This window comes from Athalia rosae, chromosome 2, assembly GCF_917208135.1.
Source record: "Athalia rosae chromosome 2, iyAthRosa1.1, whole genome shotgun sequence".
Classification (NCBI taxonomy): Eukaryota; Metazoa; Arthropoda; class Insecta; order Hymenoptera; family Athaliidae; genus Athalia; species Athalia rosae.
In genome coordinates, this window is record NC_064027.1 from 3,365,151 (window position 1) to 3,502,778 (window position 137,628).

Consider the following 137,628-nt stretch of genomic DNA (forward strand, 5'->3'; position numbering starts at 1 on the left):
GGGAAAGGAATGAGAAGAAGAGAAAGAAAAGGAATAAAAAAAAAAATTGAATTACAAACGCCGACTGTGACACGAAACCCAAATCAAAGGCTCGAGGGCGGATGGCAGCCGTATATACTACTTCGGAATCGAGGCGTCTCGCTCCTTTGACAAAAAAATAAATAAGTTGAAGAAAAAAAAGAGGGAAGAAAACGAAAACTCCTACCCGCCACCTGGCCCGTTGGCGTGTCCCAGAGTGGAGCCAAGTGGCCACGTAGTCGCCCTTCGGTTCACCGCTTCCCCGGAGTATCGATGCCCCGGCTTTCCCCGGCAGCTCTTCGACTCGAATTGAAAGTACGAATCCGCAGGCGCCCGGGGCGCTTGGAGTCACACCTAGGAGTCGCGGCGGCGAGCTTCGGAAAACTTTTGCTCCCCGAACTTTGACCACCCTCTGAGAAAACAAAACGCGAGCGGGAGCCCCCCCCCACCCCCAACCCCACCCCACCCCCCTGGTCCCGTGGGGGTTGAATTAATCAATAGTAAATTCGAGGCTAATAAAAGGCGTCGATGTTTTTCCAGTCGGAGATTTTTGCCACCGGTGCAAGTAATGCACGGGGCACACAACCGGAGAGGTTTAGTACGAATAATATTTACTCTGGACGCCACGCCGCCAACAGATATATTTCTATACGTAGATCATAAAGCTCGAATCCAACGATGAGAGGTTCCTAATTTGGTTAGCTTATTTGGCGAACGCCCAAAAGGAGCTGCGAAAATCTTATTTTTCCCACCTCGGGTGAACGTAAATAAATTAATAAGAGGGGAGTGTGGAAGGAGGGCTGCCGACGAAGGAGGGTGGAGGGGGTGGAGGGGGGTGGAGGGTGGAAGGGGGGGGAGATATAAGAGGAAGGAGAGACATCGATACCGCGTCGCGTCTCGACGCCCCCGCCGGAATCAAATCGTGCGTACTTCTTAGAAATTTAAATTCCTCCGCATCGCGTTACCGCATAGAACGGACTTTTTCGCCCGGACGACGATGACACAACGTTAACCCGCGCACGTGATACAAAACGAACACGTTATATTAGCGACATCGACGAATCCGAAAACGAACTTCGCACGGCACTGTTTACCCCACAAATTAAATTCGGTACGGTGCATTAGCCCCACCCGGTTTGCGCGGGGGTTGGTTCGACTTGTGCCGCAAACGAAACCCCCTGTAATTGAATACAGAAATGGCAGCGACGACGTAAGGATGAGAATATGCGCGCGGGGTACCGTACCTAGTGTGTACGCACACACGTGCCTCCGTCTGACCTCCGTGTATGCGACTCCGACACACAGCTGAGAGAGGAATCGACGAGCGTACGAGTGTGTCGTAATGGCTAGTCATTCGATACTACGGTAGCTTATATCGCCTCACCTCATCTCTATTTCTCTCCTCCGCTCAATCGGGGATCCGACTCCTCTCTCGCTCTTTTAACTCGGCCGCAATTCCTCTCCGCCACCCTTATACCCGGTCAGAAGCACAACGGCTATTGGAATAGAGCTAGTCGATGTCGGGGATACGGCCGAGAGCTACGGAGTCGAGGACTACCCTTCGATCTCCCCCCCCCCCCCCCCCCCCCCCCTCCCCCCTTCACCCCTCCCTCGGAGCGCCCCAGGCACCCGCAGCTGTCGCGTACCCAACAAACCCTACCCGAGGGATACGGTCGCATCCCGTACCTACGCACATGTCTGGATATATACATATATATATGTATATGTATGTATATGGTATGCCCACCCTGCATGCATACAAAACTTTCAACATACACATGATCGATATCCGAATACGTACGCCTACGAGGAAAAAATACACCTACGCCTTGTATTTGTGTTTGTATAGGTACGGGGGGGGGGGGTGGGAGGGTGTGTGTGCGTGTGCGTGTGTACGAATCGGAGGCATTTCTTCGTCGGTACGGACAGGGCAAACGTCACCCGATACCGGGTTCGGGACGTTGTCGATAGCCCCCGCCGTTCGTCCCCGAGGGAGAAGAAGCGGGCGGTATTCGAACGCTTGTCCTATACCAGCCCCGGCAGGAAATCGACGGGTCATACCGTTATTAATATGCCCGCGGGTCGACCGCGCGCTAACCAACCCCCCGTAGACGTTTCACCCCCGGATTGGAAAAATGGAAATTTGCCGCGTTACGAGCGCGGCGTAGCCGCTCCTTGAAAATAATATTCGGTCAGGTTGTCTGGGGGAAGCTTCGCAACTGCATTCGGTAATTCGTTTAATATCGAGTGGTTTACGCGCTCTGTTTTTAGTTCCGACTCGACGAAACTTTGGTTATTTCCAACTCCGTCGAACGCCGATATCGCCGCGCGTCCTCGAGGGCAAACATTCCCAAACGATCCGTCGGACGATTCTTTCGCTTAGGGTCTGACGCCTGAGTTAGCCCCGACCTTTCATCCTCCTCTAAACACCATAAATCCACGTACTCGAGAAATATGTATACCCCATTTTTCTCACAACTACTTTTTTTTTCCTACTCGTATCGACGATAATTCAGCGCCGCCAATCGGATAAATCGTTCAATTCGTTTGGTAAATCGTTCAATATTATGCGGTTTATACGCTCTATTTTATTGTCAGTTCCGACTGTATAATACCAAAGTTTTTGAACTTCGTTGAAAGCCGATCACATCGCGCGTCGTAAGGCAAACATTTCTAAACGAACGCATTGGCCGCTGTTTAGTTAAGGTCTATCGTTCGTTTACCTACACCTTTCATCTTCCTCTAAACATCATAAATCCACGCACTCGAGAAATATATATACGTATATGTACGCTATTTTTCTCACACCAACCTTTTTTTTTTTTCGTTTTTTTTTTTCACCTATCGGCGATATCAAACCCGCTAATTAGCCTGTTTAAAGTATTGCGTACACAAAAGTGCGACCGCCGACTTCGTATGAAATTGTGTGTGTGTGAGTGTACGTGTGTACCTGTGTTATTTTTTTATTTTTATTTTTTTTTCTTCATCCCGCGGAGTCGGACTCCCACCGCTATTTCAGCCTGACTTTTACCGCCGTCGGTACTTTCGTAATAGCGCAGTCGCAACCGCACGGCGGCGTAATTAGACCCGGCAATCGACGCCCCTCGCCTCACGTAATTAGCCACCCTGAGAGTCGACTGATCTTCCTTCGCCGTATAGGTATACATACATACACGAGTCTGCGAATCTGACGCATCCGTTCTTACTTTTACGCCGCGTACAGTCGACGACTCGTCGAATATACTATACACCTCTCGCGTCTTGCGGAAGATCGTGCGGAAATAAAAAAAAAAAAAGAAAAAAAAAAAAAAAGAAGAATTTTCGCGTCGCGTCGCGCGGCGTCGGATTCGTATTCCCCGTAACCGGTGCTGTTCCGTCGGACCTCGAGTGCGAAAATTCCGGTTGAACGGTATCAGCCCACTAGGAGGCCAGAACGTCCCGAATTACGCCGTTCGTTCAAGTTCCGAGCTGTTTCGCCCCGGTGGAGAAGAGATACCTATATATCGTTATAGCTCAGACAGCCGCCCCCATCAATCCACTTCTAGAGAAGACAGGGCAGAGGGGTGGTTTTCATGCTAGGCAGTGCGCGCTGCGTCGAGTGGAGCGAGGGCGAAGGGCGAGGTTGTAATAGGGACCGCTACGGTGCTATGTAGGTTTATCGAATGCGGGCGGGCGGACGGGCGGGCGGGCGGACGGGCAAACGGGCAGGCGACCGGGTTGGTTCAGGCGAGTTCAGTGGAGTTCAGGAGGGTTCAGGCACTCTGAAAAGTCCCAGGACCGTGCCGGCGCCCGCGCCCCCTGTTCGCCACCGCAAGGTTTATGATCCCGTCGAGAGCGAGGGAGAGAGGGAAACGCGCAACACCCGTCGACGAGCGGGAGCGAGCTACCGAGGGAGGAGGAGCGATACGGCGGCAGGCGGGAGCGACGGAGAGCGAAACGGGAGACGGAACGAGCTGAAGCGATGAGACGAAACGGAAAAGTTAGAGGGAGAGGGAAAAGGGGAGCGCGAAAAATGAGATGAACCAAAACCGCGAGGCGAGAGGAAAAGGGACGAGACTAGACGGCCGAGATAGGAAAGACAGAGAGGAACAAAGTGGAAAAGAGAAAGAGGAAAAGGTCGGTCGGTCGGTCGGCCGTCGACACGCAACCGTTCAAACTTCTATATCGTTGTCATCCCGTTCTTAGACGGGTACCAATTTAGAGGGTGGACGGTTTCAACGCCGCGGTCTCGCGTCTTAACGCGACCGGCCAAATTTCTAGCCTGCCGTTACTCTAATTTCAGCTGGTTTTCCTCCTAAAATAAAACGAGCAAACTACAGCGCGGTTTTTGTGTACAATACCTTACGCTAGGTATAACCGCGTATACCGAGGGCGACGAGCCGGGTTAGTCGAGAACGACGACAGAAACAGAGAGAGAGAGAGCGAGAGAGAGAGAGAGGGACGGCGAGAGAGGCGTTTGACTGCAGCGACGGAAGGACTATAAACGAGGCCTCCCGCGTACAATCTCGAGAGCTCGGCTAATTAGACCCTCGCTCGGCGCACCTCCGGGAAGACGAGGGTAGAGCCCCGTGGATTTCCGCGCGCCGCTACGTCGGTATCCGTTGACAATTTTTGATTCCGTCACCGGTTTTTATTTAGGACGATGGGTTCGCTCGCTTGGCGTTCAGCGTTTCGCGAACACGCGTAGCACCGGCGCTGCGGAGCGTCGCTACGGAGGACGCGAATACATCTGGGGTGGGAATACCTGATACGGGGTGAAAAGGTACCCGACGTCAACTCCCCCGTACTTTGGGACGCGAAGCAAATAATGCCGACGCGATTCAGCCCCAGGTACCCTGCGATCCCTGCGCCATGAATCTAAATTAAAGTCGCTTTAGTGTAAATTTTCTTCGCACCTGCACCCGACCCGACAACGGTTTTCCCCCCTGCCCACCACCCCCCCCCCCGCGCGCGACTCCGAGCGGAGCAATTAGTCATTTTTGGCGCTGGCCCGAAACGCTGAAAATTTTTCATCCTCTCCTTGCCCCCTTCCCGCCGCTCCCACCTTCTCCCTGCAGCTGACGATACTCGCCTCAAATACTCAAAAAAATCTCTTCGATTTCCGAACGAAATTTTTACACTCGATCCCGCGCGAACGTCCCGCGGTACGCGACCGCCCGTTCGAATTATTTCGCCCACGGTGCAGTGCAGCGCAGGGCCATCCGTGCATTCCGACCCTCCGTACAGCGGCGGGAGATATATCGAACCGATAACAATCGGAGACACGCGTCGCGACGCCCGCGGTACTTCAACGAAGGGTAATTAGTGAGAGGGAGAAAACCGCAGACAACTCAGACGTGGAATCGGTCGGAAAATTCACCCGACTGAAGAAGTTAGTCTTCTAGTTAATTAGCGCACCGTGACTTACGCGGAGCGATCATGGCGCGCGACGGTATACGGGCTACGCGGCGAACGAGTTCGAAGAAAAATAGAAATAGAAAAACAAAAAAGAAACGAAACAAATTCACGGTTCATCCGCATAATTATCGAGCCCTTTTAAAATCGACTCGTAAACACCGACTGCCCGGCATTCGTCCGATTTTATTGCAAACCCCAACATCCGTGACGACGGACCACTTTTACTGATTTCGAAAGCGTGGGGGGTGGTGTACCATCGCGAGGGCCGACCGAGCTTTAACGCTACCTACGTGCGGGTAGGTGGGTGCTTCACGTGTCGAAGTAAAACGGAATGGGGGGCGAAACGAGGTTCGGGGTATACGCGCTGGGGTAACTCGTACGGGTTGGCTATATACGGTTGGAAGCTAGAAGCTCATCCGATACCGAAACTCGTGCAGGAAGCCGTCGAGTCCTAATCCGTAGCGCATTTTCCTCTACTCCCCGCGCTCTCTCTACCTCGGTGTTCTCTATATCTCTCGTGAGCCGGGCGTTAAATACCTCCCCCAGGAATCCGCGCCCGAGAGCTGTTCTGGCACTCGGCATCGCCGTTCGCGAGTCATTGCGCCCGGCGCGGGGCGAGGGGCGCGGGGCGAGGGGCGAGGAGGGAGGCGGGAGGCGGGAGGGGGTGGAAGGGGGGCGAAACGAGTAGGTTGGGATTTGCGAGACGCCACGGCGAAAGTGCGCGCAATTGAACTTTTCAACCCACAGCTACCGATGTCTCCGTCGCCTCGCTCTGGATCTCTTCTTCGCCCCCCGCCTCCTCACCCCCCCCGTCCCGTCGTTCCGATCCTCTCCCTCTCCCCCGTTCCTCCCGCTCACGCCGGTGTTCGGGGTTGCGCCCCTTTGTCAAGCGCGCACCCTTGTTCGCGCTGTCCCACTCTATTTACCTCCCTCGTCCCCTGACTCTCCGGCTTCCACCGCCGCCCCCCCCCCCCCTCCCCCGTCGTTCCATCATCTCCGTTCAAAGCAGTTGTGTGTCGGAGGGGAGGGGGCGGCGGGGGGTTGGTAGGGAGGGTGGCTGCGGGAAGGCGTGGGACAGGTCTTAGCATATTGGAGGACTTACCACCCGCCACCGGGTTCTCAAACTGTCCGGAATTCCAGCTACCACCCCACGCGCGTTTATAACAAAGGAGAACGCCGGCTCTCTCTACCTATACCGTGGAGTGGTATACCTATAGACACCCTTACACCCGCAACGATTTCATCCCTCCGTACGAGTGCGAGGCACATCCGGGATATGGGTTCGCCCGACGCGGCTCCTGCAGCTTGTTATCAAAGCGCCTGGACAAAGGATAGACGCGATACTAACGAGAGGTAGATCAACCTCGAGCCGTAACGGTGGGCGGTATACGCGGTATTTTCACCTATCCGCGAGGTATCCGAGAGGTAACGCGGCGAACTCGCTTATAGCGATGTACGCGCGTTGCTGCACGCGCTCGATATACCTACGTATACACCTTCTGCGAGGTATAGCCGTTTTCAAAGCGTTACAATCCGTACCCGCTACTATCGCTGCTTTTACCACAGCGGGTGGCCCCAGGGCGTCGTACACGTCAACCGCGTTTCCCTGGGACGACCCACTCGTGTGCACCGAGATCGCTGTCGATATTCGTTCCATCTCTCGCGGCCCCGCCCCGCCCCTGTTTATTCGATTTATTTATCAGTTTTATCCCGTGACCTTTTCCGCCTGAAACTTCACCGTACGTCGCACGTGGTTTCGCCGGGATAAGACCTGCGGGATTCCCTCCGTTCTCCCGTCGCGATTCGGGCCGTTCGAATTATCAACCGGCCGGAGTAAATTGTTTCTATAATGTTAAGGCCGTTCCCCAATTTTCTTCATTCCGGGGTTAATTTTTATCAGCGAGCCGGAGTCGCGAGCGTACGGAGGGTGATTCATCGCGTAGCTGGGGATATCATCTCCTCAACCGGGTGTATATCCCGTAGCCTCTCGGCCAATTAGCTGCGCCCTCGACCCTCGCGTCACGACCTAGTCACGCAAACGTGGAACTCGGAAAGTGGATATAGCGCGGACGGTGGACCGTGAGATAGGTTGCAGGGGGTGAAAATCTCGTCAAGCTTTCGCCACCGGCTCGTTTGAGTAGGTGAGGATGACCTCGGCGGAAGTCCGTGGCCCGGACTCGTACGGTGGCGGGGGAGGGAGGGGGGAGGGAGGGAGGGAGGGGGGGAGGGACGCGCGGTAAAGGGAGTCGCGGGTCTACCGCAAGTGTCAGTCGTGACTAGCGTCGCTGACGGCATTCCGGGCTCGTCGATCGATGTCTGGCGAACGGCGAAACGCGTACGCGAAGCCCGCAAAGTGGTTTGCCAGGAGGTGGATGTGGAGGCGGAGGACGGAGGACGGAGGCGGAGGTGGAGGAGACGCGGTATGGGCGAGCTTGCGGGCTGCGGGCTGCTTACGAGCTTGTAAAGAGGCGATAACCATAACCCCGCGTCGAGGGCGAAGAGGGCAGAGGCGGACCCGACCGAGAGAGACGCGACGCGCGACCGCCGAGGCCAGACAAAGACGCGGCGTTATCGATTATAATCATCGTGGACGGGCGCCGCGGCGGATCCGCAGTCATTAGGGACGCCTAGAGTCGCTCGCTCTCCGCCGCCTTTTGCCCTCCTCTCATTCTCTCGTTCCATATTTTTCGCTTCCTCCGTCCATCCCGCCGCACCCTTCTTTCCGCTCATTTTTCTCCCTCTTTCGCCGGTTCGATCGGCCCTCAGATTTCCGAGAGACTCTCGTGCCTGCGACGCGGTCAGATTTCAAAAAATTATTTTCCAACCACCGATCGAGTAGATATATCGATCCCCACCCCCCCCTCCGCCCCCATTTACTCGGGGAATTCAATTTTATTTTTCACTCGTTTGCCGACGCTGCCCTGCGACTGGAGATCCCGAGGGAATTTGTCACCGTGCACCGCCGCCGGAAGAGATCCGGTATGGGGCGCCTTGGGAAAAATCGCCGCGGGAGGTGGTGTACAAGGTCGTAAAAAACACGCGAGCCGACTGCAGCATCGCCTTATCAGACGGACGAGTATATTCGTCGCCTCTCGCTTTACACGCGTGACGCCTCGCCAACAATAAGGCGATGCCTATAACGCCACGGGCACCCCCCCTGCACCGGGAGTCACGCACCGATGAACAAAGGCCGTCGCCGGGCACGCGATTTCTCACTCCCCCCGCTCCCCCCGCTCCCCCCGCCTTTCCCCTCTCGCTTTCACCGTCCGACGAAATTGGATATTTTCAAAATACCTTCGTCAAGCTGCGCGCAACGAACGCGTTACACCGGCTCGTGTATCCACCTCCATTTCTTTTTTTTTGTTTTTGTTTGCTTTTTTTATTCACGCGTCATTTTGTTTTTCCGCTTTCATCGCACAACGGACCGCAACGTTTGACTGATTTCCGGTTACCGCAGAGGCCGATCTCGCTGAGGATCCGCTGTCGAGCAGGTGCACTCTCTCTATACACAACGAGGTTGATCGGAGGTAGGTAAGTTGTGTACAGTGGCTGGTATACATATATACACGTATGTATGTACGTATCACGCTTCGCAGCTTCGGGGCTTCCGAGGGACCTGCACGTGACCTTTCGCGAACCGTTGCCACCTACAGTTTGTGCAGCTCGAACGAAAACCGCGTGGATACGACGCGATGTATGCATACATTTACGAAACGGAATACCGGTCTAATTTAATAAAAAAAATTTTTTGACACGGTTCGTTATGCGTGTCGCTTTTCCGTCCCTTTCGAACGCATCTCGCCGTCTCCCTCGACGGTTGAGCCGGGGAGTGACTATGGGGGGGAGGGGGGGAGGATGAGGCTTCGGTTTCTCCCCTTTCCATCGGCTAGATGCGAGCGTCGGCGATGAGGGCGAAGTGAACCGCCCGCGGCACTTCCGAACAATGGAATTTTAAATTAATCACTTGCTAATGAGCCCCGGTTCTCCCGGTGACATTCAACCGCGATCAAGATCATCGTAAGCCCGACAAGGACGAACGGACTAATCTGCGGTAGGAATCGTTGCGAGAAAGCGGAGCAAGCCTTTTTAACTGCTTTACGACCGAATCCTTGGTCGTTCGAGAGGTACGGTACCTACCTACCGCGTGGAACTCGTTCAAAGTTCAAATCAATATCTTGTATATATATGTATAATACCCCGCGTGAAACTCACCACCGCGCCTCCTCCGCACGGTGCAGCTTTCCCGAGAGAATCGATCGAATTTATTCCCTCCGGTAAGCATTTCCCGGTACATCCTTGGATGGCGAAAACAAAAGAAAAAAAAAAAAAAAACCACGACAACAACGACGACGACGACGAAATAAAAAAGAAATTCTCCTTTCCGCACGGTCTCTGCATTTATTAAGCGCGATTTCTTACTGCAGGTCTGGGCGATAAGGCGAAGGGTTATAACAACAGGTTGACCGTTGTAATTGGCATCGATTCCCTCGCGCTCATTTTACCCGACCAAATAAAGGCTGAAACATGCGCGGGGGTATCGGAAACCGGGCACCGCTCGCAGCGGGTTGTGCAGGAGTCCGTTAGAGTACCGCCAAATTGCACGGAACGGTTAAAGGCGTCAAGTCGGTGAGCTAGCGGGCGCGCAAGTATAGAGTACCAGTAATACTCCACGGATAATTCCATGTTATTACGACAGTTTGATGACCGGGGGGGGGTGGGGGAGGGGTAGTGCAATTCACCACAAGATAGTCTCGAAATCGTTAGGTACGTACCTACTCGTTCGGAGGACAAGAAACTACCTTATACATATACCGGGACCTCTCGGCGGTGGCGGTACCTACGGTACAACACCACCTAGACGGTATACGCGAGCGGGTAGGAGGTATGTATGTAGGTATACCGCGTTGCGGCGAGGATCTTGTCCGGATTTCTATCTTCGGATATCTCGCTACGGGACCCCCGGTGGTTCGCCCTACGTCCGACGAATGGGTCAGGAAGTCGGAGAAAAGTTACGCCCGGTCTCTACGCCGTTATAATTACAACGTGTTCCGAACTGAAATGTCTACCGATTCCTTAAAGGGGTCCTGCGGACGGTGTTTCTTTTCTATTTTTCTTCTTTTTTTTGCTTCTTCTTCTTTTTTTTTTTTTTTGTCGTACAGCTGCACACCGACAACGTTCGGATGTAGCTGACGTGGAAGGAAGAAAAAGAATATAAGTGGGAGGGAATTCCCCTGCCAAGAATCCTCGTACGCCGTTAATCCTACGGAAAAAAAAGAAAAAAAAATAAAAAAATAAAGAAGAAGAAAGAAAAAGAATAGAAGCGACGAAGGAAAGAGAGAGAAAAAGAAGAGAACAGCGACCACTTATATTGGGAAAAAGAGAAGAACCCTAGAACGCACCCGTGATTACCCGACAGCCCGATGCGGCGCGGTTATTAATAAAGTAATGGGGTTTCCATGCCCCCCCGATATACCGTACCGAACAGGGAAAAACCCCAACGGATTTAGATTTTCGCACTCCTGGCGACGCGAAGCAATGGAGTCGCTCCTGCGGAGAGTCTCTCGGATAAGAGGCTACCGGCCAATCCAATTTCCTCGCGCACCAAAGTTTCGCGCCCGATATATCTGTTCCTTTGTGCGGGGAACACCGCGGGACTCGGGAACTCTCTCGCGGGAACTTAACCGGCTAATCGTTAGGGACTCCCTCCGCGCGTCGTGGGTTATAGCTATTTAAGTTCGTGTGAATATCGGCGTCCGGTTCTCCCCGTATACAGCGCGGTAGAAATCTTGTTAACTCCGACGGAAAAGATAGCGTACCTACCTACATTCGGTGGCGTATAATGAAAACCGCAAAATGCCACCGACGAAGACTACCGCCACCACCGCGGCGGTGGTTGGCCCTCGGCGACGACGGGAGGTTACTACCCACCATTCCGGCCGATTTTTCAAATCCCCCTCGACTTTAGTTCGCACGTTCGACGCGCAGTTTGTTCCGTACGTACCATCGTTATCGATATCGATTATCAGATAACTGCCCCTGATCCCCGGGTCTCCCCGTTTTTCTCCTTCCGATTCCCCGCCGCCCCTCCCTCCCTCCCTCCCTCCCTCTCTCTCTCGCGCTCTCGAAAAGTCGTATCTCCGCGGCGGGAGAGGGAACGGGGAAAATATGGAGGGCAATCGCGGCTACGCGGAAGTCGATTGTAAATTTGTTCGATACCGTGGCCTCGGGCCGGTAGGGGTCTAATTGACGGAACGAGCGCGACACCGACGCCAAAGCTGGCGTCCATCTCGTATAAAACCGAGTCCGCTATAGATCACGGTGGCATATTACGCGTAACGCGATACCGCAGGCGAACCGAGTCGGAACCACTTGTGCGAGCGAGAGAAGGAGATCGAAACGGAGCGTAACCGGGTGCGAGGGACGGCGAGACCGGGACCGGGCTCTGTATAGACTCTCGCGTGTGCGCGTGTGAGTTACAGCTTGGCGGGCGAGGAGGGTGCCCGCCGGCGAAACGGGAGAAAACGAAATGCATCGGGTATGTAGAGGCGGAAGAGCGAGAGCGAGAGAGAGAGAGAGAGAGAGAGAGAGAGAGAGAGCGAGGGACGACGAGAAGGGGATCAACGGGCGCCGGGGGATGAAGGAGGACCGAAAGCCGGGGGAAGAGCCGACGCGAACTACACCGTGTGTAAAACTTCCCGTTGGGCGAGATAAAGACCGAACGAGGGGGATACGGTCCCGTGGCGGCTCGGTACGACGCAGAGGGAGATATAGGTCCTGTAATCAATGGCCAACAGCGATCTCTGCCCTCGCTGAATTCCTACCGACGTTGGGCCCGTTTATATCGGTCTACAGTGTATACCATATATATATATATACCTCTTGTACACACGTATATATGTATAAATATCCGTACGGTATAAGCGCATCCGTCGATAATACCAGCGTACACGAAGCGAACTTTTGCGTACGCTTAAGCAAGCGGTGTGCGACCGATAGTAGTTACAAACCACGTTTCCGTTCGCACAAGCGAGTGCGGTACGGTGGTAGCTGCCGGTGTAACGTACGTACACAGCACATTCGTGCACAGGTCTATCGAACCGTAACGGATAGTATATGGGTATGGCGCCATCTTGAAAGCCGCGAGGCTCGGTCTGTGCAAACGTCGATTCGTCGAACTCGTTACGAAGGAAGAAAAGCCCAGCAAAGTTCCGCACGTTCGCTCCCGACAGGGTTCGCGCACCACCGCGTTACCGCGTACACCCGATCTCTACCGTACTTTGCGGCTGTACGTTCGTACGACGCTGTCCCGATAACTTGGCCCGCGGATCACGGCTCTCCGGAATCACGTGCCGTGGCTCGAAAAACTTTTTACCTCATTTTATAAATATATATCCGGCAATTTCGCGCGATCGGATCCGTTCCTCTTAATCATGGAGAGAATCGGCCTTCTCCGAAATCGAAGTCGACGCAATTTGGGGTCGAGTGCAGGGAATCGGCGACACAATGTGAAGTTTTTCTTTTTATTTCGACGTTCGCTTTTCCTCGAATGGGGTTCAGTCCAGATCCAGCGCGGAGGATGTACGTATACGGCGGCGTAGTATCCCTCGACCCACACTTCGACACCCACGCGTGGAAAACTTTCGCGACAATCCCCCGGAAGGTCCGGCCTTCGGTCGGCCTTAAAGCGTAATGGTTCCGCGCTACGTGAAAACCCCGGGAGTCCCCGCGGGTCGGGCGGCGTAGTCTGCAGGGTGTGGGCGTCGGTATAGCGATGTTCCAGGGTGACTTCCGGGTGGTAGGGAAAAGCGCTCTGTCGGGACCATTACACCCTTGATTTCATTACGCCAGCCTTGCTACTCTCCCGCAATCTCTCTCCACGGCTCCTCCCGCGCCGCTCCCGCTGCACCCTACGTCACTCCCTTCCACTTCGTTACTATTAGATTACGAGCGGCGCGGACGCAAAACGTCGAAAATCAAAGACAGCCACTCACCGACACCGACGAGTGGCTGCGCCCGGCTCTCCGTTTTCAGGTTTTTTTTATTTCTCGCACCCCGTACACAAGGCGGAGCGCACATCGCGGCGGTTCGCCCTTAAGAATAGTAAAACGAAATTCGGTCGTCTCGTGTGGACACACCTACCCCCAGCGGTTGCATATCCGCACGAGTCTGCACGGAGGGTGACGCATTAATGCAAATTATGCAATTAAAGGATTTGGACTTTTTTATTTCCCAGCTGTGTGTGGGTAATACCTGTACACGTGTACAAAAACGTTGCAAATCCCTTCGGCTCATTGTCAGTGTAATTCGGTGGTAAAAATTTACCGCTAAAATAAAGCTAGACGGTTTACGGTAAAACGAAGTACCGAACACGAGACAACCGGCCAATTTTTCTCTCCCGAGGGATACACGGAGATATGTATACATATATCTGTGATTGCCGTTCTTCCGATTGGAATGCATCGCTTCAATTTATACTCTCCGTCGAGCGTTCCCCTTTTTCCAGGGACGGGGCGGGGGGGGGGGTGTCCGCCTTGTCGGACCGAACGGTCAAAGGTCGCCCCAGGTAATATACCGAAAGAAACAATTTGATCAAGGTTTTCTAGCTATCTTCCGACTGCCGCCGCTGTATCCACGCCGAGCTAAACTAAATATATAAGCCTATTCCCTCGGAATGCCCTCCGGGGTGATTGTCGTCGGTGGTTTCCCGCAGGACGGGCGGGAGGGAGGGTAGGGTAGGGTACCCCCGTCAATTGCCACCGATTGATAATCCTTGGATTGAGATTGCGAGGCGGAAGGTGATACGCGCGGCGGGCGATGGGGCGGGTTAGGGACGAGTCGGATTCGGGGGTGCCCGCGGGTCGAGAATATCGAAACAGGGTTACGCGGAGGCTTTTCCTCCGTAATTCGATTGCACGCAACTCGGGTGGTAGTGGCCGTTCGTTGGCTCGGCTGCAGCTTCGCACCGGGGTCTTCCCTCTCGATCGTCGAAGAAATTAGGGCCGAGGGGGGGTCTTTCCGTCCGGCGGAAAGGCGAGGTTTTCGGGGGTCCCTGTACCCGGGTCAGAGCAGATATCATTTTCGTACCTCGGATCGAAGCGAAAAAATTCATCCCGCATCGCGATGTGGGAGAGAGAATCGAACAGCGAGAAATCATTGTCATGTTATACCGGACGAAAGTTTATCGTCCCTTTTCGAAGGGGTCTCCGAGGTCGAAGGGAGGACAAAGAAACCGAGTTGTGAGACGGTGCGTACTTCCGGAAATACGGAGAATCCGTTCTGCCGCAAGTCCATTTTTAATGAGCGAACGAACCCTGGGTCCTCGAATCCGAAATCTTCCGCCCTCCGTCGGCGCTCCTCGGTCAATCCGGGATCTCCGATATTTACCCGGTTGTAACTCCGTGTACAGCGCTTATACTCGGCGATCCGTCCGCGGGATGCTCGAACGAAGAAGCAAAGACAAGCGAGTGAAGTGGCGCGGAGTGGCGCGCGGAATCGGAGGAGGGGAGGGAACGCCGAGGAGATCGACGCCGTACGGGAGGAGACGGAGCGTAAGAATAAAAGGGATGTACTGAAAATATCTAAGAGGCTTGGGGAACAAGTCACCCGCCCCCTATAGGTATAAGATACGTAGATTTTCCGCTTATACGTGCCGTATACCTATGCAGCCGTAGGTATAGGTATACACCCGGGGTATTATGCGGTGTCAGTCGGAACGTGAACGTGGAAAAAGGTGAGTACAGCGAACGGCGAAGAGAAGCGGGCGGAACGAGGAACGAGGAAGGAGGAAAGAGGGAAGAGGGAAGCGGAAAGAGGAAAGAGGGCTGAGAAGGCCCGTGGCGCGACGCATCGATCCCTCGCCTCGTCTCTCTCGCGCTCGCCGAGAGCTCCGACCTACACGTTTTAGAAACGGGGCGCTGGCGTGGATGAGCACGTAGAAGTATGGCGAACCGTACGTACGTACGTACGTACGTACGTATAGGTACACGAGATACACGTATCCGCGCGCAGAGATTCACACATGCAAAATACCGTAGCGTACGCGTACGCGTGTGCGTGTGTGTGTGCGCGCGCGAAACGTGGTACCGCGCCGTGCGGTATATCGCAGTCCCGCGCTCCAACACGGAGGATACCCTTCGTGTACGGGTGTGTGTGTGTGTACGCGGCGGGCGTAGCCAACGCTGTTTTAATGAAGATGTAATTACGCGGCGTTTTGGTCCTCGAGCCAGCGATACGGCGCCGGAATAGGTGACGCCTGTAACGCCAACGCCTGGAAGGAAAAGCGGAACAAGGACGCGGACGAGGACGGGGACGAAGCGACCGGACGAGGACGAGGAGGAGAACGATGGAATTGTAAAGTGCGACCCGCCACCTTCCCCCCGCGATTCTCGGCTAAACGGAGACGGCGGCAAAAACGTCGAAGGCGAAGTTCGACCGAAGGGATAAGGAATCGCTACGATTGCCGACCGAAATTGCGAGATCGGGAGTCGCCAATTAAGCGGATCCCAGGCGAACGGCTATATATGTATATACCGGACGATTCTCGACGTTCGGTAACCAAGGCACGCTCCACCGTAAGGCGTCGAGGCACCGAAGATCCCGGCGTCTCTGAAACGCGATGAACTATTATACACAACCACACTCAATCGCAAAACCACCCACACGTCCGCTTCGAAACGGATATATTTGTACCTTCGTACGTACGTACAACGTGCCGTATACCTTACCTACCTGGTATAATACTTATACGTGTATCAGGTTATACCGCGGAGAACGAGCGAGATGGTTCGAGAGAGAGAGAGAGAGAGAGAGAGTAAGAACAAAGGAATAAGAGGTGTGACATCGGTCCCTGAGAACTCCGCTGAGGAAATCGAACGGAAATCAACGTCTCCGGTGCGGGCCCCCCGCTCGGTGGGACTCGGGACTGAGGTTCGTGTCTCGGTTTCGCTGGAAATAGCGTGTCGATACCGTGCCTACGTTACATGCAGTCCTGTAACTAACAAGAGCCCGGTAGTCAGGGATTAAATTCCTCGATCGCTGGTAAAATCCAAAGCGTCGTACAAGCGTCCTCGTCGATAACCCGTACGCGGAAGCGGAGAACGGCGCGGGGGGGAAAACAGCAGGCGAAAGGGAGCGGCAGGGAACGAGGGGTACCTCGCCATCCGGCACCCCGTATACAAAATACGCGAAACCTCGTCCCACGCTATATAGCGAGATCGCTTTGCATTCGACCTTGCACGTCCGGGAGTCGGGGGGACCAGCCGCGCAGTTTTGCGTACCTTTCTCGCTACGGCGCCGCGGCGTAGCGTCGAACAACAACGCGTTACGTTACGTTCCACAACTCGTTGCGTAGGTATGCACAAGCTGGAAATCCGACGGCCGATGCGTAACACCGCGACGACGAGTCAGACGTCGCGAAAACAGTGGACGAAATATTTCGCGTGATTTTTGAACCTGTTATATTCGTCCGTAACGCGTCTCGCTATCCCTGATTTCAGTCTCCGCGGCATCTACTTTCTTTCTCTCGATTCACGCACAGGGAACGCCCTGAGCTCCGGAGTCCCGGCGCTCCGCAGGGCGGCGAAAAAATCCCGGTTAAAAACGAAGAGCGGCAACGACGACGCCACTACACGTTATACGTACGTATACGTCGCGTTCCCGTTCGCGCGTGGAACGCGCCAAGACCGGGTGAGAGACCTTTGATGAAACTTTTAATAGAAACGAAAGCCCCTGGACTTCCGAAGGTCTCGCACCCTTATCCGGATCTGCGTTTCTCTCTCGGCCGGCTCTCCCCTTCGTCCGGTAAACTACCGCACCGTTCAACTGCATGGGTACGTCTACGTCGGGATGTCCACGGTGGTCCAGCAGGAGCTGCACCTCGCTCGTCCTGTTTCTCGGATGCTGCGTATCGTTTGATATGCAACAGATCCCGAGGCCCCCCTTCTTCTGCGTTCAGGGGGGCACGGGGTCACCAACGAATCTACGCAGCCGTTTTCAATTTTTTTTTGTTCCATCCCGTACACCCCCCGTCTATCGGAGCCTGCCTCGCATTCGTCGCCCTTCGCTCGATTCGCACTTCTTCCAAGGGGGTGAAAATAGTCGGAGGGGACGACGATTCAATACCGTAGCTAACCGACGGAGATATCCGCTTATCTCGAGGCTACGATCCGTCGTTACGACCGCGTAACGCGTCCGAAACCACCACACCCCCTCCCCCCCGTATACGACCGCCACTTAACTGTAAATCGCACGCGTTCGCGTTCCGCGACACATCCAGGTACAACTGGATTCGGCCGGTGGACGCGAATACGGGGATCTCTCTGACCGTCTCGCCCGATTATACTCCTGTGCGGCGGACTGTCAAAAATCGTACAACTCTCGAGTGTAACTTAAAGTGAAGCGGAGATTCCTTGGTACGTGGAATTCACGTCCGGTGTATAGGACGTACGTACGTATACTCGCACAAGTGAACTATCCACCTACTTATCTACAGATAGATACATCCGTGTATCTACCTAGGTCGTACCTACTATACCTGGAGATAGCTCTATACTCGATCTACAACTTTGCGCCAGAAGCCTGACGGCAGCAGCGCGCTGCTCCGGGCGGATTAGAGTTGGGGAGAGAAACTCCCGTTCACACATCCACCCCATGCGTCCCCCCAGCTCGCGCTATCGGCGCCGTCAAGAATATCCCGAGGGAAAACTCCGACGGGGCTCTTTTCGACGGGAACTTTTATTTATTCAACTAATTGCGACGGGCCGCGAATGTACGCGCGGGAAATATCCACCCATTCCTTTTATTCCGAAGCGGGTTCGGGTTTGCGCCCGTGCTAGTTAGATGTATATACCTACAGCTACGTGTACGTGTATAGGTATACGTACGAAAGGCGAATGTGAAAGAGGCGTTAATATAAAACTAGAAATCCGTGTATAGTCGAGGGGGCTCCCGGTTGATCCCGGAATATCATCCTGCAGGAATTCTTACGTTAATTCTTCTCGCTACGCCGCAAAAGTTTCGACGGGATATTCCCCCCCCCCCCCTTTCCCTCCACCTGTATAGTTATACGCGTACGTTATATACCTCATTATATAGCTGCGGCGTCAAAATCAATCTGCTCTGAAACTCACCTCGCGCGAAATAATTGGCGAGGAAATGCGCTCGTCGGGGCATGAACCCGCGGCGGTGGAGGACCGCGGGACCGAGAGGGTGACTCGAAAACGTTAGGAAAAATCGATATAATCGTCCATCTGCTAATAATAGAGGCTTAGCTCCGTCGCGTCGGGCGTTTCGACGTATACCTATACCGGTATCGTCCGTCGTTTTCGTCCACGCGTATATTTCGCCCGGCTCGCCGTTACAGCCGACCGTGTTTGCGTTAAACTCGTACGAAGCGAGCAACGCGGCGTGTATCCCTGTGCCATATTCATCCATCATATTACCCTCTCCCACATCCGCGGGGATATCGCCGGAACGGGAGCCGCTCACGCACACGCACACGGTCAAAGGGAAAGCTAGCCTTCGCTCTCAGCGTGGAATGACCAGTCTTGAACGGGGGAATTATTATTTCCACACACTTCGTTAAATAGGGTGGTGGTACTCGAATAATGTGAGCTCATCTCTCGCCGGGAGCGCGCAAGAAAAGCGCACCGCTCTAAACGCGCGCGGGCTCCGTGCAACTTCGATCCGGTTTTCCTGCTCCTCCGCTACACCGTTGCCCGTACACGTATGGGTATTAATGTACACCGCTGCCGCACGCAGTTCTTCCGCCGGACTTTCATTAAACCCCCGAAAGGTTACGGTGGACGCGATATACCGCTGCGGAGATCCGACGGTGTTCAAACATAATTACTGGATGTCACACGTGTGCCGTCTGGACGGTGGAATCCCGGTGGAAAAAGTTTTGCGCGTATATCGGTGATGAATTCGAACCCTTCTTCTGGTTTTCCGTGCCAACGTATCGCGTCAAAATCGGAGTACGGTAACCCGATCGGAAAAGAGAAAAGTAGGTTGTCGCCTGCGTTGCATGGCTAATTGCCCGCCGGCGATACCGGTCTCATTCGCAATAAATGCTCGCGGTCATTCAATGGGTTACTTTTCAAATTTAATACATCGCCGTCTCGATCGGCTTTTTTCCTTTCTTTGTCCACGCGATACTCGTCCCGAGGGGAATAAGTTTTTGGTGTTTCGGTAAAAAGGGCCCCCGTTCGATCCTCGAATATACATATACTATACACAGACGAAACGACGGAGGGTTACAACGGAGCGCGAATTAATTCAGCGCACAGGCATGAGCCTCGCGAGAACTTTCGGGGGTCGAAGCTAAACCGGAGGGACAGAGGGACGAACCTTTGCCCTCCCGGAAGAGGGAGGGCGAAACCAGAAGCGATGGGGTGGCGCGACGGTGGGTATCGTGCATCGGTGTATGTTTCGCATAGTTATATATATATACATACGAATATCCGTATAAAGAATGAACGAGCGAATACCCGTAGGAAGGAGAGAACCTGGCCGGGCGTGGCAGAAGGGAACGCGCGAGCTTGGCGGGACTGCGGACGAAGAGAATAACGAGGAAGCGAGAGGGTCCTACGTTAACGGTCCCCTTGCGTGCAGGTGCACGAGAAAGAGGAGTGCTCCTCCTGGATGCTCCGCCACTCTCGAGTTATTACCGGGGCCGTTTGTTGCTGCTCGAGTGACCGGAGCGAGCGAGTGCATCGACGTCGCGAGTAGGACTCCCGTATATACCTGTGTGTCCCTCGCTACTTCGCTTCTTTTCCTCCTCTATCCTCCTCCGCGCTCGAACGTACTGCGGGAACGAGACGATCCTCTCCCTCTCGATTCCTTCGCCCGTTTTCACGCCGAGCCAACAGCGGGCCACCGTTGACATCGGTGTACCGGGCTCCGTGAGCGGAGTATCGGGGGGGGGGCGCCCCAAAGTGCTAGTCCGTTTCTTCGATTCGCGTCGCCCACTTAACGCGCATCGCGTTCTCCCGCGCCTCATCCCCTTCCCTGTAACCTCTTACTCTCACCCTCGCGCCGGCTCTTTGCCCGGAGCTGCTTAGTCCGTGACCAACACACGCGAGCTTCATCCGCTTACACTTGAGGAAGCATTTCCACCCTTGTGGACTACAGAGACGGTGGAATGGGGGGGGGGGGGGGGGGGGGGCGGCGGCTCTGGCTTTGGCTCTGGCTACGCGATGCCGGCGCTGGGGTTGGCAGAAACGGGAGCGAAGGCGGAGGCGTAGGCTCCCTTAACAAGCAACAAGGGTGGAGAATTAATGAGAGAGGGCGCCCGGGCGGACACTTGTGGCTACCTTCCCTGCCACCCCGTCGGCCTCGACCTCGCACAACCCTCATGCCGAGTTACGCACCGCCGAGCCTTCCTCTCCCCGCGTACACCTCCGTCCGCCGTTTCCACCTTCCACCTTCCACTTTCCACCACCGTCCATGCCATCCACGCCGCACGGACGTCCCGGTCCCACACCCCGACGCTTAACTTCGGCTCGGACCTCGCTCGGCCGTCGCCTGATATCCGTAAACCACAGGTGAACTATTCGTTGGACTTCCGTTTTCTACGACCACATGCGCGATTGACCTGCGGCTATACCGGATTATCGACACTCCCAGCGATTCGATGCGATTGCAATCGTACGGATGAATATTCAGCTTCGCATAGAACGTTGTAATATTCGGTTGGAAAGATGAAAAACAAGTCGACATAGCGGCTGATCATTATTTTTTCTTCTACCGGTTCTAACAGTAAGATCCCGTCGACGTTTTCTACCCAGGCCCGACATGTTCGAAGTTTTACACGCGTTGCGCAATTTTCTGGTCACAGTTATTCGGTGAGGCTCATTTTATGAAATTTCGTAAAATTCAAGCGAGCGAGTGACGTCGTTGGTTAATTTGTTGAAATTTTTATTCCTCTACGCAAGTTTTGGAATAAATAATAACAACGAGAAACAAGTACGTTGAGGTCAAAAAGGTGCATCTACCACTTTTCGTTGATTCACCCATAATAAATACGTTTTATAGTCGCGGATGCGAACCAACCATTTTCAACGTGCTATTATTTTTCGCTGTTGTCGCAGTAACTCTATCGACGTACTTGCGTCGGGGACGTTTAGTCTGATCTATGGTATTTTTATAGTCAATTTTAACAGACAACAAGGCACATAAGCCGCTATCTGCAATCGCCAAGCACTGCAGCGGCTAAGTTGCCAAAACAATACGCATTGTTACCATTCCGTCCGTAGAGCTATCTAAATAGTAAATAATAAATACAGTCGGCATTCCAAAGGAGAGGTCATGTCTGCCCGCAGCGTTTTTCTTTATTCTCTTTCGACCGCATGAAATAAAAATACGGTTATTAACCCTGTGCGCAGGTAGCACCACGACCCCCCGCCCCCCGTACATATTACGGTTGTATCTATACGCAGGGAGCTGCGGTACACGCAAATAAACGGACAATAAAAGGTCGCTGTTTGCATTTGACGCGTTGCGACGCCGATGCAGCAGGCAACGACCGTACGCATATACAGTGGACGCGGATTCTGTCACCTAGCGTGAATTTTAATTAAAGCAATTAAGAACGCGTCCGTCGCGTGCGTTAATTTGTAATGTATTCATGGCCGTAGGACAGTTCGAGAGCGAAGCTACAGGATGTGTCACGCAGACTGTGGAAGGTGTGGGGTTTCGGCCCGCGCGGGGGTGTTGCGCCCGCAGCGGTAAGCGGAATGGGGAGAAACATTTGTGCATCTGTCCCTTTGACTATATCGGTCGTCCGGTCGTTCAGACGCCGCACACCGCCCGCTAGGGCATTATGGTTCATCATCCCCCGTGGCATCGCTCCGTTGGCGTTACTTTTTTAATTAACAGCTTCTGGATTAGTCACCCTCGGATGTCACAAGGGGTTGCTGGCCCGGCTACAAACACTTTTTGATGGTAACCACTGAGCTGAGCGGAGGGCCGTTGCCTCGTGGGGTGCTTTACTGTGGGATTCTGGGTAGCTAGGGGTGGTGTTTCAAAAGTGCGAAACGGTCTTACGTCTACTCAACGCTGAAATTCGGAACGTGTTGAACGGTGAACGCAACGAACGAACGTCGGAATCACACGGATTTACCGTACGTCGTATAACGTGGGGCTTACAACGCTACTAGGCTTTCTCCTGGCGGACAGACTTCTCGCCTGACGACTCAAGCAACGAAGACTCGGGTGGTTTTAGAGAACGATCTTTATACCTCGACGGATCCCGGAGTGGTGCGCCAATCGAACGCCAGCTGAAACGAGGTTTTCCAATACATACGTGCAAATACGCCGAGACGGGCCCGCCTCGGTCTTCGGATTTCACCTATACCATCTAGATACATATATATGTATGCCATTTTATTGTAAGATGTATCGCGGCGTATTCGCATGCGAGGTTTTTTACATACTCCGCAACCCCGTCTACTATGGCTCCGACGGAGACTCCATTTCGCAATTAGGTAAATCAAGAGGCCCGAGTTTCATCTGCCAATGATGAGAAATAATATATGAGTTCAAAGACTCGAAGAATCTGTGATCGAAACTTCGGTCTCCAGAGAATCATCTACATTGAGTTAATTCAAATGGGTGCCCTAGTAATCTCCTGCGAAACTTTTCGGATTCCGTTATGAATCGAATGCTATGTTATATAGGAGCGAAACGATATGCGCGGGTGAAAAAAAAACATCTATAATATTTGTCGGGAGATACGTGGACGGTACCATACGGCGTAGGGCAGATAAAAAATCGTTCGCGGGTATATTTCAACTTAGGCGATGTCTGCGGTCGCAATTTTGACGAGGGTCGATAAAAACCGCAAGCACATTTCTCCGGATAGCTCTACCCTGCAACCGCGCGTCGAAGTGTTAACTAGCCAGAGCAACGCTATTTCCACTTGCGGAGAAGTAGAGGTGGTTTCTGTTGCTCGTGGATTCGTGTAAAAAGAACCGAGGGATGGGCAAAAGGAATCGGAGATCGGCGTATGCAAATAACAACTCTGAGAGGGCTGCTCCGGTTGCCAGGGTTGCCAGGATCGTCGGTTATAACAAGGTTGCCGAGTTCCAGTGGTCAACAAACCCGAGATCATTAACACGTATCTTGTTGATTCACTTATGAACTTTGAGTTAGCGTTCTGCATTTGCATTAATGTAACACGCTCGTAAAGACTCACGTATTTACAAAGGCCCAAAACATCCGCAGCTAACTCCGTTACGAAGGAGATCGAGATTCGAAACTTCTATACCACGAGGATTACAATGACGGTGACACCGGAGTTCTCGAAAAATTCGAACCTTGGCTTCCCGTTTCGACTCGTATCCTCGAAGCCCTGGATCTAACCCCATCAAGTTCTGCGAAAACGAACGTAAAAGTGCCGCTTTAAACTTTCGACGATATTCCCGTCAGCCAGGAAACGGTGACGGTTCACGCACGGAGTGGGCGAATTTACAGTGAAAAACGTGAGCGAAATTTATTCTACCGCAAAGCAGGAAACCCCCGACACCCAAAGTAGGTAAAACCACGGGGCGTTCCACCTGTTTCCAGGCACACCCTGATAATTGCAACAAGACTTCGAAATCCACTTCAAAATGCGCAAAAGGAACTAACAATATCCGGTAACGTCGCGGTGCGGGCTATATTATCAGATTTTACGTATACTTTTCATAAATACTCCGTTGTTTAAGAGAAATGCCTGGAATATTATGGGGTAAAACACGCTTCTCTCTCATAGTTGTAAAATAGCAGAAGGGGTGGATTATGTTCAATTTACACGCGGAACATGCCCCCGTCAATTACTTTAGTTTTGCCTCTGGGAAACACCCGTGACCTTTTTGGGAGCGGAGGATTATAAAACCATACCACAAATTTCGATCAAAGTTACAAAGCGGTCATGGGGGTCATGAATTTATCGAGGGCAGTTATCAATATGTTCCGTTCGTCGAACCACTCCTGATTGGGTTTCACGAATTCGCGAGGCTATTGCGACCGGTATATACGCAATTAGGGTCCCAATCGCAGAACTATTGAAATTTTCAACAAAAGAGTGCAGAATATATTCGAGACATTCGTCGTCCCAAAATGCGATGGAACGTCCGTTAACCACGACATTCCCAACGTTTTTACGATATACAAGGATGGCCTTCTACTATTGTACACTATTCATATAAGTATACCCGTTCGTGGTTTGGTACTTTGCTAAAGTTCGCTACTAAGCGTAATAATATCAGGGAAAGAGGAACGCAACGTTCCAGAAGAGTTGGGAATAAGCCAGAGCCCATCCGAAAGTATAACGTGTCTGGATGGTTACCAACTTGCTAATGTCCTACAGCTTCTGCCCATCGACCTACGCGCGATTCTCCTAATTTCAGAACCAGGCAAATTAGAAACATGATCGGCAGTTTTACTTCGTACATCCCTTCACAAGTATTATTTAACAATCTAAATTTATCGCTAGCAGAGGTGCTAGCAAATCTCACCATTCTTCTGTTGCTTCGAATTGTATAAAATTTTCTATACTATACAATGGCCAAACATAAACCGAAAATCGAAACTTAAAAATAGATATCAAATGGAATAAAGTGAACTATATGTTCTTCTTATGCATGCGGCGTACTTATGTAAATACAGTATGTACAAGAGACGTGAACCGTTAAGTCAGAAAATGCAGGTATATGGTACATCGATGAACCGCAAAAATGCATCCCTTAACTACTGATAAAATGGATTATCCTTCTACCTTTTTTCGCATCATAGTGACACCTATACTGCATTGTAGTAACAATAATGAATTGTTGACTGACCGTCGGTGATACAGATTTTAAGTAGGGGGTGCAACAATCGACGCACGTGACTCAACCGTTACTCAACAATCGTTACGTCACAGCTTAAAACCAAAACAAGACATTTAACTTAACCTGATTAGGGTTCAAATCAAGTTCGAACTAACCTAACGAATTTCAAATACTAAAATGGACATGATTATTAAGATTTTTCATACAATAATCAGTGTTTCACGTAATTAGAGAAGAAAATGACGGTTAAGATCGTAAATTTGATCTAATAGCTCCGAAATACTCTCATTGCTTCTATTTTTGAGGTGAATGCAATGTGTTAATCAGTTATTTATATCACTAGTCTGCCGTATTTCTCGCTGGTTGTTTGCTGGGACTGAACGCTCATATTTAACGTGTATCTTTATTTCGACAATGTTGAATTAAAATTATTAATTTTATTTGATATTGACAATGGACGAAATTCGGTTTCGGCTATCCAATCAGCTTGAGACGTTACAGGTACTTTTGTGTTTTAAACATTTACATTCAAAATTAATTGTATTGAAATGCAAATTTTTTCAATAGTTTATATAACAATGTAGGTATGTATTCTTTTATCAATTTAGATTATTGAAATAACTATGAAAGCTCTTATCAAACAGATGACTTTTATCTATAATGTGAATTCAAGTAGTTTATTGATAATAACATCGAATGCCTACTCTATCCAAGACAATTTATAAACCAAATTTAACTAATCAACTAATATTTGCTGTTCTAAAAATGTTTTGTTCATGAATTAAACTTAATACTGTTATGACCCACATAGGTACAAGCATCGGTAATATCACAACAAGGTCAACAATTGCTTTCAAGATGGTTAGCGCAGGGTCAACAACTATTCGCCCAATTTTGCGAGGGGGAATATGGCCAACATCTAGAAAACTTTGCTCAACAACTGATTGCTTGGTTTCATGCAGGATGGCACCAACTTCAAAACCAATATCAATCGCTACAATTCAACCCACGAGAGTTTGGTCAACAGCTTGCCAGCTTATTAACTGGGGGAGGTATTCTTCCAGGTGTGGATTACTTGGGGTCAAAGATTAGGCTTGGATTATTTGTGACATGTTTATGCATGCTATCTGTCTCAAGGCAGGTTAAAGCGACTTAAATGTCTCTGCTATGTGTGGTTTGCAATTATATTCTTCTGCTGTCCTATATGCTTAAAAAATGAATGATAAATTGTTGAACTCTTAAGTGAACCCATATTTTCTAATTCACAGTAACAAAACGAGAACTAGCTTATTGCATCGTAGGATTAACCGCTGGAACTCTTATCGGATTTAGTATTGGTTTAAATTGTTACCACCCATCGCAGCATATACATCATATGAAAGCCATCATTTGTCATCATTACATTGGTATCGAGGTACGTACTATAAGTATTTCTTGGCAAGTACCCAACATACTGGATATATAAGATGCAACAAAAGACCGTTTTCAAATACCGAGAAATACTTGGCTTTAAATTTAGCGGTGAATCATTTTACATGTTTCGTGCTTCAAATGAAGATACCAGAACTTATCATGAATTTCTACTGGTATGTACGTGTAAGCTTCATTTTGTTGACAGGGGGTCACTACGATAGATGATGCCGAAATGCCAACGATCCAAAAACCTGATGAGCTACTAATTCAAGTAAAATCTGCATCTGTGGACATAGTTGATGCAAAAATCTGTTCTGGATACGCCAGAGCATACAGGCAACTCCTAAATTCTGGTGTAAATATATTTTGCCTACTATTCTAGTCACACGCATAACACAGCATGCACCATTAAATTTATATCACAAATGAATCTTATTCTTCGTGGTTTTCTTATTAACAGAAACATAAAGAATTGCCAATCGTAATAGGAAGAGATTGTGCTGGAGTTGTAGTCGACATTGGTCAAAGAGTTGTAGACTTTGACATAGGTGATGAGGTATTTCTTGCAGTTCCATCCTGGTATCCAGGCACAATGGCAGAATATTTAGTTATCTCCGAAAGCCAAGTTGCCAGAAGACCAAAACTTATTAATTTTGACGCAGCTGCCAGCTTGCCTTACAGCGGATGCCTGGCATGGGATGCAATAATTAATAAATCTGTCATTGAAGAGGGCAATGCCAGAGGAAAAAGGTGACTGTTCAATTATACATTGTGTTTTCATACCATATAAAATATAAATAGTCACAGCATCGGATCCCGGTTTGACCACAATCTAATAATCAAATCGTTCCCTCGAGATTTTATTTCAGTGTATATGAAATTAATACAAGTTTTTCCCTAGGATCCTTGTTTACGGTGGGACTACCCCAGTTGGCTGTATCCTCATACAGCTAATGAAACTCTGGGGAGGCCATGTTGTCGCAGCTTGCAAGGAGCACGCTATACCTATCGCTAGAGCTCTTGGTGCTGATGAAATAATAGCATTTAACGAAACGAATATGGAAAAGGAACTCGCATTACATGATAAGTAAGGCAATGCTAGGTTATAATGTTATTGTGTATGAATTATTCAAAAACTCAGTATACGTGTAATCCACAATTTCAGGTTTAATGCTATTTTTTACACGGGCGGTCAACTAATTGAAGACCGAATATTGAGAAATCATTTACTGCCTCATGGTTCGTATGTATCCACGATTCCAGAACCTTTGGCTTCCGATACATTAGGATTTGTTTTTGGAAGCATATTCTCTGGCTATGTGAGATCGAAGCTATTAATAAGAGTACGTTATTTTTTATGTGACTTTAATATCTTCATATCGGAAAATTACTAATAGTTGGAATAAATTTTGTTTTATTCAATTTACAGTACTTATTTGGTTTGAAAACGAACCAGTGGAACGACGGCACAAAAATAAATGTTGCCAATCTGGAGGTTTTAAGAGAACTTGTTGACGCGGATCAGATACAAACTGTTGTTCATAAAGCATATGCGCCTCACAATATAGAGCAAGCACTCCATGAAGCTCTGAATCCAAACGCTGTGGGAAGTATTATAATTAGATTCCATTGACACTGTTATCTGTATAGGATACTTAATTATCTCGTCATAATATCCTGACTATCTTTCAGTTGTTATATATCTGTGAACAAAAATCTCGAATTTCCACCTAAAAGAATTCATGTCACACTCTATAATTGATGGAATTTTCACTACAGGAGAAGAAATAATTTACGGTAGCGACATCACCATAAGCATCATAGATCGAATCACATGTTTTTTTTAGCTAGTCTGGCTTTTCGATAAGCCACAGTACTTGAAAAGTTGTCATACATCGCAATATTGAATCTCTAACTTTTTAGTGATTCATATGTATTTCCATGTTTTTTTTTTCATATTTCACTCTGATGCTAACGATTTTTACAATTATTCATCCGTTATGATTCGATGCAATAGACTGCAAGTGATAGCTATCCGTCTAATAAAATCAAAATAAACGTCTTAAAGTCGGTAATATTTCTCAGGAACAATAACTAATATTATAAAAGTAATATTCGATCTCGAAATATCTGCTCAAGAGCAGAGTACGAAAATGACGAGAAGGAATAGTGTTAAGTTTATAAATGTTTAATGGAGGTTTATTATAAATGTATTTGTAAGTATACTGCGTAAATACATAGGTAGAAAGGAAAGTTTACAAACTAATCATCAATTGCCGTCACGATTAAAATGTGTCAGTTACCTTCAATTTGGTGCTATCAAATCATGAAGCGCGTATTCAATAAATATACATGTTTGCTAACAATTTCAATGAATTCTTTGTTTGAATAATAAAACTAAAATAATGAATTTGGTCCCATACGAGACTTCACATTTGAAATTCAGAGAATGTACATGAAATGAAACAACGATCATTGATTATGTGCAAAGAACAGTAATTCACATGTGACGAAACAACAACTAAGATTCACGTGATACACGTTAATATACAGTTAATATTTTGTTCGATCAAATGTCAAACTTCACAATAGCTCATTGTACAAGTTTTTAGCTTTCACTGAAACAACACCATGATTGAACAATCTACACTTGCCTGAATTGAGATCGCATTAGATCTGATCTGTGGTGATAATCCAGCTCACTTGGCCTTTCCTCGGAAGTTACCTCCTCCTCTGGCAGCTTTACCTTTTTTTGCCGGTGGTTTCTTCTCTTCTGCCTGATTTAATAGATAAGAGTGTTGTTACTGATTTAGTTGCCGCTATTTCTAAACATTTATGAGAGAAAGAAATAGTTACGATAACAAGTTCCGATTCTAGTCTTACCTTACGCTTAACGGGAGTTGTGCTCGGCAAAACTTTGAAGAATGAGTCAAGACGTCCTTGTGTTGAAGTACCTCGAGCTTTTTTCAACTTTTGTGCGCCACTTCGGACCCTATCTTCATTAAATTGTTTATCACCGCACAGATACTTCACCAAGCCTTCTTCATCTGGATCTGACCACTTCAACTATAAGCAGCATAGGAATTTTGATTGTGATGGTGATTACCATGGAGTGTGTGGTGAAAAGTATTAGTTTTTGCGCATTACAATTTACAGGTGTATATTACTTTGTAGCATAAAATTAATCCTAAATATGGAATGTGATGCGTACCTCAATTTCATTGGGATTTATAACGTCAGGACTTTGAAATAAGGCTCGGGCTTGTTTATAATTCCAGTCCTCTGGTATGGGATATTTTTTTGTATCCAAGTTTTCCAAAATTTTTTCAAGCGATCTATGTTTCTTTATTAGTTCTATAGCACGCTTTGGACCCACTCCTCGAATACTATGAGTATAATCACAGCCCAACATGATACAAAGATCAATAAACTGCGGATTACAAAATTACGATACTAATCAAGCTGCTGAAATGTAGGCAAACTGGCATTGCACGCTTACGCTTCGCTACATTGGCTTCAGTCGCAATTCAATTTAGTATTGGAAAAGTATTACCATAGATACATTGTATCACACAATCTATTACGAAGAGGTACCCCTTAGAGTCTTTCAATTTTAGGGGCAAGAATCAATTTTTTTTTTAAATGTTATTCTTACGTATTTTGATCTCAGAAAGCCAAAATCACAACCCAAATTGATCGATCTATAAAATTGATCGAGTTATCGCCAATTTTTCACTTTTTGGAGCAGAAAAATGGAGATATCTCGATGGGAAAAATTCGTAGCTCAATTCAGTCAACGGATTCGTGTTTCTGAGGTCAAGATACGTTTGAAAACCGTCATACGATAGATTTTAAAAATACTTCATTTTTGGCCCAAAAATCGAAAAAATCCAAAGGGGTACCCCTTGGAGTTTTCTCGATTTTGGCGTCAAAAATCAACTTTTTTTTTAATTGGGTTTTATATGCTATTCTCATGCGTTTCGACCCCAGGAATACGAATTTACAAGTCGAATTGATCCATCTATAAAATTGATCGAGTTATCGCCAATTTTTCAGTTTTTGGAGCAGAAAAATTCAGATAACTTGATTAGAAAAATTCGTAGCTCAATTTACTCAACAGATTCGTGTTTCTGAGGTCAAAATACGTTAGAAACACATCATACAAACGATTTTAAAAATACTTCATTTTTGGCCTAAAAATCGAAATATTCAAAGGGTGGTATGTTCGATTCTTCTCGATTTTCGGGTCAAAAATCAATTTTTTTTGTAATCGGGTTTATATGGTATTCGTATGTATTTTGATCTCAGGAATCTGAACCCGCTAAGTAAATTGATCCATTATCTCATGTATTTATCAGTCATTCAAATCTGACATCCAATGCAATTATCTCAAAATTTGAGATACTCAGTCGTTGACAAATCAACGCACAAGTGAAAGTCTGACATGCGAACTCAAATGAACATCTCCCTAATGAAGGATTGGGTCAATAATTTGAAATCTCATACCCACCTCGTCTTTATTCAGCTCCAGTCCTTCAAGTACTTTATCAAAATGAAACTCTTGAATTGGCATTTTTCTTGCCTCGCTGAATGTCATGTGACGAAGCAGAACGCTGCAACCAAATGTCAGAGCATCCATATCCTCTGTTGCAGTACCAAACACTTTTCCGGCTTTTACCATAGCAGCACATTGAGCTTCTGCTTCACAAGGAGCCTGCATGAGTAAAGTCAAAATACATGAATTCTAAGATCAAATAAATCCATCTGACACCATGGAACTTCACTGCTATGTGTGAATTTCAAAGGGCTGACACACAATGTTGACAAATGTTTCAACTCAAAGCAGGTACATGAACTAAATTCACTCTGAGAAAATATAGGCATATTAATCATATAGAAATCTTACATCTATATATGGAATACCCATTAGAGTCAGCAGTTGTTTAGCTTCTGTTGCATGTTGTGTTGTAACTTTAACTAGTCGTCTGTTGAATTTTTCAACATCCTCAGCGTTTCCTTAATAGAAAGGTATATATCAAAGTTCCTATCAATTACTAATCAACTGACTTCATTAAATGACTTCATTAAATTTTGAACACAATATTACATAAGATAAGATTAAATAATTTCACATTACCAGCTTCCTCTGCAACTTGTAAAGCTTTCTGCGCTTCATCCCTTTTTTCAGCACGTTTTGCTAACTCCCCACCTTTCAAGTCTGGTGGCTTACCATCAAACACATAGACAGGCTTTATTCCCTGTTCTACAAACCGTAATGTCCTATAGAACGTACCCATCAAATGACTGCAATTCACAATATCGTGATTACTCAATGCCACTATTTGTTGTTTAATATCTGACTTTTAAATACGAATGTCTAAATCGCAAAGCTTTATGCCCAGGTATACCTTGTGGTTTCACCATCAGTAGAGGTAAGCTGAGCCCCATCGCTACGTACCGCAATAAGGAACTGATAAAGACACATAGATGCATCAATGGCTATCTTACGACCTGTGCAACACCCAATAAATTCGTTAAAATGCAACAGCATTATACTAGGTAAATCACAGATCGTTGCATACAATAATGTACTCACCAAAATAATGTTTCATCTCTCGTTCCTTAACAGCAAATGGTGCGATATCTGCGATCAATTTAGATAAACCTAAAATACCCATGTTGTTGCAGAAACGAGAACCAAATGGGGCTTCCTATAATAAATGCAATTTGAACTATTTTTAGTCGCGTTAACAAACGTTACAATTACCAAGAAACCTATACAAGTACATTACCTTTGACACGAGTCTATAACCGTTGACAGAAGATTTGCATCAGTCAACGATCTAACCACTTCTGCAACGGAATCGAGAATTACTTTCTCGTGCGCTTTCCCGCCAATATCATGAAACGCCATTGCCATTGCCACACAGCTAGCCATTATTGGTCTCTGTTGGTCCAATCCTTGTGTTGGTCCGGTTAGTTTAGCTACTACCGTTGAGTGTAGATAATCGGTATATCGGTGCCAGTCAACACGTGTTTTTAAAACCTCTAACCATTAAATGCCAATCTGCCGAATTTCCTGTCAACAATTGGTACATGCAAAATAAGCTGTATATAAAAATGCCCAAAGATTATGATTTAATAAAAACCATTGATGATGATCAAGAAGTGCCAGACTTTTCTGAAAACTCTGATGATGAGGAAGACGTAAGCTGAAAATATTCTATATGTATATAGTATCCTTAAGAAGCGATTTCGCAGACCATAGTAATTGATTAAACCTCATTTCTAAACTATAGTATAGGCCATTACTTACCAAGGATTTAATATTATGAATAACATTGTTATCCTATTTTTTTATTTTTCAGTATCAACCCCGGAAACAAAAAAAGCAAGAGACAAAAGATTTTGATTGTGAATTTCAATTCATCAGCAATGCTTCAGACTACAATCAAGACACGTGGGATGATTTGAGCAAGTATATAAAGCGAAAAGCTAAAACTAAACTTGATGACAAGATACGTAAAGTACGGACAGAACATGGAGAACAGGTATGCTCCTCCTAATTATTACAGAGTAAAATTAAGCCATAACGCTGATAATAATTAAATTTCAACTCAAAAGTAATGTAAAACAACTTTTCCACTACTCCCTCTAGAATGGTTCTGCTGATGATCCCATCAAAATTGAATCAGAAACTATGCAAGAAGAAGGGATATACCTTTCAGATGATGAGCTCAAGAAAGGTAAACTGATTAGGTATATGAAGGACTTTGGTTTCATGGATATCGGGCATCACTAGTAGTCAGTAATTACTAATCTTGATACTCACAGATAACTTCAAAGTCAAAGAGAAAAAAGGAAAAGTCAGAAAACCAGCTATAGATGAGGATCTGGAGCTAATGAATTTTGAAGAAGCTCCTGGCTTTGACGAGCATTCATCCTTTTATCAAATGAATTTGTCTAGGCCGTTATTGAAAGTATGAAACACTAAAAAACAGTTCTTATAACAAGAACAATCGAACTTTATCTAGGACTTCGATGATATCTAATGTTGATATGTTCTAGGCCATATCAGCTATGAAATTCGTCCATCCTACACCTATTCAAGCAGCTACAATTCCTGTAGCTTTGATGGGTCGAGATATTTGTGGGTGCGCCGCTACTGGTACCGGTAAAACGGCAGCGTACATGCTTCCAACTTTGGAAAGGCTATTGTACAGACCTGTCGAAGGAACAGCTATATCCAGAGTTTTAGTACTTGTACCAACTAGAGAGTTGGGTGTACAAGTATATCAAGTTACAAAGCAGCTTGCTCAATTCACCACTGTAGAAGTTGGTTTATCAGTTGGTGGTTTAGATGTCAAAGTACAAGTAAGTCATACAGTTTTGACAGTATTCTCTTTATGAGCATTAGTGCCATGTATGTACATTCCAAAAAAATTCGACTCAGCATTAATATGTCATTTCCATTTTATTTACGGAGTGGATTATATATTGCTAACCAGATAAACTTTGTAGGAGTCTGTTCTGAGAAAGAATCCGGACATTGTTATAGCAACCCCTGGACGTTTGATTGATCATTTAGCAAATACACCAACATTCTCGCTAGACAGTATTGAAGTACTAATCCTCGATGAAGCAGACCGGTAAGATCAGTAGCGGCAAAAAACAAACAATACTTATCCAACATGAACACATTCTGTATCATATTTTTACAGAATGCTTGATGAATATTTTGCTGAACAAATGAAGCACATAGTAAAACAATGTTCCCGAACCAGACAGACAATTCTATTTTCTGCTACTATGACTGAAGCGGTCAAAGATTTAGCTGCAGTGTCATTGGATAAACCAGTTAAAGTATTCGTTGACAGCAATCAAGATGTCGCCTTTAATTTGAGACAAGAATTTGTTCGGTGAGTCGATTGACATCATATGAAAAGTTGGATATATTTGTTCGATTGTTGTTAATAATGTAGTTTCATGAAATGAGTAATCTTATTATTCTAATTAAGCATTCGCAAGGAGAGAGAAGGCGATCGTGAAGCTATCTTGGCAGCGTTGATCTGTAGAACCTTTCACGATCACGTTATGGTTTTTGTCCAGACTAAGAAACAGGCTCACAGACTTCACATTCAGCTAGGGTTATTAGGTGTCAAGGTTTGTAAACGATCAAGGTGAAACATGGAAACTGTATGTGCTGTATGAATTTATTTTCCATGACGGAAATTTGATAGGACAATTCCAAGACAAGATTAATTAAGATAGTCATTTGATTCCTTTTGATCTAAAAAATACTAAACAACTTTACACGGTTAATAATTATTTAGGTGGGTGAGCTTCATGGTAACTTAACGCAACCCCAACGTCTAGAGAATTTGAGGAAATTCAAAGATGAAGAAATTGATGTACTGTTAGCAACTGATGTTGCAGCTCGTGGTTTGGACATTAGTGGTGTCAAGACTGTCATAAACTTTGTCATGCCAGCTACTCTTCAACACTATATCCACAGGTTAGACAAACTGCAGTCGAATTAAAATGTGTGCCACAAGAAAAATGAGGTAATAATTACATGATTTACAGAGTTGGACGAACTGCTCGTGCAGGTCGTGTCGGTGTATCAGTATCATTAGCTGGTGAGCAGGAACGTTCGTTAGTAAAAGAAGTAATTAAACAGGCCAGAAATCCTGTCAAGAACCGAATAATAGCTCCGGATATTATTGGGAAATACAATAGAAGATTAGAGGTTCTCGAAAAAGATATAGACCGAATTTTACAAGAAGAACAGGAAGAGAAAGAACTCGCTAAGGTAGAAAACCAAGCTAAAAGAGCGGAGAACTTGTTGAAAGGCGATGACGACAAAAGTCAGAGGTCGTGGTTTCAAAATGATCGAGAAAGAAAATTGGAAAAGGGTGAGTTTCATTTACTTTATAAAAGGTTGTCATACTTTGTGTGCAAGTTATTTGTTCTTTAAAAAATATACATTAGGTATTCATAAATTTGATCAATGTTATTTTGGTTGCTTGTTGATAGATAAACTATCATTAACCGAGAAACGCGAGAAAGCAAAAAATAAGAAGAAACAAGAAAGAGAACCCCCGAATACAGTCACTGAAGAAGCTAGGCGCGCAAAAAAGAAGAATCCTCACAAAGAAACCGCTGAAGATAGAGCCAATAAAGAAATGGAAAAAGTAGCAGCATTTCAGGCGAGACTAGCTAAACGAAAGAATAGGCAATCCAAGATCAGATCTGTTGTTGAAGACAATTTGCAGAGACCCTCGAAAAAACAAGGTTATTGTTGAAGCTATTCTGTTATGAACATACTCTACATTCCGCTGATTTCTAATTTTATTTTTTGCAGGATCATTGAAAAGATCGAGATCATCATTTGCTGATGATCTAACAGACACAAGTAAGAAGGGTGTCAAAAAAATGCGTTACGAGTAAGTAAATTATGTAGTTTATTATATGCATAATACGTATTATACCTCAGAAATTTTGGGTCATATTGGGAAGTATAATTGAATTGATTGGTAGGATTTAAATTATGTGCATGATTGTTGCAGAGCAAATGATAAAAAGAAACAGAGACCGGGAAAAGGTAGCTTCGATAAGAAACAAAAATCCAGCAAGGCTTTTGGCAAACCAGCACAAGCCAAAGTGAGAGGTCAAAAGAAATTCCGAAAGCGACGATAACTGTCACATTCAATCATGGAACTAGGTATTATTATAAACATAATGCACACCTATTCAGTTGCACGTAATCTATCGACAGTGACATTCGACAGTTGTAGATTCATAATTTGTTTTATTATAGAACCAATACAATACTTTACTTATGTCACAGACCGGCAAATAGCATTAACTATTTTGAATCTGCTCCTCATTCGAAGTATGTAAAACCAATGTTTATCCCCTACTGTTCGCGGACATTACAGTAGCATCTCATGAGTACAACGAACATCATTTAATTGTTTGCGGTAATTTTGAGAAAATTATTAGAATACTTTAATTCAGTTGCAGATTGTGAACAGTGTATGAATAAATAAAGAGCAATTTCATACTCGTAATATGTTGTCACCACACCGGGTAAGCGGTTTTTAAATCCGTGCCTGACCCACATTATTTCCATATTTTTTCAGCATCCACCTGTCTTTTTTGAACACTGGTCGTTATTTAAAATGCTACGCTCAGGCATGGTACGTTAAACTCCTCGAAAGTGCTCATAAACATAACAATTACCATGTGCTAATTGACCGTTGCAATTACAAACTGCTATACATTTTTACTTTATTTGTGAAGAACAAAACGAACGGCCGTTGCATCATAGCGAGAGCAGATACTGTAAAATTTGTGAGCAGACAGTTTAGCTTGTTTGTTTTCTTTTCAATTTTTTTTGTTTTTATGTTGCTTAAATACAATAAACATCCATCCATCATTGTTCACAATTATTATGTTTCACTCTTACTTACATTCAAGTTATAAATTTAATATTATTCAATACAATAATAGTTATACCATATCGCGGTACCACAGAAAAACTTTATCAGAACAAGGCCTGTGCGAAACTTTTGTATCCTGACCAAATTTGTATAAAAATGCTTTTGGGATGCCGAAACTTGAGTCACTAATCACAGAATTATATCATCGAACATATTGTATATATTTGCACTATTTGAACAAATTTACACAACAATGCTGCGATTCAGTGTCTCCTTATATAAGTTTATATCTACAATTTCTATTGATAGAGTTGTAAAGTTATGAAAATTAAAATAAAACGATAGAATGCTATACGTTAAGATCTAATATTCACGTGAAAAAAAAATTATTCATTTGTTAATTTTGTTATAACGAGACATAAATCTAATCCAATTTGCACATTCTGATTCATTTTCAGATATGGCATTATCAAAATCTCCACAATCGTTAGCAATATTCCAAAATTATAGAGACGTGTTGTTTAATAAATTGCGAAACTGATTACAGGTAAATCACGATCTATAATATAAATAAAATTCCAAAGCAGAAGAAAAAGAAGCTACTGTCTATCCCATAGATTATAATTTTCCTGCAATTAGCCCAAGTATATGAGCTAAAATGCAATGCATAGTTGGTTTTGTTGAAAAATATTGCCCTAAAATTAAAACAAAAAAGTTAATATGTATGCATGATCCGTTTTCGACAATGAGACAAAATGTATGATAACATTACGGTTGATCGCATTACAGATGAACTGATTTAATGATGAGTTAACGTAAATAGTCTCTAAGTTATTGATACAGGTATTTGAATGATTTTAATATCATTTTCGCCTAGTTTCTTCTGTTTCCATGGTATACTGACTACACATTCAAATACTTCTTCAATTGTTACATTTTTAAAGAAGCGCGTTGTGCTTCTGGAATTTTCCCTTCTTTTTGTCAATCCTCCAATTAGTGAATATGAATATATACAGCCCTTCTCACAATCGAAGTAAAGTGAATAAAAAGTGACGTAAGATCAAGTGCTTTTTCTAAACGAAACCTGATGCACATGTCTCATCCGCTATACATATTTATCAGATGAGGAACAGTCAAGATTGAAGAATGTACGAAGAGAAACAAAATTGTAACAAATGAATATTTGAAATTGATGAGCTGTCCGTGTTACAATGATCGAATCGCTAATTGCACATGCTGGTCGTGATCTTTGAAGTAATTATCAGTGAATCAGGCTTTTGGATATGAAATCGTAGCAAATTTTATTGCATGATTTTACTGGTCAAATAATAATATAAGTAGTAATATTAATAATAGTAATAATGGTAATAATAGTAATAATAGTAATAATAGTAATAATAATAATAATAATAATAATAATAGAAACAAACAACTTTGGATCATTCAGCTGATTCGCACACACCTGTTAGCTGAGAATAGAAATGTAAGTAAGCCAGATTAACTTTATCAATTTGGTTAAAGCTCGCACTTGCGTTCGAAAAGAATGATCATTACACCAGTTCAGTTCTGAAATTAGGGAACGTTATCAAGATATATCTAATCCTAACACTAGAAATTAAAAATAATGCATAAGATTAGACCTCTGCCATGATTCAACTGAAAGAAAAATCATTGTCACATTTTTATGCAAGAAATTCATTCGTTCAAATCATATCATAATAGAAAAATAATGTAATTTGATCATTACAGACAAATGTGTAACATACAAAACAAAAAACATTCAAGTAAACAAATGCAAGCCTTAACACGAGGCAGTTTGGCTATTACGAAACTAACTTAATGCGGGAAAACATCAACTTATTAGAAAAAAATAGTTAAAAAAAAGCATTTATTTGCAGAAAATTCTTCATCATGAGACCTAGCCTAGTATGTAAGGGAAATGATACACCATTGGAAGTCGATCGATATCAGTACATAATTCAAAAAATATGACAAACCGAATAGCCAAGTCTACATGGATCATGAAATATAGAGCTCATCATCATACAGTAGGTAGCATATCATCAAAATATTGTAATAGATGATTTATCGTAAATGACAATTGTTCTAAATGCCAATGAACGTGCGTGATATTTGAACAAAAAAAAAAAGTTGCGTATACTTCACAACAGTGTCCAATCAACCAGTAATGCAGCTGAAACTGGCGAGTCAAATAATCGTTTATTGCCATGTAGTTTCGTGGCTATTGAATTTGATGAATTATAGACAATTATAAATATCAGCTATCAAAGCTGAGTGCGTCATAACTATAATGGGTAAAATTTTCGAAATACGCAAACGACTTAGGTGTAATAATTGCTGTGTATAACCAAAATATTCTGTTTTCTAATTTGTAAACTGTTCTTCTTTTCTTCGGTTTTTTTTCATATATTTATCGTCTTCGGTCGATCCCCGTAAGTTGCCCCCCACCCCCCATCCCCATGCCGCTAACACAGCTCCTCACGCACGCTAATTTCACTTGAGATTAATTTTATCAGAATCTCTCAGCGTTCTTTTGGCTGGTGGTTCTTCCATCTGAAATAAATTTCAAAGTTGGATTCATACCAAAAATTTCTCGGTAGTGAATTATTCATTTCATAATTCAACTATACCTCATCTTCCATACCAGGAAGCTGGATTCTAGTCTCTGATGCTTCTGCGGGCTGAAAATAATTTTAATGACTTTTGTTTTCTTCAATAACAAGAGAACAAAGTTACGAAACATGTTCAAATGTTCGTGAAATACGACGAACGAAATATTGTGTAAGAACTAGCGCTGTGTAGCACATTCTACTTGAACAGTTGTAAATTTGGGATAACTATCAGAGACGTAATTACGATTACATGCAACCATCTGAAGCAAAATTAAGATCTAGATAAGTTAATAAATATGAAACGAATTCTAGGTAACGTCAATTGTAATGGACCTCATGTATTACCTGTGCGTCAATACATTCCATTTCCCCACTTTGCAGCTTGAAAGATATATGAACATGGTATAGAGTGTAGATATTATACATGGTTGTGTTAGAAAAGAAACAATAATTTCAAGTCAGATAATGTCCATAACATCATATTATGGACACCGGGAAAATTTCAAGTATTCGACATATGAGATTTGCAAAAAGTTTCAAAAAATGACTTACCCTGGCGTCTGTTTCATTAGGTCCAATGCCTACTTCCTTTTGCTGTTTAGCTTTAGTCTTCCTTTGGGGCCTTTCACTACCAAGGTGTGAATTATGAAGAAGACCCTTTCCTTTAGGGCTGGACATGTTTATTTGCATTTCGCCAGGAAGATAACTCTTAGTATTTGATAACAGCTCGTCTGCCCTTTTGAAATACATTGTAGGAATGCGCGTTTCGCTTGGGAACTCTTTCAAGTCAAAGTTAGTTGTCTTAGTAAATATAAGATTCATAGCCAAGTCACACACTGCCCATAATTTCTGCAAAACAGAACATAATTATTGAGTAAATTATTTTAGAAGACAACATTCGATTTTACCAAATTATGTACGCAAAAGAAAGGGAATCAGACAAAAAACAATTTCTTACGTAGTTAGCAGAGTCATCATCAGGTTTCAATGCATCCTTGTGACTCTTCATCCGTTCAATAAGGTTTTTGTAGAATCCATAACAATAGAATTCATTTTTAGTTATCAGCGGTTCTAGTATATACCAGAGACACTGTTGAATGATTTTAAGTTGACTCGTATCAGTGTTGTTTGTGAATTCAGGATCGTGGGCGAGAATGGGGACCGCAAATACCAGCATGTAGTCAGGTAGAATATGGGGTAGTTGACCTATAGTAAAATATTTTCGGAGGATTATGATTGAAGTTTTCGTATAAGCCGACTAAAGATAGATGGCTGGTTCACATATCGACCCGCAATTACGAAATATATTTGATTTTTCTTTATTATACTTTGTTAGATGAAATAGATTAATATCATCCTGATTGTTATCAAGTAATGCTCACCCATTGCTTTTGCGACAGTCCCCAATGACAATGTTTTGACATAATCTCTTCTTTTGTTGATGTCAGTCTGCATGTATGTTTTTAATAAATACCTCAACCTTTTGTCTTGTTCTTTTCCAGCAAGTGCATAATACCCCATAAAATCTAGTGGTAGACATTTGTTTGGTATTCCTCTGCCTAAGCCTTTGTGCAGTTTACCTCCAAAGGCTTCTCTAACTTGAGGAACTTCATCCTGAAAATAAGACATTCAATTTGCATTTGCAAACAGATATACATCAATATTTAATTACTTTCAAAAAAAAGCTCTACTCAATTTCCCTCAGTCCTACAAACTTACCACCATAAGCTGAGATAAATTGTAGAATTGTTCTGCAGTAAATTGATCTCCAACTCCTTTCTGTTCACATATCTTCAGCATTGAGCATCCCGCTTGCAATCTCAGCCAGCTCATCTCAGCTCTACTTAATCGGCCCTGTTGCAGAAGGTCACCTTTGTTTACTACGAATGCATTCAACATTCTGAATGTCTTTTGGGCGGAAAGAACATCAGTCTTAAGTCCCAACAGCCACCTAGCCATGCATTTTAATGCTTCTACCCGACAACGCGTCTCCTCTGGCAATAGTTCTTCCCGACACCAGTCTCCTTCGATTACATCCGTTGTTTGCTCACTGTTTTCTTTGACTAGTAGCTCTTTTACGATCTACAAAATTAAAATAATCCTGGTGGTCACTTTGGCACAAATAAAGACAAAGGTAATAGTAATACCATGAAGTTACTTGCAACAAATTTTCTTACTCATTTCTCCGTTTATTACAAATGGATATTTTCGGGGTGTTCAAAATAAAAAGAGTTAGAAATTAAATTTAATGATATAAAGTGATAACCTCACCTTTCTGGATACCATGTTTTTTATTTGTATTTGATACTTGTCAGGCAGATTATAAGCGATATGTCCCAGTGTAACAATGGATGTCCGGTAATGTTCTGAGCTTGGAGTAAGTGTATTTTTGATCCTTTCAATGATTTCAGGGAATATGGAATCATGAATATTAGCCATGTTAACAAACAAGCACCTAATGGCCTGTTTTGCTTGTTTTGGAGTACCAGTTTCGGCAAAAGTTTTACACATAGGTACCATTAGATTCATTATATCAGGGGCCACGTCAGACAAAGATTTGTATTTTCCCAAAAACGTGAAAATAGATAAAACCAAAGGTGCCACCATTTCATCGTCAAGTTCTAATAAATTCACCAAACGCATCAATATGTCCGCATGCAAAAAATGAGGGCCAAAGACAAATGATAACATCTGGAAGAAAACAGAGTGTACAAAATTAGAGGTGAATAAAATAGTTCAAACAATTGATTGCTTCAACATTTAATTTTGTAATGGATAATCTATTTACCACAAGCAACCTCAACCCCTTTTCGCCTGCATTATTTGGATTTAAGCCGACTTCTTCAATAACATTGCCACCTTTCAGACAGTCCAATACATAGCCAATCAAAACCTGAGGAAGAAGTAATATGAAATAACGAAACTGAGTTTTGCACATCAGAGTCTCGGTTACAAATTAGCTACATTATTATGACTACCAGCATAACAATGTTGATAATTGGAAACGTATTTACCCTAATAGCTTCTTCATCAATCATGACACTGCTGACTCTTTCCAATAGCATTTTGATAGTGTTGTAATAAAGATTGGTCATAACCGGTTGTCCGAGTTTTTTCAAAACTAGGCTAGTAGTCTCTGCACATTCTTTGCAGGTTACATTTGGTTGTACAATGGTCTCCATGCCCTGCAGAAGCGTTGGTTCTTTCTTCATATGTGCACTGAATTTCTGCAAAAACTCTTGAACCTTCATTGGATCTGGCAGGAACCGTGATATTTGCAAAATTTTGTTCATTAAGTCACGGTCACGTGCTGGAGAATCAGGCTTCTTTATGATTTCAACCCATTCCACGACGGATCTTCGCACCCTGTTGAATGCATTGGACAATAAAGGAAACTCAACTAAACTAGCACCAAAAATAAGGAGTATAATTTGGTGAACTTTCACTTACGCTAGTTGATGCTTTTGCAGTTCAACGAATGCTTTGGACGCGTGATCATCGATAGTACCCAACAGGTGATATAATTTTTTCATTCTCTCTTCCGGGCTGAGTTGATATGGAACTAGACATGTATTGAGCAACCTTTCGACAAGTAATCTATCTTCCATTCCAGCCATGTAATAGCCATGTAAGATTTTGTCTTTAATCCAAGTGACCGCTTTTTTGGTAGCTTGAGGAACATCAGCGTCATTGAGATGCTTTTTGTAAATCATTGCCAATCCCGACATGGCTTCTTTTCGAATTTTAAACTGCAAATGAATAGATATTAAAAGGAAAAATCTGACTATAATTCTTTAAATGAAATATGTGTTACATACTCTTAGTGGATATTCTCACCTTCTTATCTAGAGTTCTCTCTTTCACAAATTCCAACAGATCTTCGCTATCTGATACAACTTCGAAATCTCTTCGTGCAGTAGTGACGATAGCCATAACAACTTCGTATCTGACGCTCTCATCCGCGTCGTGTTGCCTTAATTTAAGTGTGTCAGTAATGTCTTTTCTGAGCTCCGGATGATTCAGTAAGAAGTGCATGGAATACTGAACACATTTAATGCGAATTGAAACACTTATGTCGTTAAATCTACCTAAGAATGCACGCCACAACTGTGTATGCTGCATCGCTAATTGCGATCCTTTTTCTGAAAACATTCTGGCGAGTAAGGCAACAGCCCCCAATCTCTCATTTTCCAAAGATGATTTGAGTTTACATTCCAACTGAGGAAGGACTGATAGCAAAACACTTGGACAAATGTGGTTCAGTTCGTAGATCAAATCGTATACTTTTTTACAGATTTGAAGACCCTTTTCTTCTTTTCCAAGAATGAGGACGTGATTAAAAAACTGAAAGACCATGAAAGATTCAAATAATGATGGTATTGTATTTCATGAAGTTTGCACAAGAGTTGTGCAGAGTCTGGCTATTATCTACTCACCGCTTGAATATAGGGTTCCAATGTATCGCTGCACTTAATCACAAGTTCTTTTGCCAACAAGTAAGCGTTTTTTTTCTGTGTCTTGTTGGGTTCTACTATATTCATCAGAATTATATCCAACAGCTCGTTTCCGACAATATCTGATTCAGTTATAAGAGGGCAAAGGACATCCAGCATAAAACTTTTCACTTTTCCTGAATGCTCATCACTAAAATCATGGTTTTGTATAAATTTTATCAACACTTAATACACCTTTCGAAAATTGCAAAGTGTAATCAAGCTCGATCATGGACTTAAACCTAAGCTTATAGAAGATTGAATTGTTGATTGAATCACTTACTTGACTATTTTAAACATGAGTGAAAATAGAGCACAGAATATTTCCTGACAATCTTCCAGTTCAAAGCACATGTTGAAAGATTTGACATATGCCAAATTCTCAAGCAAGTAAAAATATCGCTTAAATGCTGGATCTTTTGGATCTTTCAGACCAGCGAGTTGTTTGATGAGAAATAAAAATATGGTTTTCACCTGTTGAAATAGATCATGATTGTATTGGAGGTCTATCAATTTTAGAGAAAATATTCAATCTTTGAACTAAGAATGATCTCATTATTTCTGATTGCTTTCTGTACCGCCATCATATTTACCTGTTCAGCATCTTTGTACGGAGCTTCAGGTGCATATACTCTAAGAACGTCAGCAATGCAACATGCAATTAATAGCTGTACGTCTTTACTTTGGTGCATGAGAAAATGATCTTCGGCTAAGTGTAAAGCCAATGGAATGTACTGCTGATACATTCCTTCATCTTGACCCATTGCTTGTAGGGTATGTGCCAATGTCTGTCCACCATAGTAAGTAAATCAATTTTAGATGTGACAAGTGTTATTCCAATATAAAATTTTTGGTTGAATGGTAGATTGGTTAGTAGAACTATCATATAAACTTTATTTAAGTAAAAATCACCTTAAGTCTTCTAATGAGCTCATCTGGACCAAGATCCTCCGTAACGGACCTACACCCCTGAGGGTACACGATTTCTGACATTTTATCAGGTATGTATCTTGAGTCTATTTAAAAATGTTTGCTTGGTGAAAGATAGTCTAAAACACTGTCCAAACTCTGTGAAACATAAGGTATGAATAATGAATACAGGCTTTAAGGTACAAAGAATTGCTGTTAGCAGATGTAAAGCAACTGTGGTTGTACGTTTTGCAAGAGATAAAGGGTCACTGAAGATAAATAGGTTAATCCGTGACATAATAATATCAAAGTATTGTCTGGCGAATTCAAATACAATTATATTATGGTTACTTAATACGCTAGACATGGACAATGAATAGTATAACAAGGACTGTATGTATTTTACATCATTCAATCTCAGTATATATTTTAATTTAATCTGCTTGGAATCGAACATGTATCCAGCCTTGTTCCCGTGTTTCATACACAAGACACTCAACCCATGTATCTGAAATGGATGGCTCCAGTTGCGGGCAAGAAATAATTATCGATAGTGCGCCTTAACTCAATTGAGTCGCTTTAGATCAAACTGCTTCTATTGCATCATAAAGAAATGCAGCTAAACTACATATCAGAGTAAATAATTGTATGAAGGGGCGCACTGCATTTGTTTAGTTTAAGGTTATGTGGGTTGCTAATGAGTGATTGCAGCCTGTACGTAAACAACACTAAAATGTATTCATTTTTTCCTTTCCAGAATAAAATCAACTTATCCGGTTTGCCCAAACATGCAAATAATGGATAATAACATCAAAATATTACCTCAAGATATGCATAGACACCAAAACGTCTGACACTCAAAATATCAATAAAGCAAATATATCTATCGAAGCACACACGACTATGTCTTGGTTTTTGACGTGCTGGACCCAATCCGTATCACATCAACTACTGGAGGCAAACACTAAGAATTTGCCGAAATTTCACCGATTTTTCACATACACTAGGCATGATATAATAGTTTAAACATCACCAGAAATGTCTGAAAATCGGTTTTGTAAACGGTTAACCGTGTCAAAGGACGCGACAGCGCATTCAATGCCATGAAGTTACGTATGTTCAGCCACGTAAGGAAGGCTTGCCTGTGTTGAAAATAATGAAAACCCAAAATTGTCCAGTTATTCCACAAGTATTCGAACCGCTGCACGTTTACGTTTCCGTTCTCAAATTTAGACGACCAACCAATCACATTTCTCACGATAATGGGAACGGAAACATTCACGAGCTGTCATATTAGACCGGGTGTAAAAATTATTGCCATCAACTATCGTCTTTTTTAAATATAAGAAGTCAAATCAGTGGAAAGGCTGCTATAAATTACCATTTACCGGCACCCACCGAGATTGAACAGTCGCCAATGTTAACGACTACAATTTTAGTTTGGGGACGTTTTAAAAAACTCATGTCTTAGATTGTAAAACAGGCGCGTTATGGTGCAGTAATAAATATTCCAGATTCCAACTAACCATCATTGACGGAAATATTTCGGAATGTTGTCGAAATTTTCAAAATGTACGAAATAAATCTTCTCACCAAACTCGATGGCACGGGTAGCCCCCGTATTCGATTCGAGATATCGGTCACTCTCGAAAGGTTTCCGGTGATCACGGTAGACGTCGACGCTCCGATTCTTTCCTTCTGGACACGTGCGAGGTGTACGCATCCTGGTTCAGCGCTGATCAATTTTTGTCAATTTTAAATTGATCATCTCGACCAAGAAACAAGCTCAGTAATGGTAAATAAGTAGCCTCACCAATTAACGATGTAATAATGTCGGTTACCACAATAGTTGAATCATTGACGTGAAATTGAGTAGCGTCCGATCACCAACGCTAAACACAACCTAAAACAATGAATCAAACATCCGTGAATGAGTGTATTAGATTATCGAAGCTAAATTATTAGGTGGTATAGAATATTTTCAACTCTACCATACTGAATATCAAATTATCTTCCAGGCTAGTCTAAAGGCTGATCACCCCGAGAAACCCAGTCAGGAAACTGCACCGATCCATCGCATTCGTATTACTCTGACCTCCCGCAACGTCCGTTCTCTCGAAAAAGGTAAATATTTTAATGCTGTGTGACATGTCCTTTGCTGTTTTGACGACTGCATTAATTATTGTGATCTATCATAATCAATTGTTCAACAATAACTCGAGACTGAAGTGCATACTTGTTAGCATGGAATTGCCTGAATTTTGTTGTGAATTTTGCTGAATTTCTGAATTTTGCTGTGAGTAATATCTAATTTTTGAATGGTATTTTATCAAACCAAAGGCATAACAGGATCACTATTTTTATCTATGTTACCATACTCAATCGGATCGTAGTTGTGGCCCAAGTGCGCAAAAATCCGCAACATGCTAATTCAGATTCTTCAGTAATCTACTCTTTAATTGACAGTATGCACCGAGCTCATCAATGGAGCAAAAATACAAAACCTGAAGGTGAAAGGACCTGTCCGTATGCCGACCAAGATTCTTAGGATCACAACACGCAAGACGCCTTGTGGTGAAGGTTCCAAGACATGGGATCGTTTCCAGATGCGAATCCACAAGCGGGTTATCGACCTTTATTCTCCCTCTGAAATCGTCAAGCAAATTACGAGCATCTCCATCGAACCCGGTGTAGAAGTTGAGGTTACTATCGCAGACGAATAAACCATTGACATTTAATTCACAAAATGTTTTAATAAAAATGGAAAAACAGAAAATAAAGTTTTGATTCCAGTTAAGCTCTAAACCATGAGTCCAATCCTAATCCTGTACTTAACAACAGTGAACAAGTTAGTTTGAACAAGAAAAGCAGTGAACGAGGAGTTCTCTGTAACAATGGAATTTCTTATGGGAAACCAGTTCAATGGATCAAAGAAATTGGAAGACAAGGTTTGTAGTATTTCTGACTGTATTTGTAAAATTATGTCAATTGAAGATGTTCTGTACTTCCTGAGTCTGTACAATTCATTGCAGGTTCCAGGAGAAAATACGAGCAACAATCTCTTAAATGCGTAGATTGAAAACCCATCCATCATTTTATTTATTAGTCATCCTCCTGAGACTCGCCTTCCTTTTCTCCATCTTCGCCTTCTCCACCACTGAAGTCACCCATTCCTTCAACTTCTTCCTCATCATCGTCACCTGCTACCTCTGCATTCTCCAGTTCAGCACGTTCCATCTGTCTTGCCAGTTCAGCTTCATCTGTTGCCGTCACAACTTTGGGCTGTAAACAGGAGAAACCTTTATTTTCAAGTACCTTATCAAGGCCTTTCTTCTCTGATATGGATGATTTCAATTGGGAAAGGATATAGAATGCGTTCCAATAGCCAAAAACTTTTAGGAGTCATTCAGGTGTTATGTTCAGTAACTCACAGCCATTTGAATGTCAAATACACCTCCAAGCGATGTAATTTTTTCCTTAATAACTTCGATTGCGTCATTCAGTGCTTTCAAACCATCTTGTTTTTCAGGCGTAGAAGTTGTCATGACTAAAAAAAAAAGATAATGAAAGTCAAGGAGAAGACGAAGTTTATCAATTCTTTTATGCCATGACTACGTCCATCTGAGGGACCTGTCGCTAATAGTATTGAAATACTTACCATACAGTGGAGGGGCAATCAGATTAATTTTAATTGGCAGCTCTTCTGTTGATAAAGCTAGACCCGCTTTTAGAGCAGTTTTGACAGCATCAATACCCTCATAGCCGTAGCAAGCAACCTCAACATCAGCACGTATTTTAACAGCTTGGGATGTGAGTTTGCGTTTAATATTGTTCAACAATACTTCTTTAGTATGGTCATCCAAGCCACACTCAGCCAAAATAGAAGGATCTCTAGAACAGCAATTTACCATGAAGTTCAGCAGCCTAAACTGAATAATTGAAAATCGCATCGACCAGGTACGCACAATACCGATTGTTTGAAGAAATCATAAGCTGAGGCCTTTTGCTTTTTATATTTTTCTTCAAAGTACCAAGCTGTTTTTTGATATAATTCTTCCAACTGTTCGTCACTATCATAATGTAGCAGTTCGGCAACATGTCGTAGAATAGAATTTACTGCTTTAGCTTTTGCAAATCGCTCTGTACATTTTTCTACGTCTTCTGCTGATACTCGTCTTTTACTCAGATCAATATATCCTGAAAACAAATCATCCACGATTATGGTGATAGTTCTTAAAAAAATGATTGAGGCATTGTACTGAAACAACAATACCTTTATCTTTGTCAACTCGAATGACAACGACAGGTTCCGTTTTACCAACTCTGATAAGTTTGTTAATGGAACGAATACGTCGCCTGGACAATTCTGAGAGAAGAATCATGCCCTCGATATTGTTATACTCCAGTAGGTGTACATAAGCACCCATTTCAGCTATGCTACGCACATTGACCATGACAACATCTTCGACTTCTGGATATTTCTCCTTGTAAAATCGACAAGACAGCACCATTGTGGCTATGAACAGTACCAAAGATTTAATGATGTAAAAAATTTATAAAATCAGAGTATATGTAAATAAATTGGTTCATGTTAGTGAATTTATCAAATTGATAAAATCATATTAGAATTAGTTCAGAAGTAGAAGAATCATGGCAACATGACAGTAATCGGTTCAACCAGCTACTTTTCAAAGAAATAGGTGAAGAGTTTATAAAATTTTCAAAAAAGCGATCGTTATGATTATATTTCTATTAAATTTTCATTAAAAGCATTTCGAATGATAGCACATTAGTTAGCCGAATGTAAAGGTTATGTTCTAGGTTAAATGAACTAAGTCTCTGAGATTCATGTTAAAATCGATTTGAGATGTACCTTAATTTTGGTGCACGTATAAAAATACAAACACGGACTACCGTAACCGTAGAAATTCACTTAAAACGACAGAATCTACTCAAAAGTCCTAATAATCCATGTGGAATCTTGGGTCCAGACGGACTATAGTGGATGAGACAAGTCGTACAAATCAGTGGCTAACAGTAACTCTCAACCTGCAGAGTCAAAAACATGCTACAATCATTTCGGCCGTCTTCAGACTCATATAAAAATTGCTATTTAACCAATAGCGCATTTTCCAACATTTTTCAGTTATACTTCTTTGTATATAGATGAAGTTGTTTTTCATCAATAATAAACTGACTGTTCGCTCAATAGCGTCAATGATCGTCAACATTGCATGTGCAAGGGGAGCGGAGGTTCATTTAACGCATCACGTCCATGTTTTAACGCCACCGCCGATACCGGAAGTCCAATCCACTGTTCAAGCCCTCAGAAGACATTAGAAGATAGTAAATAATGAGCAGTCGTTTACAAAAATCGACTAGATTAGTTTGGTTTTCGATTTCAGGGCTTCAGCAACTTTAAATTCAATTGCTAGTTCGTTCCCACATGGTTAACACCCTTGGTTAAAACGCTCAGTCAGAGGGCGTAAGCTCATAAGACTGTAGTAGGGGACAAGACTCGTTTCACTCGTTTGACTGACCGTCTTTGCGAATCTTCACTCAACGATGTTGCTGAAGAATATCATTGATATCTAGAAGCCAATTCTATCCTTGATAATCTAATTTTCAATGATAATCATATTCGTGTATCGAGTCTGAATGTTGCGAAGATTATTTATCGTCGGAATTTCCACTACATCAGTATAAAAGAGACGTCCTAATTTTTTCTTTGCTTGATAAGAATATCTCGAGATGTTTGATTAACCTGGATTATTGAAGTGATCATTATTGAACGATACGAGCGACGCAGCTGATTTGAGAAATATATGAATTTGAAAGTACAAATTGGCGCTGAACACGTCGCAGGAAATTCTGTGGCTCCCAAAGAACTACTTATCTTGAATGACAATTGTTTTCATGGTTCATCGGAAAGTTCACGATGGATTGTGCAGGTTAGAAAACGTCGAAAAATGTCAACACTTTAACGCTGTGGTGTAAATTTAAATCGAATGTGATTATAACGATATCGCGTTCCCTGTTATTTCAGCCTAGCGGATAAATAAATATAGCTTAAATGCCTCTAGTCGCAAAGAACTGTCCACACATAGCCAAACACGGGGACCTGTCAGTCCTCGAGTCATTGGTCACGCAAAAAGATAAATTCGTCAAGTGCAACGACTGTGAAAATGATGGCCCAAACTTATGGTTCTGTTTGTTTCCTGATTGCAAGTGGGTCGGCTGTTCAACAAGCCGTTTGGACCACGTTAAAATTCACAATAGAAATTTTCCTAGTCATTGCACCCACATGAATTTAACTAATGAGAGAATATGGTGCTACTCTTGCGATCATGAGGTAATCATTATTCATGTACCGTCACCACCACTTTCCCCAAGTTCGAAGGAAGCAAGGTCTAACAGCAACAAATTTTCTGGCGATGCATCTGTGAACTTGATATCTAAAATGGAAAATGCTGACATGCAACAATCGTTGATCAATAAATTTGGCAGAAGTGGAGTGAATAGAATTGACTGGGAGAAAGGAGTCTTGACCTATGAAAAATCAGGTGACTCCCCAGATAGCACAGACTCTGATGATGGTAAGGATCTCACTGGAAAACCAAAGGGATTGGTTGGCTTACAGAATATTGGTAATACCTGTTATATGAACGCTGCACTTCAAGCCTTGTCCAACGTTCCTCCTCTGACGCAGTTCTTTCTGGAATGTGGTCTGATTGTTAATTGTATATTAAAAGATCGAAAACCTGGATTAAGTTCAAGTTATATGAATTTAATTAGTGAAATGTGGAACAAAAAAACTAGGGGATATGTTGTTCCTCACAGTATTCTGTATTGGATAAGAACTGTTCATCCAATGTTCAGAGGCTATCATCAACATGACACGCAAGAATTTTTAAGGTGTTTCATGGACCAGCTGCATGAGGAATTAAAAGAGTACATAGAGGATGACAAAGATAATTTACTGAGATTGAAAGGGTTTGGAGAACACTCTTCAGACGAAGAGGATCCTGAGATTGACGGGACTGGATCCAGCCAATCAGATGCGGAATATGAAACATGTGACTCTGGGGTGAGTGAGCAAAGTTCATTGAGTGATGAAGGAGAACGAGGTACAAAAAGAAGGTACTATAGACCATCCCAGACTGACAAATTAAGAAACAAGTTTACCAATCGGAGCATGAAGAAATCATCTGTCGATGAAACCTTCTCCCAAAATCAAAGATCAACGCCAAGTTCTCCAACCAAACATCGTGCTAAAAAACCAATGAAAACTCGAAGTATTATCAGCGATATTTTTGATGGCAAACTTTTGAGCAATGTTCAGTGCCTAACTTGTGACAGGGTTTCTACTAGGGTTGAGACCTTCCAGGACCTGTCTTTGCCTATTCCTAGCAGAGATCATATTGACATGTTGCATCAAGGATCGCTTACCCCTCAAAAAGCTGGGCCTTGCTCTGACGTAGTTTACGTTACAAATCAAGCAGGCTGGGTATCTTGGTTCTGGCAATGGATGCGGTCTTGGTTCTGGGGGCCTGTTGTGAGCCTTCACGATTGTCTCTCGGCATTTTTTAGTGCAGACGAATTAAAGGGAGATAACATGTACAGCTGTGAAAAATGTAACAAATTACGTAATGGAGTTAAATTTTCTAAGGTATTAGAATTGCCAGAAATCCTTTGCGTTCATTTGAAAAGGTTTCGACACGAATTAATGTTCAGTTCAAAGATTGCTAACTATGTGTCATTTCCATTGGAAGGCTTGGATATGCGACCTTATATGCATAAAGATTGTGTTTCAAAAGTCACAACTTATGATTTAATATCAGTGATTTGCCATCATGGAACAGCAGGAGGCGGTCATTACACGTGTTATGCCTTAAACTCTGTAGTGAACCAATGGTTTGAGTTTGACGATCAATGTGTTACGCAAGTATCCCCAGAGACAGTGACTAATTGTGAAGCATATGTTTTGTTCTACAAGAAGTCTTCACCTGAGATGAGTCAGTTACGAGAAAAGACTGTTGAATTAATGGAGATTTCAGCTTTGGAGCTCTCGCATTTCAACTTCTTTGTTTCTCGGCAATGGATAAACAGGTTCAATACTTTTTCGGAACCAGGACCCATTGACAACTCTGATTTTCTCTGTGTACATGGTGGAGTAAATCCATCCAGAGCACAGTTTGTTGACAAGATCAGTATGCCAATACCGCAACATGTGTGGGAGTATCTTTATGACAAGTAGGTGTATCCCCATATCATATTTTTTTTTCTTTGTTTTTATAGTTTTTCACAAATGGATTTGATTGATAATTGGAAGTTGCTGACACATTCAAAGTGAATGATTAAGGATATGTTTGCCTATAGATTCGGAGGTGGACCAGCTTGCACTCATCTTTTTGAATGCCCAATTTGTGAAGAAAAACATGAATCGTTACAAAACCGGATGCGATATGAAATGGAAGTATTTCAACGACTGACTCATGGCGTAGATAATCGTCCAGCGATATACGCGCTAGCTATGGCCTGGTTACGCCAATGGCAGAGTTTTGTCAGAGGCAAAGAAACACAACCTCCAGGACCCATGGACAACACGTCAATTATCATCAATAAAAATGGCCAAAGTGTTTTGAAAGCTGGTAAGTTTTGTCGGAATTTTGTGTCAACAATAGTTTCAAGGTAAAATCCCTATTCTTGCAGGGATCTAATATATGCGATATTTTCAAATTTAATCAAAAAATGAATAAGATGAATTTATCATGAATTCTGTTTCTGAATTCAACATCACTTTCTAATTTTGTAACAGGTTCCGATTACGCGCAAATATCCGAAGAACTCTGGCAATTTTTCCTAAGTAGTTATGGCGGTGGCCCTGAATTGATGTTGCATCCGTGTCAACGGCCAGCATTGACGCAGCCAAACATTACTCAACATTCCACCTCTAATCCAAACTTGACTGATCAAAATTCCAAATCCAGTCGTCAAGAAAATTTAAAGACAAATAAGATTAGTACGATTAGAAGCTCAGAGGCTGTTCCACATCAAGCCAATGCGGCAGACTGTTTGATACCAGAAACCGATTCCCACCTAACATCAGGTGACGCGAGTTTAAGTTTCGAATTTTAATCGGGTTGTACGTATCTTTAGAATACATTAAGTAATCTGTTATGTTTTCAGATATATTTTTGAATTCTCATTCAGAATTGATGTACTTTCAATATTTTCAACTCTGAAACTATTACAAGCATTACCAATGATACCAAGTACACAACGTAAATAAAGAAAAAAAAAATATTTATTTATGCTATAATTTAATTTTAGGAATATTTCAATAGTTTAACGGTGTTAACTTCTGCTGCACAATGACTTGGACGTATAAATGGAAGAATATCTTGTTGTTACGCTTGGCAGTGAGCTAATTACCAAAATTTTTAATCGGTCCATGTATATCATATTACTGTTATCATTACTTTTATCATTATTGTTATATAGAGTGGTATTTCATGTTACCCCCATCAAATATTACTTCGTAGCACACGTGTCGATGGTAGTTGACAGTGTAATCATGAATTTCGTTAGATTGAAGTTTGAACTTGCAGTTTTTCCAGTTCGTGTCATTGATTTGCAACGAACTACACATTTACAAATTCATTCCTGCGGTTTGACTGACAATGAGGTTTTTCAAATGCCAAGTATGTTTAATGCACCAGATTCTTGAAGATGCGAAAGATAATCAGTGATGTATCGAGAGAAAATGTCATAACATTCAGAAACAAACTTGTGATTCACATTTGAGATCAGGTAAAACTTAAGTTCTTTACTGTCATTGTAAGAAAATGAATAACAATCGAATACAATCAATTATGATAATAATAGACAAATTGGAACATTTATGTGAAATTCACGTGATTCTAACGCAACTGCGATATACTGTTATTGTAAATTTTTTCTTTCGCGGATGTCAGCAGCGCAGTAAGATTCGACTATGTACACTTGTGACCGTTCGGTATTTTTATTTTGAAACAATTCAAAATGGTTGTTATTATTAGCAATAGTATTATAAATGAATATTGTAAGAAACAAACAAATAAATAGTGATATGGTATTTTATAAGTACATATACATAGGTACAATTGTAAATTAGGATATATATATGTATATATATATATACATGGGTATATGTATAATTATAAGTTAAATATTTCTGTCAAGTAGTGGGGTGGTATAGGGATCTCACTCTTACGAAAGAAAATCTGTAAATTTATTATTGATCATAAATAAACATTATACATCTAATGTACCATACATCAAAGAAATAAATAACTTGGTTTCAATGTCGCGAAAACCTATTCTGGGTCCGACCAATTTTCACAAATCTTGCAGGGATGGTTCGTATTTTATCGTGAAACGGCGGATAGGAATTATAAATTGCAGAAATATCGTTGAAATTTCACTACCGATCATATCCTTGACGACTCGAAGTGATTCAAATGATTTACCTCAATCTACAAGCCATATATCGTTCTACCGCGCAAGACGCCCAGCTTTCGTCTCGTATGGACCACATTGATCGAGTCGGACGCCATCAAGGGATGCTACCACTCCGATCCCAATCCCCAAACACCGACACACTACCCCCAGTCAATGCCGCGATTCAAACTTCGAGTTTAAAGACTTCTAACTCGTTATAGAAAACACCTCACCATGCGGTGTCGTTCCAGCACTTAGCTAGACATTATTTTATTTAAATAAAGTTTTTAAAAGAAGTGCCTAAGTCTTTTAGTTTACTGATAGAAATCACGTATTCCAGGCTGGAAAGTTAACGTATACCGATTAGTGCTTCAAGCTGCAATTCTTGAACGAAAATACTAATAAGTAAGTACATGATATAATTTATATTGTATGGATATACTTAAAAATCAATATCGGAATATCTTCGTACCTGAATGCACTCATGCACTTGTTCAATGTTGTTCATATCATACCCATATTATCCTTACTAAATCTGTATGTTCTCATTCTAACGTAGTGGCAGACATCGTTCGAATCTTTTATCTACATATTCAAATCTTATGGAATTCGATAACTTAGAATATTAACATAGATACAGATTCCTGTGGATACATACATATAATTATTATTTAGAAAAATCAACTACTTTTTGTAATACGCCAGATCTAAATTGCATTAAAAATTTGCGTTCTATTTTTCGCGGAGTATTGGAGTAAATGCGTCGCTGTTTCATCTAAATTTAGGCTTCAAATCAATTGGGGACCGTAAGGTAATATGTTAAATTACTGCAGTTTATATTGTTAACTGATAACTAGCGTTGCTACAGTTCTCGTTACGAAAATTTAGACGGAACCTGGATTATCTGTTGCGATATGTAACCATTGATCTTTTGAATCCCAGAATACTCGACCTACATAAATATATGAGTTTAGAAATAATGATAATTGACATTTACTTCAGTAGTTCATTATGCATATAATTATCTAGAGAACACAAATGTTACATTGCTATATTTTTTTTCTTAAATTGTACATTTTCATTAGAGTGAAAAACTGAATGTGTTACAATTAGCGACATTGAAATTTAGTGACACCCTAGAAAGTCTAGAGCTGTGATAACGCTATTTTTCCTGGAATTTCTAGGAAAAATAATACGAGCTAAAGAAAATGGCAAATTTTCGGGGATTTTACATACCTCCCATCGGTGCGGCTTTCAACGTCGCCTGGGAAACCCTGAAGGCAAAGTGGCCGGAAAATAGCCCGTGCATGGAATTGATTCGTGGCACTGGCCATGGGGGTCAACAACAAGGTCAACAAAAACAATTCGAACAATTTAACGAGGGTAATGACAACACGGAAATGACAGCAATGAACGGGGAACACCCTTATGCCGAACAAAGCAACGGGGCTGTGGCTGAAGACTCTTTCAGCTATCAGCGAAGCGGGTAAGTAATTATCTATGGAAATTAGAGAACCAAGGTCAAGTCTAGGCTTCCATGTAGCTCTCATCATTAACGCGTGTAATGCTAATTTATAGCGACAAGCCGAGAGGTGCCAGTATGAGTAGCGGTGGATTCAGCGAATACGACGATGGTGGAGAGTTTGGGGCTCCAGGAGTCAAAATCAACGAATGGCAGGCAGCTTGGAATATCACCAATGCAATCCAGGTAACAATACCATTCATATAGCCGAAGTCAAAGATAAATCTATGATTAGATGTACTATTATACATTATGCATATTTTGTACTTAAATCAATGCTTAAATTATTTCTTTACTCGTAAAACAGCGACGAATTCTTGTTCAAAAATTCACAGGGGATGTTCATCGTGAATCTACCATTTGCCGTACTTCGGGGTGGTTATTGGGCGATAGCTGCGATGATTGGAATCGCACACATTTGCTGTTATACTGGAAAAATATTGGTCGAATGTTTGTACGAGTTAGATCCCGCTACGGGACAGCGTGTCAGAGTGAGAGATTCCTATGTGGCTATTGCAAAGGAATGTTTTGGACCGATGTGGGGAGCGCGAGCTGTTAATATAGCGCAGATAATCGAACTGTTGATGACCTGCATTCTCTATGTCGTCGTATGCGGGGATTTGATGATGGGGACATTTCCCGAAGGAGCGATTGACACCAGGAGTTGGATGATGTTGATAGGGATATTTTTAATTCCCTTGGGATTCCTCAAATCCCTGCATCACGTGTCGGTCCTCAGCTTTTGGTGCACCATGGCCCACTTGTTGATAAATGCTATCATCGTGGGCTACTGCATTCTAGAGATTGGCGATTGGGGGTGGTCAAAAGTCAAATGGAGTATAGACATGAAAAACTTTCCAATTTCTCTTGGAGTGATCGTATTCAGTTACACCTCTCAAATATTTTTACCAACTTTGGAGGGGAATATGATTGACCGTTCGAAGTTTGACTGGATGATCAATTGGAGCCACATCGCGGCAGCAGCTTTCAAGTCCTTGTTCGGATGGATCTGTTTCATGACTTTCCAGACGGATACTCAACAAGTAATCACTAATAATCTTCATTCTCCGAGTTTTAAAGGACTGGTCAACTTTTGCCTCGTCATAAAAGCCGTCCTCTCTTATCCCTTGCCGTATTACGCTGCATGCGAACTTCTGGAGCGCGCTTTTTTCCGAGGAAGACCAAAGACGATATTTCCTACTATTTGGACCGTCGACCGTGAACTCAAAGTTTGGGGATTAGCATGGCGAGTCGGCGTTATAGTTGTGACGATTTTAATGGCGATTTTTATCCCTCACTTTGGGATATTAATGGGATTTATTGGATCCTTTACCGGCACCATGTTGTCTTTCATCTGGCCTTGCTACTTCCATTTGAAACTGAAGAGAAACTCTATGGAATGGGGAACGGTGGCCTACGACTGTTTCGTTATTTTTCTGGGTGTTTTATTTGGAGTTATTGGAGTGTACGATTCAGGTTCGGCTCTCATTGAAGCCTTCGAAATCGGTCTACCATTTTAATTTATTTTATGGGGTCTGTTTATCTGGACGTAGATATGCGATGTTCACGCACATAATATATAGTTACGATGTTAGATATAAAAATACAGACAGACAAAACGCGCACATATCGATAATATTCTGTATATCCAGAAGCAATGTTCTACCGGACGCATATCAGAGTCGGTTTTTCGACTCGAAATTTCATCAACGAGTAGTATACTATACTTTGCGTTTATTATTGTGTATATAATTTTGGAAATTCTGCATAATTATCTTGTTTACAGCTTCTAAGTAGATCTCACAAGATATCGTTCTCACTTATCTAGCTTCTGAACACCTAAACAGACAGTGATCGTAACAATATTATACCACACATAATCTAATGTCTTCCAATGTTAAAATTATACAAGTATTACCCATTGTTACGTAGGTTTCTGTATTTTATAACAACCATTAATACGAATCATAAGTTTTATGTAGATGTTATAACTATGAGGTTCGAGTGATCGAATGAGGCGAATAATGGGTCAGTTTAAGTGAAAAGACTGTTGGGAATCTACACGTAATGAGATGGTATTCAATGAGAATAGATTAATTATTGATTATGATAGCATATTTTAACAAAACCCACGGAGGTTTGTTTACCCACTGATTTGAATGAATACGTATATTTATAAATTATGAACAATTCAATGTCTTCCAAACGTCTAACAGACCAAAGATGGTTTTTATCTACACACTGTTTTTGACGTATTTTCCAATAATGAGACAATGAGACATGGGGCGTATAGATAAAACTGTGTTTTTATGCAACATCTACTACCTACCGTTATTGTTCCACTTGTTATTATTACGGTTTGAAAGAAAAAAATGGTATTGTCCCTTTTCTCAATGCCAATAAGTTATTATACATACATAAAGTAGGATAATATAATTGACCTAACGGTCGAACACTGACAAAAACCAAAAGAGCGTTTGTGTCTTTAAATAATATATTAATCAGTTAATAGTAAATCAAGTCTTCCAATGATGTCTTCCAGAACGACAAATAATGTTTAACAAAGAATTCTTTATTAACTATAATAATAAATTTAAAAAAAACAGAAACTTATGAACATAAGAATTAGTTAAATATCAAAATACAACCGTTCTAATTCATTAAGCTTTTTCAGTGGCAGTCTAGAATTGATGCATCTGAATAAACGGAGGACAGCGATGTAATCAGTACGTTGTATGAAAGTTCCATATGAAAATGCGATGTGACACAATACAAAATATTATAGAATATAACATTACTCAAAAGAAAAAGAATGTTTCTGGAGCATTGGTCCTCGCAGATTATTCGCCACAATTTCACGTTTCGTCACCCTGATTGCTCAATGAATTACCGATCGCTTGTATACACCGTATCATGTACGTATATGAATGTAATATAATAAGGTAATTGAAAATAATAACGATAAATAACTTGCAAAGAGTTATATTTCAAAACGCAAAAATATTATTACAAACATATGCATGTGTTAAAAATTTTCCGATTACCATGGTATTTTTGTGATTATACATTCATTATTGTTAGTATATTCTTCTTTCTCCAACGGCGATGAGTAAAAATCATGTCGTAATTTATAAATAACCGCAGGATGACGATTTATATTGGGTTTTCTATTGAATCGATTTTTTTCCATTACTCATATGTTTCGTGCTGCGTTTTGGAATTGATCTGGTCAATGTTACAGCTGAATACATATAGATAATATATATGAATATAACAAACACATGATGTAAAGGGCTTCCATATTACAAGAAAAAAAAAAAATATATATATATATATATATATGAAAATTTTATCCTGGGGAATTGAACAATTTTACCAAGTGTATGATAAAATCTACATGTAATGTATACACTGTTAGTGCATCGAACCTAATTATAAATTAAATGTATGTGCACGTTTATTTTTAAAACACTTGACAATAATGAGCGTTAATGAAAGATGCTGCTAAAAACCAATGATGTCTTTTCACAAATAGTCAATATACCTGTGCATAGGATGAGCATATCTCCGATCTGCTATCGATAGTATCATACTAATTATATTTAGAAATAATCGCGTACCTTTATGTGAAAAAATTATACAATATATCTATATGCGTATTCAGATGATTTTTTTTAGTTTGCTCCCGAAAATTAATTCTGCACTATTTTTCCGTTTATCCGGAATTATTGTGCAGGCTGAATTTGACGAGCGATCAAATCGGGAAAATTAATTGAAATTGTATACGTACGACGTATAGACACGAATTGAAATCGCTAATCAATTATTCTTAACAAGTCACTGCAAATCTGATCAACTTAACAATACGTTTGATATTTGTTGCGTCATCACCACTATTGTAAATTCGAATGTCTGTCAAGATTCGACAATTATTTCGAAGAAAGGAATACTTTCTCTCGTGAAATTACGCCTCACTCTTCAACGCGTACGTCGTTTAGAAATCAGTCATGCTCTACTAATGATCAATAAATCTTTAAAACGACGTGCAGGTCACCGTTTATTCAGTCCTGGAACATAGTTGAGATGAAGTCAATGGTAAGTCAAATAGTCTATACCTCACAGTTCAATCTAATAGTGATTATAAAATTAATAAATCACGATCTCTAACTTTGCCCGAACATTTGTAGGGCCGAGTGTATATTCTACTGCTCTGCTGTGGTCTCATTTCTGCACGGATTTTGACGGAAGAAGTAAATATTGACGAAACTACCGAAAAGAAATTCGGTAAGAGTACGAAATTACAGGAAAAATTAACAATCAGGTCGCGAGATTGTGAAAATTAGAATAACTACAGTTTAAAAATTGGTACTATGATGTTCAAAGGGATTATTTTGAATGCGTTTTTTTCTTGCATTATAGATATTCCTCGTGTAAGAATCAAGGTATTCCGAGGTCCAAATCAAGAAGAACATGGTCAGCAATATGCTTCTTGGGGATTTTGGGTTAAACAGCCCACTGCTAGATGAGATCGTTAATTCATGATTATTTGTTACTACAGTGAAATACACTGGAAAAATGTGTGGCAATTTTTTCTTCTCTAGGTTACCATATCCAATCATTTCAAATCAATATGACTATGGTAGCATAGATGGTGACAAATAGAATTTCAATAATTAGGTTTAATTTGAATTAGTTTAATTACAATAATTACAGTTAAATTGAATTTCTTAATATATAAAACCAGTATAGCATTCTGGTGGTTAAGCGATGCCCATAATTTCCATCACAGCTGCATCAAAGCCTCTGAAAGATTGTCAAGATTGTGGTAATTATTGACTTCAAAAGCAGTTACAATCAATCTTTAACTGCTAGAGCCTCAAACTCACTTAGATTCAATTCGATTAGCTGGTACATAAAAAGGATTGCACACTGCATTTGCATATGCAGAGTGTAACTTCCTGAACATCTGTCAAGAAAAATAAAAATCATTTTCAGGTAACATGAAAGTTATACGCAGCTGTTGTTTTGTTATGATTTGAAAAAGTAGGATCAATCATACAACTCAATCTTGAATGAGATTCTATACCGTTCGCACTTCGTTGTCTCGTAAGGATGCATTAGTAGATTGTAGTACGACAATGAATTTGATTTTTGTGTTTGTGGCATAACCAAATCTAAAAAATAACATTGATTATTGCAAGCGATAATAACAGGTGCGTTTGGCAGCAAAAACATAATATTCTTGAGGAAATTATTTGTGGATGGTATGGTCACTGATCTCTTGGATCAAAAAATTATTTTATAAAAATTACATTTTGTATTCTTCCGTTGAGAATAACAATCCTAAAAATAATTCTCTCACATCCGCTGCCATCTTATTTCTCGTATTCAATTTTTCTTCTATTATATCAAGTGAAGTGTGGACTTTATATTGTAATTGTATCTCTGAATTTTCGTCGGTGCAGCGAATGTACTTTGGAGAGTTCTGTTGAAATAAGAAATTAGTACAGGCAGTTTTTCATAAGTTATCATCAATACTATTGGAATACTTTACTGAACATTTTTTCCAGTACATGGTATTTGTTAATCCTTAATGGATTATAACAATGGATTTTGACAGTTCTAACCTACGACAATCTACTCACATCTTTCCCGATGACAGCAACGCATATAGCCATTTTAATTGTATGCGTTGACTATATTAGTGTACGATTTTGATCAATAAATGTTTCAAAATCATAGAATTTTCAATAAAAAAATTCCCGCATTTCATCTCAGACCCATATTATCTCGAGCAATGAATTCCACTAAAAACTCTACCACCCTATACTCTTTGCTCACACGAATAGCAACCGCACAAGTTCAGTTAGTATAGAGATCTGTGGTAGAGACCCTTTACTGATCTTGCTATTAAGTATGTATTTGTATGCACCTGTTTTAGAGTAATTTTTTAAATCATACTCATTAGTTAATTCTGAAATATCATCGGTAGGTATTATGTATGTGCGTCTATATCAACTAGAGAAAGAACAGCTGTCGCGCTAGTCCCCAAAAACTATTGACACTGAGTTCTCAACATTTTCTCAAGGACCATACGTGAAATGGTGTCAGAATAGTGGAGTGGATGGTGATAATCTCTGATGGTGAGAACTGTCAGAACTTATTTGCAAAAGCAAAGCACAAAGTTCTTTCGTTGACTATTGGTTTTTCAAACATGACAGACATTGATAGCCTGACAGTGGCGATTGAACAATACGAGAATCAGGTGTGGATAATAATTTTGGCAAGAGAATCCAAGACCATAACCTTAGTCTGTTTTCTATAATTTCAGTTATTATATTTATAGTTAGCCCAGGTTCAAATAGCTCTGTCAATCGCAACGAGCGGTCCAGATAAGGAAAATCTTTTAAGTCTTCGCTCTGACATACAAGAGCTTATTAATTTGACTAGGGAGAATTTGAATAGCCTGAAAGAAACAAGCACTACTGATAACAAGTCCCAAGATACAGATGAGGCCGATGACCCATTGGCCGAGGAATATGCCTTATTCAAAGTAAGTTTATTACATTGTTAATGTAGAATATAAAAATAACAAACAAGTGCAATGATTTCAGACAGTATTGGGAGAAACCTTGGACAAATCGGATTACGCACAACAGAATGAAAGCACCACTGGTATCTCAGCTGATATTGATGTCAGTAAGATCTTATTTAATAAAAGTATAGCAATGATACAATTATACGGTTGAAGTCACTATTATAGGAAGATCTGAAAGCTCTCAAGGGTATGAAATGCCGAGCACCTCATGGAAGTGGCTGGGGTGGTATTAGCCACCATAATGCCATGGTGTGTTCAACTCATGCCATTGATGAGGCACAAATTACAAGTATGAATGACATCAAGGTGAGACTTCCATATTACCACTGATTATTTCAACTCATTGTCCTTTACTTACTTTGTAGTATTGATGGACATAAGGGTTAATATGTTTTGGTGGCTAATTTCTATGTATCAATAATTAGGTGAGAGTAATGTTCACTAATCCAACACATAAAGAAATGCTTCCCTGTCCGTATTTTCTGGATGGCAATTGTAAGTTTTCTGATGATCAATGTCATTATTCACATGGAGAAATAGTCTCTTTGTCTAGTCTACAAGAGTACAGGTAAATTATATTTCCACGTTTCCATATGATCACACAAAAACAGTAATCGTATGATGGCAATAGTGATTGAAATGTGATATACTTAATATATCTATGCTTACATACGTTTTTAGCGAGCCAGACTTTGCAACCATAAAAATGGGTAGTAGAGTTCTAGCAAAGCAGAAAAATCAAATATGGCACAGGGCTGTTGTGTTAAAAGTTCCCGAAATCAAACAAGATGATTATCGCGTAAAATTCGAATCCAGTGGAACTATTTTGGAACTGAGTCTGCATGATTTGTTGCCATTAAGTGAGTTAAACTTTTGTATCGAGGAAATAATTCTCTGAATGATGGTAAGCACACCCTGTAAAATATGGTATGCCTCATTGTGTAGGTGATGCGGACTTGAACATGTCAAATTCTTCGGATGATAGTGATTCTGAGAATGATGCTGAAGAATTTAATAAAGATGAATTGGTTCAACAATCGCTGCTCATGACGAATGGGAACGAGGCGTTAGGTAGTTGGGAACGATACACACGTGGCATAGGTAGCAAATTGATGGCTAGCATGGGTTATGTAACTGGTACTGGCCTGGGAAAAAGGGCTGATGGTCGGGTTGAACCAGTACAGGCAACTGTTCTACCACCTGGTAAATCATTGGGTAAGGGAAATCCTTGATTAGCATAAGTATGTGTGATGTGTGTATATAAAAATATAACTAGCTAACTTCAAATGATTTATACGTTATTTTGGATATCTCTTTTAGATCACTGTATGGAGTTACGTGAAAATGCAAATGGTGACAAGGATTTGTTCTCAGTTGAACGAAGGCTTAAAAGACAGCAACAGAGAATGGATCAGTTACGAGAGAAACAGTATCAGAAGGAAATACGCAACGAGCGTAGTAATGTTTTCAATTTTATCAACTCTACTCTCGGTGATAAAGGTGAGCACACAAAATCATTATGAAAGGATACCTGAAAACAGCATTTTCCAATCACTTTCATACTAATATATTATTGTAACAAATAACAAATACTAACATTTACTTACAGCAGCTCAAGATGATTTGAAAGCTTGTAGCTCGGTGGACAAATCAAATTTGAAGACTGAAACAAGTCAAAAATTGAATGTTGCAAGCCTTCAAATCGGCGAGAATATTCGGAAAATTGAAAAAGATGCTTCTAAGTTACAAGACTCTCTTAGAAGGCATGTGAAAGGAACTTTACCCTATAACAACATAGTATTACAATATAATCAAAAACAAAAAGAACTCGGGGATTTACGGATAGCAGAAAAAAAAATCGTAGCAGAGCAAGACCACCGGAGGAGTAAAGCAAAGCTCACTATATTTTAATAGAGTGAACAACTCATAGAACATTTATCTATTTATCTTGACTAAATTGTAAATTTGATTTAGTAAAAAAACATGATTTTAATAAATAAACTTACAGTTATTGATATTCGCGTCTCATGTATAATACAAATATATTATAAGAATCATCATGCGCTGTAATACTGTTAATTATATCTCACGATAGATTCGTATTGAGTATTTTTTTCGGAAATTTTGATTTTTTAAAGTAGCTCATTTGATCAGAGATGCGCTCTGTTGCTTCGAACAACGCGGTTGACTGAAGAATATAAACCGCAATTGAAGTTTAAAAATGGCGACGCACAGTGTTAAGTATGTCTGGATTATTTGGATAATTCAAAATATTAGATTTGACTCATATTACGGTGAAAATTGTGTCTGTATTTCCCAAGTACACCAGTAGTGTATATAATATCTTACAGGTTGGAACATTGTGAGGTGTGTGGAAGAAAGAATGCCAAATACACGTGTCCCAAATGTGAGGTTAGAACATGCTCTTTGGATTGCGTCAAAATACACAAAAAAGAATTATCCTGTGATGGCATTCGGGATAAGACGAAATATGTGCATATCAAAGAATTCACAGATCTAGATATCTTGAGTGGTTTGTCTATAGATTATTACACTTCTTATAAAAATCCCAGGTTATTCTCAGGTTGTAACAATTGTAATACCTACATATGTGCCTTCTTCCCAGATTATCGGCTACTTGAAGAGGTTGGTAGATCTGTTGATTCTTTCCAAAGAGATCCGTCGAAAAAATATACGAGGGAACGTGATTTACCAGTGGTGAGTTTGATAAAAATTATTTGTAAATTGAACCTCACATATTAGTCTATAGTCTGTCTAACATATTAAGTATGCACATGTGTCTATTCTTCCACTCTCAACAGCAGCCAATGATTGTAATTTTTATGTTTCTAACTTTGCAGCATTTGCACAAATTAAAAACAGCTGCGAATCAGAGGGATACTAGATTAGAGTTCTTGCCACAAAACTTTACTCGGCATAAAGAAAACACAACTTATTACAAATGGAAGACAAGAGAATTGTTTTGGAGGGTAGAATGGATTTTTCCACAGGCAGAAAATATGAAACACATTGAAACTCGGTATTGTAACATGATGAAAAGCTATTCAATCTTATGAATTTTCAAAGATTTTTTCATGTCCAAATAAAAATATACATTGTGTTATTTCAGTGTTCTAGAATCTGAAAGGTTGTCCACATTACTAGAAAGAGTATTAGATCCTTTGGCAGAGAAAGATGTAAGTAATGATACCATTGAGGTGATGAATTTGAAGATTATGCACAGAGACAGGTTACAATATTATCGAGCAGCTGGTCTCAACAACATAAAAATTCTTCTCAAAGCTGAGAAAGTGAAGAAATGCGATTCCAGGTTTGCCTTTAGATGTTTTTGATAAATAATCAATCGTGGGTCATAATAAATTCATTAACACTTATCACAACGTTATTTGTTCCAGGTTTCATGAGTTAGATTTCACAGAAACATTGCAAGAAAATTTACAAAAGAAAACAATCATAGAATTTCCTGTGTTGTACGTGATTCTCAAAGATCATATGGATATGTATGAGGTTCTGGATACCGGTGAGAGATTATATTAATACCTATAGGCACATACAAGTAAGAATATTGAGTTGTAGCACATTGGGCATGGTTCAGTTGTCAGTGTCTCCAGCTTCAAGTTTGATATGGATGTTCTGATTTGTTTTTCATATTATTAGATGAAGAAATGGATGAAAAGAATGAAGAAATACAGGAACCTGAATATTCCAAACGAAATCTCAAGAGAAAACATCAGACTCGTCAAAAGGACCCTAAGCAAAATCAAAGTGTGCCGGTTAATTTTTTTTTTGACAATGATCTAACTGATTCGGAAAATGAAAGAATGGAAATTGACAAAGTATGAGGTACTGGAGCCCAAAATCCAAGGTAAAATACATTTAAATGAACACTGAGAATTCAATATGCATTGATATTTTATTGTAAATAGAACATTCAATAGAATCGTAAAATTGAATTGCATACAAAGACAATAACTTTAATTGTAATGTGTACAGTCCATTATGTTACACATATTTCGTGAATTCCTGCTCCATCAGCGATGCTCATTGCTTCTGATATAACACCCAAAAATACTTGTACCATATGGAATAATAAATAATTTCATTGGACTTTCTAATTTTTATACATATCTATATATTTATGTATATAAATATATATAAATATGTTGGGCCTGACTGCCTGCGATGTTTCGCTTTTACATAAAGAATGATGTTACATTTACCCGACTTTATGAATCGAATGAAAGACACTTCTAAATTCTTTCGTTTGGAAGTTTGACTTAACGCACATGCAGCATAATATTTCAATTTTCTTTCTCAATGTACAAATCAATGTGTAGAATTTCGCGATTAGTTGCGCTATGAAGACCTAAGTTTATTTTATTACAAAAGAACTAACCAACTTAAAGACAACGGAAGTCTCTATGCAGACTCAGAATTAGCATTCACTCGATCATATTGGATTCAAAATTTTGATTCATCATGTTTTACAGATTATTCCATTTTTTAGAAACTCGAGTATACTTAGACACCCTATACTCGCGATATTACTCAGTGTATATAAATATATTTTCCATATCTATGGATGAAAAAAACCCCTGGAAAAACCATTCTCAAGAATTCCCATAGTTTTCAATGGATGAAAGTAGTTGGTTATCGTTCGATTCCATAACACAATTCACAATTATACTTCTCAATTATAGGATGAAAAAATACAATAAAAAGACTAAGAATGCAACTATTCCTGCAACTGCCTTAATATACATAGATTTGCTGTTCAAATGTGCGGCATCTTTTCTATATTTTTGTGACAGCATTGATAAATTTTGTGTCTTAGAATCCAATTCTGAAACAAGTTCGAAACTATCAGATATGCAGTACATTGACTGATTATTTGATCCGATTTATTGTGATGATTACTTGAGATTATCAGAGATGGTTGAGTGTTGCAAAATATCAATTACCTGAAAGTACGGTTCCCCTCTGTAGAACATCATCGATGTTCTGGACCATGATTCTTTGAACATCTTGTAATTGTGTATTTAGAGCATTCATATTTCTCCTAGACCTGCTGTCTGAGAACACTTTTTTTGCCTTCTGAATGTACGTGTCTGTTGAAGGATAAGATTTTTATTAATAGTTCTGCTATTCGATCGATGTGGATCTCATTCTTAAATTTAAATTAGGGAATGTTCTTACCAAATTCAATAAATGAGTAGGGCCTGGTAACGGTATTAACCCGTTTACCATATTGCGAATAAAACTCTTGGGCAATGTCTTCAAGATAGCTATATGCTATGCGTTTACTATAGTTACGTTCACATAGAACTAAGTAGCAGACTTCATTTTCTATAAGGTAACTGCAATTATGAATAGAAAAATATAATTGTACAGGGATTACAGTGATCTGAAAAATAACAAACAAGTACTTACTGAAATAGGTAAGGTCCTGTTTCTATAGTACATCTGGTTGGAGACTGTGGACCGAGTTTCCTGAACAACATTTTTGCTTGATTCTGGTATTCTAAAATGCTTCGACCGCTCTACATGGAATAAAACATTATCATTAATGAATACGGATAAGATAATAATTTACATTCTTTGTCAAATTTTTTTTTCATAAGGTACAGCAATGTCATATCTGAAATTGCTCATAAGGTCTTATACCGCAAGTTATGTCAGGCGATTCTTGGAATAAATATGGAAATGAAAGAAAAGTGACATTTCATCATAGCAGTAAATTTGAATAATCTAACCTGTTCATCGTCTTGCATGGTCGCAGCCAACGGCAAACCGTCTGCTATCCTCGCAATCATGGTCAGTAAAACCATTTTGGTTCAGATACTCTATAATCCAGTTTAATTTTAGTAAAAACCTCCGTTCTCTTCTGCCCCATTCATCAACGATCAACCTCAAATATTCATTCGTGTACGGCGCTGGCAACTGATGTGGCCAATATCGGGAAACTCCATTTAGAATGTACCACGTCAGTCACCGCAGGCATGTCGTTGACTTACTAGAAATTATAAAAAATGAGCAAATTCCAGCTAAACGATCATGTTATTTACATATAATCTAATCGACCTAGCGTACAATAATCTGATGAATATTTTCATGTAAAAATATATTAGTCAGTAAAATTGAATTTTCAAAACAAGTCCTTCGATTAACAATAGTCGGCGGTTGTCAACTACCATCGCTAATTATACTACCGCCTATATGTTTATCCTCGAGAAGTTTTTACTGATAACATTTTTCAAATTTGCCAGCTGCTGTATGGATTGAATAAAATATTTTCGCTTGAACTAAAGGCATTCAGATGATAAATTTGGAAATCTACTTATAATTGATTCTTGTAAACTGAACAATATAAAATCAGGTGAAAGCACGATCATGGATGAAATAAATTGAGCACCACTATACATATAGCCTTTACCGCTATCTGTTGGGGTATTTTACTCAACAACTTGACAATTGTCATGACCAAGTGGACTATCCACCTTACAATAGTGAACGGGAGAAATTTGTGACGTGCCTAACCCAGATTTTCCATTATCAAATGTTGGCGTTCGTACGGTTCTGAAGCGTGTTATGGATATAAATATGTGCTGATTTTATTCAAGAGTCATTTAATCGTCAGGTGAATGTGATGATGCGTGATAGCGCCTGTTAACACGACAGAAACTAAGTAAGTAAATTACTCGGCGAAATAATGGTTCTGCCAAGTATCCCCTCAACTGAGATAGTAATTTCACAGCTGGGACTACATTTTTTATATTTAGAGGTCCAGATTATTATCAATTTCTCGACAGGCATTTTGTAAGTAATGTAGAAAAGGCTGAAATTGACCTCGCATTTTGCGTTATGTAATTATAGCGACCATATAAATGCTTCTTTAAACAAATCATTTACTTCCGAACTTTGGCTTGGAGCCTTGACTTGATACTCTCATTTCTTCAACTTGCATAAAACTAAGCTTATTCATTTCGTTAGTTCTTAAATTCTCATCAACAGTCAGTATAAAATGTAAAAAAAAAGGAACTACCACAAAACTTTGCTGAAAATATTTTTCTTTTCGTCACATTTAGTGGTTTTGTTGTTCATTGATTGTAAGTCTTCAGTTTGATAAGAAAATTACAGGATTTCCTGCCACTCGTCATCTTTGAATGTTGAATAGAATTCATACCCTTTTCCCTTCATTCGATTCAGAGTTCGAATTCACATATTCCTATTGATTCAATAATTTCATTATGAATTGGAACTTATTAAAATACTGTAACATTGTATAAATCGATGGCAATCACTTTTTTGCAAGATAACTGTTAACATTTGATATCTATCTTTAGGTTCTAAATAGTGAGCTCCTGGTCTGCAGCATTGGAGCAATATTAATATGAACGTGAGTTAGTTAACATCAATGCTAGTTTCACAACATAAACCGATAAACATAATTTTACCAGCTCAAAATTTTATTCAGAATCCATATCGAGCGAGGCCAGCTAGAGCTAGGGTGGACCATGCTTCGGTACCTGCTTATGGTTCTCGGAATCAAAATACATGGAATACTATGCCACCTCAAGGGCAGCAGGGTACACAATCTTCCAATGTTTATCAGCAACCATCAAATCCCATGATTCAACCTCAGCAGCAACAACAGCCACAGGATCCATGGGAATGGAGTACCGACAATGGTAATAATGGCAATAATGATTCGTGGAATTGGAGCGTTGATCAAAAGTCAGAATCACAACAGCATTTGCAGCAACATCAGTTTCCATCCAGTCATGTACATAGTGGTCAAACTAATCAAAATCCACAGCCAGGAATTCACTATCAGAATGCAAATAGAAACAATAGACCTAATGTACTTAATCAATATCCCACATTTGATGGGACTTCATCAAGGACTAGCTTAAGTAGTGGATCAACAGCAAATCATAAAGAAGCATATAATCAATATACATCTTACGACTATGATCAGTCACTACAGCAGCGGCAGAAGCAGCCGCCTCAGCAGCCACAACAACAGCAGTATCATGTACCTCCTAGGCCTAATTCTAAGTCAAGTCCGGCTTTACCTGATCATGTACAATGGTCTGCAAACAGCCAGCAGGTGCCAAATTTACCTCCAATCTCACAAAACCCTGTAGCTCGTGAGAGTATTGACAAAATTCAAACACCTCCACTTCCTCCTCCAACAAACAACTACAATTGGCATAGCAGTGGTCAACCTTCCTCACAATATCTGCAGAATCATCCCAATGCCACTGGCAGTGGGACTTGGCAGGAACCTTTAAACAAGCAACAGTCTATGGATAATCAGAATCAATGGCAGCCTTCAGTCCAAGCTTCTCAACCCTTCGTATCTCCTAAGGAATACTCTCCGCCAATTAACAATGAAAATTCTTCTAATTGGAATAATCATCAGCAGCAAAGTAATTTACCTAATCACTGGCCGACTAACCATTTGTACGGTGCTCCAAATGAATCAAAATTACCTGATTATCATCAGAATTCTGCTTTTACAACGACAAATCAATGGCAGCAGTCACCGTACCAGTCGTCAAATCCTTCAGAAGAACCTGTGAGTGGGCACTCTACTGCCATGATAACCAATCAGCAAAATAGAAATATTCCAACAAATCTTTTGCAGCAGCCACTTGCTCATCACGAAACTTCTAGTGCTAATGATTGGACACCTTCGCCAAGACCTACAGAGTTTGCACGAACAGAGCCAGATACACCGTCAATGAATCGTCACACGCAGGACTCCACCGAAACAATAGAAAGTCATAAAAGTTTAAACGATTGGCAACACAATCAATCTCCCCCATCACAACTTTCATCTTCTCCAGGCCCCTCAGTCTCTCTATCATCCAATAGCGTTGAGCAAATTGTGTCAACAAAAAAGCAAATTAGTGAAAGAAAGAGATCTGTGGGTATGCCAGTTTCGAGTGCTATGCTCTTGAGTGACCCATCAATACAAACCAAACCAAACGTCATTGAACGAAAATCTTTGGACGAGTCCCATTGGTCTGAACCTGAAATTAATGCAATTCCAAATAATCCGGAAAATGTTGCTGCTCAAAATAGCAGTGATGTAGACTGGTCTACCACTGATGAGTGGAGTACTGTTCCAACAGGAGGTGATTTATCTAGTGGTTTTAGTCAATTAAGCCTTTCTGGTAAATCTAATAAGTTAGTAGAAAATCAAGCTCCACAGTCCGATATGCATTCCTCCTTTAACTCCAATGATGGCTGGAACTCTCAACCAATCTCTGGATCTTTGTCTGAAAATTTATTGGCAAAATCATCACGTGAAAGTATAGCTAATGCGCAGCCAGACCATTTCCGTGATGTCTCTGAAAAAGTTCAAGCTGCCGAGACTGACAGACAATCGGATAATCAATCTATCCCTCCTCCACTGGGCTCTCAAGAACATACTTCGCCTCATACATATCAAACCGATAATAGCCGGGTTTCTGAAGTTGCACCACAAAATGCTGGATACGATCAGTGGTACGCACAGCGTAATACTGCAGTACAATCAGAGAATAACTGGTACCGTCAGGACAACCAGAGTAGACCACAAAATTGGACACCTGAGCAGAATATTGAAAATTATGAAAACATACAACAGTCTGCCGAGTTTGTGAATTTAGAAGTTGTGACTCCTATGCTACAGAAACGGAATATTTACGGATCACACGATTCCATAAATAGAGAAACTTTAGATAACGAACCTAAATCAGGCACAAGCCAATTGAAGGATCCGGCTGTTCCAAGAGACTTGCAAGAAGACATCAATAATGTTGAAGTACCAACTCTACATCAACCACAACAATCTCTTCAAGTTGAACAGGTAATTGTATTACATGATTTTTTATTTCTTGAAAACTACTCATTTGAAGATTCAGAGCATTGAATATTCACGAATTTTCTAGAGGTTTTCTAGAGGTCTAAAAAAATTTAAAAACATTAGACTATGAGTTTTACTGGTAATATTCTTCAAATAAAGAAATTACTGTGATTCCTTTTAATTGAGGTGATTACAAAAGTGCTTAATTAGTATGTTTTACAAGTGAGCGACTTCTTCCTCTTCCAAAAATGTGCCTATTATTCCATTATTGTTTGTATTATTTATAGGGACCGGACAATTACGAGTTTGCGTCAAATGATAGAAATACATTCTTGGAAACTGGTGAATTAACAGATTCTCATCAGCAGCATGAGCCTTCACCACCTAGCCAAGAAGATGAAAATGATGAGGTTCCAAATGATATTCCTTTCCTAAGAGAGGTGCCTGGCCAGTCGAGTAATTCGGATCCTCGGAGAAACGATCCAACAGGCCAAGAGCAGAACATTCAAGTTGGTCTACGCAATCTGGATCCTCGTAGAAATGATCCTTCTGGGCAAGAACATAACGTTCAACCAATGAGAAATATCAGCGATCGAACTGAGCGCAGAGATGTTCCTTCAGGTCAAGAACGAAATATTCCCTTGCAAGTACGGGCTGATACAGAGTTACTCGAGCGCCGAAATGATCCTTCTGGTAGGGAAAGATCATTGCCTCCTCAACAGTTTAGAAATGATGCTCCATCAGAAAATCGCAGAACTCTGCCAGATACAAGACGCAATGATCCGTCTGGTGAAGAATGTCTACAACCACAGCTTGTTCCAGCTCCAGAACCAACTGACTTGAGAGAAGTTCCGGGAAGAGGAAACGATAGTGAAGAACTCACTCAACCAGTGGATAATGGTGTGCGGCAAATCCCAGGGGGAGCTTCACATAGTGAGGGAGTCCCAATTTCTAATGATAGAGAGGATGCGCGAGTAGTCCCTGGATCTCAAAAAGGAGCAACACTCACCTGTTAGTTGAGCATTTACCAATGCTTTAGTTTGCTTTTAAGTTGTTGTTTAATATCCATGGAGTAGAAGAATGAATTCTTACCATTGAAAGTAGTTTTTATGCTCAGGCAAATTCACAACACTCATAGTAATAATTGAAACTTTTTTATCATAATCTTCAGCTGGAAACCCTAAACATGATCAATCCAATGAGACTCGGAGCAAACGGGAGGAAGCAGTTGGTGCTTCATTGGGTGAAAATCAAGGTGGTAATGTCCAATTGAATCGGAGAGATTCGTATGAGGAAGGAGATGATGAAGGATCTGGAAATAGTAGGGAGGAAAGCAGAGAGCGGCGAAGGGAGAGAAGTTCAGAACGACGTGGATATGAGTATGACAGAAAAAGCAGATAGTAAGTAGGAACGTTTGAATCCGAAATCAAAGTAGTTCCTGTAATTATTTTAATGCTCCTCTTAGAATGTAAATTATATGTCGGTTTTTTAATTCTTGTAGTTACGACCGTGACCGTGATTACGATGAAGATTATTATTACGAACCGAGACGAGGTGTTGATTTCGAACGAGCCTACAACTCTCGAGAAGATTTGGATCGTCGTGATACCTCATACCGTGATGACGAGCGACGCCACACAAGTAGGGATGATCTAGATAGACGTGGCAGAGAAAAAGAAGAGCTCGATAGAAGAAGCAGAGGTAAGGATGATCTTGATGATAGAAGAAAAAGGGATAATGATAGAAGAAAAGTAAGAGATGGAGATACACGGGCAAGAGACCCAAGAGACTATGATCCGAGATATGTGCGCGATAGGGAGTACCCTGATCGAGAAAGGGGAAGAGAGACTGATAGACGGGGGCGTAGGTACGAAGACTATGATCCACGGGATTCCTATAGAAGAGATTATTATGAAGATCCTTACACCAGAAGGTGATACTCAATTTTTTAATATGGTCATATTATGAAGAGAAAAAATAATGTACGTAATTTTTATAATTGAATTCTGGTATTCTAGCTCGAGGCCATCCAGCAGATCATCCTATAACGACAGAGATCGAGACTATTATACGAGGGGTAGAGATCCTTATTATGGATATAACGGTACGAAAGGTGATATGCTGCTTTAATCTTTCATAATTATGGTTTTAATCCATACTCTGGTCTGTTGAGGTTCATTTTCAAGTAAACCTGGTTTCGATTTACTTTCATTTGCTCAGCGTATGGCGGGGGTTATGCAGATTATACTTCAAATTATGGAACAAACTACTATGCATATTTGGAGAACTTGAGGCGTACGAATCCTGCTGCTTATATGGAATGGTATCACAAATATTATGCCTCGCAGCATCAGCAGCCGCAGGCTGCTCGAGGCGGTGTCAACTATTCAGAGGACAGGGCAAGTGTTCATTCGGGACGTAGCTCATGTGATGAAAGGTGAGAACTGCGGGTAACATAAACAGTCAATTTATCTCATCAAAATAGCTACATCTTTATGTTAGTCACCAATTTGCAAACGATGTAGAGGAATATTAAGTAGATACATTGTCACAAAATTTTTATCACCCATCTATTACACATCAGATTGTTTGCAAATCCAAGTATCTCCTTCAACTCTCCGAATAAGGCACTATACGTCTCATACTTCGGGTCCCCTGGTTATTCGAGGAGCCCTTTGTGGCGACACAGCACCGCATTGCACAGTTTGAATAGGTGAGACTGAGTGACCCACACACTCAGTTCAAGGTTTAATTCTAAAGTATGCTCGTCGTATGATGCTAGCTGCTTACAGACGTATGACTATTATTCTTGCGATCATTTTTCTGCTGATTTCGAACAAGTTGCTGAAAAAGTGTTTGTCTTAGAACCCTTACATTTTCCATCTAATCATTTTGGATAAATTCTATTAAAATTTACCACGTGCCAGTATCTAAGTAACGGAATAATATTACTTGACGGTTGTAACTGGTTCAGTTTTGACCAATCATCTCGATGTTTTTTTTTTCCATTGGCTTTCATCCGCATATCATTGACATAATCTTACTTCAGCTTGTGTAATAGGACAACTGGTGATAAACGCACCCTAGGTGATATCTCTTTATTGGAAGATACTGCAATTGGATCAGCCCGATTAACTCCCACCAAATTTTCTACGTCTCATGTTAAAGGTAAACCATTTGGTTAAATAATCTCATGTGAATTTACATTTTATGCAGGCAATGAATTTGTCTGTATATTCGTTTATTTTTTAAATTTTCAGTTAGTTTCTCAACCGGCTCATTGGTTCATATGCATGCAAGCTATCCTGCTGATGGAGAACTTGCCAGAGTAGATATTCTTCGTGTGTCAAGTTTACTTGCGCATGATCCCATTGTGCGAGAACTAGTGGCATACCCTGGCCCTCTGATTAAGCAAGTGTAATTACCATTCTCCAATTTAAGCATGCGAATCAGTTTTTTGAAAGAGACCCTCAAATTTCATTCACGCAGAACGGCCAATATTTTATGTCAGTTTAAATCTATGACTAATTGAATTTTAATACCTCAAAATGCAGGGGTGTCACCCACAAAAAAACCATTATCGAATATTGTGAGGCGAAAATAAAGAAAGCAGAATACAGTGAAGATGTGGACGATCCACCGTCATATATATTATTGTACGAGTTGATGGTGATGCTGATCCGCCAAAATGGGGTATTGCTATTTGTTGAATTTAGTCGAAGTGTATGGATAATATTTTCATATTCGTATTGTATCATGACTGAAGGAATTCATAAATTTTTATAGAATGTTGTTGGAGTTGACATAGCGGAGCTATTGCTCTCCAATCAAAAGTCATATCCATACAATGAAAAACAAAGGCCAATTCATGCCAGAAGGGAATCAGTGATTTCTCAGAAGTCCGTTGTTACGAGTGGAGATGAGCTCAATAGAGATACTGCAACACCTTTGGATACAGATGAGAAACGCAATTTAAATAATCCACTTTCCATTGATCAAGTCACAGATCATTTTAGGGAGTTGCTTTTATATGGGTGTGGCCAGGAAGCATTAGGTAAAATTTATTCCATTTCGTTCCAGAGATTAGCAGGTATTGATTCAATATAATTTTCATTTCTACGATTTGGTATATTTCGCTCTAATTTCCAGAATATGCAATGGACAATGGACTCTGGGGTCACGCTTTGTTTCTTGCTAGCAAGTTGGATAAACGAACACACGCATCGGTCATGACTCGGTTTGCGAATGGATTGACGGCAAACGACCCGTTGCAGACATTGTATCAGCTTCAGTCTGGTCGAGTACCGGCTAGTGTTACGGTAACATATTCAATTTTGCATTATCTGAAATGAATTGAAAAACAAATACAAACGATCACCAATGTAATAAAGTTTTTATTTGATAACTACATCATTCTATAATCGATTTTTTCTTTCTTTCAGTGTGTCGCGGAGCCTAAATGGGGAGATTGGCGACCTCATCTAGCAATGATAATATCGAACACATCCCCTAATCCAGATATTAATCGTAAAGCGATCACCACCTTAGGTGACACTTTGATGGGGAGAGGTCATATACATGCAGCCCATTTCTGCTACATTTTGGCTCAAGTTGATTTCGGGCCTTATGGAGCGCCAACTAGTAAGCTAGTTCTGCTTGGTTCAAACCCCAATAAGCCATATAAAGAGTTTGTTACCAATGAAGCCATCATGTTCACCGAGATTTATGAATACGCCCGCAACCTCAGCGAACCTGGCTTTATGCTCGTTGATCTACAGACTTTCAAATACGGGCTGGCTGTGAAAATGGTTGATTATGGACTCACAGAAAAAGCTTTATTGTACATCGAACAGATTGCTGTAAACATTGCTCGTGAGCCATCAAAGTATCAGTTGTCGTTTATTGAGCATATTCACAATTTAGGCGACAGAATTAAGTATAATGATCCAGTATGCAAGGACTCAATTGATGATGCTGCGAATCTCACATGGCTCAATAATTTGAAAGAAATTGTTGATAAGTGCAAGGTAGTTCGATGCCCTGGTTTTTATATAACGTGTGCCTAGTAGTGACATATATTTAGGTACATGTTCAGCAGTTGATCTTATATACGTATGCCCAATTGTTACAGAATGGAGAAATTATTCAAGAAAGTATGTACGACACACACGCTACAAATGATGATAATAACATTAATCAACCGCAAGAACAATACAATGGTCAGCAGCCTCAACAACATTGGGGTGCGTGTCAACCTGAATATCACGATGGTCCAACTTCTCTCATGGAAGTGCCAACAGTTGACGTACAAAGAGAGTGGCAGCCGATGTCGTTGCCCAATACTATCCAGGACCCGTATACTTCAAATAATCAAAATCCTCAGTATATTGAGAATTCGCCTGATGTCACTCAGAACCAGCAACCACAGTCACAATTAGATTATTGGGGACAGCAAGGTTATAGTCAACCTGGTTACACTGCTCCAGAATATTCTCAGACCGATCTACAACAACAGCCTGAGCAGTCGCAATATCGGAATGAACAAGTACATACCGATAATGTACAACAAGAATGGAACTATGAGGTAAGGCATTTAAAATGAACTACATTGTATTAGATTGCGTAAATTAAAAATATATCATCATTGTGCATTTTAACATTTCACTGAAACGTGACATTCGTTGTTTCATTCATATTCTAAATGGTTATTTATTACGATCTGGGATTTTGGATAATGTTCCAACTAGTACGGAATCGAAGTTTATTTAATTGGTATTTAAAATAGAATGCAAGTGCGAGTTGACAATCAAATTAATCATGTCATCTCTTTCTTGACACTCTCTCATGGACAGTCAAAGAAGGAAGAGAAGCCACCTACACCTGACGTAAGTAATCTTACAAGCACTTCGTATAGCACTCTCAGCTTCAGTCAACTATCAGGTTCCTCGACAGATAATTGTCTGCGTCAACGCCGACCACTAAACAATCCGGACTTAAATGATCGTACAAGTGTGCAGCAAAATCTCATTAATCATGATAGTATTTCATTGCACACCAACGTATATACCTCTAAATCTGGCGGGACGAGTTATGAATCACAGAAAACTTTTAGATCTGCGAAGTATCCCAAATTGACGTTGTCGTATCCAGACATACGATCTGGCAATAAAATCAATGTTAAAAATTCAAAAATCAAAATTGGTGCAAAATTAACAAAGCCGCCGAGTTCTCAACCTCCTGTATTTTTGAAGTGTAAATCTAAAATCATTACTAATCATCACTCAACACTAACTTCTGATAGAAATGCAGGTGATGGATCTGATGACGATTTGAAACATGAACCACAAACTGTAGATTCAAACAAAAATTCCGAAATTCCTCATGAAGCACCACTTCTCAGTGACTTAGATGTACAGCTCAATGAAAGTAACTTTTTATCATCTGAGCAGCTTAACTTTTCTGAAAAAGATAAATGCCCAATTACTGATCCTGCTCACAGAAGCCAGAGTTTAAGACAGTATTGCAGTTTTGATGAAAAAAAAATAGTTAGAGTCGCACCTCATATTCGGAGAAAAGACATTATCTGTGATACTGTCGATGCATGGTGTGATGATAATGATGTCCAATTTGGCAGAGAGCATCCATATTATAAACCACTTATTTTCCGGGGAACGTATCCTATAGATATGCCTTTGCATAACAATTCAATGACCCGTTTGCAAGTAAGACGAAGTATACAATCTGGCAAAGACATATCCAAAACTTTTGATATTGATGTTCCTATAAACGATAGTATTTAATACACTAATGAACGATAACAACTGTCCTTAATTAGGTATGTTGAATTCACAGTGACAAGCCATATGGCTGTGCATTCACCTCTGACGTATCAGCCCCAGCCTTTTTTAAAATTTATTTATGTCTTTATATTTTCCATTCAATAATCTGTAATCATTGATTACTTTTCAACATTTTTCTGGAAGATACACTTGAAATTCATCATAAGCTCATTTTACGAATAACTCATTCAAAAAAATCAGAACCAGAACCCCTAGAAAATCAGTTTCTGAAATAGTTTCTGACATTTATTGGTGATTTCGAATGAAATAATTCCTAATGTTGTTCGGTTATTTCCTAGGTGTGCAATATCTATTTATAAACGTTTGTGACATAGGTGTACATTTGGATGTGATGTTATTATTACATTGTTATTATTAGTGTTATGATATTTATGCCACAAATGATTTTTATACATGTATTTACGTGTCTTTAAAAATACATTATTATGTATAATATATGGCCATACATAAAAATACCTATATATAAATAATTGTTATACAACGAACAGTGTGAAATAAAGCTATTCTATTGTATTTAAGCTGTAAATTTTCAAAAAGGATACAAAATTAGCGTATAGGATTTTTGATTTTCATGCATATATATTTTGATCAAATCTATAATTTTCTACATCTTTTTTCTGATTGCTAGTTAACTAACTGTTCTCGTGATTATCTAACCACCTTTATGTATCATTATCAAACTTTGGCCTTCATTTCATTTTTCATTCCTTGATCAGACTAACTTGAAAGTTTGTGTTATCATAACAATGCAATAAGTAATCATATGACTTCACATAGCATTGCATGATAGAGACTTCGAACTGTTCTTTGCACTGTTAATTATATGCACATGTATATGTTGGTTTCTTAGATGTCCAACGAAAAAATAAATGTTATCAAATTAAAGATTTGCAAAGTTATTCATTGTTCACTGTGATGAATACATCTTAATAATGAAATACAATATTACAGTATTTTGATAGAGAATAGTGTAATGAAAATCACATTATTGCAGTAAGCAACGATAGACTTTGCCAGAATGTAGTTACGATAATTATGTGTACATTTTGTTCCAGCCGCAGCCAACAATAAGTATGGGACCATCCAAAAATAAGCAATATGATCCCTTAGCAGAACTCGATGCTTTGGATAACCCAACACAATCATCAAAATTAGCTGGAGGATCTAAAAAACCTGTTGAGAAACCATCAGAAAAGAAAAATGCTGCCAGTGGGAGTTCATGGTTTGGTGGATTCTTCAGTAAACTTGCTCCTAAGCCGAAGAATCAGATGATTTTGCCAGATGATAGTGACCCAACGGTGAGAACATTATGATTTCATAAATTTTTGGCTGAAACTGCTCAGTTGTAGCATTGAGGTATGAAAAATAGTTTTATATTTCATCTTATGTTAACAAGGGCTCGCGAAGGTCCTTGTGGTAGTAAGTCAACCATAGTCGGAAAGTGGAACAGTTGAAGGCCAGTATAAAATAAGTTTAATAATTCAGAAGCAAATAACATTAAATTTAATTATTTTATACTGAATAATTACAAAAGCTTTAACAGCGAATTGTAACTAATTTAGAAATGTGATTTAAATACTACGAATTCTTAGCGCTAGTAATTTTACCCTTGAATGTTAATTTAAAAAATACGACTCCGTTATTTGGTGAATTTCGGTTTTGTCGAGAGTTGGCAAAAATAATATTCATCGAAGCTGTTTGTAAAGAAGTAAAGGCCATGGAATCAGGTGTCTATTGTCTTGTGTTGTTCCAGATCGTGTGGGATGCTGTTGGTAAAAAATGGACAAATAAAGATGCTGATGGGGACGAGAGTTCTGGCGCCCCACCACCTCCACCAAAAGCTTCTGAAATGGGCTTCAGATTACCTCAAACAGAATCTTTACCTCCAGTAAAGACAATGCCGTCTTCTGTTGACCATTCAGGTCGATTTGATGAAGTCTCTAATAATGTTGTTCACAAACCACCCACTGGAAACAACATGTTTAAGATGCCAAAAGGCAGAAGTTTAAGAGCAAACTACGTTGATGTAATGAACCCTGGTGGGTCAAAAAGTGGTGCTGCTGCACCATCTGTAACACCTCCTACAGCTGCCGCACCAATGCCCAATACTACAACTTCACCTCAATTCTTTATTCCTGCACCAGGTATTGAATTACTTTTTTGCATGATTTAATAATTTGTACAAATGTTACAAGGTTACAGAAAAATCTAACACCCATGTGCCATTTATGTTTCAGTGAATGATCCAGGTGCACCAGTTGACTTTTTGACCTCTGCCTCAGTAGCTAATGGTGAAAATCTACAGCAAGGGGTAAGTGACAATAAATAGAGTTAAAACATAATGTAATTTAATTTTGTATATTTCGTACGCACAATTATTCAGTACATAGAATGAAGAACAATACAGTTTCACGCATGTCTTCATTGTACATAGATATGTATGTACACGCTGTACAATGTATGAATATTCACTTTTGTTTTTGTATGCTCTATTTCGATGTTGAACATGGCCTCGAAACTGTAATGTTGTAAAACTTGATTTGAAATAGGTAAAGATGGAAGATTAATCGTTGTAACAAACTTGAGTTTATCAAGCAGTCAGATTAATTTTTATACGGATACTATTATAGACAAATGTCTAGTTAATATGATACAATTGTTGCGCTATTGCATTTTAATTTTCTGCTGTTCAAAGTATCTTATCTTTTTATGGGTGGATAGACTTCTGAATAAATAAGTGATACCGACACATTCCACACACACTGTATACTTCAAACGTAATTCATACTTTCTGTTTCTCTTTACAAGCAGTCTGGGGAGCAGAATGGCATTGCCAAATAACAATTGTTACCAATAGTAAGATGATTATTTATTAATTCGATTATTTTTCACTTCTGTTTTTATATTTTCACATTGCTTGTTTACACATTTGCATTTTTTTCCACTCTGGAGCCTTTTATTCTTGCCAAAATAATGTATATATCTTTTTTCATATGGCAAATATTTTGCAATCACGTGGCCCATTTTAAATTTTTCCAACTAATTTCATGCTACAGTTAGATTAGAAATACTGCTATTTCATCAGACACTTTTTTTCAAATGACAAATGTTCACATTATCGACTTGTCCAACATTCTAGAGTACATACATAAACATGATATTGTGGCATTGATGAAGCATTTTCCACATAAATTGTTTGAATACTGTTACATACTGTCAATAACGAGGTAATATCAAGCTTCAAACCCATTCTGTTGCTTATTGTATGAATTTTGTGCGAATATTCCTAATATGCTACAGTAGATTGTACTTTTTTTGCTGTTGATGGTATTATTGTTTCAATTTTTCTCTTACATTTGTCATTATTCATACTAAATATGCATGCTGTTCTATCGGTGTGTGACCTTTTTATGAAACAGTTCCTAAAAATTAGAATGATTCTTTCTTCAAAAGTGGAATAAACTGAAGGAAAAATTTTTCCTTTTATATAACACCCATTCACGCATTACGCAGCATTAGTACTCGGGCAAACGATTAAAAGTGAATGTGCTGTTCAACATTAACAAGAACAATGATCGTTCATTTGAGCTTTGAAATGCTTCATTTTTGGAACTAGTTTAGTACCAACCTACCTATGAATGCTCAATGCTGTGTAATTGAATCAAGTGTAAATCAGAATGGTTCAGAGAAAATATCAATTCTTGAGACAACATTGTTGTGTTGTATGTGCAATTCAGCTCTCTCGGTGGAGCTCGGCAAGCTCGCTTTCTCGAGAGGTACAGAGCTACACTATGAGGGATCCGCGTCTCCTTCAACAAGAAAAGGTAATATTTCTGAACTCTGGTATTATTTACTCCAACATATTTGATATAGTATCAACATCAATTTCAAAGCTTGTCTACTTGGATGATTTGAAATTTATATTTCTAATTCTTAGTTGTCACTTGTGATGACTTTGCTAAGCATAATAGGCGATTGAGCGAATCAATGGATGGTAACTTTCCAGAATCAATAGTCTTTCAACATGTTTTACTTGTCCGTCACATCGCTTGACGCTCAAATGAACAGACACAATGTGGACATCTCAGAGAAGATCCTAGATTGTGAAAATCATTTCACTGTATTTCAATGACTTGTTGCTCGCATGTTGTACACACACATTCACTGTATACTTTTCTATTACGCGAATCCTACCCATGGCTTGCAAATGATAAATACGTTTGCATCTGCAGGATATCTTGTTATTGATTCAATGCTTATGGACCCAATGAAGAATCTCGTGATGTACAATGAACGAAAAGTATACTAAAAGGGAATTACTTTTTGCTAGTTGAGCTGGTTTATATGCTAGAATTATACTCTAATCACTTCAAATTGACCTCAATAATTTTAAGCAATTTGTATTGCGTCTGTTGCGTTCATTTTTCAACCTGGGAGGTGACTGTGCCTATGGCATATAATAATATCAGTGCAAGTATGGTGCAAGTAGAAAAACGCTATTTAGTATCAAGGTGTTGGTTTTTGCAAGGCAACATTTTTCAATTCACCTAATTAATATGAGGAGAGAATATTAAGTGCTTCTTAGCCACAAATTTATCTTTGAGATGTAGTTTTATAGTTATTTTTTTTTCTATAGATGAATTTAAAATGGCGTATTATTTTATACCTTCAAATGTAATATGAAATTTTACATTCACAGGGACCAATGATGTTTAATCCTACAGACGTGAAAGATTCTGCATCAAAAAAGGCTTCTCGGAGTAGATATCCTCCTCGATAAACAGATACTTTCCGCCACAACTCATGGCCTGAATATACATTTTTACACATCCACTGATGGATAACAAGCGTGGTAAATCCAATAATTAGGTATGAATATAATACGTGGTTACGTTATGAATACTTAGGCAAAAAAACAACATGATGCGACTTTGCTTATAGGATAATATAGTGTTCTAAATGAGCAGTGTGTCTTGGGCTATTAATTCGATGCCTGTTTCTTGCAGTTACTAATTGTAAGTAGGAAAATGTTATGAATTTGAAAAGGCAAGCTCTTGAACACAGATGCACGAGCAAAGAAGCTAATGATCAGATTCTTTTTTGTTTCTGTCTTAGCAGATATTAGACAAATTGAGAAATAGTGTAGTTAGGTTGCAAGTTTTAAGACTACTTTTAAGTGAAGGATACAGTCGAGTTGAGTATTTACACAATTATTCTATGGAGCTCAATTTCATTAGCCAAAAGGAAAATAAACATTTTCGTAATATGTTCTATTTTGTATATAAATACCGAGCTCCAGAATCGAATTTGTAATTTTATAACACAATTCTTATGCGATATTATTGACAAGTGAAAACTGCGTTCCGAACAGATTGAACAATAAATATAAACTAATATGGTTTTTTAAACTAACATAAGACATCCAATTTCACTGTAAAATTCTGCATTTATTTTTTTCGATCATTCTGGAAGAATTCTTTGGTCCACCTATGATTGTAAATAAAGCCCTTTATCCTTTATTTAATAGTAGTTACAAACTAATATAAACATTAACAATGGTGACACTAATAATTCTCAAAAATTTATGAGGAATTATCTTACTGAAGTTGGTATACGCTGCTACTCAAGGCTGATTTTTTAAACAATAATAGAAATATCGCAGACATCACTTGAACCGTTAAGCTTGAACGGATGTATAGGAAATGAAGTTATAAAAAATTATCTGGTAATCAGAACCATCGTTATTGTATGCTTAGCAATATTTGGAATGGCATTTTTTGCGAATATGCGCTCGTATAGCTACCAAATATGCAATGCAGCAAAGAAATCTAAGAAATTTCCTAGCATACTCGTGAAACGTTATTGTTAGTCCTAAACCAACAAGATTGAAGCAGTATCTGGGTATTGGAATAGTGGCACGACTTTGTCAGCAATTGTACTGAAAAAAACCAACACTAACTTCTGAGCTAATACTGATGCTGCTATCCGAATAACAAATAATTCTAACTTACCATTACAATGGTGCTCGCGTACGATGTTTAATTTTTTCTGTAATCTAGTAATGTTTTGTCGATCCTGCTGCCCACTGCACGCCTTAATGAAACGAGCTGTATATTTTGTTATCAACATTTATGAATTGTAGTGCCGCAATGTTTGTTAATAGACGAGGTTCGCTTATAACGATGCCTAATAAGATCCACTTGTACAGACGTAATGAAGTTGGCCCTTTTATTTTTGATGGCCTAGAATACTTGTGTTTTGAATCATTGCTTTTTTCAATTAACATTACACCCTGTGTGGTGTACTATTATGGGTTCTGGGTTTCTACTGACCGAATTTCCGTGTTATTGATAGATGGTTAGGATTGTTCATTTCCGTTATTTGTGTTTTCGCGAAACTAGTTGCATTTGCAAAGCATTAAACACTGTTTTTCCAAATTGCTCAAACTAAGAAGTTGATATATTCGTCACTTCAATCCAAATGATATTTATTGTATATAGGAGGTATGTTGGCTGCCGTTTTCGTTGAACCTTATATTATCCTTGGCGTCAATTGAATAATTTTAATTATGTAACTTGTTTAAGAGTTTCCAACTAAAGAATGAAAAAAAGGGATTGTTTGGGACTGACAATACTTGTTTTCTTTGCCCAATTATTCGTTAGACAGATGAATCATTGAAACAATTACAAACTCATTTATGTTTTTTAATTTCCTTGAATTAATATTATACGGTGCTTTAATTGTCATTTTCCGCAAGCAAAGCAGCTGGTTTTCTGTAAATTTTTTCCAGCTAAGTAATTTATACAAATACCTATTTTACCTGTGAAACTTTGGTTTATGTTGTTTTTCTGTAATGCATTGTATGTTTATATCCTCATTGAATCCTTATTGTCTATCTATGTCATGTTTTTGCAAGTGTGAACATAGATCGTGTTGAATTGAATTAGCGAAATATGCAATTCGGAATATTGTTACTGTGAATGTATAGAGATGTTATCAGAGGATGAATTTTCGAGAGTACATTACTTTCGGCATTTTGACATATTCTTACTGGTGCTTGTTCTTGCGGACAATGATTATATTCAGCATTTTCCCTTTGCTATCACAATATAGACATGTTCAGCAATTACTAATTCTATTGTCAAAATCAAGTAAAACTACGTTCATGTAAGCGTTTCCAAGGTTGTGAATGGTTGTCTCTTAATCGTAATTATAAATGTTATCTCCAACTAGCTCGATTACGAATTTTTCTGTACTTGCAGTTGTGCAATGATATGTATTCATACCTGTAACTACCCACTGAAGAAACACATTGAGGTACCGCTAATGCAAGAAAGATAGACCTGATATGGTTAGTGTTGTTATGAAACAGCAGTATTATTGGAGCTGTATGTTATGTATGAGTAAGATTGCTAAGCAATGTGATTTGGCTTGAGATGTAATACATTATATGGATACCATTCTTTCAGAGTTGATGTACGTTTATGGGTAATATGGATAACGTGTATTATATATTATTATAATTGATGTCATTTACGAAAATGATAATAAAATATATTATGAAATCAAAATTAAAGTTGTCGGAGCTGATCCAAAAGTTGCACTAATCTCAAAGATTGTTTATTGTTTTGTAGAAAAAAAGGATAGGTCGATAATGTGCATCACTGAAAAATTGACGTTGGTAATGCGGCAATTTATTATAAATAATCGTTACATAATGTGTTGATATTTTTTTAGACAGAAAAAACTAATCAGCATCACAGCCCTTCAACTACCATACTTCCATAAGCAGAAGATTTCAAACGACTCTATTTATTAACCATTAGTTCTCGGGTACGAAGGACAGTCGGTTATCGGAATGCAAGGTCCGTTCGCGTGTTCCCTCACATGATTTTCTACGCAGAAACATCCGGGAACACAAACCTTTACATAAACAATTTTCTCGCATTAGTAGCTTATAAAATGGACCATAATTTATAAACAAATCAACGTACCGCTGCACAGACGAGACCTACGGATAGATTGTCACAGGTTTGCACGCAACCTGGAGATACGCCACAAGCATTGTATTGCTCCAGGGAACTACAAGAATTCATAGCGTCTACGCAAAACCAAAAGTCTGCTGTAGTGATTTCAAATTTTCTTTCTTGGTAATATGGAAAAATATGACGGCTCACCTGGTGATCCGACCGCAGTCGAAGCTACCGCTAAAATTACAAGTAAGGTAGCTGTACTCATGTTGTATCAATCTCAAAGTTTGTCCTCTACTGAAAATAAATTGCTCGGCTTTGCCTTATACTCCGTTCCCCAGAAAACTCCGTTTTTATGAATAGTCATTTTTCACACTTCTAGTTGCGGAAAAAGTCATTATCGTAATTTTCAAGAAATAACGAATGCGTCACTCTAATGACCAATTTGAACTATGAGTTTACTTATGTAATGTTATCATTAACAATAAGCCATTCACGGTGAACGTTGAGCATCGATGTACATACATACATGTCTATATGCATGTGTATTTTAATATTGACTTGGATCTGTGTTAACTATAAAAAAAAATGATTGATCATCCTTTTGCTTTCATGCTCAAATAATCGTACATGCATACCGCTAATTACCAATATTCAATCCACGCGCTAAGTGTTATTATTACATTAGCACAAATATCGGTTTTGAAAATACGCTCTATTTTAACCTTCAGACTTCATTGAAGTTTGCAACCAGAAAGCAAAATTCCATCTACCCTCAATAGAATATACCGTGCGATTCTGGTGAAACGGGTTGCGATCAACGCGTGTGTTGAAATATTTGAATTTCCCGGTTTACGAGCAAACCCGAGTCTTGCCGGAGTCAGCGGAGAGTACGCGGAGAAATTCAAATATTTCGATACATACGTTGATCGCAACCCGTTTCACCGAAATTTCGCTGTATACATATATCAGTGGCTCTCAACGATCACACCAGGATACATAGGCGTACTATGAGCATTTGGAAATTATTTGGAAAATATATGCTTAGGCAATAACCATAGGAATACTCTACTGAAATGTAAATCCCCGAAATTCATTGAGTAGACATCAAAGAGACCCTAAAAAAGTCACACGACCTCTTGCCTTGAATATCCAGTGCTCCAGCGCATCAGTCAACGGCTCCAGTGCTGAGCCATTGGTTCACTGTACCAGTTCACTGCTCCAGTTGATTGAAACGTGATCGTGATCATAACTTGTAATTATTTCGCGGGTATAAATTTCACTGGTCTAGTTCGTTGCAGCTAGTTTAGTTTTGAAAGGTATTATTTTATCACAACAGTTGCGATCGACTAATAATTATGACAAGTAAACGAGGCGCGCTGTTGGTACTAGAAGGCTGTGACAGAGCGGGAAAATCGACACAAGTGAAGAAATTAGTGGATGCTCTCAATTTACTTGGAATATCAGCCGAAGCTCGGAGATTTCCTGGTACGACGATAAGACAAGTTTTAAACCAAAACTTTTTCTCGTCAGGTTTTGTTCCATTGAACCTAACCTGACCTTCATGCTCTTGCTAATCATCTCCAGGCCATCTATAGCATCTCAAAGTACCATGGTGTTTTGAGGCTCCATGTGGTAAATCAGAGGCCCTCATTCATATTTATATTCTCGTGCAAATCGAAACGATTTCTATAAAATTGCTCCAGATTCAAATAGTAATTCCCAACTTTTTTCACAAGATTAATTTTTTTTTTCAGACAGAACAACCGTGGTTGGGAAACTTATAGACCAGTTTCTGTCCCGGAATGAGGAACTACCATTTGAGACTGTTCACCTTTTGTTTTCATCGAACAGATGGGAGTGCTCCACTGAAATTATCAAGACCCTTAATTCCGGCATTACTTTGGTTGTTGATAGGTACGCTCAAACCTATAAGCAACTAAATTCCATGGGTAGAAGAGTAATATGAAATTTAGTTTTTGACTATTGTGAACTTATCTTCGGTTGAATCTGAGAACAAGTCAGTATAAGTCTGGTTCTTTTCTATCCAGGTATGCGGCATCTGGAGCTGCATATACAGCAGCAACCACAGGAAGAGATCTGTTTTGGTGCAGAGAACCTGATCGTGGACTTCCTCAACCAGATTTAGTTGCTTTACTTGAAGTAGATACAAAGTCACAGATGTTACGTAGTGATTGGGGCAAGGAACGTTTTGATTGTAATCAAATTCAGCAAAAAGTTGCAGCCAATCTTCGACTATTGATGGATGAGACTTGGGTTGCAATTGATGGAAATGATGATCTAGAAAAAATTCACAACAACCTTGTTACCTTAGCTCTTGCAGCAATAGACAGAGCTAAAAATCAACCTGTTAAAATGCTTTACAGCAAAGAGCCGCTTCCATTATACTGATTGTTTTCACTGATGTAATTAAGCCTATTTTGATATTTCATTAAGGATCAGCTATTCTATGTAAAGAATGATTCCGTAATCTAAACAAAAAACACTTAAAATTTGTGATCAGATTTCATTCACTGACACAAATCATTACTTTAAATATACTTAAGCATACTTTGTATTTCGAATAAAACAGGAATCAGAATATATGTATATCTTCTGGTTATTTTGATACTACTTTAATATTTAATTAATGTTTTTAAGAACAAAAGGTATCACTTTTTTACCAAAAAATTTGAAATAAAATTCAAGTGTGTTGTATCAATAAGGCCTAATTCTTCTGATCTTTGAAATTCGCATCGTGATTTTCAAAGCAATATTAGACATACGAAAGTAGAACATTGTAGATTTATTAGTACTACCATAGACATTGATCGTTAAAATAGTCTGCATATTGTGTTGAAGAAAAACAATGAAACTAGAATTACAATCTTGAGAAGTTTCATGATACCTATAAGTCATACTGATGAACCTATTTTTTTACACTTCTTATCGGACCGTGACACAGGATCCTTATGCTGTGATAATACCATAAACAGATCAAGTGAGGTGAAACGCACATTATTAGTAGTAGTTCGGTCGTTGTCCACGCATCATGTGTATTACGTTCATTTATCGAAACCCCAAAGCCGATGGAAATGCGTATAGGATAATTTTGGCCTTTAATCGAGATGAAGCTTTGAATCGACCAACTGCATCTGCTCACTGGTGGAAAAATTATCCTGAATGCTTGGGAGGTAAGATGTAGAAAAGTTCAGGAAAAACGTGATGCTCGCCTTTATATCGATGTATATTGAAAGCAGTTTGTCTCGTCTGACGTAACACCCGCGAAAGTCCAAACATTAAAAAATTACAGATTCCTAGGTCTGCATTATTCGACAATGCTTCGACTGAAGATTCAATTAACGATTACAGCTCTAAACTTCACCCAACTCAGAGTGGTTGTTACAGGGATAGACTTGGAATCTGGAAAGGAAGGGGGCACCTGGTTGGCATTTTGCAGAGGTGGACGATGCGGGGCACTTTTGAATTTAACAGGCGAAAAGAGGTCGTCCAAAACTCCGGGAAAAGGCCGTGGTCATCTCGTTTCTGATTACATCATTTCCAACGTATCCGCCGATGAATACCTCACAAAACTGCATGAGGAAAATCACATTGAACAAGCATATAATCCCTACAATTTAATACTTATAAATTTATGGTACGCCCGTATAATAATCCAGAAGAGTTTCAGATATTTTTTAAGCAACACAGCTCTAGGAAAAAACGAAATAAATAGTCGCAGAGTTAATAACCATATGTATTATTTAAACTAGCAAATTCGAAAGTGTTGTGCCACGAATACTCTCATTTTTTTCCAGGAATGCGGACGTGTCGGTACTCTGCAGCGCGCAAGATTCTTCAGGACTACAAAAGTGTTCGGATGATATTTTAGGACTTGGTAACAGTGCAATCGACCAACCTTTCACCAAAGTCCGTAATGGAAAGAAAAAATTTAGAAATATCATCCGAGGTATGACTACGGGAGAGCAGGATAAGATGATTGAAAATCTCTTGGAATTCTTGACCTGGGATGAAAAGTAAGAGTTTCTGTAGCTGTGAAATGTGATTGCGGTGAAGATCAATTTATTCTCGTAGATACCGCTTATCACAGGACTAACATTTGTCACTCTGCTTTTTGACTTAAATTTTTTAGACATTTGCCAGACCCCGAACTACAACGAAGAGCCCCAAACTGGTACGAAGACTTGAGTTCTATCTTCGTTCGCGTTCCAAATGTGGAATATGGAACCAGAACACATTCAATATTATTAGTCGATGGATTAAATAACGTAACATTTGTTGAGAAGACATTAACACTCAATAATTCCTGGACGTGTCAGACTTTTAAAACCAAATTACAGACAGTTGCATAAAATTATTTTTACCATACCATTTTTTGTCACTATTAAAATGAGTAATCTCTGATAAAAATGCTCACCCTTCGAAAAAGGATCACTTCTTAGAATAGTAGTACGTGAAACGATCTGGAAAACGAAAATTGTATTACTCCAAAATAAGAAAAAAAAAATTTAATGTTTATATTACTTATTTTTATTTTCCTATTCGCCGTGTCTGAAAATCCTACATCACTTGTGTGGATGACAAATGCTAGTGAAATCAAGTTACCTACTGGGCTTTTATCGACTTTTGGCAACGGATTCAGACCTACTACTGGTTTCTTACCGCTTGCAGATGTTTCCAATTCCTTTCATTTCGGCTGTCACCAATTTCGTAGAGATCTACACCAGTTATTGCTATACGAAGGAAATTACTCACTGCCTCCGAAACTATTGCATGCGGCAAAGGGTTGGTGAGAATTCGAATTTGAAATTTTTTAAATTCGTGTTCGGTATCTACTTCGCCTACGGTGTGTCTCAGTTGTGTCTCTTTGCTGTTCACCTTTTCCAAGTTGATCTAGCGAAGGCAGTCGTTTAACAAGTAATTTGTTTTTTCAACGTGGATAAATAGTGGTCAGTAATTGTTCAACTCAAATCTAGATATGCGGTTGAGCGTTATATTTTTTTGTCACGGTAAGTCGTGGATGATAAAAGATTATCGGTGCCTTGAAAAGGTGTATCGATTTTACGATTAGCGTTCTCTCGCACTGGCTCTCGCAGTCTGACATTGCAACGACTTTATACACTGCTGATATCGTGAAGGTTGAGAAGGGCAAAGTTATGCCGACGATATACCGGATGTGGCCGAGCTGGATGTGTGAGGGATCAGTGTGAGTTTGAAATCGCCGGTGATATAGCGTTGACTTTGGATCAGGATAAGAAGGGGGAAGCTAAAAGAATATCGACGCGGACGAGAAATCATCCGATTGATCATAAAGGATCATAGATTCGTCTTTAGGGCTTCCATGCGAGGGCCTCTAAAGAGAACTTGGCTCTTGCAGGAGTACTTGAAGTATTTTTTTAGAGCGGGCGATTGAATTGTAGCATAAAGAGAAGAAAAGCGTCTTTTAACACGAACCACCCATTACTGATTGAACCCAGAAAGTGAATTGCGACAAATTATCCTTTGGGTTATTTAATTCCTCCAAAAACTTTACGGATTGTGAAAACTAGTCCGGTTTGACACCGTAACTACAAGATGATGAATTTGATTTTCGGTAGCATCAAATACAATAAAGCTTATATGAGTATTATTTTTCGAAGTAACGGCTACGCTGCGGAAAATTCAAAGGGTGAAATTCGTTCCAATCATATTACATGGCTGGAAAAGTGAAGTGCGGATAGTGGGATTCGCTGAAACCGTATACGAGTAAAAGAGATTGCGAGGTACGCCGTAAATTGGGAGAGGGATTCTCTCTCTTATTTTTCTTCCAACTACAAACCAGTTCCTTGGTGGGTTCCTTACTCGTTACTCGCCACTTTCGACTTTTGAGGTAGTTCTCGTTCTTTGGATGTATAGGTATAGGTATATGTATCCGTATACCACAGAATTTAAGGAGATTAGGGTAAGCTAGGCGAAGTAAAGTACCTAGTTTCGTTGCTGGTTGCCGTTGGTGGTCTCTGTGCTGCAGCGAATACTCCGGGGCATAACAGTTTGATCTGTCAATTGTTGAATGATGTAAATTGGAAATTCACTATCGCAGTGTAGCCCGTTAGATCGCTCATGCACATAAATTATCTGCCCGATCGAAGGTTTATGGCGCGCAGATTTTAGGAGTATAGATCAATTTCCAATGAATATCATTTAGCGTATATAGAGGGTTTTGTTTGCAGAGATTTCAATAGTGCAATTTATAGTAATTCCAATCTAATTTACCGCAGTAATTCCTGTCAATTTTTTTTGCTCCCACACATCGATTTTATTTTCTCGACATCTTTTATTTCAAATCTATACACCGCGTAATCGATATCCCACATTAACTCTGGTTCTTCTGTTTAACTCTTTCAGCGATCAACCATCGGATATTTATCAAGATGCCCGAAAGGCATTAGGCTACGACGGAGACACTAGGGGACGTTTGCTGATAGCCATTTTTTCATCCCGATGTGGCGCCTTCGTAATCACCGATTAGTCTTTGTTTTATAAGTCGAATATACTATGTACTCTGATTTAGTACAACCAGCTTTGCACGCGCGCGCCACATTGATTTCATTCGTCGTACAAATTTTTGTCCCGTAATTCCGTTGAATAAATTGAGCTACGAATTTTTCTTTTCGAGATATCCCAATTTTTCTGCTCCAAAAAGTGAAAAATTGGCGATAACTCGATCAATTTTATAGATAAATCAATTTAACTTGTGGATTCGAATTCCTGAGGTCAAAATACATAAGAACAGCACATAAAATAGAATATTTTTTTTTGGTCCAAAATCGAGAAAATTCCAAGGGGTACCCCTTTGGATTTTTTCGATTTTTGGGCCAAAAATGAAGAATTTTGAAAATCGATCGAATTACACTTTTCTAACGTAATTTGACCCCAGGAACACGAATTCGTCGGTCGAATTTGGCTACGAATTTTTCTCATCGAGATATTCTTGTTTTTACACTTTTTGGATCGATAAATTGGCGATAACTCGATCAATTTCATAAGGTTCGTCTAGTTCCATATGGTATTTCGAGTTTCGATTGGTTATCAACTGTTCAAAACAGGATTCATTTTAATTTATCTGTCTCGTGTTGTGAATTCTAAAGTTACCTTATATTCGACTGCACAGCTAATTTTAATTATGGAGCTCGTGATACTGTTACAGGTAGGAATAGTTTTACTGTTTATTTTAAACAACTTCGGTTCCATAGGAATTATTAGTGTATAATTGATGATCTAATACACTTCACTAGTGAATATATTCCGAAGACAGCCGTCCATGTGATCTGAAATATACCATCGTAGATATACTGATGCAGTCATCTGCAGCTGCGCTCCTTGCAGTTCACGCGGCTGAATAATCAATTAATGTCACTGGATTATTATACGTATCGGAAAAAGGGTAGGTATACATCACTGTCAGGTTGTCGATTCTCATTAGTTTCGAACAACAATTTGATCCTTTGTAAACTCATAAGTTTATCAATGTTCGTTTGCGGGAAAATATCGACAAATTGTTAATCATAAATTTTGTGTTTTCGCACGGTTAGAGCGAATATGGATTGATAATAATCGAGGGGAAAAAACCGAGGATTTCAGTTCAATTCGCCATCGATCGATGCACCGAGTTATATGGGGATAGATGGATGCGATACATACATATATTTATTCAGCACGATGCGACGGTCGTATCGAAAGCCTAACACAATCTATCTATACCAATCTCGGGGCTATACTTATTGTATTTCGATTGGGGATTTGGACCGTTCGGTGGCTTTAAAATCAAAATTCCCCTTTCGAAGAACTTGGAAAGCTAAGTGGGTAGCCGATAGCATTGGATAAATGTAGTTTTCTTGTATCGTGGCACGTGAGAATAACCCCAACGCAAAGTTTACCCATCGACTCGGTTGGACCCTTCAATTTGCTAAAACTTATTTATTTTATGATCTTTTTTTTCAAAGGCGGAAAAATTTCATAACATTCCGTCTAACGTGCTCGGGTAAACCTATTAGTGATTTGGAAGTTACGTTTAAATGGAAAATTATGAAAACGCAGCGGTGAGATTCCATTGAGAACGGCCGTTGATGGCGGGGGGGGATTTTATAGTGTTCTCGGTCACTGGTATACGCGAGAGCGTAGACGAAGCTTTCGCCACATCCAAATAGACCTAACGATCTCGTAATCCTAGCTCGACGTTTCGCATCGCATCACGTAAATGCGGCGACGGTAGGAAGTCGACAAGGCCATCGCGATGCTTAGTAATTTTCTCTTGCTTCGTCGGAGAATGGTGCAAGTCGTCTGGTCGGCGCCGGGGCGACGAACAATGCTCTCTTTAGGATGATGTGCATCCCATTGACTTTCACGAGGGCAACGCTCGGTATGCTTCAGGGTTGAGTGCACTCAGAGGGGATGAATTTTCTTCGGCGGTAGAAACGTGTGCGAATACATTGTCCTTATATATTGCTGAGGATTCTCCCCAGCTACGTATGCATTCATGAATGCGTGCGAGCTTTCATATGAAAGACAAAATAAGGACGTAGCTTTGTACATTGGACCGCGTGAGTCATGAGCTTGAATTTCTAGATTGTTCGTTATTCGAATGCGCAGCTCGCAATGCAGTAACGGAGTTATACGCAGGTCGTGTAATTTGAAAGTTAATTAATTCTCGCTAATTCAAAGGGGAGAAAAAAAAAAAACCAAGAGATGAGAAGTAAGTTTTCTTATACGTTGTTGCAGCGGTATGGAAAACTCATCTTAGAATCATATTCCGTTTTACTTCGCGCCTTGAAATCAGAAAATTCAAGTCCATTTGGGAATCTCCGCGTCGTGGAAATCACATTACCAGCGGCCAAGTCACTCGACAAACGACATCTAATTCTAGATGCAATAGCGAAATAGGGCGTAGGCGTATCTAGGAATGAAGACATTAGGTAGATAATGTATACCCGAAATCGAGTTAACGCGACTTGATTTACATTTGAATCGCATTTCTCCGTGTAATTACATCAATCGTCGGTTACACGTATGCTGATTACTTTCGGAATTGGATTCAATCATCGAGTTAATTTTACAAAATCTGAACGAACGATGCCTGGGTGTTAAACTTGGCGTGTAAGTGTATTACTTCGGGGTAGGTCCCGAAATGGCTAAATTTTGCGGGATTCAATCGAGAGTTTCCGTTTGTTCAGCGCAGTAGATCGAGCTATGCATACCGTTGGAATTTTCCATGAGTGACATATTTTCTGCATCTACATGCAAACTTAATGTGTCTACAAGCTAGATAAATGTTTCGTTCGTACGTTTCGCGTGGACTTTTTTCAAACTGTATACGGATATTATGATTTAGAATAATTTTCATAGCGTGGATAAATTGTTTACCTCTTCGTTCACGTTGTATATGATGGTGTAAATTGACACAAGAATAGCACGGAATGAATATCGTATGCAGAAGCTATAATCCACACATGCCATGCTCATTGTACCTTCAATTATCAGCGACAGGTTATAATCTTCGTACAGGTACTTACATGAACATTGGTATGTACGTACATACACACATACTCACCCGGAAGGTATACACCGTTTGAAAGACTAGTTTGCCGAATGGTGACTATAGATCCGAATAGTGCAAATATGCCATGTCTTGGGTATACCGCATGCTTATTCGCACTGCAGACCGAGAAAATACTATTTGCACCAAGGGAAAAATTCGTTTATTCCCGAATTTGGATAGTCAAACTGGCTATAACTAGATATTTTTAATAGATTTTCGTTTTTCAGACCAAGAACAAGAATCTTTCATATGATTTTATTCCGATGCATTTCTGGTACGATTTCTGAATCTGCTAGTCAAATCGATCTTTTTAATGTAATGAGCAAGATTATCGTTCATTCGAAAAAATTGAATATTCCCGTTGCTTTTTCGCTGACGTACGAATAAAAAAGTGTCGTCACAAAGTTTGAATGAACATGACTTTTTCGAGAAGGGCTTTATTGCGATAATTTTTATTCTCAATTCATACGCGTAGCCATTTTCCGTGTGGTTAACAGAGGAGCAGACCATAAATTGTTTTTGAGTTCTCAGGTGCAGTTGGATTGGTAGAAAGTAAATTGCTATTTTCCTTGTCACGATGATATTAGCTGTTAGCTGTACATGCCGTTTCTAGTATAATTAATTGGTTTGTTTTGAAGAAAACTGATGCAGGCTAGGTGTTCGTTTTGTATAAATAATAAATTGATTTCCGCCAGTGCAGATAGCCTCGCGCTGGAAAATACTCGACATTTTCAAAGTATGCTTGCTCAGTTGACGGCCCGCACAGCTAAAGGCTTCGCGTTGTATACCTTCCAGTCATTCTCTATCAATATCAAAATTCTACATTTGTGTCATATTGCATTCATTAAAAGCCTGTGGAAGGACGTCTCCTATTTTTGGACATCCCCCTTGTAATATTATATTCGGTAAGTTTTGGAGAATACTCAAAGTCATAATCGAATTGTTATTCTTCATCGATTTCCTACCTTCACTCCGTAAATTAATTTGTCGGTCACCTCTCATATCGGTCTCTCCGATTCATCATTACAAACGTGCACCAAACTTGAGATTGAAAATTAAAATTGAACCGCATTTTCAGGATTATCATCACCTAGGCTATACCTGTACATTTTTTTACGTATTTTCATCCCCAATACATCCACCCTTGATTTTTTATTCGAGGGATATTTTCACTCGCCACGAATGACGCCCTGTTGACAAACACGCCAATTTATTTTAATGACTTTTTCATCCTCATCAGTCTGAATTTCATTTTTGAATGCCCCAATCTGGCGGTATTGTCTCGACGTGGGACCGGGATTCCGGTGAAAATATCAGAAATTTTTTTTCATTCAATTCCCCAACATGTATTTGTGATCCACGTGTCACGTTCCGGGGGTCCTTACTCGTCAGCCGATTGATGTAGGCGTACTAGGACTGCAGACGAAAAGGTGTTGACGGATGATTCCACTTTCCGATGCTCTGACCGTGATAATTGGACCGAAAGTGCTTTTGTCAAACCTGCGTAATATTACCTACCGTTAAAAAAATAAATAAATAAAATAATAAAAGCACACGTATGTACTCCATATTTCAAATTGCGACCTCGAGTCGGAGGCGTGTAATAGCTGGAACGGTCGGGAGTATGTGACATTTTCTGAAAGTTGGCGCGTGTGTCTGTCGATCCCCGTACAGAATTCTATTATTTACGTTCAATATGCTTGCGTACTACGTAAGATACCCGCCGCGCGTCTCGCGCTTGCAGGACATTTGTCAAGATTATTTTTCCTGGCTTTCCACCTGCACGAAAATTGGATGTAAAAGAATTACGGCAGAAAGGCGGATGATTTTAGTTAGTCAGATTTCACGAGGGTTGAAAAATCCATCTCTCTCATAACGTACGCCAATTCTCCTCACCCGATGTCACAAACTTTACAGTTTTACAGTTAGTTGATATTTGTTTTTTTTTTTTTCGTTGAAGTTGAATACAAAATAACGTACAACGAATATGTGATCGATGACTTTACAGCCTTGGAGATCATGCACGTTTCGCGGGGTGTTTTTGACGTAAAATCAACGGTCAGAAAATTGTCTTCCCGTCTTCGGCCACCTCCGAAAATTTATCGTCCGGAATGGCCGGTGATGACCGCAGCGCGTCCACTTTTTTACGTACTGCGATTCTTCGGTTTGGCGCCCTTCACAATTTCCGACGACCGGAGTTTCGTATATAGCAAATACGGGCGATTCTATTCCTTACTGTGCGCCCTGGTACATACTTATGTAATATATACTATAGTCTACAAATTCACCGTTATCGAAAGAAAAACGGCCGTACTTGACGTCGTGGAAACTGCAAAGGTGCGTTGTTGAGGTACAAGTAATGGTAATAAAATGTAATTGACAAAATGAATTTATCTAAGCCTGGAATATTCGTCCGAGAATTTGTTTTCTTTACACAAGCAGTATGAAGAATATTTTCATTCGTCAAATCTATATGCTACAGGTGATCATCAATTATTGCATAGTGATTTTCAACTTGGTGGTGGCCGTTTGGAAACAAAGGGAATTCATCGGAGTCCTAAACACGTTGAAGAACTTTGATTCGAGATTACGTGACCTCGGCCATCCGCTGAAGAAAAGACCAGTGAGAATTTGGGTTTGGAGTATGGGTTTTTTAAACGCTCTGCTTTGGATCGCCGTAAATTATACCGGAATGGTGGCATTCGGCGAAACCTGGATAACAAATGTAGCGTACATTTTGAATTATCTCGCCACTGTTTTATCCATAGTGAAGTTTTCCGGTGTTGTGCTTTTGCTGGGACAACGTTTTCAACACTTGAACGAAGTGGCCCTTCGTAGTAAACAGTCTACCCTAATGGCTAAGCAGAATTACGTCGCGGTCGACTTCAAAGTGAGTCATCGTGATGTCGAAACTTGAGCGAATTGACATGCATTTTTTTTTTTTTTTTTCCAATTAAAGGTGATACAGCAATTACATAACATTCTGATGACCACTGGCGAGAGTTTGGATCATCAGTACTCCTCCTCACTTATGGTGTGGTTGATAAATTTGTGCCTCCACAGCGTCAGTTTTCTCTACTTTTTATTCGACTGGTTGATATTGACGCGATTTTGGACGTCGGCTCGATGGCCCCTCGTGCATTGCATCTTATGGTGGCTACTCACATACGTCATGCAGCTTTTGTTGCTCCATATTTCCTGCCACTATACTTCAAACGAGGTAATTGTAGAACGAGTTTTCCGTCCAGCTTCGCCCATTGACTTTCTATTTCGGTAACTCCGTAAAATATCAATTTTTTCCAGATCTAATTGCATAATGCAACGCTACTGTTGAAACGGAAGTTTTAGAAATTTTCAATTTTCGTTTCAGGCTAACAACCTCGGCTCGATTATCATCAACTGGAAGTCGTTGTCCAGCGTTAGAAACTACGTGAGTATTTGGTAACGAAACCTAGAATGCCAATTTGATAATTGAATCCACGTCGTTTCGTTCGTTCTAGAGAATGGAATCCTCGTTGCATCTCATTAATCGTAGATTAAACTTTACTGCGGCGGGTTGTTTTTCCATTAACTTGCCTCTCTTGAGTTCCGTGAGTTTCTATAATACAACCTTGTTCAACTCAAACGACATTTATAATATGATTGTGAAATCATTTTTCCGTGTTTCAGATCGCCTCAATCCTCACAACGTACCTGGTCCTCATGTTACAATTCCAATCGTAGAAATTATTAACCTCTTTTCTAGTATTTTTTCACTCATTTTTTGCTCTTCCTTTTCTCTCTACTTTATCTTCGTCTATTAGACAGGCCATCACTTTCAGCAGATATTATTCACCGAGGGTCCTTTTTTTTTTTACGTAGTACACGAGAACCACCCGGCAACTATAAGTCTGTTTTTGGAGTAAAAAAAGTCGTCGTCTAAGCTACGCGAAGCCGAGGAATGTGAAAAAAGCGAGGAACAAAACGAATTCAGGATCTTCGTTCTATACCTCGACTGAGGAACTGCGTGGGTACATAATTCTACTTTCCCACGGGCTTACTCTAGAGCCCCTTTGCATGCTTATCTTGTATTTCAGAGTGTTTGTAACAAGGTTTATCGCTCGAAATTCGATTACCCTGAGGTGGTTGAAGGTCCCAAATTTCCCGACTACTGTACGGCAGAAAACCTGGGAATAGATGTTTCCGTTTTTTCGTCCTGATTGTTAACTCTGTTACCCTCACCTGTAAAACAGGATCAGCAACGAACGTCGGAGCTTTGATTCGATCTCGCTAATTAGATGAGACCTTCGTACCTGCAATGTGGAATACGGTGTATAGATAATAATAATAATGGTAATCACAATAATAATAATAATAATAATTAACAGTAACACAATTTATCCGATAAGAATTTTGGTTTCAAAGGTTCGGAGGATAATTATGAGTAATTTCACACTCTTCGAGAATGCATCGTGTTCTTTTTTGACCAGTAATTTAAATTCAATCGATCAAAATTATGGGGTTTTCATCAAATTTGGTGAAAAGTGTCGAAAGAAGTGGTTTGAATATAACGAGCGCCGCTGCAGCATCGTCTCGGGGGATCTTTCCGGATTTTTTCTTTTCTTTTTTTTTTTTTTTTCTTCTTTTGAGAAGATGATTGATAATATTTCAGTAGGCATCCCGTTCCTCGTATCGTTCACCCAATATTTCTTCCCATATCTTATCCCAAGCTTTTCTACTCGTTCCACGAACGAATATCGGTTTTTGAATTTTTAGTTATTTAGGATTTGCGCAGAAAAAAAAAAAAACAAATTGAAAATAAGTACGTAAAGCGGATCGCCTAAAGTACAGTTTAATTCAGGGGTTTCTAATTCGCAATAAATTCAGTGCGTCGCTTTTTACACGGTTTCGATGCGATACGAAGCTCGGATTACGCGCAAACGAAATTCCTCGACTCTAAGAGGCAGAAAAAAAAAGAGAGAACAAATAAATAGAATAGAAAATACGTGTATCAGGTTATGAGATTTCCTATGTGAACGAGGGAACGTTGTAATTTGATTGAATTTGGACCTGAAAGCGCAAAATTTTCGAAAAAGCAGTCATCACTTTCTCAAAGACGATCTACACATCGTGCGGGAGACCGATGACGAAATAAATTATCAACGAAGCTCGTAACGTGTTATACGATCAACTTAAAGCGAGTAAATTTATTCGGTATATTATACCATATCCTCTTTCGAACATCTTTTCGATTTCGTGCGGGTAAATAGCAACCCCTAAACTAATTTTGATACGTTCGAGAGTTAGATCGCCCGGATTTTTTGCCATCTCCGTTTATATCTGTCAAATTTATTTGTATACCAATGTATTGGTAGGTACGTGGTAATGTTATCCCATGGCATAATACGAATTGATTCGATGTCACGACGAAGACTCAAAATCTGAGCTCAAGTTCATTAATCACGGCTCAATTGTATAGTCCTCGGAAAAAGTGGTTATACTGCAAAATAATAAGAGCGAAATCTCCGATGAAATTAGGCCGATTTTCATCATAGCGAATGGGACTGTTTTGAAAACTAGCACGGGAGAAAAAAATAAAATCAAATAAGAAATAAATAAACCGTACGCGCAGTGAAATATCAGATGCAGGCCCGGTACAACCACAAATCTGTAACACGCGTGACCCACTCGGAATTTGATTTCCCCTGAGTAGAGTGAGAATATCTCGCTTGTCAACAGCATCCGTGAACGACCGCCTATCTCGTTTCTATGGCATCGTCGTCTATAGGCTCAGAGCCGCGATGCTCGCTGCAGAACGCCGATATATTCTTCCGTCGTCCGATTCTATCGGCATTATTGTTACCGTCACTTTCGACATTATTATTATTATTATTTTCATTGTCATTAAGGGTATTAATATCGTTATCATCGTCGCGTGACAGAAACCGAATACGTGAAGAGGGTACCCGTAGCAAGACGGATGAAAAAGACGAGAGGAAATTGGAAGAATTATGAGAGGGTCGAGGGACTTGCTTCGGTATAGCGATGATTAGGTTTTGCGATAAACCGAACAAAGAGTAAAAAATCGGTGAGAAGGAGAATGATCGGGAAAATTTTTGGAATTGTTCGGTGACTGAAAAATATGTTTATCCGTGCAAAGGTTGCTGGGGGAAGCGGATGATTCGATAATTCAAATCAATGGTAGGATATAGAATCGAAGTTTGTTTACTACATCGAATATAATTTACATAACAGTGGCAGGCCCTCGGATTCACCGAAGGTCACTAGATTCCTCTTGCAAAGGTTGCGTTATTGCGACGCGAACGAATGGAATCGTTCGAACCCCCTTCGAAAAGGGTTAGAGTAGTTATCCGTTACGTTACTGAAGAAAATTACTTTTTCTCCCCTCCGTGTTTTCGTTATTTTACGATAATTAGAAGCTGCATAGTAATCTCGAGCGAGCCAGCGAAGCGGCAAAGGAAATCTCGGCGCGTTAGAAAGATTTTATGCGCTGTAGGGGCGTCTCATTACGATTAGCCGGTATAAAGAGGTAGGGACACACGGAATTGTGATTTTCAAGTAAACGAACGTCTGCATTTATTTGAAAAATCTTATTACCGTACGATTTATACCATTTTGATGTCCTCGCGCTGTAAGATACGCGAAGTCCGAGCGGTTAGCTTGCAACCCTTTTTCAAAAGCACGTGGTGAAGTCGTTCGAAACGAATCGAGCCACGCGAATCGAGCAATCGTCAATTTTCTCAACCATTGCCCTGGAAAATTACTTTCACTCTTCCGACTCAGTCGCCATTCGAAGATTCTTTTTCATTCACTTTTCGGTCCCCTTCCCCATGTCACCGTTATCGTCCCGTTAACTGCATTAGCTCGGTCGTATTTTTTTTTGCATACATCTCGCGATGTGAGTACAGAGACGGATGAGATAAATAAGCTGAACATCCGATCGAAAAATAGGCTTGCAAACTGAACTCATCGCACGGTCAACTCGTCTCTTTGGTTTTTCCTTTTTTTCGTCAAAAACGCACCGGAATTTTTTTTCATCTCTTTCCGCGGTGAGATCTGTATCTCTCTCCTTTATCTCGGCAGAGGTGTCTTTTGCCCGGCTTTATTCAAATCACGCTTTCGGAATTGCGTCGAACGTGCGCGACCCGCGATTTTCGGGTCAACGTCCCTTCCGCTTTGCTCTCGCGCAGCGGGCGCGAAATTCTCGAGCTTATCGTTACGTGTCGTTAAATTTTTTATTATTATAAGTAACACGTTTCGGTTCTGACAAGTGTCGATCGGCCTCTTCGAACGGAGGCGGAAGCGTAATTTTTTTATTCTCATCTCCCGGAGATTCCGTAACTCAATCGAGTACGGCCGGATCGATATTCGAACGAAGGTGAAAAAGAGAAAGAAAAAAAAAAAAATTGGCGGTACACCGCGGAAATTTACATAGTCACACGTACTCGGATTTATCGGTGTTCCTACGCCTTATGAACGTAATAAAACTTGTCAACCGCTTCTCCAATTAATTAATTGATCGGTATTAACTGCTATTATTCGCTCGTTACTCACGACCATCGATTCGTATTATTACACCTATAATCAAACTTTATCGCACTCGTGCCGATTTATTTTAATGCATGTATTCACCTCGAAGCCCGAACTCTCCGCACGTACGGTAACCGTGTTTAAATATACCGATGTATGTACCTATGCGGACGGCGAAAGCTTGAGAAATGACGGTAGAAAAGTTGTAGGAGAAAAAAATAAAATAAAATAAAATAAGAAAAGCGTACATGTACGTTCACGCCACAAAGCGACTGAGATTAACTGCAGCTCTTTCCGATTCATACAACAACAAATTGCAGCGAGTTGAGTAAATTTTTAACGTAAAATAACGTCGGCTGTCTTTGTGAATAAGTATCGCGTGTATTTGAGGAATATTTACTTTGATTTTAAAGGATTGTCGAAAACCTGGGCGACGTGTCATTTTTTGCGGACAAGATCATTCGTGCGATGAAGAAAAAAAAGAAAGTGCATTGCGCAATTCACGTGCGGCTCGACGGATCACCCTTCAGCGTACGTACGTGTTGAAAATTTCCGAGTTTCGATGTAAAAATTCCACCGAAGAAATGGACGGAACGGTTTTTTTTTTTTTTTTTTCTATCCTTTAGAAAGTTTATATATTCAAATTGTGTGATTTGTTATACGACGCGGGTCCATTCCCTTCCGACCCGACGACCATCGTCGACCGGCCATGAACCATAAGGAGAAAAAAGAAAGAAGAAAACCCGGCGAGAAAGGTAAAGGGGCGCGCATTAAGGGTGGCACTTATTTCCGCTATTTCCTTTTTACCCCACATTCTACGGTGTATTCACCTTTTTATTCGCCCACGCGACTGATAACGTTCGACGTCCTGAGAATAGCGGCTGAGCAGATCAGTTCATGTATGAGACTCGGCAGAGGTTCGCACCAAGTCCGATTCAAAAGAACGGAACGACACCGAGTATCTTCACAGTTCAGAGATATGGAAATCGCTGTAATGGCACTTTCGCTGTGCGAATCGGAGCGAAGCTTTCATTTAAACCTAATTTCAATGACATTGATGTTCGCAGAGGTGAGATCTCATAATTATAGCTATCGACTGCGCATTGCGCGATCGAATATTTCCAACGTCATCGTCGTCCACGTCGGACGCTTTTACGCCGCTTAACTCTATTCTTATGCGACGTAGATGCAGTAGAACGTAAACTCGATTTTTCGCTCCGCGCAGACTGCAGACTTTTGTGTAGCCGTTCAAATTCTCTAGGGTACATTTCTTTTCGGACGAAAAATACCGGATGCCAATTCATCAGCCCGCCAAGAATCACGTACTCCAAATTATGTTCAAGTTTTTTTTTGCTCAATTTTTAAAAATCATCCTAAATTTTTTTATCTTCTCCGGTACGGCTGGACATCACGAATTTCGTCAACTACTTGGCGCAATGATTCGTTTTTCTCCAAGGGATTTAATTTTACGGTTTTGTTTTTGTAATTGGTGCACAGGAGCATAGATATATATATCTCAAGGAGTTATTTTACGAGGCACGAATCGGTGGTGATTGATTTGGAACTACTAATGTACTTGGTTATAATATACCTATACTTGTGTACGTATAAATGTATTATAATGGCAGCTCGAAAACTCCTTAGCGATCTATACGGTAAAGTAGATAAACGAGTGTCCTTAACCCATTCACGTTATCATAAATGTGACGTTTTTATACCAGGACTCCGGCTCCGGGGTATGTCCACCCGAATTATATTCCTTGAACCGTGAATAAGAGCCTCTATATTTGCCCATCACATTTTCAAAGGTCTTCGATGTAACACCTTTTTTCCTCTTCCACTCGTTTTCGATATTTTTTTCTTTTTTCTCACTCGCCGAGTTCAATTTTTGAAGAAAATCTGATATAAGGATGATTCAGGTGATACGGTTTCGTATTACGAACAACGAATATTGAATGTCGAAAAAAGTGGTCAATTCTTTTATCCTATTATTGGAGATAAGAGAAAAAGAAAGTGAAGAATTTTTTTGCATCTACGTGACAAGAAATTAAATTCTTGGCTTTACGCGATTCGCGAATATAAACGTTTTATCACAGCTGCTCTCTGCTACAAATACCCGTGGCTTTTTAGTCAAACGAACTCGGTTCGGCTCAAATATCCGTAAACAAATTTTTCATTTATATTTTACTCAGAAGTTCCAAGTGGTTAACCTGTAATCACGCGCGCCCCTCTTCAGGGGCGTACCCTCATTAACACGGTGAGTGAAGCGGTATGCGTGCAAGCGTATTTAAATATCACACCGCGGTTTTATGAATAAATAACTGTGACTAAATGATTTGTTTCTTTCTTTCATCTTTTATAAGGAAATGGATCTAAATGAATTTGAAAAAAAAAAGAAGTTCACAGCACTCCACTGTATTTTTCAGGGCTGAGAATCGAAGAGTCGCACCTCACAAATGTGAACGGAATTCTTGAGTTTGAAATTCAATTACTTTTCATTTCTATATTCTTCTATTACCTACGATCTTCTGAAAGAACAAAAAACTTGAATTTTCTCGAATCGCTTGGAGCCATCCGCTAAAACGGCTCATATCGAAAAGATCAATTTTCGGAGCGAGTTTCCTTGAAATCATGACCAACGATTTCCACGGTCTCTAATTTACTTTCCTACTTTTTTTTTGGAGTTGTTACATCCCTCGGGTGCTCAATCCCCCGAGACGATTGAAAGAAATGATAATTTCGGGAAGTCACTTTTCCAGTCGTAATTATTGCGCGAAGCACGTTCCGTTAGGTAAAAATTTTCTTCACGTATTTTAATCTTTGAAGATGCGAAAATGCCCGTGTAACTCAAGGTCACAGGAGTTGCTTACTAATTGTCTCGTTATATCGTTACGGGTATACCTGTGCAACAAACACGGTATACCTCCTGCCGTGCGTTATGGGACTGAAAAATTTGTTCGTTGATTGGAAAAGGGAGACCTCCTCATCTGATAAACGGTTTTTATGTGCCGTCATGCCTCGAAAATTAATTAATCCTCCGATCGCGGTACTGTACTATCCGCGGAATAAAACTTCCCAATTTCACTTAAGGTAAACTTTTCATAACACAAAGTTACGGGACCATCTTGACCATAAATTTCAATAAATTTCGCGCTAATTGCTATTGTAGTCCGAGAATATTATATATTTTTACTCGAGGTCCATTTGGATTAATAATTTTAACGGTTGAAATTATTTCATTATTAATTAGTTTCAGGAATAAATCGAGGCTCATACTGTGAACAAAAAAAGAATAATTCATAGAAATTTATAATGTATGCAGTTAAAATTCATTTTAAACTGTATATATTGTTGGAGAACTGTTGCACTACGGAATTGAAGTGCACTTATATTCGACAACGTATACCGTTATCCTTATTATAATTATTATTATATTCGGTTAGCAATGGTTTAACATGCATCGTGGATTGTTGCAGATTTGATAAATGTGTTATGTGGTTGGTATGTGCATGTACTTCGGATGATATTGTTATACTCAATGTTAGCGCGGTGTCTGCGTACATAGACTGTTAGACACGTTATTGCGGCGAACTTTCTCTTGCATTTAACTTACGAGTTAATACCGTACCGGGTCATTAAAATGATAATATTAGTCCATTGTAGATATTATTGTTGAGCATATTTTCCATCAAAGTGGCCCCTAATTAGGTCCCATATATTTGAGTTTGGATTAACTAGATGAATATTTGAAAATCAAATGAAAGAAAAACAAAAATGTCGTCAGGAGCAAAGATTGGTAGCTTGATTTAACATTCATTTTCGTTCGCTTGGCTTTGAACCTGTTTTTCATTTACTTTTACTCGAGTAATTGCTTTAATAGAGTTGTTTTTTGATTTTTTTTCTCCTGACAAATGAAGGAGTTTATGGTATAGGATGGCGTGAGAATCAGATCTTCTTTCTAGTTTATTCTTCTCATAGATATACTCGATCGATAATTAGACGCTCCGATCGTTATAAATTTCTGTCTCAAACTAAGCACTTTTTTTTTTTTTCTTCTTTGAAGAACATTCACCAATTACAAAATCATGAACTTCACAGAATTCGTGTTATTGAAAGTGGATGAAAACTTTCCAATGTACAAATAGTTAGCTTTAGCTAGCTCGAGATAAATAATATATTTCATATGGTGAGGTGGAAACCATATTTGAACAAAGTTTGCGATTCAAACTAGTCTTATTAAATAAATTCATTATAACGCGTGAGATCTGTATCATAATACTTATTTTAATTATTCTCACCGTCATCGGATTTTTTTTCAATCATCTTCGGAACTATTTTTTCAAAGGATACAACGACGACGGGTATAATATTCAATATATCTATGGCAATCTTATACCATATTCTTGGCGATGAGATGAGAAGAATTTATCTGCGACCTGAAATAGGGATATAGCAACATGATAATAATTTTTTTATCCCGTTTTATCCTCATCTTATTTTCATTTCGTTTTATTTCGTACGATTTTTCCTTTACTCCTTTGCCGCGATACGCCGTTGAATGCTGTGACCCTTTTTCATCTATAGCAGGTACGTACCTATGTCTGTATATTGTAACGACATAGTACAGTGCATTGCATGCGCGGGTGATATTCCGTCCTATAAACGGGATTACTCATATCGCGCATGCAGCAGTGTCATACGGGGTGTACCGTATGATAAAAATAAGCGACTACAAAAAAACAACGACAAAAATTGAAATAATAATTTTGTTCCAGCTATAAAAGGGTACGACATAACATTTGCTTATTGTTAGACGCAAAAATATCCCCTCGCAATGACTGATTATTGCGGATTTTTCCGAGCCCGGGATTACTCGGTACAATTACGAGTGAAAATTAAATTTAAATATTCGAACTTTCATTGGGTGGGTTGTGAGCCGAAATACGTCGGTTACTTGGCCAGGAAATGTTAGCTATACACACAGGGTGATTTTTAATACGGGTCTCAGTTTTCTTCATTGACCCTCTCGCCGGTTGGATGAACCCACGGTCTTTGGTATATACGCGCTTCTATGACGCAGATTCCACCCCCTTCCATTCGTACGCGGGCGGTATCTGCGGCGTCCTTGAGCGTAGATTCGGAGGAGAATCAATGAGACGGCGCCAGGAAGACTGGCTAAAGTCTCGCGCTTCTTGAGTTTCTACTCTCTGCGTCACGAGAGGGGAGGAAAAATAGGGATCGGGGGCGAGGGGGTGAAGGGAGTTTATACGTCCACATACGATTCCTTTGAATCTACGCGTTCAGGATTTCGAACACTTTATGCCTTTTGTCGCGGAGTTCATGCGACGAAAGGAATCGAAAGAATCGTAGGACGAAAAGTTCGCGTAATTTTCGCTCGCGTTAACACAAGTTCCAAAATTACCTATTATTATGCGCTGATATAAAAGCACGGCGCGAACAACACGTCCTATCTTTGTAACAAGGTCGATCCCTTTTCCGCGCTTGTTTTTCTAAAACACTGAGAGTTTTTTACGCGACACATTGCGTGATGCGATTATTAGTCAGCTAAAATTACTGCGATATAACTTCAGCTGCAGCGAGCAACCTTCGGATGAACTTGAAGTTGGATGCAACCATCGGATAATCACGGGGATCACGCGAAGGCTGTATGGATTTATTCGGAGAACCATGACGGGTATATAGGTATACCTGTACACCTCAAGGTGTACCTATACGTATACATACATAACCCAAGGGATTACCTTTTGTTTTTTCATCATTATTCCTTGAGAATGGAAGTTCTTGCGTGAGCTGGTTCGCGGATCGGTGTGTGTGTGTGTGCACGGTGAGGTAACGGACGCGCGTCGGTTCAATTCGGGGTAGTTGGAAAGAGTGGAATTTTTTTTTTATTTTTCTACTTTTCCCAAAGCGTTGTTGCGGTCCGCAGCGCATCGAGTCGGAATCCAAAGTAGTCAGGGTAGTTTATGCTGGACTTAAAAGCACGGGAAAACACAACGTAGGCGGATACAGCGTATTACGCACTCGCATGTTCGAGTCGGTACGGAAACGGTAGGCGTAAATTATTCATCCTTGCCAAAAAGCACAGATATTTCACACATGTTTTAAATCAAATTTGGAAAGTTTTATTCTTATTTTGAATGCGTCAGCTGGTGGACTGGTTTAAAATCGACGATATAAGGGAGAATTTCTCGGGTACCTTCGAATTATTTTCAGGAGAACCGTTGAGCTCAGGAATTCGGGAGAAAGGTACGTTGGATAACCTATATATATATTACGTGAAGGGTATAGGTATAAAATTTAAGGTTCAAACGGAGCAAACGTGCAACTCGGGACACATTTTTGCCTACCGTCGGGACGATTCTCTGAGGAATTCGCCCCTGGGCATCCGGTCTCAGCTATCTCGCGATGTGATGCGTAGGGATCGAACCTGACCTACGGATGAAGGGTCATTCTTCATATGAAAAGGAAGGGCCGGGGCTAATTAGGAAACAAAGAGATCGACAGGTCGTTCGGAATGGGGCACCGGCGGAAAATCTAAATAAAAATTTCAAAGTGCTGAAGGTTGGAATCTGAATCGTGTTTCCCAAATTTGAAACATCCGCCATTTCGAAGACCGAAAGCAGCCCGCGGCCCGGAAAGCTTCACCGGGGCGATTCGCAATCGGAAATCTCGACTGTAGGATTTTTCCATGTATATTTAGCGGTTTTGTAGTAAAAGAATTCAAGTAATTTGGTGAAATAATCTTCCCAATTATACGCGAGTATGATATTCCGTTGCAATAATTCGTCTGCCCTCATTTCGCCTAGCGAGACTAATGGGATCCACCCTTCGGATATATCATACCCTTTAAAATTATCTTAGCTAATCGTTATTCATAATTCTAAAATATTCCGGTAAAACTTCGAATAAGTGAGATAATTTTATCGAGAGGGCTTATCCCTCTACTTATTTCCGATCTCCAATTCCGGCTGAATAATTTCTTCCCCTCCTTCACGATTTTCCGCATTAGCTGTATGTACAGGTATATCACGATCTTATATTCGTCTTACAATCAGGCTTCGGCAAATAAATCGGAAAGTTTCTTATTTTTCTTTCTCACTTTTTATCCGGCAAACTTTCAATTTCCGAAATTCTATACGTCGATCGGAGTGAGGCGGTACGTCTCATGTCACATGTCACATTTTGTCATACGCTCCTTTATTTGATCAAGTGAGCGACGTCCATAATTGCCGCTGCGGACGCTGATGGAAATAAATGTTTGTTCATGATAAATAGCTCGATGAATCGCAACATGTAATTTAATTCGATTCGACGCTTGTACGTGAAATAGTCTGTATTTTACCGAAACATAAAATTTCTTCATTCAAGTACATGTATAATTTCCACATCAAATTCGTATTAGTTTTTTGTTTTCCTACCTCGGTCCGAGTTCGTTCTACATCGGTTCCACGATTTCGAGGGGCATGGGTGATATTTCAGCTGAAGTTCAAATTTTTTAGAGCAAAAAAAAAATTGTTTGCATTCCGACTATAAACTTGCGATACGAAATTCGATATGTACGTAGTAAAATGTCTGACGTCGAATATACGCATCGTAAACTTTTTCCAAGTTTTAGAATATTTCGCCATAGATATAGGTTCGATGTAGCTATGATACCGTGATACGTAGACGTGATCCTATTAGACTAATTGTAAGTAACTGTACACAGGGATTCTGACGAGGTTAAGGAATTGCACGATTCATTTTATAAAATGTATTACATACGTTTATTTGTACATGTTCATAATCATTTGCAACGACACAATAATTATTGCTTTCCTTTCGTTGATTTTTTTTTTTTTTGTTCTGTATAAAAATTGACAGCTGAGCTCTACATCAATCATATTTAGTGCATACGTTGTACATTAATCATTGAGTGAGTCACCCAAATTTTGTCAGAAAATTTCGTTTCATAAACTGTTATACGTCTCTGACGTTGACCGTTTCTTTCGAAACGGTAGCCAGCGACTGGGGTGTTCGCATCGTGCGAAATACGAATCATTACTTTTCATCATTGTTATCATATGATCGTATTATTTATCTAAATTCCATTGAACAAAGTTTCATAAACTTGTTCAGCGGTACGTCATCTCTTAAATAATAATTTTCCAATCGCAAAGTTTAAATAACCGAGACGCGTTGACTGTAGAACCGCTGCATATTTCTCTGAGGATTTGCCGCGTGATCGGAACGATGCTCTACGGAATCTTCATTCATTTCACTGGCGGTCTGAGTCGTCTCGAAATCTTCGTACCAGTAATCGTCGACGACCGACGAAATCGATGAACTTGTTTCAGATCTATCGGAATACCCAGAATCGAGAACGGTCGTTTCGTCGATCCTGAACAATTGCCGGGAACGCACCGATCTTTTGTTGAACGTTTTACCCCAACCACAAATTGATGTTTGATCGTTCGAATTGGTCGTCGGCGGAACTGTCCGTTGCGACGTCGGGGGAAAATCGTCAGCCAAAGAGTCGTCGGTGACGCTTCGGACCGAGGAATAAGTTGGCGACGACCTGTCGCCCCGACGATGATCTCCCGACGACAATCTCGACATCATATTTTTCAGCGAACTTGTACGGGGTAATTTGCAAGTTGGCAATGGAATCCAGTAGACCGATTCGTCCTCCGCATCGACGTAGGGCGTTATCGATTCCCTCGACATTTTTCCACAGTCTTCCAAAGCCTTCGAAAAACTCTGGAAAGTACTGTCTCCGCTGCTCTGTGAAATCGGTGATTTAATTTCCGAATCGCTACCGCTTCCGCTGTCGGAATCTTTGATAGATATCGAGGCGGACGAAGGTCCAGATTTTAAATCGGCGTCGCTCGAACTCCCCGACAATATTTCCCCGCGATCGTCGCGGCGTTGATTATTTTTGAAAATACAACCCGTCTCGAGAGCGCGAACGAGTTTTTTAACGAAGTTCTGTGAATTCGGTGATGGAATTTGATTGTTTGGCTTTATCTTCGCGACGCACTTCGCGTTCAATTCCTGGATTATTCCGTCGACGAAACTTTTGTTCAAAGATCGTTTCTGTTGATTCTTAATTATATTTTCCATCTCCGTTGATTTTTTTGGTGTAGTGAATAATTTCTCCTCGGTAAAGCTTTCTTCGGGATCATTTTTTTCATTATTCGTTGTGATTTTCGACGGTGGCGTAGATGGAAGATAAATGTTACCCGCTTTCCGCGGGGTCAACGATAATTTATTCCCGGTTTTGCTCGCTGGAATACAAAGAGCCTTTTCGCTGGAAGAAAATTTCTTATTCGGTGTGGAGAAAAAAGTTTCTTCTTTTACAAAATTTTGCGTTAGCTCTTCCTCGCCGATATCAAACTTGGTTTTTGGAGTCGTCGGTACGGCAGGAGGCGGGCAATTCATTCTTGGTGATTTCGACATTTTTTCAGGGGTCCACGCACTCGCCCCTGAGGTTTTGATAGGGGTGCTGGCCGTTGCGGAGATCGTTCGATTTTCGAGAGTCGACATTTTCCGAGGAGTAAATTCATCGAGGGAATCGATGCTGATCATACTCTTATCAAAGGTACGATCGTAATAGCTCGTTTCTGATTTTATTTCCTCTTCTTCCTCTTCTTCTTTCGTGTCAGCGACGGAACGAGCAGCATTGTTCGTCGGTTCCTCGCAATTTGGCGTTTGGAAGACGATGTTTATATTTTGTATTTTTCTCGATGGTGATATTTTCGGAAAAGTCTTGCTGATTCCCGTAGGCCCGGACGGCATTAAGTTCGTTGCAGTTTTCAGCACTTCTCTGTATTCTTCGAGCTCCAATTGAGCGGTTATTCCTCGTTTAGCGGAAACTGTAATAAAATCAAATTCAAATCAATTATCGTACGACTCGAAACGAAATCGTGCACCGATTACGAATTTTGCTCTCTATCGCGTCTTACCTGGATGAGGCGCTGCGTTTTTCTCGACATTTTTCGAGGCTGCATTTTTTCGCGCGTTGTCTCTCCACGGCGGTGGTCGAGTTTCGATCGGTCGTCTATCGGCGATAATTTTTGGCGAAGCTCTGCATTTATTCGTGTACCAATCCGGGACTGTGAGTTTCTGCAGCGATTTTTGAACTCTGAGTTCTACCTCGCTAGGTTGTCTCGATTTCTGAAAAAATAACAAAAAACAAACCAATCGTACAATTTATTATTCCGATCAAATTTACTTCCATTCGGTGGACAAAAATAATTGTCGTTCTATTTTCATCCAAATGATCATTGGAACTTACGGTAACGTCCGTCGGCTCCAAAATCATGTTGTTAATAATCCAAGGAACTGTGTACATTTCACTCGTCACTTTATTTCAGAAAAATTAATCCGACAAATTTAAAATTGTTGCCGTTGTCACAAAAATCGAATCAAAAACTTGATCTCGATTTCATCGAGGTAAACTGTTCGGTGTTGTTCGCGGTTCGGCGATGTACGTTCAATGGCGATAAATTTGACATTAAATGTCTTTAGGTCAAGGCTCCGGATTATATAGCCGGTCACGGGGGTTCGGTGTCGACACCGCCCCAACTAATTTGACCAATCGGGTTGGATGGGGAATATTCCGTGGGTTAAGGGTACCCGACCACCCGAATAGCACCTGCTGACCATAACAGTTTTTGGGAGGGGGGGGGTAGGAAATGAGATTTCAAAAGCGACAAAATTGCGAACGAAGTTGAAATTACACGGGATACTATTTGAACATGAACTTCCGCGTGCGTCGTAACAGATTTAATTACCGATATTTTGCGATGAATTTCATAACGTTTATTCAATTTTGAATAAAAAGTTTTCGCAACGTTATAAATCTAAGTTTATTCTACAATTGATATTTCCGTGGCAGGGGAAGCTACAAAATCAACAGTATCAACGATGATTTTTTAACTTTATTTATCCCGATGGCTCTGCACGCTTCCGTTGAAAAAATTAATTTTCCTAACAGATGCGATCGCGGATCGGTAGATATAATAAAATTTCTCCTTCCAATATTTGAAATTCGACTAGATCACAATCGTTGGTATTTTACAACCGATTTTTCCGTACGCGGGAACTGTTGCGTTTTCAGCCGTGTTATAATTTAAGAACAACGCTAGTAATTGCCACTTCCAAAGTATGGGTATTAGGGGGCAGGTAGGTAATATGTATAGAAAATTCCCAATTCCGCCGCCCCGAGTCCCCAGGTGTCGGACTTTCTTTCCATTCATTAAATTCCACGTACTCGAGGGTAAACCTACAGGTACTACTTTAAAATTAATATTCGGACTTCAATAATCCGGGAACCCGACGCCTCACGGGAACATCCTGTGCATTCATACATTTTTGGTATTCATGTAATCAGAATTATACCTGAAACAATAATCCACGACATTTTGGGGATTGTCAAATTTTCAAACTTGTTGCCGGTTCAGCGACTGCGGCTGAATTATCTTTACCTTTTTGGGAATTTTATTTGCGGCAAGGAATTATTTCATACCGGCGACCGTTACCTATGGGCTGATTGATATTAAAGCGATAGATCGCAGGTAATGGAAATAAAATTCTTCCGATGTATTTTTTACAACGCATATTGAAATTCTCTTTTGAAGTTCATCGCAGCGACCGTTTGTAATTCGCGACGGCGAATGCTTTGACGTAAAAATGGAAAAAAATTTTATCGCCATAGCGACAGAGTAGAGATACTCCGTAGATTCGCATGTAACTTTATTATAGTTTATTCGAAATGAAGACTCCGAGGGGTATGAAATTTCTGAAAAACGAGACATGATTTGTTTATAATTTGGATTTGAAAATAGGGATATTGAAACAAAAATATTCACACGCGAATCCAATTCCACTCATCCCCGAATCACTTCCCTAAAGGACAATGACCCCAGCGATTTTTGTCGCGTGAACGAAGGACTGTGTGAAATTTTCCTGCTCAAACATGAACCGATAAATGATTTCCCATAAACTAGACGTGCACTCTGGGACACAACGGTAGGCAAATACGACCAATTTACCGCTTCTCTAACCCCAAAAAAAAGCCCGGCCTCGAGTACTGGTTTGGTGTCCAAACCATGTATATGCTATGATTAAATAGAGCGGTCTGTTTTTTACGGATGGAAAAATATCCCTACGGTTCCAAACAGGGTGGGCATACCCGTGCACGCATTTTCATCCAAGCCTCGTCCCCCCAGCCTCGAAATAAATCGACGTTCGATAATTTCCCCCGAAAACTTCAACATTAGCAATTTCGAAGTGGAAGAATGATCCGTCGAACGACCAATTCGATCTCGCTTCGAAACGTTCGTTTCCTTTTTACGCGATCAGATTCGCTTTGGCCCATCTACGACCGTTAAAAAAGAACTCGGTGCGTTCGCGTTCCCATATAGTTTACAGCCTCGTTATTTCTCTCGGACGATTGCGCGCAGGGAATCGCAGGTGAAGATTATACATACATACATAGAAGTATAACGTGGGTAGGGATCGGTACGCGTCGGTAGAGAGGCACTCGCTGGCAGTGGTATAGATCAACGTGTTGGCGGACGGCGCAGATGCTCATCCTTGTTAAACGTTGAAATTTACGAGCAGCTTCCTCTGGTGTGCAACACCGCCCACCGCCGCCGTGTGGGCTTATATTTACCTTGCAACATATACCCGTTATTTTTCATACATGATGCGGCCTGTTGCACTTTTTTTTTAATAGAAAGGAAATTGATTCGGCATCTTCTGTTCCCGGAAATACCCTACCGAGTTTTTCACCGCATCATGTTCGTCGATATATTAGAAAATCGAGGGTGCGGATTTGCAATTTTTCTACCCCCACAAAAATACGCACGTTTCATTAAAAATTACTCGGCGTAGACGTGCGGTGCTTTAGGTTTTTTTTTTTTACTTTTCGAAGAGTAAATCGTACCCTAACACGAGTCACGGTAGCACCTCTATTTTTTTTCTTTTTTCGTTGGTTACGCCTCTGCGGTTCGATGCACGAGATTTTTTTTTTCGACTTTTTACTATACTTTCTTTTCTCAAAGACCGTTCATCAATTCTCGTTTACGATGGCTAACTCGTGATATATATCTGGATAAAGCTCAGAGCGGCAGCAGCGACGACGACCGTAATGACGTGACCATTGCGTCTGGAGTGAAATTTGCAGAATATACCATCGTTAGCCGATGATTCGTTTCACTTTAACTATTTACGCTTTCTCGTTAAAGTCTCTTTAGTTCCGACGCGATTGCACTTTTTTTTCTTTTTCTTTTCAATTTTTTTTTTTGCTTCATCAAACAAACATTGCCATGGGATTCCGTGTGAGTCACGCAAAGTTCGTTAACTCACCAGTCTCATGATACTGTTATGCAAATTTTCGACGTCACTGCACCGTCTGAACTATCCTATAAACTAATTCAATCCAACACAGCGGGGTATTCGTCCGACAGGTTCTATAATTAAAACCTTCGATTCGAGACGATTTTTAAGTACACATTATCCGGATGTGATTTCATCATCGTCCGTTTGGCATTGGAATTTCGTTAATTTGGAATTCTTTTTTGTTTCATATCCCTGTAATCCATATTCCTATTCAACTTGACGAAGATTTCACACATCTGATGAGAAATCTTATCCGCTCTTCGGATAGAACTCGGAGGTTTCATTCATTAAATAACAGGCTTCTTTCCTGTTGTCCGGTAGCTTTTCTTTCTATTTTTATTTTATTAATCCGGAGCAACCAATCAATGATAGAATGAGCAGCGAACAGAGCTAAACTTGGCCAAGAGAGGAAGTAAAATACTCCAGATTCTTCGAGGAACTAATTTCTTACATTACGTCATGTACCGATGCTCTCACAATAATTGGACTAATGGATTATATATATCCTCCTGATATTTCTCCCATTCTGAGAAATAACGATATCTTAATGACGAAAATATTCGTGGGATTAAAATTTTCGTTACACGTATCTCGGTTTTCTAACCAGATATAGGTCAGGGGTCAACGAGTAAGTGAGGGTTCGGGTCACGCCGCGGTTATTAAAATCGTCACGCCCCCGACCTTCGACGTTTTGGTTTCTATTTACTCGCTTTTCCACTCGACTCCTTGATTTAATTAATTTCCATCACGCGCTGCAGTCATTTGCCGAATGTTGTTCGTCGCTGCATAGAGATTTTAATTGAAATCTGCCGATATCCGTTTCCGGAATGTTAAATCCCTGATTTCCCCTTTACCTTTCTCTTCTTTTTCCTTCGTCTCCACCGGTCTGTAGGACGTCAATTTCAGGGGACTGGAAAATCAAGCTTTCGTCATCGACTCGAATCACGTTTCCATATATATACGCAATTAAATGAAATACTACACATTAATTTTCACCACCCATGCTCTGCAGTTGAACAATGCAAATGCATGTTTCCAATTAACGATAACCACATCAAACGATGTAACCACCCTTTCGGCCGATGTGACCCGTCGGTGGTTAACGATTTCACCCCGTTGAAGGCGAGGGGGTCATATCATTCCAACGAAGTTCGTGAAAAATGTTGGAGTTCGGTTACAATGGATATAAGTGCGAAAGATGGGAAACGGTAGAAGAATATCTCGATGGTAATTGGCTCGTGGAAAATGGGTTTGTTTTTTCTGGGCCGAGAGAATACGAGACGTAGGGATCATAGACGAAGAGAAATGAGGTCTTCCACCCTTTGTAACTGTGCAACTATTCCCTCGTAGAGCCACCCCCCCTCCCCCTCGACTTCCGTGCAAGTAGGTTTTGTCTCCTTTCGTATTCCATCAACATCCGGCGAAGAAATTTTCTATTCTTCTAGTCTTGGTTCTACCTCTGTTATTTTCACTCGTCTTTGGAAAAAACTTTTCTCGATTTTTCGGCAGAACGCTCTGGAAATTACCGGTATTCATTTTCATTTACATCAATAAATGAATAGGTACGCGTCAATGTCCAATACTCGATCTTTCAATTTCGCTTGGATATTTTGCTTCGGCGGACAGATTTATTGACGTTTTAACCCTCGCTTATAGTTCATGGAAGTCCAGAACAATGGGGGAATTATCGTTTAGTTTGTATTATTATGCGCTGTAGACCTGGATTTGAATGATACGACTCTCGGTAGACCGCTCCTCAGGATCAACAGGTAACAAAGGATACCCTTTCTTGATCCTTGACCCTTCAAGAAAGTTCCAAGACCACTCGACTGCAGCCGACCGCGATTTACACGTGTGCCGCCACCGTTCGTCCTATGGAATTTCGGCAGTCCGCCAGCAATAATGGAGTTCGGATTCCAAAATGAGCAGTCAATTCAGGTACACAATTGTGAAGCGAATTCGACTTTTCCCCATCAAATATTATAACATGGAAAATTTTTCCCGATGAATCAAATAATTTAATTCCTTAGAACATTGCAGTTTTCTGTATGAACTTCGATTCGTTCGACTTAACTGCCGAATAATGTCGAAATCTGACCAAATTATTTCTCATATCTATATATGTCTATACCAAAGAATTTTACATTTAACAAATTGTTCGCTATATCGAGTCATTGCGGATGAATAGCTTTTTTTGGGTTTTTTGTTTGCGTTTTTTTTCTGAAATCATGACCCTGGAAAATTTGGGAATGGCGTAGTCATTTTGGCACGTGCGGAGCGTGGGTGGTTTATCGGCCACCAGTCAACGAATGCTTTCGGTAAATCAACAGGTGTTGAATCAGCCCCTCGTGCATAATAAAGGTACGCACGAATGATTAATTCCGAACTAGTAATATACACCCAGTTTCGAAGGGGTGAAAAATAACAGAGTGACAATTTCACCCAATACCAAAGTCCGGGGGGGAGGGGAAATCGGGTCATTTTATTGGTCTGAATTTGAAACTGACCATCCGAAAAGGGCGACGCCCCCCCCCCAGGCTGACCTTTAAATAACCCTAGCAATTTGCGAATTTGGTCAAATCTGAAAATTTGCTCAAACACGTACGACGTGGTACCACAAAACTTTCAGAGTTATAAAAACTTGGTAGTTTTAAATAGCGGAAGATTCGAACAGTTGTAATATTTTCTTCGAGGACTTGATCCGCGGATTTGATATTGTTATTGAAAAAAATAAGTTCCGAGATGACTATGACAAGTTTTCTTCAAAGGATGCTGTGGAGAGACGGCGATAGCGTAAGTGTTGTGCAACTGATGAAAACCATCTTCGCCGCGTTTATTTCTTTTTATTATTTTATTATTTTATTTAGCTATAGCTAACGATAAATTTGTTTGGTTTAGAATTGTCATACAACGGCTGACGTTGATTCGCGGAGTCTCGGGGACCAGGGAAACGCGAAGGAGACTCACAGTCCGGTGGCGAATTGGTTGAAAAATCGATCAGAGTCAGCGTCGAACGTAACTGAAGTTGCCGGAGTTTCCTGTCGTCCGACATCGTTGAGACTGTTTGGAACTTCGAAAAAGCTTCTTTCGGACGGAGCCTCCTGTCAGATGCAGTCTGTGCACCCCCTCCAGGGTGCGAAAACACCCACAACACTCATGGTGGAAAATGCGGTCAAAGAATTTGAAGACAATTACAAATCGCCGACGAAGACCACTTCCAAAAAGTCCAAGAACTTTGTCAAGAAACTAGTCGCTGCTCTGGAGTGGAAAAATCGAGTTAACGAAGCGGACGATTTATATGCGATGAGATACAGTACCGGGCCGATTTATGCCTACGATCAATCCCGCGTCGTCCAGAAGTCCGAAGCGAAGCGTGAAAATTTGGAGAAAAATCTGACCGGCGATTTCGACGGCGACGTGACCAACGTAATCGAAAACGAAAAAGTTGAACCCGAAAAGATTAATACAGCGCCGAAAATTATCGGAGCGTTTTTGAAAAAACCGATCGAAGTGGACGACACCTCGATCTACTGGATTCCAATAACGGGGAAAAAATTGCCTCGTAAAAAATCATTCAAAAAACTGCTGGCAAAATTAACGGGAAAAAGTTCGGGTATAAAGAAAAAACAGGTGGTATTCGCCTCCCAGGAAAAATTGATCGAGGAAATTCACGACTCGGGGTACGAGGAAAGGTCCACATCCTCCAGGACCTCGTCATTGACGTCGTTCAACGAGACTCTCATGTACCACGACAACGACTACGTCGACAAGGCTTACAAGGACTGCGATTTTTCAACCTTCGTCACCTCGTCGCCGATGAAAAAGCTCGACGTCGGTCACCCGAAGTTTGTGAATTCCTCGAAAGATTTATCCAAAATGTACGCCCCGAAAGAAATTGGTCAGAGGGTCGAGGATATCAGAGAAGACTCGGGATACCTATCCAACCAATCGATCCCCGAAGAAACGATGCCGAGGAAAAATTTGGTCGCTACGAGAGTCCAGCAGATCAGTTGTCAGCTGGCAAAACTTCCGAAACATCCTTTCGTGCGGTCGGAGCCTCGACTCTACGGCCGAGAGGACATCGACGAAAGTCCTTTGAGGGGGGAAATCGTGACGATAAGAAGATGCAAAAACGAACCGATCTACGACGTTCCCAGAGCGAGACCTCAGTCGAGTAATTTCGAGGAATCTCTTTCGACGAGGAGAAAAAATGCCCCCATCCAATCCGTATCGACCTTCGGATATTTGGGACGTCCAGTTTTCTCAAACTACGACGACGAGGAACAACCTCATTACGCTACTATAAAACCGAGGAACAGCCGAACATACGTAAGCTATGAAAATCTGAAGCCAAATATCTCCGAGGAACACGAAGCAGCTACCGGTAAAAGTACAACGGTTATTTCGAAAAAAGATTCACACTCTAGTTTTGCGGATCTGACAGCTAACGAATCATTCGTAATTACGATGTACGTCTGATCGCTTATGACCAACCGCTGCCGATGTACGTCTAGGTAATTGTAAATAATTTTTTCTCAATTCTGTTAAAGTTTTTTTTCTCATTTTTTTTTTCTTTTTCTTTTTTAATAAATGTTCGTTCGAGTGTTCGTTCAACGCAGTGAGTATAAACGATATACATATTATCTTTCAAAGATATATGTACGCTTGTTCAAAACAAGTGAAAATATACTTTTGCACCGCCTAACTGCAGCTAGTCAATATTTCCAATTATATATTGGTTTTTATATAATTGTGTAAATGAGACTTCTTAATTGAAATTAAATTCAAAGACTTTCGTCAACTACTTCGTACGCTCGAAGGGATATTTGCATATCAAAGTTAGTTCAAATCAATCGTCGTTACGGTAACTGTGAAATTAATCTTCAATTAGGACGAGTGTCGATCGATCGACCATTGTTAATTTGCTCTTTGGGGTCACTTCGTGTGACTCTAACCGAGACAAACGATGGCCGAGATGCAAATTTTGTTTCGCAACGAAACACGAGCTCGGAATATTTTTTTTTGTTCAAAATTTGAAAAAAAAAAATAAAAAATAATTCCCGACGCAAAAACGTGCACACGACACAATGATATTAATGATTTGGAATTTTGTCGATGACATTATTATAAATGTACCTGTAACTTTTTGTTTTTCATGTTAATAAATTTTTATTTGACTTCGAAACTTGACTTTTGATTCGTACGCGATCCCTTTACACATTTCAGGTTGACTATCGCGTCCGCTACGGCGGACAAAATGTTAAATAAATATAGATGGGATAGAAAAAAGTGTGATGAAAATTCTTGGTTATACGGTGCGATGTATTCATGAATGTGGAAATGAACTCTTGAAAATCAGTTGAAGACTCTCATTTCCGCGAAGTATTGCCCCGTGTCCAGAGTGCCCTTGCAATTAGCTCTATACCGTTGAAGAGATTTTCACGTCAGGAGAGCTAATTACTTTGAAGTTTTTCAAGGCTTACCGTTTATTCCGAGAAATTGTATGGGTGTAGGGGCGACTAACGATTTAATAATAATTGGGTAAACCGAATTATTAAGAAAGGCGACTCGAGGTCAGAGGATTAGCGTCAGGTAGATTCGCGATACTTTTATTCCCGAATACCAATTCGTCGACATCCTTACACCGCCGATATTCAAAATTACTTATGAATCAATTACCTGCGTACCTCGAGGGCTGTTTAATCAATGTGACAAAGACGAACACGCGGCGAGCGTATCCTCGTATTTTTGTTTCTCGTACATCGACTCAAATCTCATTTGATTTACATATTCATTACACACGGCGAATGTGAAGCGGACCGATGTTAATCAAAGAAGGGATGGCAAAATTATTATCGATATTCGAATTTCGTGTTCGGTAAATACGCGTCTACGTCGACGTCGTACGATCTCGAAATTAACTGAAATTTAATTTATGTCATCGATAATACATGTATGATGTATGAACGACGAGTTCGTACGTCGCACGTGTGTCATTAATATTGTAGAAATGAAAAGAAAATTGCAGTATATACGATATATGGACATACGTACGTATAGTATACAACGGAACCTCGAAGGTATAAAAGAACATTAATATTAGGTTGGGCGGTCTATTCATAACTGTCCATGTTTTTCTCCTTCCTATATGTATATAGATACCACTTTGAAGCCCTTCTTTTTATACATATGTATAGATAATACATCTGATGTAAGTAACCTCGCGTGTTCCAAAGCGATGATCTTCTCTATCGTACGGGGCATATCTGGCCGAGTTCTTTTTTCTTAGGAGCAAGTTTTATTTCGTATCTGGAAGCGAAAATATCGGGAATAGATGAACGTAGAAATTAATAGACATTGCAGGAATTCAAACGAAGAGCCCGAATTCCTTGTTACGAGGGAGTGCGCGGAATGTTCGAGTATTTTATTTATTTATTTATTTTCATTTTCCCCCCGTTTTTTCTGTGTGATGAGAAAGCTCTAGGTACTCGACTGTAAAAACAAGACCCCGTTTGAAGCTCGCAATTTCCTTTTTATCTACGGGCTCATCTCAGATAGCTAGGTATACATACCTGTGTACATATATACTTATATTGTCTGTATCGCATGTACCACTCCAGTCGACGTAGTCGAGTCAAAACATCTTTCAGCGCGAAGCAAACTTGATAATCTTGAACGAAATTTTTTATCGACCTTTCTCGGCCGCGTCTAACTTGTTATAGGTGGTTTACGATAATTGGAACGATCTTCGCTGGCTGAAATGTCAACGACCTTTGTGAAAGCTTGAAAATTTTTTTTACAACAATCGATTTACATTCGTCACGAAACGATCGAAGTTTTAATCCACATTGATCCGATGCTGTAATTCAAAATTATCGTTCAGCGAAATTGGGGGAAGCTGGGTGTACCGTTTTCGAATCAAAAGTTCGGCGTATTACGATCGAGTGTTGGTCGGTCGCGATTCGTTTTTCATTGATTTAATGCGTCCAACTTTTTATTCGATCGATCGAACGCGATTAGAAATATGAATCGCGCGAGATCATTCGTGAAGATAATTCCGTTCGCCGAGAATTTCGACTTTTCCGCAAAGCGTTTTATCGGATATATTTAAATCGGTCGGTGTACGGAAAATAATAGCAAGGAGCCGACGAGGCTGCGCCGACGCCAAATTCTTTTTTCCGATGTCGCTACTTCATTTATAAACTTCTTCCGCGGCGAGTACCAGTAGCTTGACTTAGGGGTCTCATCGTCAGTCTTCGGTCTATCTTGTTTGACATCGTGTCGCGATTTGTCGTGTCCAGTTATTTTTCGCGGATTAAAGTCACGTAAATTTTTTAACAGGTATTATGACTTTGCGGAACTCTACAGCGCGGGGATTAAGTGCATGTTTCGTGCGGTACGGTGATCGGTAGATTTCTGTATCCGAAGCATTTTCACTTTCTCCATCTCGTCGCGTCGTTTCAACCTTTCGTTCGATTTTTTCTGTAGGGGACGATATCGTTATTGCGGTAAGTGTTCTTAATTGGTACCGCTGCGAAAGCCTTCTCTCTTCCCGCCCTACTCTTCGCCTCGCCCCCACAACGCGGGATATATCTTGATCCTTAGTTTGGCGACGGCGTCGTTTAACTTCGTTGGTAATTTAATTGAAGCATAAATTCTGATCTTATCCGACCAGCGCTTGACAGGTAGCGAGTATTTCGGAATTGTCGTGTTTATATCGTCGGCTGTAAAGCTTAAAAAGGTCTCTTTCCTCTCGTGTGCTTTTTTTTTTTCTTTTTCTTCCCTCCTATTTCCCGCTTCTCATTACACGTCTCTAATTGATAACTCCGCGAGTTTGAAACGTACTACGGTTAACGCGAGCCGATAATCTCTACGATTTGGGTGACTCACTTTTTCCTCGAGCATTGACTCGCGAGCACGTGAATCAAGAATTTTCATACAGCGGGAGGGAAAACACCAGGGAATAAAAAGAATACGGAAAAAAGCGTTGAGGTATTTTTTTTTTTAATTTTGGGCAAGTGGTCGTGAGTCGTCGTTGCGATCGATCGGGAGTTACGGAGTCCCATCTACAGGCGCGTACGTTCGGATCATTCCGACGCCTTTTTATAAGGGAAACTTTCTGCTCGCACCCTCCGCGGTGCACGAGAAGAATTCGAACAGCGCGGCGGATGTGCGTGCGCTGTGGCCGCATTTCGGATTTTTCCCCCTTCGCGGGACTGTTCACTTTTCTGTTATTCCGCGAAGAATCACGAATGCTCGTGTACTTCTCACGGGTATATATTTGGAACTATTAGATGAAGAATTTCGAGAAATTTCCGAATGTTCAGTATCCTTGAAATCGCACAGGTGAGTAGATAGCATCTTTGTCGACACGTCGACGGAGTCGCGGAAAACGCTTGTGCAAATTTGAATGCTCGTAACTCCTGAACTCGTGGAGATGGGATAATTTTTCCTTTTTTTGTTCGATTCTTCCGGAAATCAGCTACAACGTTATCGCTGAAAAAATTATCTAGCTTGTTCCGAAAAAGGGCAGGCAGTTTAATTCACGCAGTGACACCCTATCGTTTCCTCTTATTTATCTGACAACGTAGATCATAGTTTGTCAGATTTTCAGCAGACGAAAGTAGTATTACGATACGAAAAATATACTTATATCATATCGTGCATTAAACGAGTTACATGAGAAAATTTAACGACGATGTCGTCGCCCGCTGCAGGTACGAGTCGCAGACGAGCTTCGGTTATACGGGAAAAATTATAATAATAACCACGAAGCTCTCCGGTTCCTTGCACCGCGGGGATGTAAGATATGGGTCATTATTATGATAAGAGATATCGCCTCTGTATTTCGAGACGAAAACGTATCCCGCATATAAAGTGAGATATTTTGCGAAGCCGAGGGAAATCCGACGTCATCGTTTTTATTTAAAAAAAATTCATTCCTTTTTATCTCGCCTAATCTGACGTCACATGTTCCCCGGAGAATGACATATGCAGTTACGATAGAGGAAGGGTATTCGTGCCGTTGGGAATTCCAATTCCGAAAACTCACTGTTTCGAATAAACCACGAGACGAGATTTTAGGCAAAGTTTGCTTGTGCGGTACCACTGGAAATAATCTATTTTCGAGTAGATTTACAACGAACTCAACGTCTGCGCAACGGCGAAAGTGTAATATAATGAGGTAATTTAGACAGTGCAGAGCTATTGTGCTACTATAGGCTGTACGAACGTCAGTTAAGGGATTTGACAACCCGGAAATTACTTGTAGAACGATCATCCAGTTTCCTCGTTTAACTCATCACGATATCAAACGAACTTTATGTAGATTGTCGACTGCCAAATATGCACGTAATCGTGCAATTGTAAAACGTAGAGTTCAAAATCTTCCCTTCACTTTGAGTAGCGCCCCTTAAAAAATGGTGAAAATCTGAAAGGTCGGGCTGATTTCAGGGAGCAAGTAATTGCAAAAAGTTTTTTCTAAGATATTCTAGCGTTCTATAAATTTTTTAATAAAGGTCTTCGTGTCTCCCTAAAGGTTGAGCTCAAATCGATTCTAAGCTGGTAATTAAAATATGGCGATGGTAGGGTAGCGAGATTTTTCTATTTACAGTTTACTGTCAAGATTTTTATCAAGATTCATAAATAACATAAAAAGTCAAAAATTAATTCCAACTCAAGGTTCACGAACTAGAGACTTCGAGCTTCGAAACGCTTCCCTTTATTTTCGCAAGAAATTCAACGTGCCCTGATATTGTATCATGCGTGTAAATGATACGCAAAGCTGGAATCCCCGTGTAGGTAACGTGGATTTGCGAGGGCGACGATGAATTTTCTCTTACCCCCCGCACCGGCCGGTGTGATAAATTCACGGTATCTTTTAGTCGGAATACCGAGAAAGAAGAAAAAGGACTATTTTCCGTGCTACGCTTCTTTCTACCGTACACCTTTTTTTTTTACTTCCTTTTTTTCTTTCTCCTTCCCTCCTATTCTCTTGACGAAGAATGTGCATTCCACGTATGGGCCGAGAGAGGGTGATAATATTTTCCGAGAATGTTACACTCGGGAGAAACATCGTTCCTTGTTCGAAATCCTTGGTACCCGGAGTAACCAACTATTATTATGTATATGAGGCATTCCGCGTCAAATCGACCATGTTCTGACCCTCGTAATTTCTTTCGCTTTCAATTTTTTTGTTCGACCGAAAGCAGCACTCCAAAAACACGCTTATATTCATACATGAATTTCGAGACGGTAATGTCGCTCTGTTTCTAAAAATTTGCTTCGTCTCGGAGGGGAGGGTAATGCAAAATTTCAGTTTTCCAGCCATGAGACATGCCTACGGTTGTTTCTACGACCAAAATAGTCATCATGAAATTTTTTAGCCGACAAAACTCCCCATGCTCGGATCCTTTTTTGTAGAAATCGGGGCAATCTGAAAATCTCTTTTTTCAAAGTTTCGCTGAATCGAAACGCATTGCAACGTAGCGCGAGTACAATTATCTGAAAAATGACAGAAATATGTTCAATTGTACAGAGGGTAAAGACGGTGAACACGTATACGATCTGCAGATACAGCGAATTACATACAGGCCGCGGACATTCATGCGGGAAGTGATATTAATTCGTTCGCAGGTCACGTGGCAATATAAACTCGATCAAATAAAGGAACGATACTCGCAGTATATGGTGCGACGATGTCGATAGATTGCCCATTGGCTCAATCGCGACGTGAACATGTTCATTCCGCCGAGTAATTGTTGAAATATTTTTCGATCTTATTACGCATAGATGTCCGTAAAAGTTGAAAAAAACTCGGCGCTGCAGTTGTTGCGATAATTATAACAAAGTCTAAACGTTGATCTGATTCCATATTAGCGATAAGCAGGTTGCGCTGTCCCGCTCTGCTTTATAGCAAAGTCCAATATCTTTATATGGAAATTTCAAATGTAGTTTATCTAGTTTGAAGCGGTGTGCCGCACACGGATACATCTATGAAATATGAAACGGTACCGCAGGTATGTTACCTGCGGGCTGAATTCACGTAGTTTGTCGAGTTCCCTTGTCGCGGGAAGAACGAAAGAGACTCCGGAACAAGGGCATTAGATTTCCAACCGCGATTTGCCTATAAAGTAATACCTACGTACGTACCTCGCTGATGCTGGAATAATCGTGTATTGTTTTGTCTCTGTTAGAACTTTGTATACATGTCGTATCCAGCGAATTGAAAAGTGGTCACGACTTTCGTAAATTCGAACCGTTTCGCCGTCTATATTTCAACGTTATCGATAAAAAAAAAGAGGAGCAGATAAACAAGTACCGAGTTCGGAGTAAAAATTAAATTTCAAAAGGATAGTGCTTTTGATTTATAACTGCGATATCCGTGATGGAAAAAAATAAAAATCTGATTTGAAAGATATATATATAATGACCGCGAAAAAAAGTATATCAACTTCGGAAAGGTAAGCTCCAACAATTGATTTTGATATCGATAGAATTCTAAGCACGGCGATCTCTTTGAGTATGAATCTCCGTTCGCTTGTGATACTTGAATCTTATTCTGTTCACTTTTAAAAAATAAAAGCCTCGAAGCCAAAGATTTCATAAAATACGACGGTATACCTACGTATACGCATTGATGAACACCCCCATGGTTTGATTTCGTCCACCGTCCAACCGCTGTCCGTTGTTTATATAATATACACTCGAGAAAAGCCATGTAACATGTACGTACACTAAATCTAATTTAACTTACAAACTAATTCCACGCTCCTTCGGCGTCAATTTGAACGTGAAATAGATTAACGATCAACTCGAGGTGTGGGGAATTTACATAGGTGTGTAAGTGCAAAATTAAAGGTCATTCAAAGTGATACGTATACGCGTACTCCGAAATGAGTCATATTCGATGGGTCCGCTCCGCAGTTTCCGTTTTTTTTTTTTTTTACCCTTCGTCATTCGATCAAGTTCATAGTTCAATTCTCAGCTCTCCGTTCCGTGAACAATAAATGTCCAATAAAACCACGCTAATAACGAATATTTGGAAAAATGAAACTTTTTTCATCAAATTCATATACAGCGCGTGAAAAAATTATCAATATTGCAAAACTATATCGTTACTCTGGCTATTCCCACCTGTACGAATTTTATCTGCCCGCTCAATTGCACCCCTCAAGTTCTCTTATTCAACGAAAGCAGCTTCGCCTGGCTTGAAAATTTTGTGTACAAAATTCTCCTGTGCATTCTATTCTGAATATTCCTCACGATTATTGTGTGCATTACTACAAGTTCGGACTTACTTCGTTTGTCAATTGCCCGTACGTTGCATTTTTTCACGTTTGAGTGATGACCAATAAATAATGTCATACCGCTCGTCGCGTTCTAACAATATCATCGACGGTCGATCGATCGATTTGCGGCCTTACAGGTTTATCGGTTTTTCGTCGTCCGTAAAAAGAAAATTCTGCAATACTATTTAATTATATCAGCGCACCGATGCGGCTTATCCATTTTCTACTCTTCTTTTATTATTCGTTGTTCTTCCGTTTTCATGAAGCACAGTCCATTAGTGAACTAAAACTGCAAAAATAATGAAAAAAAGAAAACGAACGAAAGAAAAAATGGAAACGGACAAAAATGAGACATTATTTGAACAAAGATAGCGCACACGTTGCGAATAACGGCTTTCATTTATAATCTACGATAAATACGAGTAGTAAAAAATTTTCTCCACCGGATATTTTCCACTCTATTTTGTGCGTACACCGCGTCGGTATTTCTCATCCCTTGGGTCCAATGTTTGCTTTACCTGCATTATTTTTACTTCCTTTTTTTACTTCGATTTTTTTTTTTCTTCGAGTGGGAATGAGCAGAAATCGTTTTCGATACATTTTCTTATGCAACGGTATAAATTTACATTTAAAGTGCAATAACGTTAATTGTGAGAAATGGATCAACGTGCGGAGTTTTTCCTCGATATCGTCGTATTCTATAGTCAAGTTGCTCTTATATTTAGTGACGCGCAATTATTACTAATGGCTGTAGCTTTCAGCAAATATTTTCCTTTTGTTATCATTTAGTTGGTTACATCTATTTTTGTTATATCAAAGGATAAACTTAATCTACTCTCGCTGATTAAATCAGGAAGATCGGTCAGTATATGGCCGACCTTTTTCTGGAACATTGTTCGGATCATTTCCAGCGTTAAATGTAATAGCATTTAACATTTTTGAGTTCGCTTTAATCGCATCGAGGTTTTTTTTTTCTTTGCTTTTAATCTCTTTAATCCATTTTAGCCGACAAACTTTGTCCAGCTTTTTACGCGCGGTACAACTTTACGCTCTTCCGAAGGCACTTGAACTTTTTCTTTTACCGAATAATAATTGTTTTATGGTTTTTGTCTTTTTGCCCACGAGGAACAATCGGGCTGGAAGAAGGAAATTGCTTTCTGCCGGGTTGATTATTTACGTATACACGATATAAGACGACGTATGTACGTAGATACGGTACAACCAACGTATACAGACCTATTCCTACGTCGCTTCGGTTTTCCCAACATACGCCTATGAGATGTGACTTTTAATTTTCCGCAACGTTCAGAAACTTTACACATCGCGTCCACTTTTTAAAATCAAATTCCGGATCGACGCGTGCAAACAATATTTTACCATTTTCACCGGTACGGTAATCCGTCCACCGGAACGGAAGACCATAGATATTAAGAAGATATCCGCTTTAATATACGTCGCATCGGGTTGCCGGGTGTATATCCTTACATCATCCGATCTAAGGAGCTCTTCTCAAACTCAATATACGCCTGATACGAAGACGAGAAGAATTTTGTTTGCGGAAATTATTACGAGAATCGGCACGAAATTATATTATACGTATACGTGCAGCTGTGGCGATGCGAGCGAAAATTCATTCGCCCTATACCGTAGGTATCCGGGATAGCTTTTAATTAGATAACTCGAGCGGTTTCGTGAATAAAAAAATAAGCATAAGAACGAAACGAGGGTTTTCACGCAAAGCTTCGCGCTACACATACTATAGCTATATTTAACATCTTTCAGAATTTCGTATCGAAGAGGATTCACTGCTGGTCTGTATAATAAAATTCAAAGGTTAATTTTCAGCTCCTCTCATACCGCCTCCATTTCATAACTATAGAGGCTACTCAATTTGTACTATCGATGCGATGCACAGTGTACACCGATCGCATTTAATCCTTTTTTTTTTTGTATAACTAATAGGTTCGAATTTAACGAAACAATTGGACGTTAACGAGCAAAAACGTATTGATCTAGAAAAATCTTTTGTTCTCACAGTTTAAAACCAGAAGCGCAACCCACATCATGGAATACATGTCGATTGCACGATATTTTCAAAGATGTTTGTTATTGCTTAATGCCTTCCAATTATATAGTTTTATTTGTCTATATAGGTATAGCAATTATATCTAGATGAATTAGGCAGCGGGGTGGGCAAAGAGAGGAGGGGAGGTGGGTCCATTATACCGTATAATTCAGGTTGGTGCAATCCCCATATAGTGCTTGTTCCAATAAAACGATCGTTAACGGATGACTATAATTGAATCCGTTGTACCAAATGACGAGGTGAGCTTCCGATGCTCCGATTCGAGTGCGATTCTACTCTCTGTATTAAGCTTCGGATAGGATTTATAGGATATTATTATCGTTTTTTCGAATTTCACGTCTGCGAAAGGAGAAGTTTGATTATAGGTACGTTCGTTCGTCGAACGAATCGGCCATTTTGTTTCCACGTGTTGGTATAATCAAATAGAGTAGATCTGCTTTGGCGATATCTATATGTATGTATATATGACTCCTTATCGTTCGAGGAACGGGGATGTTTTTCACGTTTCTATCTAATATACATTTATAGGATTTGTGGATACGTTATAGGATCATATTGTTTTTACCGTGCGAAAATTTTTCCGCGCCATATAACCGAGCTAGATTCCAACGAGTTTTTCAAATCGCGTGGGGCTTTCGCCACGTGTCCTCTGTATTTGGATTTTGAAAAAAGGCTCGCCGCGACGTTGGCTTCCGCGATTATCTGGCGGATAAATTTCGATAATACACGACCCGACGTTTGACCGATCAGCCGAGTAACCGTCGCTATCGATTATCCGTGCTAGATAATTTAAAGTTGAATTTTATCCCCTGTTTGTACAAAATGAGGTGGTTTCAACGGGCCGTGCCACATCGCGTACAATAAAATTGCATTTTCACTCGCTATGGAGTGAATTGATACGTAAAATCGACGAACGCGTCGTACGATTTCGCGATGCACGTATTTTCAAATCTATGGAATCGGACGTTTTATGAAAATTCAACATCTATCGCGATTTTGGTGCCGATTCCTCGTCAAGACACTCCGATGATAATTGAAAATCACGATCAAATATTAAGCGCAGCTTCATCGCATAGATAAAATCGACGGAAATAACCTGGAAAGATACGAGCGGGTGGAATGCGATCTGAATACATTTCTCATGCGAATATGGATTTCCGATCAGCTCTATTGTTTCTGTATTGCCTAATAAACAGGGAGGTGCAGGTAATATATTACTTCGCACGTTAGCGGATCGGAGGAATTCCCGCGGGTGCGACACTAGCCGGCTGGTATGGGTGGTTGAAATGGTTTCGAGCAAATCCGATAATATGCAAACGCATCGAGTGTTTCTTCCTACCTGATACGACGACGACGCCCCTATACCGATCTGGTGTGTCCACAGATACCGTACACGACCTGTGGTATCTGCACGTGCAACGCTCGCCGCTGCGATGTGTGCAGTCTACGCGACGCGATTCTTTCCAAATCGTCGTTACGAGCGTCGCGACGCTGCAGCTATCCAGGCCAGGGACATGGGGGTCACCCGTGGCGTTCGGTGACGCGTCATTCTCCGCATGCAATAAATATTCGTTACACCTATAATTTGAATAGCGAACCGTTGGATATCGGCGACGATGCTTCTATTTCATTTCCTTCGGCTTTGTTGCAGTAAAATTAAACGCGCGAGGGATGAAAATCGATATCGATGCGAGAACGAAATTCGAAAATCAAAGAAGAAAAATTTTTTACCTCCGATCCGAGAGCGATGCTCTTTCTTTCTGCGACACGTGAGTACCTCCTTTGAATTTCGGGAGATTTTCTCGCCCCATCGCTTTCGGGAGACCCGACGTAAATTAGTTCCTTGAAAGAAAACTTACTCCGGTGGACAGAAACTTGTAAAACAGAGGACCTCTGGTTTCGTAGAATGGGCGTCGCAGCTGCGTCGGAATTGGGTAAAATTGGCGATCGGGGTTGTATTTCTTGAAATTGTTAGGCTCGCTTTTTTAAACGATCGCCAAAGAATCGGGGAGTGAGACCCTACGTGGTTATTTCTCCTTTCCACGCGGTGTTATCAAAGTTTAAGGAAAAACTTTATCTTTCAACCGTATAAGCCGCAGGATATCCGCGTGTTTTTCAACCCTCGCTCTACAAAACGTGCACCGTGTGGGGGGGAAATCCCGCACGCTCCTACGCGCTCGGATATTTTGGCGAACAATTTTGTAAGTCAATGGAATCAGAAGGCGCGAAAATTGCGGTATTGTTCGAAGCTATTCTGATCAATTAGGGCGAGTAATATAAACGGTACGATTACGATACGAACGTAAGTTGTTGTTATTGTGGTATACGCGTGTTAAAATGGGTCTACGTACCTGTAACGCTTTACGCCATTATTATTTCTAGCATATCGTACATGATACACATCAAATTGCAGCGCACGAGATTATGGAAAGCTGGGCTTTATTAGCATTGATAATAACACATGGTACCGACCACATTTCCGTTCCGACCTTTATTGCCTTTATGGCGTACTGGCCTAATCTCGTTGTTTCAACGTAATTCTCCCCTCTAAAAGGACTTTGTGTTGTTTTTTTTTTTTTTTTTTTTTTTTACTTTTCGCCACTTTACGGTTCGGTAAAATGAACACTAACGACACAAATCGCCTTACGAGACGTCGCCATTTTTGACGTGTCTATTAGATTCAGGCGACTATTCCAACGAATATGATATGTATGAAGGTGAATTTTCGAAAATCTGCATCAGAAGAAGCCGCGTAACGGTATTAATACTTTGAAAGGTAGCAGGTGGAGATTTATTAATGACGCAAAATTTATATCAGCCGATTCATTATCTGCGATGAAGCGGCGATGGTGTATAATAATCTACGTACCTACGTAGAGTTTATACCGTGCGAAGGGTTTAGAGGGAAAAGCTATTTTTAAAATAGCGCAAAAGAGAAGCGGCGATTTCCAGAGCTTTAGGAGACGAAAAATAAGGACGTCGTTTCTGGAATGTCCTTTACGTGTGCATGTTGAACTGCATATTGAGGATTCCGCTCGATGTTCCATACACACGTATAGCTTCGACTGCTGCTTTTCCTCCCGCCGATATACCTGTACAGCTAACTTTGTTTCTGTATGTTTTTCCTTTTCCTTCATTCTCGTTTTTCTTCTTCTTTCCGTCGAGCCAAAAGTTTAGCATTGTGCTCCAGTAGAATACGAGTGTAGCGAAAGACGCGAAAGTTACCCTCCGTGTATTTCAAGCGGATGCAAATGGTGAGCACATTCCACGGTCGAAGTACCACCGACTGAGATCTCATAACGTCAAAACTAGCGGTGGGCATTTTCAAACTATTTCAATACAAGCTCGGTTTCACTCATACTTTTCGAATTCAAGCATCGGAACGTTACATCTTCGTCCTCTTAATCAGCGAAAACGTCGACTGGGTTGTAAGAATCCTCGTACACATTGGTCGTTCGCGAAGAGCTATCGATTTTTTTCTCTATTGTTTATAATTCGACCGGATGATCGATCGATCAGATTATAGTCTACAGGGAAATCTTCGAGCCAATTCGGTGTCTCATTTGTTAACCGTGTGATTGTGGCTCGTGTCGGTGTTAGTGACAGTTGATTCGCGGAATCGCGGGATAATTTACCAATTCTAACGGAATTTTCTCGTTGAAAGCGTCGGAGAGGCACCCTGTAATTCCGAACCGGTCACACAATCGTGGAAAAAATGGGATGTGCTCGGAGCCGCTGGGACAGCCTCTCAAAAATACGAACGCCGAACCGAAGAAGAATCTTCATTTTAATGGGGCATATTATACGTATCTCGGGATAATGTTGGCTCAAGTGTAATGCGAATCTTGTGAAATTATCGTTCGATGATGAAACTCGGCTTTTATTGTCGGAACCCTCGCAATTAGATTATATTTTAATTACATTTCGGTGTAAGGGGTGTCGAAAAATTATACTAACAAGCTAATTTTCGTTGTCCTTCAACTTTCAAATCGGAACCGTTTCCTCAAATCCTTCGTATATCTGTACAAGGTACTTAAACGTACAAGGTTTTTTTTTCGTCTGAACGAAGGGTTATAAATCGGTGATTTTACGGCGATCCCTAATTCACCGTACGGAGAAAGGTTCTACATGAAACCACGTGAAGCGGCGAAGATTGGAGTTTTTTAAATTTATTCACGTACTCAGCGTTCACAAGACAATATCTTGAGTGGGTTTCCATCTATTGTGTCGCATCATCGGCAACACGCGCATTCGTGCGCGTTAGAAACAATGAGACACGGAGATATCGAAAA

General features: G+C 40.5%; 18 protein-coding genes across 45 annotated transcripts; 11 read left to right on the forward strand and 7 right to left on the reverse strand.

Annotated features, from left to right (window-relative positions):
- The first annotated feature begins 25,296 nt into the window (after positions 1–25,296).
- On the forward strand, positions 25,297–29,005 carry LOC105694051 (reticulon-4-interacting protein 1 homolog, mitochondrial-like). Of its 2 annotated transcripts, none has more exons than XM_012414380.3 (8): positions 25,297–25,727; positions 26,038–26,278; positions 26,495–26,640; positions 26,845–26,994; positions 27,100–27,389; positions 27,541–27,726; positions 27,805–27,982; positions 28,069–29,005. In XM_012414380.3, exons 1-8 carry the CDS (start codon positions 25,680–25,682, stop codon positions 28,270–28,272), a joined length of 1,443 nt encoding a protein of 480 aa, XP_012269803.2. In that variant the 5' UTR covers positions 25,297–25,679; the 3' UTR covers positions 28,273–29,005. The 2 variants fall into 2 exon arrangements, with proteins under 2 accessions (XP_012269803.2, XP_012269801.2); XM_012414378.3 differs by having other exon boundaries at positions 25,298–25,727; positions 26,038–26,290.
- LOC105694052 (flap endonuclease 1) lies at positions 28,569–32,563 on the reverse strand. Of its 2 annotated transcripts, none has more exons than XM_012414381.3 (9): positions 32,432–32,563; positions 32,236–32,350; positions 32,048–32,150; positions 31,777–31,943; positions 31,546–31,655; positions 31,150–31,353; positions 29,851–30,069; positions 29,523–29,705; positions 28,569–29,416 (listed from the first exon to the last, which is right to left on the reverse strand). In XM_012414381.3, the coding sequence occupies exons 2-9, from the start codon at positions 32,315–32,317 to the stop codon at positions 29,339–29,341; spliced, it is 1,146 nt and encodes a 381-aa protein (XP_012269804.1). In that variant the 5' UTR covers positions 32,318–32,350; positions 32,432–32,563; the 3' UTR covers positions 28,569–29,338. The 2 variants fall into 2 exon arrangements, with proteins under 2 accessions (XP_012269804.1, XP_020706216.1); XM_020850557.2 differs by having other exon boundaries at positions 32,236–32,371; positions 32,432–32,534.
- LOC105694025 (probable ATP-dependent RNA helicase DDX27) lies at positions 31,347–36,712 on the forward strand. Of its 3 annotated transcripts, XM_048650351.1 has the most exons (14): positions 31,347–31,485; positions 32,042–32,198; positions 33,008–33,190; positions 33,298–33,385; positions 33,474–33,619; positions 33,708–34,013; positions 34,161–34,288; positions 34,361–34,558; positions 34,658–34,802; positions 34,973–35,154; positions 35,226–35,554; positions 35,676–35,933; positions 36,004–36,085; positions 36,209–36,712. In XM_048650351.1, exons 4-14 carry the CDS (start codon positions 33,340–33,342, stop codon positions 36,336–36,338), a joined length of 1,950 nt encoding a protein of 649 aa, XP_048506308.1. In that variant the 5' UTR covers positions 31,347–31,485; positions 32,042–32,198; positions 33,008–33,190; positions 33,298–33,339; the 3' UTR covers positions 36,339–36,712. The 3 variants fall into 3 exon arrangements, with proteins under 3 accessions (XP_048506308.1, XP_012269753.2, XP_048506309.1); XM_012414330.3 differs by lacking the exons at positions 31,347–31,485; positions 32,042–32,198 and adding an exon at positions 32,599–32,846; XM_048650352.1 differs by lacking the exons at positions 31,347–31,485; positions 32,042–32,198; positions 33,008–33,190 and having other exon boundaries at positions 33,298–33,398.
- LOC105694024 (sister chromatid cohesion protein PDS5 homolog B) lies at positions 36,434–46,820 on the reverse strand. 3 transcript variants are annotated; one of them, XM_048650350.1, is made up of 17 exons: positions 46,713–46,820; positions 45,123–45,278; positions 44,804–44,998; positions 44,494–44,684; positions 44,154–44,361; positions 43,555–44,061; positions 43,168–43,466; positions 42,732–43,083; positions 42,506–42,610; positions 41,989–42,408; positions 41,437–41,799; positions 41,100–41,331; positions 40,676–40,923; positions 40,270–40,566; positions 40,063–40,098; positions 39,736–39,786; positions 36,434–39,658 (listed from the first exon to the last, which is right to left on the reverse strand). In XM_048650350.1, exons 2-17 carry the CDS (start codon positions 45,201–45,203, stop codon positions 39,599–39,601), a joined length of 3,645 nt encoding a protein of 1,214 aa, XP_048506307.1. In that variant the 5' UTR covers positions 45,204–45,278; positions 46,713–46,820; the 3' UTR covers positions 36,434–39,598. The 3 variants fall into 3 exon arrangements, with proteins under 3 accessions (XP_048506307.1, XP_012269751.1, XP_012269752.1); XM_012414328.3 differs by lacking the exon at positions 46,713–46,820 and adding an exon at positions 45,942–46,239; XM_012414329.3 differs by lacking the exons at positions 40,063–40,098; positions 46,713–46,820 and adding an exon at positions 45,942–46,238.
- Positions 46,753–47,916, forward strand: LOC105694008 (40S ribosomal protein S20). The gene is made up of 3 exons (XM_012414301.3): positions 46,753–46,914; positions 47,138–47,243; positions 47,586–47,916. Exons 1-3 carry the CDS (start codon positions 46,912–46,914, stop codon positions 47,840–47,842), a joined length of 366 nt encoding a protein of 121 aa, XP_012269724.2. The 5' UTR covers positions 46,753–46,911; the 3' UTR covers positions 47,843–47,916.
- Positions 47,917–48,068: 152 nt separating this feature from the next.
- On the reverse strand, positions 48,069–50,155 carry LOC105694007 (eukaryotic translation initiation factor 2 subunit 1). Its single transcript, XM_012414299.3, has 6 exons — positions 49,993–50,155; positions 49,393–49,635; positions 49,085–49,316; positions 48,778–49,010; positions 48,551–48,666; positions 48,069–48,401 (listed from the first exon to the last, which is right to left on the reverse strand). Exons 2-6 carry the CDS (start codon positions 49,628–49,630, stop codon positions 48,222–48,224), a joined length of 999 nt encoding a protein of 332 aa, XP_012269722.1. The 5' UTR covers positions 49,631–49,635; positions 49,993–50,155; the 3' UTR covers positions 48,069–48,221.
- A 454-nt stretch (positions 50,156–50,609) lies between these two features.
- On the forward strand, positions 50,610–55,465 carry LOC105694046 (ubiquitin carboxyl-terminal hydrolase 20). Its single transcript, XM_012414369.3, has 4 exons — positions 50,610–51,070; positions 51,166–53,372; positions 53,499–53,770; positions 53,938–55,465. The coding sequence occupies exons 2-4, from the start codon at positions 51,193–51,195 to the stop codon at positions 54,255–54,257; spliced, it is 2,772 nt and encodes a 923-aa protein (XP_012269792.2). The 5' UTR covers positions 50,610–51,070; positions 51,166–51,192; the 3' UTR covers positions 54,258–55,465.
- Positions 55,466–55,600: 135 nt separating this feature from the next.
- LOC105694011 (vesicular inhibitory amino acid transporter) lies at positions 55,601–59,717 on the forward strand. Of its 2 annotated transcripts, none has more exons than XM_012414303.4 (4): positions 55,601–56,006; positions 56,786–57,087; positions 57,180–57,309; positions 57,459–59,717. In XM_012414303.4, exons 2-4 carry the CDS (start codon positions 56,810–56,812, stop codon positions 58,641–58,643), a joined length of 1,593 nt encoding a protein of 530 aa, XP_012269726.2. In that variant the 5' UTR covers positions 55,601–56,006; positions 56,786–56,809; the 3' UTR covers positions 58,644–59,717. The 2 variants fall into 2 exon arrangements, with proteins under 2 accessions (XP_012269726.2, XP_012269727.2); XM_012414304.4 differs by lacking the exon at positions 55,601–56,006 and adding an exon at positions 56,148–56,412.
- A 2,070-nt stretch (positions 59,718–61,787) lies between these two features.
- Positions 61,788–62,911, reverse strand: LOC105694023 (trafficking protein particle complex subunit 2-like protein). The gene is made up of 5 exons (XM_012414327.3): positions 62,769–62,911; positions 62,436–62,608; positions 62,210–62,297; positions 62,010–62,089; positions 61,788–61,926 (listed from the first exon to the last, which is right to left on the reverse strand). The coding sequence occupies exons 1-5, from the start codon at positions 62,799–62,801 to the stop codon at positions 61,884–61,886; spliced, it is 417 nt and encodes a 138-aa protein (XP_012269750.2). The 5' UTR covers positions 62,802–62,911; the 3' UTR covers positions 61,788–61,883.
- Positions 62,911–65,738, forward strand: LOC105694019 (zinc finger CCCH-type with G patch domain-containing protein). 3 transcript variants are annotated; one of them, XM_012414321.3, is made up of 10 exons: positions 62,911–63,037; positions 63,116–63,388; positions 63,470–63,676; positions 63,738–63,818; positions 63,887–64,027; positions 64,147–64,289; positions 64,403–64,581; positions 64,667–64,936; positions 65,042–65,221; positions 65,331–65,738. In XM_012414321.3, the coding sequence occupies exons 2-10, from the start codon at positions 63,248–63,250 to the stop codon at positions 65,630–65,632; spliced, it is 1,644 nt and encodes a 547-aa protein (XP_012269744.2). In that variant the 5' UTR covers positions 62,911–63,037; positions 63,116–63,247; the 3' UTR covers positions 65,633–65,738. The 3 variants fall into 3 exon arrangements, with proteins under 3 accessions (XP_012269744.2, XP_020706213.2, XP_012269746.2); XM_020850554.2 differs by lacking the exon at positions 62,911–63,037 and having other exon boundaries at positions 63,097–63,388; XM_012414323.3 differs by lacking the exon at positions 62,911–63,037 and having other exon boundaries at positions 63,097–63,388; positions 65,334–65,738.
- Positions 65,739–65,800: 62 nt separating this feature from the next.
- LOC105694021 (box C/D snoRNA protein 1) lies at positions 65,801–67,857 on the forward strand. The gene is made up of 7 exons (XM_012414324.3): positions 65,801–65,962; positions 66,073–66,254; positions 66,348–66,439; positions 66,583–66,761; positions 66,852–67,052; positions 67,138–67,262; positions 67,400–67,857. Exons 1-7 carry the CDS (start codon positions 65,943–65,945, stop codon positions 67,582–67,584), a joined length of 984 nt encoding a protein of 327 aa, XP_012269747.2. The 5' UTR covers positions 65,801–65,942; the 3' UTR covers positions 67,585–67,857.
- Positions 67,637–69,761, reverse strand: LOC105694022 (vesicle-trafficking protein SEC22b). The gene is made up of 5 exons (XM_012414325.3): positions 69,496–69,761; positions 69,173–69,282; positions 68,939–69,099; positions 68,704–68,850; positions 67,637–68,585 (listed from the first exon to the last, which is right to left on the reverse strand). Exons 1-5 carry the CDS (start codon positions 69,568–69,570, stop codon positions 68,437–68,439), a joined length of 642 nt encoding a protein of 213 aa, XP_012269748.1. The 5' UTR covers positions 69,571–69,761; the 3' UTR covers positions 67,637–68,436.
- Positions 69,762–70,213: 452 nt separating this feature from the next.
- Positions 70,214–88,029, forward strand: LOC105694018 (protein transport protein Sec16A). 17 transcript variants are annotated; one of them, XR_007277022.1, is made up of 22 exons: positions 70,216–70,427; positions 71,086–71,138; positions 71,217–73,601; positions 73,886–74,609; positions 74,770–74,998; positions 75,100–75,531; positions 75,617–75,711; positions 75,819–76,035; positions 76,648–76,766; positions 76,859–77,015; positions 77,153–77,291; positions 77,385–77,652; positions 77,748–77,917; positions 78,041–78,625; positions 78,730–79,182; positions 79,451–79,483; positions 81,514–81,756; positions 82,212–82,602; positions 82,696–82,769; positions 83,267–83,314; positions 84,196–84,282; positions 85,158–85,239. XR_007277022.1 is itself a non-coding variant. In XM_020850551.2 (21 exons), exons 2-20 carry the CDS (start codon positions 71,133–71,135, stop codon positions 83,297–83,299), a joined length of 6,753 nt encoding a protein of 2,250 aa, XP_020706210.2. In that variant the 5' UTR covers positions 70,216–70,427; positions 71,086–71,132; the 3' UTR covers positions 83,300–83,314; positions 85,158–88,029. The 17 variants fall into 17 exon arrangements, 15 of the variants coding, with proteins under 15 accessions (XP_048506305.1, XP_048506297.1, XP_048506301.1 ...); XR_007277023.1 differs by having other exon boundaries at positions 70,217–70,427; positions 83,270–83,314; XM_020850551.2 differs by lacking the exon at positions 84,196–84,282 and having other exon boundaries at positions 85,158–88,029.
- A 101-nt stretch (positions 88,030–88,130) lies between these two features.
- On the reverse strand, positions 88,131–88,796 carry LOC105694017 (chymotrypsin inhibitor Ani s 6-like). The gene is made up of 3 exons (XM_012414309.3): positions 88,636–88,796; positions 88,453–88,559; positions 88,131–88,381 (listed from the first exon to the last, which is right to left on the reverse strand). Exons 1-3 carry the CDS (start codon positions 88,694–88,696, stop codon positions 88,274–88,276), a joined length of 276 nt encoding a protein of 91 aa, XP_012269732.1. The 5' UTR covers positions 88,697–88,796; the 3' UTR covers positions 88,131–88,273.
- A 150-nt stretch (positions 88,797–88,946) lies between these two features.
- Positions 88,947–91,032, forward strand: LOC105694014 (thymidylate kinase). Its single transcript, XM_012414307.3, has 3 exons — positions 88,947–89,916; positions 90,186–90,345; positions 90,480–91,032. The coding sequence occupies exons 1-3, from the start codon at positions 89,787–89,789 to the stop codon at positions 90,838–90,840; spliced, it is 651 nt and encodes a 216-aa protein (XP_012269730.2). The 5' UTR covers positions 88,947–89,786; the 3' UTR covers positions 90,841–91,032.
- A 129-nt stretch (positions 91,033–91,161) lies between these two features.
- Positions 91,162–92,967, forward strand: LOC105694015 (transport and Golgi organization protein 2). The gene is made up of 4 exons (XM_012414308.3): positions 91,162–91,622; positions 91,837–92,086; positions 92,247–92,465; positions 92,582–92,967. The coding sequence occupies exons 1-4, from the start codon at positions 91,481–91,483 to the stop codon at positions 92,799–92,801; spliced, it is 831 nt and encodes a 276-aa protein (XP_012269731.2). The 5' UTR covers positions 91,162–91,480; the 3' UTR covers positions 92,802–92,967.
- A 4,114-nt stretch (positions 92,968–97,081) lies between these two features.
- On the forward strand, positions 97,082–103,484 carry LOC105694005 (putative gustatory receptor 28b). 3 transcript variants are annotated; one of them, XR_002305474.2, is made up of 8 exons: positions 97,082–98,928; positions 100,032–100,360; positions 100,506–100,913; positions 100,983–101,243; positions 101,394–101,453; positions 101,524–101,613; positions 101,693–102,033; positions 102,100–103,484. XR_002305474.2 is itself a non-coding variant. In XM_020850548.2 (7 exons), exons 2-7 carry the CDS (start codon positions 100,043–100,045, stop codon positions 101,744–101,746), a joined length of 1,191 nt encoding a protein of 396 aa, XP_020706207.2. In that variant the 5' UTR covers positions 97,082–98,928; positions 100,032–100,042; the 3' UTR covers positions 101,747–103,483. The 3 variants fall into 3 exon arrangements, 1 of the variants encoding a protein (XP_020706207.2); XR_002305473.2 differs by having other exon boundaries at positions 101,693–102,029; positions 102,100–103,483; XM_020850548.2 differs by having other exon boundaries at positions 101,693–103,483.
- A 9,937-nt stretch (positions 103,485–113,421) lies between these two features.
- On the reverse strand, positions 113,422–120,237 carry LOC125500051. Its single transcript, XM_048651229.1, has 2 exons — positions 115,519–120,237; positions 113,422–115,428 (listed from the first exon to the last, which is right to left on the reverse strand). The coding sequence occupies exon 2, from the start codon at positions 115,349–115,351 to the stop codon at positions 113,735–113,737; it is 1,617 nt and encodes a 538-aa protein (XP_048507186.1). The 5' UTR covers positions 115,352–115,428; positions 115,519–120,237; the 3' UTR covers positions 113,422–113,734.
- Positions 120,238–137,628: the final 17,391 nt, after the last annotated feature.

Bases quoted from the DNA above. Each gene is read 5' to 3' on its own strand.
- LOC105694024 (XM_048650350.1), bottom strand. From the start codon at position 45,203: ATGTCAGAAATCGTGTACCCTCAGGGGTGTAGGTCCGTTACGGAGGAT. The intron at 44,685-44,803 runs GTAAATATGATG...CTATTTCAACAG, and splicing joins CGTACAAAGATGCTGAACAG to GTGAAAACCATATTTTTATT. The intron at 40,567-40,675 runs GTAAGAAATTGT...TCTGTTTTGCAG, and splicing joins ATGATGACTCTGCTAACTAC to AAATTATGGGCAGTGTGTGA.
- LOC105694051 (XM_012414378.3), top strand. From the start codon at position 25,680: ATGGACGAAATTCGGTTTCGGCTATCCAATCAGCTTGAGACGTTACAG. The intron at 25,728-26,037 runs GTACTTTTGTGT...TGACCCACATAG, and splicing joins ATCAGCTTGAGACGTTACAG to GTACAAGCATCGGTAATATC. The intron at 27,727-27,804 runs GTAAGGCAATGC...CCACAATTTCAG, and splicing joins GAACTCGCATTACATGATAA to GTTTAATGCTATTTTTTACA.
- LOC105694008 (XM_012414301.3), top strand. The intron at 47,244-47,585 runs GTAAATATTTTA...TTTAATTGACAG, and splicing joins CGTCCGTTCTCTCGAAAAAG to TATGCACCGAGCTCATCAAT.
- LOC105694052 (XM_012414381.3), bottom strand. From the start codon at position 32,317: ATGGGTATTTTAGGTTTATCTAAATTGATCGCAGATATCGCACCATTT. The intron at 31,656-31,776 runs GTAATGTGAAAT...CTTTCTATTAAG, and splicing joins ACAAGTTGCAGAGGAAGCTG to GAAACGCTGAGGATGTTGAA. The intron at 29,706-29,850 runs GTACGCATCACA...TGCTGCTTATAG, and splicing joins TAAATCCCAATGAAATTGAG to TTGAAGTGGTCAGATCCAGA.
- LOC105694022 (XM_012414325.3), bottom strand. From the start codon at position 69,570: ATGGTTTTACTGACCATGATTGCGAGGATAGCAGACGGTTTGCCGTTG. The intron at 68,851-68,938 runs GTAAGAACATTC...ATCCTTCAACAG, and splicing joins CTACTCATTTATTGAATTTG to ACACGTACATTCAGAAGGCA. The intron at 68,586-68,703 runs GTAATTGATATT...AACTTGTTTCAG, and splicing joins GAGGGGAACCGTACTTTCAG to AATTGGATTCTAAGACACAA.
- LOC105694025 (XM_012414330.3), top strand. From the start codon at position 32,736: ATGCAAAATAAGCTGTATATAAAAATGCCCAAAGATTATGATTTAATA. The intron at 33,191-33,297 runs GTATGCTCCTCC...TACTCCCTCTAG, and splicing joins GGACAGAACATGGAGAACAG to AATGGTTCTGCTGATGATCC. The intron at 35,155-35,225 runs GTTAGACAAACT...CATGATTTACAG, and splicing joins CTTCAACACTATATCCACAG to AGTTGGACGAACTGCTCGTG.
- LOC105694011 (XM_012414303.4), top strand. From the start codon at position 56,810: ATGGCAAATTTTCGGGGATTTTACATACCTCCCATCGGTGCGGCTTTC. The intron at 57,088-57,179 runs GTAAGTAATTAT...GCTAATTTATAG, and splicing joins TTCAGCTATCAGCGAAGCGG to CGACAAGCCGAGAGGTGCCA. The intron at 57,310-57,458 runs GTAACAATACCA...AAAAATTCACAG, and splicing joins ATATCACCAATGCAATCCAG to GGGATGTTCATCGTGAATCT.
- LOC105694015 (XM_012414308.3), top strand. From the start codon at position 91,481: ATGTGTATTACGTTCATTTATCGAAACCCCAAAGCCGATGGAAATGCG. The intron at 91,623-91,836 runs GTAAGATGTAGA...TGGTTGTTACAG, and splicing joins TTATCCTGAATGCTTGGGAG to GGATAGACTTGGAATCTGGA. The intron at 92,466-92,581 runs GTAAGAGTTTCT...TAAATTTTTTAG, and splicing joins TTCTTGACCTGGGATGAAAA to ACATTTGCCAGACCCCGAAC.
- LOC105694007 (XM_012414299.3), bottom strand. From the start codon at position 49,630: ATGGTGCTGTCTTGTCGATTTTACAAGGAGAAATATCCAGAAGTCGAA. The intron at 49,317-49,392 runs GTATTGTTGTTT...ATTTGTTTTCAG, and splicing joins TCGAGTTGACAAAGATAAAG to GATATATTGATCTGAGTAAA. The intron at 49,011-49,084 runs GTGCGTACCTGG...TTGCTGTTCTAG, and splicing joins TTCTTCAAACAATCGGTATT to AGATCCTTCTATTTTGGCTG.
- LOC105694021 (XM_012414324.3), top strand. From the start codon at position 65,943: ATGGCGACGCACAGTGTTAA. The intron at 66,255-66,347 runs GTTTGTCTATAG...CCTTCTTCCCAG, and splicing joins AGATCTAGATATCTTGAGTG to ATTATCGGCTACTTGAAGAG. The intron at 66,440-66,582 runs GTGAGTTTGATA...CTAACTTTGCAG, and splicing joins GGGAACGTGATTTACCAGTG to CATTTGCACAAATTAAAAAC.
- LOC105694017 (XM_012414309.3), bottom strand. From the start codon at position 88,696: ATGAGTACAGCTACCTTACTTGTAATTTTAGCGGTAGCTTCGACTGCG. The intron at 88,560-88,635 runs GTGAGCCGTCAT...GGTTTTGCGTAG, and splicing joins GACTGCGGTCGGATCACCAG to ACGCTATGAATTCTTGTAGT. The intron at 88,382-88,452 runs GTACGTTGATTT...GTTTATGTAAAG, and splicing joins TAGGTCTCGTCTGTGCAGCG to GTTTGTGTTCCCGGATGTTT.
- LOC105694023 (XM_012414327.3), bottom strand. From the start codon at position 62,801: ATGGCTATATGCGTTGCTGTCATCGGGAAAGAT. The intron at 62,298-62,435 runs GTAATTTTTATA...GTTATTTTTTAG, and splicing joins TCAACGGAAGAATACAAAAT to ATTTGGTTATGCCACAAACA. The intron at 61,927-62,009 runs GTGAGTTTGAGG...ACAATCTTTCAG, and splicing joins GCTAATCGAATTGAATCTAA to AGGCTTTGATGCAGCTGTGA.
- LOC105694014 (XM_012414307.3), top strand. From the start codon at position 89,787: ATGACAAGTAAACGAGGCGCGCTGTTGGTACTAGAAGGCTGTGACAGA. The intron at 89,917-90,185 runs GTACGACGATAA...TTTTTTTTTCAG, and splicing joins CGAAGCTCGGAGATTTCCTG to ACAGAACAACCGTGGTTGGG. The intron at 90,346-90,479 runs GTACGCTCAAAC...TTTTCTATCCAG, and splicing joins ATTACTTTGGTTGTTGATAG to GTATGCGGCATCTGGAGCTG.
- LOC125500051 (XM_048651229.1), bottom strand. From the start codon at position 115,351: ATGCCGTCCGGGCCTACGGGAATCAGCAAGACTTTTCCGAAAATATCA.
- LOC105694019 (XM_012414321.3), top strand. From the start codon at position 63,248: ATGGTGATAATCTCTGATGGTGAGAACTGTCAGAACTTATTTGCAAAA. The intron at 64,937-65,041 runs GTAAGGGAAATC...TATCTCTTTTAG, and splicing joins ACCACCTGGTAAATCATTGG to ATCACTGTATGGAGTTACGT. The intron at 65,222-65,330 runs GTGAGCACACAA...ATTTACTTACAG, and splicing joins CTCTACTCTCGGTGATAAAG to CAGCTCAAGATGATTTGAAA.
- LOC105694018 (XM_048650339.1), top strand. The intron at 74,999-75,099 runs GTAAGTAGGAAC...TAATTCTTGTAG, and splicing joins TATGACAGAAAAAGCAGATA to TTACGACCGTGACCGTGATT. The intron at 77,016-77,152 runs GTAATTACCATT...CTCAAAATGCAG, and splicing joins GGCCCTCTGATTAAGCAAGT to GGGTGTCACCCACAAAAAAA.
- LOC105694046 (XM_012414369.3), top strand. From the start codon at position 51,193: ATGCCTCTAGTCGCAAAGAACTGTCCACACATAGCCAAACACGGGGAC. The intron at 53,373-53,498 runs GTAGGTGTATCC...GTTTGCCTATAG, and splicing joins TGGGAGTATCTTTATGACAA to ATTCGGAGGTGGACCAGCTT. The intron at 53,771-53,937 runs GTAAGTTTTGTC...ATTTTGTAACAG, and splicing joins CCAAAGTGTTTTGAAAGCTG to GTTCCGATTACGCGCAAATA.
- LOC105694005 (XM_020850548.2), top strand. From the start codon at position 100,043: ATGCACGTTTCGCGGGGTGTTTTTGACGTAAAATCAACGGTCAGAAAA. The intron at 100,914-100,982 runs GTGAGTCATCGT...TTCCAATTAAAG, and splicing joins ACGTCGCGGTCGACTTCAAA to GTGATACAGCAATTACATAA. The intron at 101,244-101,393 runs GTAATTGTAGAA...TTTTCGTTTCAG, and splicing joins GCCACTATACTTCAAACGAG to GCTAACAACCTCGGCTCGAT.